Here is a 144,179-nt window from a genome sequence, read left to right as displayed (position 1 = left end):
CAAGCTACTGATGAACTTCACCAAATTTATGATATTTACACCGGCTATACCCGCAGGCGTAGCGAAAAAGTGAGAGCCCAGATGTCTAAGTCTTTGCCAGACGAGAGCAGGGCAGCTGAGAAGATGATTCCACCTCGTCCTCCAGACAGTTTTTGCAGAACGGACTTGAGGCAATCCCAAGTCTCACGGCGTGAACACCTAACGGACAATGTCCAGTAAGGATGCACACCAAATTCGAAAGCTGGTTCTTTGTTAGCCTTAGGAGTTCCCTTGAGCTTCCCCGATCTACCCGTGGCCAGAAGGATCTTGCGACCTTGCACGTTTGCGCACTAGCCCAGCGCTCGCTGAGTTGACTCGAGGCCCATCTTTCCAGGAGCAGACCACAGGTTCTCAGGGGAACCCCAATTCTCTCATTTCGCGACGAAACCGTCTCCAAAGTTCCGTGTCTAGCCAGCTCATCAGCCCAGCAATTTCCCTCTGCTGCCATCAAAGCCAAGGTTAGCAAACGGGTTACTCAAACCTACAAGCGAGCTTGACAGGCTGAGAGAGGCTGCAGATGGACAAAACTGATGTTAACTGTCATGTCCGTCGGGCGGACTGCGATAGTCGCGCAGTTCCTCCTGACACTAAGCAGAGGGGACTGTAGGTAGCTGGTTGGACTGATGATGGGCCACTTTCTATGGGCAAAGCACATGGAAAAGGTGCGCATCACAGGTAGTGCACTCTGCCCAGCATGTGGAAAGGAGGATGAGACGGCGAACCACTTTCTGTGCGTCTGCCCGGCCTTCGCTCGGACCAGGCTTGAAGTCTTTGGCACTGATGTGTTAAGAAGCGGCTACCTTGGCTCCTTCACACCACAAGATCTACTCAGATTTCTGCGGAGGTGGAGTAGATTTTAAGAAAATTAAAAAGGGAACTCAGTACAATGGACTTAATAGTGTCTGAGTGCTGTATTTGCTAGTCTCGCGACAAAAAAAAAACAAAACAAAAAAAAAACCTTTTCAGAATGAGTATAAACTTATGCCCCTTTTCCGTTTACTTCCAAATTGCGTCAATGGATTGAGTAACATCCGAAACCAGTTGCTAAACTTTACAGAACTTTTTATTAGTGAATCATGTTTCCACATTTTCCTTGACGACTTTTGGTTGTCCTGCAGGGCATTCAAAAATGCGCGAAAATGCATTTTGCGTCACAGACAAAAAAAAAACAGAAGAAATCCAAAAATTATATATAAACAGCTTCCAAATATATTTAATCAAAGAGATAAAACTATTTTATTTATTCCAAAAATACGATTTCAAATAAATTCGATGCAAATAATTTCTTAAATTGCATACATAACCCAATGCAAACACGAACACCAGAAGCTTTCCATACACAAACGGAAATTAATACGCTAATACCACATTAGGCCAATACATATGTACATAAATATACACATACATGTATACATACATATATTTATGAATATTTACGTTCATAAAAACAATTACCAACCACCCACCCAAAGGCCTATGAACTACGATTGTGCATATATTGTACTACACACACACACACATACATACATACGTACACATATAGTATTTTATGAATAAATTGTATAAGTATGTATATTTATAAGTGCAATTGATTAAATTTATAAATTTTAAATTGTATCTGTCTGGCACGTATCTACACATACACACATACACGCATATGTATATGTTTTGTGTACGTGCCATATTTCTTTGTAGCGCAGCGGTCAATACATTCCAGCAACAACCCACATAAATAAATATACGCACACTTACACAGCTCGCGCACATACGCGAATAAACATTTAGATTTCGCTAATTATCAGCCAGACAAAGTTTTGTGCAATGAAAATGCCGCAAACCGAAGATGAAGTTAATGAAAAAATTTACGATCATCGCATCATGCCGGATTGGTCGAATGTAGTGAACGAAACTAATGGCACAATGCACTATTCGAAGGATATGATCTTCAATGATGGGCATCGCCTCTCGATCACAGTTTACAGGTGAGAGCATTTTTTTTTGATTTATTATTGTTATTGGAAATAGTTGAAAACCGTGATTCTCGTACAGCATCCTGCTGGTGCTATCAACCATTGGCAACTCCACTGTGCTGTATTTGATCGTGAAGCGACGCTGGCACAATCGTACACGCAGTCCGTCCCGCATCGATATCATGCTAATGCATCTGGTAAATAATTTTTATATAAATTTTGATTACTCATTGCGAAATGAAACAAAAAAGCGCGTTCAATAAACAAATTGCAGGCACAAACAAGTGTGGCGAAATAAAAATATGCGTACACATACATTTGTATGAAATATTGTTTATACACACACATACATATGTATATGTGTGTTTGTAAATATTCTAGTACCTACTAGGTATACTTGTATGTACTTGTGTGTATATCCGGCATTTTTCGCCTACCTTATCTCGCTAACCAGTAATACTTACTTTGTGCTTTCTTATCACTCGCCTGACTTGCTGCCTAATTAACTGACTGGCTGGCTGGCTGACTGACTTGCTGCCTCTCTATCTCTCGTATACACTATCTCATCGTGTCAAAGGCCATTGCTGATTTGATGGTGACTTTCCTATTAATGCCGCTCGAGATAGCGTGGGCGTATACGGTGCAATGGCGTTCTACAGATTTCGTTTGCCGCACAATGAGCTTCTTCCGCGTATTTGGCCTGTATTTGTCGAGTTTTGTGCTGGTCAGCATATCAATAGATCGGTGAGTTTATACGAAATTTCAGCAATTTCTGTAACTAAAATCAATTTTTATGATTTTTATTTTATTGCCTCTTGTAGATATTTTGCCATACTGAAACCCTTGAAATTCTCATCAAGTCGTGGTCGTATTATGTTGGCGATTGCATGGATCGCATCGGTGATCTGCAGCACACCGCAGGTTAGTTTATATAAATCAATAACTGATGCATGTGCGAGGTGTGGCTATGAAATAACGAGACTGATGCCTTTTTATAAGAAGTACGTCAAATGCGCCAAAAGCCAATGACCACCAGCTATTTAGTGCGAAGGCTTCTCTTTCGAGTGCAGTGCTTCTCACTTCTGTAAATAAATAAATATCAGTGAATTTTTCTTTTGTTTTCGTGGAAAAAATGCTAAAAGTCAACAGGTATCTAGTCAAGTAAGCCCCCCAATCTTAGATTACACGAGCCTACACACTTTTAAATATAACTATATTGTTCTCAGACTTGTTTCATAGACTTGTTTTTTTTCGTCTTTCAAGTTTTATATATGCGCCCTTGCTGTCCTTGAATTTTTTTTTTAATGTTAGGAGGGTTCGATATACAGACTGTGTCAGAAAATAAGGACCCGCGATTATTCATGAAGTATAAAAGATGTATATTTAAAAAATGTTTGTGTAGTCTCCATTGTTGTCGAGTATAGCCTGTCATCTTCTCGGTATGCTTTGAACCAGCTTTTCTGCGTAGCCCGGCGACGAAGAGGACCAGATTTTGCGAACTTGTCGTACGAGTTGCTTTAAATCATGGACTGGATTTACGCCTGATGAATTTTCTTAATTCCCCACACATTTTTAATGGGGTTTGGCGTCTGGGGACTGGGAAGTTCAGTCCCATTTTCTTGTTTCTCAATCTGCTTTTCTGAGAACAGTGGCTTTGACGAAACGCTTCGCGTACACTTCACTAATTTTTGTTTGGTTGCGTTTCCGCAAAAGTTTCGCACGACATTAACCTGAGTTAGCACTGGCGTCGTAGCCCTTGAGTCGGACTATTACGCAGCAAAAAGCAGAACGAAATTTATCTTGATGTTACAAGAAAAAAACCGGTTCTTTTCTTCTGACACAGACTGTACATGGCGGTCATTAGACCAATAATGCTATGGTTCGCTAGTAAGGACAGGGTGTGATAAAATGATGTACGTTAAAATATATATATTTGGAACTGGCAGTAATAAGCACAACTTCAACCGCGGCAATGGAAATACTTCTCGACTGACATTCATATTATATTAGTAGTAAGCAAGTCAGTCAAAAGATCTGCACTAAGACTAAGGTGACTGGATAATTCTTATAAAATCTTTTTGGTCACAGTAGCATATTGAATATAAACAGAAGGTCACACTACATTATTCCACAAGGAAAATTTGGGAAGAGGCCTGGTTTTATAATAGAAAAAAAATAATAATAATTGACTGGCAGAAGGGTTTAGAATCCGATCAGCATGCATACAATTTCTTTACAGTTGGATTCAAAATGAGGGAAGGAGTAGGAGCGGCTGTATTCTGCCCGCAGTTTGAACTAAAAGTCTTTAATGCTTTCTAATCTCTGAAGTATATTTCAAGCTGAGATCTAAGTTGTAACCAAAGCAGCTGAACTAGTGTTTAAATTTACTCCCCTCGATACTCGAGAAAACAGCTCCATCGATACTCAAGCTGCTATTAAAGCAATAATGGCTGTAGTGACTAGCTCGGAATGAGTAGATCCGTAGACCGTAGATCCAAAATCGAAAAGCTCTGAGGGAATATACAGGTCAAAATGTACTGGGTACTAGGGCACAAGGGATTAGGGGGAATCAAGGGAAATGAGAGAGTTGACGAGCTTGCTAAGACCCGCTTGCCTAGGATGAGTACGTCGATCAATCTCAGTTTTGTGGGCGGAAGCAGACAAGGAACTAACTCTGGGTCTATATGGGAAGTTTCGACCTCTCACAGGATTGCCAAAACAATGCTACGAACTTGCAACACGAAAAACCAACTTTATTTTATTAATATACTCCCAAGAAAAGGAATGTAAAATATTGGTTGGTGTGATCTTATTGAAAGGAATTTAAAATCATCTTTCTTGATGAAACGCAGTAACGGCTATGTTAACAAACAAAACTGCCGCCTCTGGGGATTTGAAGACTCGCACATGATCGTGCCATGCTCAGGTAGTGATAGTTTAGGGCGAATTTTTGAGTGGTGGCATCATTAGCCTATTTATCTTTGAAAATGCTGTTGGAGACGTCGAATTTTTGTGACTGCATATTGATGGATGATTTCTTATTTTAACAGGGATACGGTCCGAGCCACAAAGCCCAAGTTCGCAAATCGTGTTAGCAACAATTGGTATTTTCGAAGCTGTGATTTGAAGACTTTATACTTTTTTGTGGGATTCCGTGGAGAACCGAATAAATTGTTATTAATGTGTCAAGTTCTTAAGGCGAATATCGACTAAACCATTTGTGAGCAAGAGTCAGAAATCGTCAACAAGGTCTAGGAAAACTGGGTTAAGAGGATGTGTTAACGCGGGCCTATTCGAGCCAGTCGCATCGCGTTCCATAATTTAATTTTATTATTATTTTTTTTCCTTACAATTGGAGCATAGAGCGTCGAATCAATACTGAAGTTGATTGCAATTACCTCTCAACACCGATTTTTCTGAAGATGAACTAGAAAGTGAGATTGGCAACAAGTTAACTTCCTATAAAGAGAAAACTAAAGGCTCTTTCATACGACCTTAAATGCATCGAATTGTTTACTGATCTTCAAATACAGCTTCAAGTTAATACGATTAAAGGATAAATTCGTCAAGCTATTCGCTTTGGCTTTTTTAAATCTATTTGAATGCCCTTTGATTTTTCATTTCTCATATTTCTCCATGGCGGAATAATAAACCTGAAGTAATAAGACAGCTTTCTCTGTTCAGTTTCTGACATTCGGCTGCTTTGTATTTTACGATTTTGTCTTTATTCACTGCCAATTCATGTTTCGCTTCTATGGAGGCAGTCATATATAATATATTTGCTTGGAAATTTAGGATAGGAGACAAACTGTACATAACACTTTGAAGTCTGACATCGGTCCAAACTGGCATTCTTTCTGCATTTTTCCCTTTCCTTCATCTTTCATTTAAATCTATTAATAAAAGTAAACTGTATTTGTATATATTCATATTTTACATTTAACAGGCATTTGTATTCCATTTGGAGCAACATCCCAAAGTGAAAGGTTACTATCAGTGCGTCACATTCCATTCCTTTCCCACCGAACTGCATAAAATGGTCTATCAGGTTTCCAATATGTGCGCCATGTACGCCTTTCCGTTGATTACTTTCATCTACTGCTATGGCCGAATCTACTTGGAGATTTATCGCAAGAGTAAGCGCATGGTTAAGGGTGATGACAAAAATGGTTAAGCACAAAGCATTCCATAAAACATAATTTTGTATATTAACTAATTTTCAAAATACTTTCCAGGTTTCGCCAGATTCCGTCGTTCAAATGACGATGTATTGGGACGCGCTAAGAAGCGTACACTCAAAATGACAATAACAATTGTAATTGTTTTTGTGATATGTTGGACGCCATACTACATCATCTGCATGTGGTTCTGGATTGATAAGAATTCCGCTTATAATGTAAATCCATTGTTGCGTAAAATACTTTACATATTTGCTTGTACGAATTCGTGCATGAATCCATTGGTCTATGGGGTATTCAACATACGCGGCAAAATGAACAATAATAATACGGTGAGATTTTAAAAAATGCAATATTTTAATATAATAATTCGCAAAATATAATTGTTTTGTTTGTTTTGAGCTGAAAGAGAATTTTTATCCTTCCAGTCCGTAAATAATCGACATACATCGCTCTCTAGTGGGGGACGCATGGTCATGAAAGAGCGTAACGGTAGTAAAAGTACAATTGTAATAGTACCAGCAGTGATCAATGGCAGCTCCGGCGATACCAGCAATGCCACACAAAGTACGAACATCTCCAATGACATATTCACTATATCGAAGATCACCGAAGATAAGGAGATTGAAAAGCCACCAAAGATTTGTGTAAGGTTAGTTAAAAAAAATTGTAGAGGGAATTTCAAGTTCGAGTTTTTTCAATTTAAATTAAAAATATATTTTCAAGAGAAGTTCTTTACTTGTATATGTAGCAGTGAGCCTACATTTTAGACTCTACCATCTATGAATGGTGAATTACAGTTTTCAAAGCCCCCTGTGCACACACATACAATTTTCTAAATTTGTTTTTGTGACGTTTTCAATAACATTTACGTAGGCAAAATCGGTGCTCTTTCACCACAATTTCGATACAAATATTTGTTCAGAGTTTCAATGGTTTCTACAGGTGTTTTGTTCACATCAATTCTACTGTCGAAATTAGTTTTGGGTTGGGGAATAGCGTTTTTATCGAAGACTTTTATTAAAAAAAAACAATAATTATATCAATAATTTAATCAATTATATATTCGTCGTTACTGTTTACAACCTCCTCCCACATCTTCACCAATTTGTTATGCCGTCCCGCCCTAAATCGTCTGGACTGGTGTTGAAGAAGTTGTTGAACCAATTTTTAAGGACCTCTTCAAGCTCTTGGAGTGCGGCTTTGAAGACTTGTGTAACATGGCGCCTGGCGTTATCGTGAAGGAGTATAGTTTGACCATGCTGATCAGGTCTTTTCAGTCGATCAGCCTCATTCACGCGGTGTAGCTAGGCAATGTAGAGCTCCTTGTTGACCGTGGCATTCTTTTTGAGCATTTCCCAGTGCACCATGCCCTACCAGACCCACCAAATATATATCACGATCTTCTTTGGATGAAGAGCCGGCTTGACTCTTAGCTTTGGCGTATCTCCTGGACCCACCCACTCTTTTCTTTGCTTCATATTGATGTATAGACACCATTTCTCATCTCCCGTGACGATTCGGAAAAAAAAGCGCTGCTTATGTCCGCGCGTTGCTTGATGGCGGGCGAAATACTGGTCTGCGCCAGTCTCTTAATTTCAGTCTAGGTTTAATTCACGGCACGCATTTCCCAATCCAACAATCGTCTCCGAGTTTTCGATTGCCTTACTCGGCTACGTCTGCCTATGGATTCTACTCAATAGTGGCTCTTGTTAAGTCGTCATATTGTCTACGAAGGACGTGGCCAATTCAACCCCATTTTCTTCGGCAAATTTCAGGGAGTGTTCGGGTTTGCTGAGTTGTTCTCCACAGACCAGCATTCGAGATTGTGTTTGGCCAGAAGATTTTCAGGATTTTGCGCCATCGATATAGTTGCACAGAAAATATTCCTGACGCCTCAAACCGGGCGATCTTTGCCGGAAAAATGCTGCAGAATATCGTGTAAATATTCTCTCTGGAAATTACGCTGGCAATGGATTATTTCATTCACTTTATAGTATGCCATACCATTATAACATTCGGTTTGGGTCCAACTGCTCCTCTTAACTATGAATCTATATTTAATGAGTTATTTAGCACTAGAGTGCCAACTAGACGTGAGTGGGTTGACAATATACCTGGACACTGCTTACGGTTCTTTACTGATGGCTCATAGCTTGTTGATAAAGTTGGCTTTGGCGCCTACTGTAAGAAGGTAAAAGTGAGCGTTTCGACTCGTCTGGTAAGACAAAAATATGACTACCTTTAGAAAAATCTATTCTTATTCTGATAGCCAAGCGGCGATTAGATCTCTGAGTGGGGTTGTCATTAATCCCTTAAATGCTCGCAAATGTCGAGCATCTCTTAACGAGAGGGCAGAATATTTCCACATTCCTGGCACCCATGAGCATAGTAACATACCAGGGAATTGTAAGGCAGACAAATTTTGGAGAGAGGGCACTACCTACTCGCTTCCCTCTTGGTGTGGAAATTGTAGGTACACCCTTCTCAACCTACACGCTGCATGGTACAAGTGGCATTGTCACTTCATCCAAAACGAGATAGGTTGGTAATCTGACATGTAATGCTACAAAAAGAATATTCCCAGAATAGAACGTCAGATGCTCAAAAGCGCTACTTAATCGGTCAAGTAAAAAAGGTCCCTATGTTAGTTGCTTAGATCACAGGCCACTATCTCCTAGGTTGACATGCTTAAAGATTAATTGTACTTGATTTCAACTATTGCAGAAGCTGCAAGAATGAGGAGGAGGAAGAGTTTTCAGACATCTTCTCTGTCACTGTCCCGCATTTAGATACTTCGGCTAATCGTTCTTGAATGACATAACCTTAGTGATCGCCCTGTGTTTTTAACGTGAGTACCTGCTGGCGGTACCCAAAGGTACACGGATCAATTTAATTATTGATTAGAACCCAAATAAATTAGGTACCGATTGGCAGTGTGGTATGGACACACAAACCGCCCTGGTAGGGTTCTAGGCCTACCCATACCTCTGTCGTTCTATGGGTCCCGGCACCCGGGTGTAATGCAACTCCACATCGGCCTAAAGCCTACCCGCGCTTTAGGTCTTAACCACAGCCACCACGAAAACATCCCCGAAGGTCCTTTCCGAAAGAACAGGTCCGAGCGAACTCTAATTCTGACCCTGTGGTACTGAGTTATAGTCTTCGGTAAGACATCGTACCCGAAGACACTGCCAGTTGAGCTTCCATACTGCTCAGGCACTGGTGAATCTAGATTTTAGTCGCCTTTTACGACAGGCATACCTTACCTCGGGCATATTCTAATCCCTGCACCCATGACCTTAGGGATATAAGTGTCAGCCAGATCAATGGGTTTGAACTTAAATTGCCATGAAGTAATTCAGTGTGATCTGCTGCACTGAGTGTCTTTTGGCGCCAAATGAAACTTAACTTTTTTATACATTTTGTTTTTAGATTTTCTGTCTTTTTCTTTCACATTTCCACATAAGCACCATTTTCATAGTAAATTTTATTTGTATGTAGTTTTTGCGGGGAATTGAATGTTCACTATTTTTGTTTAACAAAACCCATATCAAATAATTTCAAAATCTTTTGTAAAAATTTGAAAAATTCATAAAACTTTTCATCCTAATTCCACAATTTTCAATTAGAATTTCTAGAAAATAACTAGATTTCTAGATTCTAACAAATGCTTTCTCTATCAGATAACGCATACGAGTGTATTTGGAAAATTTAATGTAAATCCACTATTGTGTACCATATTTTAAAAATAAATTTTCTAACTTCGGGACTTTTTAAATTTTATTTATTTATCTAACTAATTTTATTTGAATGACCTTCACTGAATTTGTAAATAGTTTAATTTAATTTGGAAAATATTCCTTTCACTATTTAAATCGTAATTTTAATTGAAAATGCTATATTTTACTAATCTAAATAAATCATTTTTTTATTTTTCCTATTTAGTTGCAGTGATCCAATTGGCGAATTGACGAGTACTCCCAAGCCGCAACAATGAGCCTTTTACACGTAATATGACTGAGAAATTGGTAAACTGAGTTTGCTAAACAAAAAAAAGAACCAAACAAAAAACCAAAAAGTGGAAAATTTTACTCGCACATGAGTGTGTAATTAAGTTATTTTGTACCTTCAATATTTATAAGGAATTTTTATTCGAAGCTCCGTCGTCCGTAGATCGTGCAGCATACACACAAGCGCATCGCATAGGCAGAGGGTCTCTTTTATATGACCGCCGATTATACTTTTGCTCAAATTTAATTATAATGTACGCTAGTTGCGGGTTAAGTAAATTATGTATGTATGTAGATACACCTATCCACTACTATTGGATATGCTGAAGATGCCTACTTAGTTATGCTAATTATGTAGTGTTAAGAAGCCTGTATGCATGTATTGTAGTAGCTGTTTGCCGGAGTTGTATAATCTAAGCTTGAACTTAATTTAATTTATTCATAATAAAATTCGAAAAAAATCGACAAATGTAATTAAGTTATTTCCAATCAAACTATAGTAAATCGAATTAAATTTTTGATTTTTTTTGTTTTGATACGAGTAACTACTGCGCCTGAGGCGTTAAAAATTCGAATATGTTTACAAACACAATATGTTCGAATATGTTTACAAATTTGAAGTTTTTGAGTGGTAAAATAGATGCTTTTTTTTGTTTTTACTGAGAGCCAGCAATAAGACCGATAACAATGCCAGCCCTGAAAGCCAGCGTGAAAGTACTTTTACTCGAAGTTATATTTTAAAATGAAGAGGCAGAATATTAAGCGTATTCTGAGGAAAGGGTTTCGCGCAGAATTTATAAATATATTATTAATAGTCTTATTCTTAATCTAAATCCGCGCCAAAAAAACACTTTATACAGAAGCATGACCAGCATAATACCAATTTGTACTGGGTGCAGAAAACAGAGTGATGAAGAGCGGGAAACAAATAAAAGTACGAGGAAAGCCTTTGAAATATGACTTGAAGAATCACTTAAATTCCCAGTACTTACGTTCATTTGGGTTCCTGTATTTCTAAATCGAGGAAAGCACTATAATACATGATCTCCCAGTGGAACGACTTTGCAGTACTTAAAGTTTTTTTTTCCTTGTTCACTCCACTTCTTGCGTTGGTTTCGTTAATCTATTTTGATTTCTGGATTTGGACGATGATAACATACGATGAGACGTCCTTTGGAGTGTTCGAGAGAGAGATTCTACATTGCCCATGAATTTCTAAAACTTTGAAGGATGGCTTTAGATTTATGAATGTCAGTTTCTTAGAGAATCTACTGCATTGTTAGAAAAACTGAATGGATCCTCCAAAATACTGGAAAGGGTAAGTGGGCAGGTGTGTTTAATTTCTTCATTTCGGGGTGTCTGAAGCAAACTCTTTAATATCAGTACACCTTTCTTAAACTAACCTTGTCTAAAGAACGTTATCTAGGTCTTATTGCACGGGTAGATAAAACGACGAACATGAAATAATTCACGAATGTTGCCGGTAAAACAAAGTCTGGCCTTACTGCTATGCCAAACAGAAGAAAACTCCTTAATTATATTAATTCAGAAATCTTGACTTTTATCATCTCAGCTGGGAAATTAAAGACCAATATGGCCAAGGAAGAAAGGACAAAAACCGAGCGCTTTAGTTTCTAATAAAAACCTCTGCTGCCGGATGAAAGCTTATAAATTTCAGCGAGGCACGAAAAATAGTAGTCTCTGGCAGCAGTTACATTTTTGCTATGGAAACTTTTGATAAGAAATCAGTTCCAGTCCCTTATTTAAGTGGAATTTTTTTGTGCCGTGATCAAGCGAACAAAAGCCATGTTGAAAGGCTTCGTTTGCTGGAAAAGCAAGCAACTAATACGGGTTGACAGCGTCCAACCCCCCTTTTATTAGCATGGCTTATTTTGAATTGCGTGGTAGATTGGAATAGATTCTCGTCCGACAAAAGACATACAGCAACTGTGTCCTCAAGCAATTAAAATTTATGGGCAAGTACAACTTTGGGCCGAGGTCTGGATATTCTAGAATTATATCAGATATCGGAAAGGTGAGCCGTTTGAACTCTGCGATCGAATAGATCGATCGACTAATTTAATTGGCATGTGCATAGCCCTAAATTATTCGATGAGGTCCGCTACTGGGACAAAAATTAAGCTCGGACCATGGAATAAACCTAGCACAAGAAGAAAGTTAAAAAAAAAATACCTAGAAATAAAACATTTTCACGACAATCGATTCTACGTTACGGGAACGAAGGACTATCTCTGTGGTAGCATTTGACAAAAATGTATAAATTTATAAGTAAGCTTTTATGAGTCTTTAATTATTTATTTCTATAGCACAGAAGCATGAACGATGGCAACATCCTTTAAGGCAGCCGTTAGAGGGTTCGAGAGAAAGATGCTAGCGAAGATTTTTTTGTTAATTAATTTTTTGGAATTTGTTCAATTTATGAAACTTAGATTTACATATAAGGTTTTGCTTGCTTAAAAAAAAATTAAAATTTAACAAAAAATAAAATCAGAAATCAAATAGATTAACTAAACCAACGCAAGACAAGTTTTGTCGGGACCCTATGCTCCCGAGAGGAGTGAACAAGGAAAAAAATAATATTAATATAAGAAACTCTCCTATCTATCTAACTGAAAGCGAATTAACTTTGCCAGAAATAAAGTTTGCATTCTACAACAAATCTGAAACTTCATAGTGGCACTGGAAGACTCAGCTCATACCTACTTACACACAAACACTAATCTTTCATACAACCAGCGCAAACACTATGCTACAAAAGCATAAACAGCAAAATAGCTCTACGTGGGCGTAGTATTACTGGCAACTCACTTTCTGCTAGTTTTGCGTTGTTGCTGCTGCTGCTGTTGAGGTGATCGTGTTGCTTGCTGCTACTCACAGCAACATCAACGATACAGTGACACGTTTTGCTCGATTTAAATTACCAACTATGCAGCGCAATGAACGAACGTTCAAACGAGCACTCACTTAGCCACTCACCAGGTACCACCTAATATACTTATAGGTACGTATGAGTGTAGGCATGTGAGCGACAAGAGTGTATGTTTGTGTATTGTAGGAAAGAGCGCGATTATTAGCCTGGCTAACTTCTCTTTGCGGTTAGTTGGTTGATTGTTGCTGCTACTGCTGGTGCTGCTGCTGCTGATCGTTCGCCAGCAAAGTAGAACGCGACCAGTCTTCGTTCAAACGCTAACCGTAGTGGTTTGTAAGTTCGCTTGCTAAAATCGAAACGAAAGAGTTCTTAGTACTGAGTGGCATTTTTAACGTGCGATCGGAAGTCGTCTCCCAGTCGCTGAAGTTAATGTTTACGTTGTATGTGTTTATGAGCGCACGTTCAAGGTGAAGGATCAAATCAAAATAAACAAATGTGCTATAGTGAGAATCTAATAAAAATCAATTTGAATTATTGATTGTTTTGATTTGGAAACGAAAGTGTGTGTGTGTCTGGAAGAAGGAAGTACGCGCTTTGAACATCTGTTGAAGGGCCTACAATTTGCAAGTTTTGAGGCGTTTTGATGTTCGCAGTGAAGATTTCGCATTTTGTGTGAAAATAATTTGAAATTCATTGTGCTTATAGACACTGAGAGTGACGGATCTTACGTTGTGAAGGGTGAGCAAATGCAGAAGCGATTTTAAATAAATACATTAAATTAGATAACTTTAAGAAATGGTTGATTTTTTTCTTTTTAATTTAGTGGTTTGCTAAGGGAAAAATGTTCGCTGTAAAAATTAGTGTTAAATAATTGAAAAACATTTAAAAAGTAGTAGATTTTTTTTTCAAATTTAACGATTGGAAAAATTGTTCAAGAAATGGTAACGTTGTTGAAATACATGGCTATCGATGACAAAATAGTGAACAACAGCATTTTGACAAAGTTTTATCAATTTTGACAATTTTCCTTTTGTTTTTTAATGTTAATTATTTTTGTATAAAAGTAAACTTCATTGCCCAACAAAACCCACATAAATCAAATCAAGTTTGAAGTTGCTTAAAGGCTCCGTTGATTTTTTATTTTCTTTTTCTTATAACTTTCTTCATGTAAAAAAAAAATTTTTTGGGGTTAGGATGAAAAGTTTGTGAAATTTTTCTTATTTTTACATAAAATTTAAAAATTGTATTTATATAGTTTTTGTTAGAAAATGAATTGTAATTTTATATAAAAATAACCTTGCAAAAAAAAATTGTCCTAAATGGTTGTTCCATTTTGCCACGGGATGTAAAAGAGCGACTACTCGATTGTTTTTGAACATGTTCCATTAGATCGTACTTTATATCGTTGCAACTACAATTTGGGAAAAATTTGTGAACGACCCAGCAATCTATAATATGGATTCTAAGAATCTCTTCAATTATCGCGCATATTTTCTCATATATTGTGAATATTTCTTCCATATTAAGCTCAAGTTCGGTCGTCAATCATATAGAAGAAAAAGCTGAACATCTTATGCCACAAAAAAAAAAACAAAAACAAATATTAAAAATTAGGTCGGCTTTTAAGGGGTTATACGCAGTTATGAAGCAAATAAAAGACGGGTTGTCAAGGATTTATTCTGAAGAAACTTCAGAATATTTTAATTTGAAAATTTTTGGCGGTTATAAAAGCATCCTTCAAGAACGTAACAAAATTTTTTATTTATGAAAATGTTGGATATAGAGCGCGCTGCAGGCGATTTCTGGAACCTCCTTTAAAAAAAGACGATTTACGGTGTACATCGTAACTCAGGATTGGATTATCTGAAATCAAAAAACCAAACAAATTTTGTTAATATATTAGATTATCTAGGAATTAATCGTTCGGCTAATCAAAATAGTGAATTTTCACAAAATGGCAGCTTTTAAAAGAAATGATTTCGATTTGTACGTTAAAATTTGGCCGTAAATTGATTATAAAATGGAAAATAAGTATCAGATTTACAAAAGGAATGATTAATTACTAGAAAATGTATCTTTAAAGATTTAGTTAAAACGGTTGACCGATCAAACAAGCCGTTTACGAGATATCGTGTACACCGACTTGAAAAATGCCGTTTTGAAAAAAACACGTTTAAAGTTTCAATACCTACCTTAAAACGTGCCGAGGCATCTCTACATATTTAGGTATAACTCCGAAAGTATTGCTTAGATCTACTACAAATTTCGTGCGTATACTTTTGAATATATGTACATTACAAAAATGCAATAAAAAAAAATCGATTTTTTTGAAAGTCATAACTGCGTATAACCCCTTAAGTGACTTCAAACTTACACTTTATTGTACTAAAATTGAATGAGCTTTAAACTGTATATTCAGAAGTTTTCTTAAGATTTGCTTGATTTCTTAAGAATTTGAAAATTTTTTCAAATATTTGAAATTTAAAAAATTTTTGAATTTTGTGCAAAATCTTCAATTTTGAGCTTTGAGTTTTTTATTGTATTATATCCTATATTTTTTTAAAAAGTAACGATAAATATTTAGCTTGAAAAATATTGTGAACATTGTAAAAAGATAAAGTAAATTAATTATATGAGCACAACTGTACATATTTGCTTATGTAGTAAGGTTTTGAAACATAAAGCTTCCTCGGTTGAGCTAAGCTTGCTTAATTAATCAATTTGAGTGTTCATAATAAAAATTCATTCAATTTGGGACATGCCTCGTCAGAGAATGGCAAGCAAGAATTGAGTTGAGCCCCGGAGTTCTCCAATCCTATTATACTGTGGGACAAAAAGAAGGTAATAATGTGGTGTAGCAATTATGAAAGAGGAAAAGCTGCAGAATCATGAACGACCTTCCGTTTTGCCTCTAAATATTACAATTTTTTTAACAGTGTATTGAAGTTGTCCTAATTTGGACTTTTTGGTTCATTAAATTATTTGAAAAAAAAGCTCGTATAAAACAGCATTTAGCTTCAACATTGCCCTTAAGAGTCTACAGCAAAATTTCATGACGCATATTTTTTTGAAACATTTTAGTCTGTAATGTAGCTCCAAAGTATTTTAATTAAGTATTCTTTCAGTTTTTATAATTATGCAGCTACTTAACCAACGAAAGGAAGGCAATGGAAAGTAGGATGAAAAAGAAGATGACGCTTGGTTAAATATCTCGTTAAGAAAAAGCGATAACTGTGAATACAGTCCTTTTCTCTGATGCGCATTGTTTGTTCTATTGTCGAGTCAGTTCTTGGTTTTCGGTGAGTGGCAACAGATGATTGAGTAGAGCGCCAGATAGGTCCCATATTGTAAAGTTAAAAAAAAACAGAATTTTAAAATAAAATCAACCCAATGGACTGGGACTGACAAAAATATTTCCTGGAAATTTTCAGTAGAGGTCTTCTCGGACGAAATTGGACAAAATTTTGTGCACCATTAATTTATACCTGAACGCTTTTACGTTCGAATAATTATTATTCTTATCAATCGTTTTAACGATGCCAATTGGCGATCTCAATTTCATAACTAATATAAAAAAGGACTCAATATCCCTTAAGGCAAATATCATCTGAGCCAGACGTTACACAGAGCCAGAAACCAAAAAAAGGTTTAAGAAAAAAATAACGTCCGATAAAGGCGCGATGCCATAATCCTCATCAAACAGTCAATCTTGGTCGAAAACTTGTGGGTTGTGTTGGCCCCAATTATGGCGCGTTTTGCTTATTGACTTAGCCGCTGAAATAAAAATTTGCCTCGCCCAGGATTCTTTGATTGATTGATTCTTTGATTCTCTGACCAAAATCCCAATTTGCGTATTTACAACTGAGCTGCAGTTTCGGTAATATTTTTTAAGAATTTTACCACTTTGGCGTGAAAAGATTAACAAGTAAAATTGCCACACGGAAGCTAAAGCAGAGAGTGACAGTTTGGTAGGTCCTTGGAACGGTGGCATCATTGGCCCATTTTGTCCATTAAGTATCATTATTGCCTCTCCATGACTACAAGCAATCTGTTGCGCGCCAAGTTTCATAACTGTGATACCAGTCGCATCGGCGATATCAATTGGCCACTTCGAAGCTGCTGACGCCTTTCTCCCTTTTTTTGTGGCGAGCCGTAAAGGACTATAGTAGCGAACAATTCATTAACGATTCAGGTCCTTAAGCCAAAAAAAACGAAACTTTTTTTTCTTTTTTGAATTTTTTAAAATAAACTGCTATATGGGCCATCCTGTGTATAGAGAGTTATTAACTCAAATCATTAGCCGCTTGTCAATAAAGTTATTCTTTAAAACTTCTTCTGCTTCTACAATTTGCTATTTACATATGTATATATGTATGTATATGTGTAAGTATGCATGTAAATTGTAAACAAGTGTATTATGTCGATTGTGATATTTAGTTGCCTAAATGATATTTTATGCTAATTTATGCGCATGCGAACATGTAAAACACATACAAACATACATAGGTCTAAACTTGACGATCTTCAAAGTTTCAAACCGACAAAAATTCGATTAAACCACTCACCAAATACTTATTCGACCATTTATAATGCATGTAAGTATACATATATACATATGTATATATGTATGTGTATATGTAAATACCCTGGAGTAAAAATCATGGCAATGACTATATTTGAACAAACTAGTCATAAAATGAATGCAAATTGGTACTAGTGTGTCTAGTACTATTTTGTTTAGATGACAATAAACGCTCTGGTTAGCGTATTTCCACACTCGTTTCTGCTCTCAATCACGCAATAACTTTTTGTACTTTGCACCGAAAGTAAGCCTAATTTTGGATGCTAGTAGTTTGTAAGTAAACTCGATCGAATTTAAATATAATAAATTTATAAATATTTTATAGAAAAAACCCTTCATGTGAATATCTACTTATAAGAATATCTACTTCTATAGAACCGCCTCAAAATTTAGTAGTGTTAATTTCAAACTTCCCACTTTTCAAAAATGTTGAGTGTTAGTTTTTTTAACTTCTATTTTGCTTTCTCATAATATCATAGACGCCTTCGATTCGCCTCATCTCTGCTCACTATCTCGAAAAATTCGGCAAGACCGAGAATTGCTCATTAACATGAAAAGGCGAAAAGTTGCGTACTTAGGAATATTATGAGAAATATCACGGGCTGGTATTAAAACTTCAAGAAAAATAGGTGGAAAACGATGAATTTGCAGAAAACAGTTTTCTTAGCTAAGAAAAGTAAGGCATTGGACTGGAATCCACAACATACAAACTTTATTATTTTATTTTATTATTGATTGGCTGTTTGCGCACTGCGTCCTGAAGGGCTCTATTGTGCAGCCATGTAGCCCACTCAAACAATTTTAGGCTGTTAATAAATCCTAAAAGTGCTGTATGCTTAATTTCTGCCAGGAGTTTTGGATCTATATCCGCATTCCCCAGGTAATTTTGTCTGCGTAGTGTCTCTGCTGGGCAGTCGCATAGAATATGTTCTGGTGTTACCTATGCCTTTTTGCAGAGTCTACAGGAATCGTTTTCCATCGCACCTATGTTTTTCATGTGATAATTAAGTTTACAGTGTCCTGTTAGTTGTTCAGTGTAAAGTTTTATGTCCTTTCTGCTTAGGTTAAGAGTTGCTTCTGCCTTCATCTGTTCTGGGTCTAAGAGCCTTTTCGACTGCCACATGCCCTATTGGGCTCTCCAGTAGTCGATTAGGCCTCATTGTTCCTGTTCACGTAGAAAGGCCCTTTTGAAGCTGTTATTTACTCCGCAGAAAGTTTCGGGACCTATGAAGGGAGTGTTTGCCGCCTTTTTCGCTAAAGTGTCCGCAAATTCAAGGAACTTTTTTAACAACAACAAGAGATTGAGAAATGTATGATGAAATTGTTAAAAAAACAATTTAATATTGTAATTGTCAAATGTTATTCATTAATTTTCAAGGCCTATAATTTTTAATTTTAATAGTTTCAAGTTCAATATTTTATCTGTAAAATTGTGGGATCGCCAGCAGAAGAAGAAGATTGGAGCTCAAGCAATGATTTTCTTCGCTTTAGTCACTCTAGTAAACATGGACACTGAAGCCTTTTTTGGTGAAATTTTCTGTGTCTGTTCAAACTTTCCACAGATAATATAAAAAATCAGGAAATTTTAATCAACATATTTTAAACAGAGTTTTCAGTCAACTTCAAGTTACGCAGTTTGGCTTCCCACTTAGTTTTAATATAATAAATTGCAAATTTTGAGGCGGAAAAAATAGTCATAAAATGTTTTATAATTTTTTACATGATGTGAGAGAAATTTTTGTTTGCCTATCTGTACAAAGTATAGCAATTGGTATCGGTTTTAGGAGTCCCAGAATTCGATTTTCCTATTAAAAAGAAACCGATGAGATGATTTCTAATGGAATGTACCTAGATATAGTTGGTTTCACTATTTTTTCATTTCGCCACTTCTCTGCTCGCTATCTCTGGCTCTGCTCTTCTGACGAAAAATTTGCATGTAAAAGCAAGAACAAAGTTATCGAGTAAGATTCACCGCTAGCGAGTATAGTTATTCATACCTCCTAAAGTGGAATAACTCACTATTTTCAATGTAGCCAACTCTCTTTCAGGAGAGCTTCATGAGGCAGGGAGACTTTTGTTGCTTTAACTTTCCGAATTCTCTTTTGATGTTTCCGTCGTGTTCACATACCTTAGAATTCTTAGTTTTTAGTCTACAGCCAAGCACAACATTGAGAAGAACGAGAACAAAAAAGGGTGTTGACGAAGTTCGAGCATCGCAAATAACGAGTTGAAGCAACAAATGTGTACCCGTATGAACGCGGCCTTATTAAAACTCATTAAGCGCATTCAAACGAATGCAAATTTTTACAGTTCATTTCCTGCGCTTCTTCTTCTTCTTCTTAGCGTCACAATCCTTGGTGAACCATTGCTTCCTTCACAGCTTCTTGGTTTGTTCTTTTCCAATGCTATCAACATTTATTTATACCAGTTGCTTCATCTATTCGCCACTTGCTAAGGCTTGTGAATCGAAGAAGCCTCATATATCACAATTATTTATAACTTTCCATAATTAAAAAATTTAAAAAAAAACCTGTTCTCTCAAAGATAAATCAAGACTTAGGCTTCGTTCAAATCATAAGTAGATGTAAAGGTAATCGACAAAGTAAAAAAGTGAAAGTTTTAGTTGAAAAGTTGTGGACCAGTACTAACCCAAAAGGACCTGGTCTCGAACTACCCAAGTAAATATCTGCACTGATTTACTGCTGCGTATACATAAAAAATCGTTTACACATACACATCTTCACGTTTTTGTGTGGCGCTTTTAAAAATATTTGTTTAGCAAAAGTTGTATATAAACCAATTAGTAACCGCTTGTGGGCGACGCTGCTTGCGCATTCTCAAATCTGTTTAATTAAAGCGATTATAAATGCTTATTTGGATAATTGGATATTTTATGAGCTGTTTATGCGCTTATTTTGTGTAAGTTGCACTCAATTTGAATGTAAAATTTCGGTTAAATTAGTACACCATACTTTTTATACAATGCACCTATAACTCGAGGGTGTTAATAAAATAATGTAAAATAAAAGAATGTAAAATATTTTAGGATGCAATAGTATCAACCAAAATAATTTGAACAGTCCTAATGAACATAGACTAACGATTTTGGAGATATTGCAGGTTACTCTTCTCTGAAACATTTAAATATTTCCAAACACCTGTTTATTTATTACTAGTCAAAAATCCTGTCCCTCGACCAGATCAATCCATTTTGAGCAAAAAATACTACTAAAAATATTAAATATGTAGACACAATCATTTTTATGAAAGTCCCAATTTGCGGGAGGGAAAATTTCCATAGAGAAGTGATAAATTTCATGTTAAATAAAGCACAAAGCGTGTATTTGATTGCAGACCTGGCACCAAACGATTATGACCTTTTTAAGTATTTATAATATTTGTTTGCACGAAACTAGTAGCAAGAGAGGCTTGCGAAGATGAACTGGTCGGATAGAGGGCCTTCTTCGAAACGTTATCAAACAAAGCTCTTCGCTTATTAATCCCAAATAATCCAAGCTATAATAATTTCTTTGTCGAAATAAAGCGAAAAAATAATCACTCGCTTTTATCTTACCAAAAGTATTAAAAGTGAACGAGGTTTAATCCAACATTGCTTGGATGCTTTTACATTATGTCAAAAAAATACCGGAAATTGTTTAGTAAAACGCAAAATAATTGTTTAAAAATCAAAATTTATTTTGTCGCCTTCAAAATAGGCTCCATTCAAAGCAATGCCAATGATTGGACCAGTCATCAAAGCACCTTTAAATGCGTTTACTACATACATTCTCCTTCAAACGTCGCATAACTTCCAAACAATATTCTTTATTTACAGTAGAAGCATTTGGATTGAATTCCGAGTGCACGACACTACAATAACACTGTGGAACAAATTCAGGTTAGCAAAAATTAGGTCCATTCTGAGAGTGGCGGGTGAAAATAGAGGCGAAATTAGAAGACCCGTATCGCGCCGTTTTTTTATGTTAGCTCGAATTTTTTTTTAATCGGCCTTCGAAGCTCGAAATCGGAGCAAAATTGTTTATATGGTTTTTTGGCTATAACTCGTCGACTAATTGATATTTTTTGAATCTTTAAAAGCCAAGTTATTCCTAGAGACCTGTGCAACAATTACAATTTTTGAAAAAATTGATTTCGAAAATTTTTGTGGTACTTATGAAACAATATACTGAAAATCGGCATTTGACTGCAAACTTCGAAGGCCGATTAAAAAAAAATTCGAACCAACATAAAAAAACGGCGCGATACGGGTCTTCTAATTTCGCCTCTATTTTCACTCGCCACTCTCAGAATGGACCTAATTTTTGCTAAACTGAATTTTTTCCACAGTGTAATCAAAGAAAACTAGTAGCATGACTTTCTCTTTTGACCGACTTTGACGTGGTTTTTTGGATTTCGGCTCATGTGGATAGCGCCATTCAGCCGCCTCTTGACTGGTTTTCATTTCAAACGTCTCATCACCTGTTATGCTGCGCTGGATTAACATTGGGTCCAAATTCACTTGCTCAAGCATGTCTTCAGTCACCTTCTTCCGATGAATTTTTTGAGAGAAAGTCAACTTTCTTGTAACGAGTCGAAGCCATACGTCTCATGGCCAATTGATGGTGTAAAATATTGCGAATTGATTCGTGGTACACGCTAAGGTCACGAGCTGCCTCTCTCAAACTTAAGTGATAGTTGTCTAGCACCTTTTTCTTGACTTTGTCGACGTTTTCATCCGTTGAAGACGTGATTGGGCGACCAGATCGGGGCAAATCTTTCTCGACATCTCGGCTCTCTGCAAAAGCCTTATACCACTCGAAGACCCGTGTTTTTGATAAAGCACACTGGACATAGTCTTTTTGTAACATTTTCAATGATTCGGCACACGAAATCCCGTTCAAAACATAAAATTTAAGGTATTTTTATCGATAGTGAAAATCGCAGAGCTCACCTGCGGCTGATTGATATAATTAAATGCCAAAAACGAGCTAACTAACAGATCACGCTCAAACTCTGCGACACTATAGAGGACAGTTGTTTCAACATTCCAGTAAAAAAAAAATTAGACTATACATATGTGTAGTGGGCTTTTTAATTGAACAATTTCAGATTTTTTGACAGAATGTATAAGTGCGCCAGTTTAGTGCATATTTGGGTTTTCTAAGCTGCCATCAAATAGAATATCGGAGATCAATTAAAAAGATGCTGAATTAAAAAAAGAATGTTATAAACAAATAAATTAAAACTCCAACAAATGTAATGTACCTATGCATGAAAGTTCTTAAAGCTCTGAAGGCATACCTTTATAATTACATTGATTGTTTGACCCCTATAAACTCATTTCATTGATGAAGGTTAGCGCAGCAATAAAATATTTATTTCCTCTATATTGAGACGTTATTATAATACATTAAAATTAAATCATTTCAATTTAGCTTCTGCGCAGTTGTAAATTAAATAGACAACCATCAATGGCTCATCACACAATGGGAATTTATGGATGTATTTGTGTACTCATCAACAAATAAAACATTAATATTTACAATAAACCTTTTGATATATTTTCTTAACATTTTATACTATTAAATCTTCTATGTGCGAGGTCAGGGATTGTAACTCATTTCGATTAGAACCAAAATAATGGAAAATAATAAATAAATACAACAATTTTGTGTTGATGTGAACTTATAGGGCCGAAGTTATAAAGAAGTGAAAGGCAGGCTTTTTTGTTTTTTAATTCAACTTTATTTTGTATTCCGTTTATATTCTAATTCATAGAAAATCTTTGACAAATATTTGACTTCATTTAAAAAGTGACATTGATTTAAGTATTAAAGGTACTTATATTTCCTATGAAATATCCTTTCTAGTAAACAAATTTAACATTTTATAGGTATCCCTTATATGCGCTGGATCAGTGTTTTCCTTTTCAATCTTAAAAGACACGTATTGGTGGCATGGGAGTAAAGGCCAGGCCAAAAACCAAATAATGGTTGTGATTGAATACAATCTCGGTATTTGGTGGCTAGATTTTTGATTTCCTCTTTTATTTAAGGAATTTTAAGTTCCGATAAATTTGGACATTTGTAGTGAACCACGTGGCATTTGCCACACTGCGTAGGGTCTTGGACTGAAAACGTTACACATTTTTAAGTTTGAATTTGATGCTGTACTCCACAGTTCGATTCCTTTAGTCCACACTGGTTTGAGTACAGATTTGTAGGGGATAATCTTGTTGTCCCTTGAGAGGTGATTTGCAGTTTAGCAGTCCATTTTTTTTCCTTGTTCACTCCTCTCGGGAGCAAAGGGCCTCGCCAAGACTCTTCCATCGTACACGGTTCTGTGCTGTTGTTTTTGCACCGTCCAATGAGATGTCGGCATCTGCTAGTTCGCGCAGCATCGACCTTCTCCAAGCGTTTTTTGGTCGATCGCGACCTTTGATCCTTTGCCGGTTCCAGTCCAGTGCCATTCTCGTGATGCTATCTGGTGGTTTTCTCAATGTGTGATCTATTCATCGCCACTTTCTGTATTTGATTCCTCTATTTGGTTCCTCGTTCGTTAATCTACACAGTGCGTCGTTACTGATGGTGTTTGGCCAGAATATTCTGCAAATGAGGCGGAGAAATTTGTTGATGAAGGGCTGTAGCCTCTGTGTGATGGTGTTAGAGACCAGCCATCTTTCGCTTCCGTACAACAATACGGACCTCACGCATGAGTCGAATATTCGTAGTTTAGTTCGCTTGGAGATTTGCGAACTCCCCCATACTGTATGCATTCGCCCGACTGCCGCCCTTGCTTTGTTCAGTCTGCAGTTGACATCTTCATCTGCTCCACCATCAGCCGTGATGATGCAACCGAGGTAGCAGAAGCTTTCGACAAATCCCACCGGGCATCCGTCAACCAATATCTGCCTTGCGTTATTGTGGTTAAACCTCATAGCCTTGGTCTTGACGATGTTGACCTCTAGTCCGACAGTGCGTGCCAGCGTGACTAGTCTGCCCGCCTTCGCTTGCATGTCAGAGAGTTTGTGAGAGAGGAGGAAGATGTCATCGGCGAGGTCCAGGACCTCAAGATGTCTGGTGAAACTTCATTTTTGTTTCGAAATATTAATCATAAAATAAAATAAAATTTGCCACTGATTTAGTCAATAGATTTTTAAATGGCGTTTCAAGTTCTCGGCGAATGTGATTTCAAAATTATAAAAACAGATTTTAATTTGTTACTTTGCCGAAAAAAGCTACGAACAATTTAAAGTTCTGACCGTACGCTTGAAAATTAAAATAAATAAATAATTTACTTAATATGCAAATAATATTGTGATATTTTTTGTGTTGGTTTTTTTATTTATTTATTTATTTGAAATATATAGTTTCACAATATCTTAGAGACTAAATTAAAAACATGTCAAAGAAGAATAATACATACAGAGATCGACAAATGTCTATAAAACCACCTAATTTGAAAGTCCGAAGATTTTATTGAAAGATGTCAGTTTTATTTCAAATCTTTCAAAAAAATTAATTTTTTAATACAAAATCACAAAGTTATGGAGAAAAACGCAAAAAAAAACTTTGGCTTTTGAGTCTGCCTGCAGTAAATAAAAAATAACTTAGGCTAGGATAAATAGCTGCCCAAGAGAGGACCCACCTGGACAAAAAATCATTTTCGTCTGTTGTGATGCCATACAGAAGAAAAATACAGGTGGGAAAACCTAATAGGGGAGAAAAAAGAAGAAGGTGCTTTGGATTGGAGGATATCACCCAAACGGCGGCTAATTACTTTGCGTTAAAAGCTTCAAATTGCTGAACCTGATATATCCAGAGGCTTCGCAAAAAAGTGAGAGCCCAAATGTCTGAATCTTAGGCAGACGAGAGCAGGACAGCTGAGGAAAAAGTGATGAGATGATTCCACATCATTCTCCAGACAGCTTTTGCAGAAAATATTTGAGGCAATCCTATGCCTCACCGCATGGATACCTAACAAACAATGCACAAAAACCAAATTTGAGAGCTGCGAGTTTGTTAGCCTCAGAAATCCCCTTGAGTGCCCCCGATCTACCCGTGTCCAGAAGGCTCTTACTTTAGTGTGAAAACTTTATTAAATGCTAGATTTTGTTGAATTTTAGTATTTAGTTGGTCGACCGTTAGCATTAAAAACCGTTTGAAGTCGGCGTGGCATCGAGCTAACTAAATTTGCCAGCTTTGCAGACGTTATACGGTTCCAAGCTTCTATTTTGCGCTCTTTGAGTATAGCAGCGCTAGAAACCTGATTTTTTCTAATTTTGCATTTCCAAAATTCCAATACTTTTCAATAATATTTAAAGCTGGACTTGGCGGTGGTATATTTTGGAGCTTAATAAAGCCACAAATCCTGAACAATAGTTGCGGTGCGTTATGGATTATTATCTAGTTGAAAGATCCAACCTGCACCAAGCTGCTCCATACCCACCGAAGGTAAAAGAAGTAAAATAAAAAGCCTAAAAAATTTAAATATCGCTTTTCATCTTTTATTGTAAAAAAAAAATCCTGAAAATACCCTCAATTTTCGAGCTCTACACCACCGGGACCCCTTAAGTGCTGCATTTTTTCGCACCAAACTTTTGCCTTTTGAGAGAAATCTGCGCAATGCCTTAGAGCTAATTGGGTCAACTTCTATGCAGCAGAATATCTGAGACGGATTAGGCAGATGAGCATGAAACAAATTTTATAGCTTCGTACGCAAATCAACATACTCTTTTTTGTATTAGTAGCCCTTTTCGAAAAAATTGTTACGAATTTCCCAATCCAGTGAAAAAAGTGGTTAGCAGGTAACCTTGATACCTAAATGTGCATTGTAAGTAATTCCTTCTCATGCCACTGCTTACATCTTGCTCCACAGCTAAGTAATCTGCTTTGATGGAAGGGTTTCAAATAGCATTATTAGCTACTTAGCCAAATTAAAGGATTTTACTCATTGAAATCAATCGGCGTAAAAACCGAATCGGCTTAAAGTGAGATATAAAAAAGCAACAGCTAATTTTTTTTGGAAAATTTCAAGGTCTTCTCAAGCAAGTACCCAGAGATTAAAACTGAAAAAGAAAAACAAAAAATAAAAATAAAAGAAACCATTTTAAATTTTTACCCACACTCAAAATATCAGCGAACCGCAACGAAATAATATTGAAATAATCAAAATCGAGAGGGAAACTGATCTTTTGCGGCGACAGCTTAAATCACTTAAATCATTTGATTGACGCAATAAAAAAAGCTACCTAAAAATAAGAGATGTAAGATATGGGATCACCCACACTGGCGTCGTCTCTGTTTCTTGTCTGCTGCAAGCTGTCGCCATTGTTGGCGCGTACTTCATTACTTTGTTGCTGCAAATCAGTGCTGAGTAGTGGACAAATTGCAAGGGACAGTTTTTAGAATTTAAGTGATCATTTGTAAATATGTGTAAATATGTGCGTGCGTTTGTGAATATAAAAAATAATACTATGATATTTTAATATTTTAATCGCTGCGGCATTTTGATTGATTAAGAAATCTGTGTCATAGTCTGCCATAGACTTATGTTGTCGCAGCTTTGATTGAGAGATGGAAAGTGGCAGGTCGCAGCATGATTTTGTACACCGGCAATAGGCCACTCCTACACTTGGGAAATAATGAAGCAGAAAGTTTATATTGCTTACATGTTTACATGTTAACTCATCAAAAAAAATATTATTTGATAAAAGAATGGAAAATACATACATATACATTTATATACAGGGTGTTCCAAAATTCATGCAGCATAGTTGAAGATGAACCTAAAATTCAGTGCGCAGGCTTGGGACAACAAAAACTGCATTACTCAAAGTTTCAAATTTTGTACAAAATTTTTCAAAATTCCATCAAAACATTGACTATAGTAGTAGAATTTGTAGTATTTTTCTGGGTATGCAGCTTTATAAAAGCCTAGATATTGTTTTAAAATAAAACAAGTTGGAATTTAGATTCTTTCACGTTTCACTCTTTTATAATAATAATTCGAGCATATACCTACTTCGAATAAAAGAAAGTGCGTGAAAAAATCATCAAAAAGTATTTTGTAGTAACTTAAAGCTTGCACTAAGATTTTATGTGCTCAAAAGCTGCATACTCAGAAAAATTCTAAAAAATCTGGTTCTAAAGTTTAAAGTTTAAAGTTTTAATGCAATTTTTACCAAGTTTAAAATAGAGTACGAACAATATTTTAATCGGTTCCATTGAGCCGGATTTTTACGTGGCGGGTTCCCAACCCAGCGCACAATCAGGTATTCTGGGTTGCTTCGCCTTCTCACATTAACTCGTTCTCGAACGGGTGTGCGGAAGCTATCCTGAGAATACTTGGGCTAAACCCAAAAATTATGAGCTGCTTGAACCATATGCAGAAGAATCGTCCTGGCCACTCCCAATTGAAAGGCAATCAGTGACTTTCCCCACTTGCGCGGACTGCTACATATGGATGATTTTTGTATGCACTTTATGACGACATAGACATAGTACAGCGGATAAAGATCCAGCGGCTACGTTGGTTGGGTCATGTCGCCTGAATGGACACTCGGCTCTAAAAGTATTCGATGTGGTACCAGCTGGTGTAGTAAAGGAAGGGGAATACCTCCTTTGCGTTGGAAATATCAGGTGGATAAGGGCTTGGCTTCACTTGGTGTGTCTAACTGGGGCAAATCAAGAAGAAGAAGAAGAAAAACTAGTAGAAATAAGTGTCTATCTTAATTGCGAGATGGGGGATGAAACGCCAGAGCACATCCTCTGCATAGCTCTCGCTAGACGCCGGCTCGCAACACTAGTTGGTGTGACTCTAAATCGATTAATGGTATGGAACAAAAAGGCTGAAGAAGTGCTTATATTCTTCAAAAGATTCCAATTGTAGATTTGCGATCAAGCACCATAGACCACAATAGAGATCGCACACTGAGCGTACCAACTTGAGCATAAATTAGCTTAGGGTAGGAGTCTTTGGTCATATATGTAATGAAACTTTATTAACGATACTGTCTTAAGGGTTTTAAACTATTACGAAATGACATAGGATTCTAAAGGGCCTCCGTAAAACTCCATTGAAGCAATTGGATTATTATAACATACAAGTCAATATCAAGTCAAATCCTGGAAAAATCGATTTTTAAACACAAAACAAATGTTTGTTTTCAAACAGTTTTACATAAATACATTCTTTTTTAATTTTTGTATTCACATTTTAATCAAACTTTTTGTTCACCAAGTAAATTTTTTGTGAATTAATTTAAATTTTTTTTCTCAATTTAGCTAAATTTATTTGAAAACTGTCTTTAATACATTTTTTTTGTTAAGTACATTTATTTAACAACTTCTCAACTTCTTTTAAAAAAGGGTTAAAGGTTAAATTTCAAGGGCCGATGTTGAATGTGAACCCCACCTAAACGTCAACGACACCGTTGAACTTCTTTCTTTGGGGTTATTTGAAAGAAAAGCGACAATTAAAGAGCTAAAGGATGAGATAATTCGGCACATTAACGGCATAGAACCTCAATTACGCCTGAGCGTCACCGAAAATTTGGCCCTTCGGATGGAGGTGTGCCGCCGAGGCCGCGGCGGCAATTTGGCAGATATTTTGTTCCATACATAATTCAGCCATATCAATATTATCACAAGAAAGAGAAATGACAATAATTTCCTAAAAAAATTGTATTTTATTCAAAATCAACACCGGCCCTTGAAACTTAACCACCATTTATAATACTCACATTGCGGCGGAGACAAGAAAATTAGCAGATATTTTCACTTGCTTTGGTCGCACAGGTACTAAAGAAATGGGTTGAAACTGAGTTTAGGGGTTCAGTGAATTTGCGGACGAAATATTCTACGTAACTACCCATTTTTCGTAGGCCAAGGGCACAGAGACTGTATGCTCCATACAGCCAGGAGCGCGATAATTATTTCTACTCAAAATTTTGAATAGGGCGATTAATGTTTGAGCAACCCAGTATTAGATGGATTTAAGGTATAGCATATGTTAGTGTTAGTATAGCGGCCGACGTAGCCGAATGGGCTGGTGCGTGACTACCATTCGGAATTCACAGAGAGAACGTATTTTCGAATGCCATGTCAGGTAATTGAAATGCATCGTGCTCGGATCGTTCCAAAAAACAAAAAAAAGATCTATGCTGTCCTGATTTAAGCGGTATACAAGGATACATTCCATGTCATTCTGATCCTGAACTTACCGATAAAAACCCCTGCGCGAGTATGTAGTTGCTCATCAGTACATCATTTTGAAAACGATATGTTTTTTCTACAAATTTTATTTTTTCTCTACTTTTACACAAAATTTCTAGAGTTAGAAACCCAGTGTCTTGCTAAAAGAACCGATTTGTCAAGAGGGGCGGAAAAAGGTGCTTAATGAGCAAACCTTTTATTATTGAATTTCTTGTGCTCACTAAACTTTTTCTATGCTCATAAATGCTGTCGTTGATCGCCATTTTACGCAATAAAAATACAAGTTTTTAATTCTTAAGTCTAAATAAAATGACAAAGAAAAAAGATTATGAATAGTTCATGGAATACATTTAAGGGGTCCTTACTTCTAAAAGTTGTTTAGCATTCAAGTAAAAAGGCACAAAAATCACATTTATCTTATTTCGATCGGCTTGAGCCCGTAATGACATAGGGATTAACAGTCATAAATTTGCGATTCGCCAATCACTTCCGCTCTACGCAAAAACATAATAAATGAAAGGGAGCTAATCTGGGACAACAGCCAATAATTTTACTTTTTTAGTATTTTGCCAGTTCAAAGCTCAACAGCACACGCACACATGCAATTTCATTTACCATACCCATCTCGTATGTATATATTTTATTAAAAGAAAAAAATATTTTACTTCAGCTATTCTTCTAACTTGTTTACCTGTAAATACGGGTATTTCTGCTTTCTATGCATTTACACTCGTGTGTTAAATCAGAGCTTCACAATTCACGCGGAAATACCTCTAAGCGCCTACGCATAGATTTCAAATCGAATTTGTTAGATAAATAGCGGCGAAAACAATCTAAGGTAAAACAAAAAACTACAACAGCCACTACAAAAATAACAATAAAAATAGAAACAAATAAGGTGGTGAAAACAGAATCAGCTACACATACAACCAAAGACAACCTTTTATAGGCAGGCATAAGCACAACAAGTGAACGCGCTCGAAGAAAGCACAGCAAGAGCAGAAAAAAGTTAAATGTATTTCTTGAATTTGTGTATAGATGAACTGAGGTAAGACTCATTGTCATGGTTTTTGCATAAAATTATTCTCTTTCTAAATATGCAAATAAATAAATAAATATATAAGAAAAAATGTGTATAAAATGTGAGAAAATGGCTATTAACCAAAAATTGAATTTACCAAAACTGACAATCAAAAGCTTATAAACTATCAAATTAAATGATGAAAATGAAATGAGGAACATTTTTAGTCTACCGTGACTTACCACTCACATTTTGGGTTAATAGCAAACAAGAAAAAAAACTAATATTTATCATCAAAACGGACACTACTCTTCTTGGAACTGAATATGGTTTGAATCTGCATTTAAATTCCATTCAGTTTGAAGTAATTTCAATGCTTGCAAGCATTTTCGACACATCAAGCGCTCTTTTCGGCCTTATAAAGCAATGGCTATACAACTTAGTGTCAATGCACGGGCACAGATTGCAAATTCTAGCCTGTACTGAAATGAGTTGGCATGTGAGTGCACCTAGTTTCATCTCAGGCTGGTGGCTGACTTTATTCCTCAGAATACTTTTTGCAAACAAAAGTGGTTTGACTCGCTTTTCAAGAGCGCCCACAGTCAACAGTTGCTTGATTACTTACTCCTCATCATCATTGTTGTCTGGTCGGGTCTTTGCCTGATGCAGCATATACCTTCAAGGCTTCGTGCCTGCGTTCTCCGTGCCCGAAATCCTAAAAAACTTGCATCTTCATTTTCACCGTTAATTCATCTAAGCAGAGGCGATCCTTCTTCCTCTGTATAGCCTTAATATTTTGTCTTTGTAAAGGTGCAAGGAAAAGTTCTAATGTACACCAACTGTACTATATTTTTTCACCATTAACTTGTCCCAGTGGCGCCAAACTTTCTGCAGTTATTGCCTTATTAGAAGACTTATAAAGAGTTAGCCTTCTTCGTTGAGAGAGGATTTTACTACGCAATTGCCTACTTAATCCAAAGTACCACTCCTTGGCAAGAGAGATTTTCCGTTGGATTTCACGGCTGACATTGTTATCGGTGTTAGTGCTGGTTCCTAGATAAGCAAAGTCTCTTATCACTTCAACACCATTACTGTCAACAGAGACGTTGGTGCCGATACGCGAGTACGCCGACTATTTGTTTGATGACAAGAGGTACTTCGAATTGTCCACGTTCACCACCAGACCCATTAGCATTGTTCTTTATTCAGCTTAGAAAAGGCAGAACTAACAACATTTCGTAAAAATTACTTGATCTGACATCGATTTGTTTGGGTTTACATTTGTGTGAAATCATTTGCCTAATTTGTTCTGTTCGAAAAATCACAGCCAGTGACGAAGAGAATGAGAGAATAGTGAATGTATTAGTAAAAAGTGTGAGGGTATTACAATACTATTGCCTTTGCGAAACTGTTCCGTGTAAACGCCAGGTTGCTATCATTTATAAGCAATGTGTACTTTCATTTAATTATTTCATAAGAAATTAGATATATGCGTGTGTACTGGACTAATTAAATAATGAACTCATAGTATAATTCACTGAACTCCTGCCGAACAAAGCCAGTGGGAAGAGATGGATGGATAGAAACCAATATTCACCGAGACCTCATTACCAAAATTGCCTTCTTTTTCTTTAAGGTTCTTTTTTAAAAATATTTTTACGATTAATATAAAAAAAGTTGTTCTATTTTGAATTGGAAACTTTTAGATATGCAAATTCAACCTTTCTAACTCTCTAACACCCCTGTAAAGGGCGAATTCAAAATAGTATAACTTTTTTTATATTAATCGCAAAAATATTTTAAAAAATGGATTTTAAAGCTGAAGAGTAGTACTTTGAAATGCCGTTGTGGAAAATTAAAAAAAAAATTTCCTTGCTTAAAAAAAAATCATATAAATGGTCAAAATCTCTATTTTCTGACTATTTAACCACAAATTGCCAAAAATGCTGACGTGCTGGAACATTTTCAAGGTCATATTCGTTTTCAGCAAAAAAAAACCTTCAAGAAACACCCATAGCCATTTTAGAAACTGTACCTCGCAGGTCTGTGTAATATTTATTAATATATATACAATAATTTTATAATATTCATAATGATTTGAATATTGATGATGAAAATGATTTCATAAAAAAATGGTTAATTTTTCAATTTTCTTGAATTGGTTGTTTGAAAGTTTTAAGCCTAAAACATATGTTTTGTTGTTGAATGAACTATATTTTTACAAAAATAATAACGAGAAATTTTTACCATTCAAATCATTGTGAATTTTTATAAATTTTTGTATAAAAATTTTGTGTTTTTTTATTGAAATTTGTAGAAAATTTTAGGGTATGCTGTTTTATAGCTCAACTAACTTCAGTACAAGAAAACACAAGCGTGAAGCGACGCAAATTTCGCATCGGTTTTTGGTAATTTTTTTCGCTAAGGGTCTTATGAATTTTCTTCTATATAAAGCAATCATGAAAAGCCAGACTTCCGCTGCCAGGTGTAGCTTTCGGTATTATTGTTGGTTCTAAAGTGAAAGAAGTCGCGTACTTCTTCGAACTTCTAACTGTCCATGGGTTTTTGAATTCACAGGAATGTGCAAAAGCATTTCTTTGTTACGAGCTTATATTACGCATCGACTTTCGAATAAAATTTTTACTAGTAGGTACATAAGTTAATTGGAAGTTTCGCATAACAAATGACTTAGAGATTTTGTTGAATGACACTTTACAGCCAATAAAAGTTTTGAAGCTATATTATACATAAGTACATTTGTAGCGCCATTTGGTAGAATTTGCATTCGAATGTTCTGGAAAACGGAAATTTTAAAATTTTTCGATTCTTAGGTGACTCTTTTAGGGTAGTTACTTAGTTACTTATAAATATGAAAAATGTAATTTGTGAACGTATTGCTTCATCATTTTTTTCTGATTTTTTATTATATTACATTATTAGGTGAGTGAAAAGCTGGCTTCTTAAGAAAGCATTTGTGAATACTCAATACTAAACATGAACTGGCTGCAACTCGTAACGATAGCAGCCTTTTTGGCTGTTGGTAGCGTAAATGCGTTATCTCTGGATCCAGGTTTGTTGCTTATACTCAAAAAGAAAACATTTTTTAAATTTTTTTTATTTTTCTGTATTTTTTCAGTGGCTTCCACTGAGCTGGAGCAGTATATAAAAAAGGGTGACTGTGTGATATCAATGCGTCACATACGGTAGGTTCCTGCCAAAGTATATTGAACAGATAGTTGCACTGAAGTAAAAATAGCAATAGGCGGTATTTTGTAGTGTTGGGCAAGGTCGATACTTAAAGTAGTAAGTAATCGATGCTCAAAGGAATCGACAGTATCCCACTTTCAAAAGTATCAATGCTGAATACTCAAAAGTAATCTTTAATTAAAAGTACTCATTACATAAAATTATTCAGTACTCCAAGGTAAAAAGTATTCAGTACTAAAAATCAAGTTCTTATTTGTACTCAGTATAGATTCGAAGTACCCCAGATTAAGCTTCATATAAATTTATCAGTTAATCTGATTAAAATTATTGTGTAGCAGATGGTAGTTACCCGGATTAGTGAAAAGTTAATTTGCTTATTAGATAGTTTTGTCAGTAAAGATGGACCGCAGACAACAAATACGGGTATAGGCTGTCCTGATACTGGAAAATAATTATTTATTTTAAAAAATCTTAAATTGCAAATTTTTCAAACTGCCGTCGCTTGGCTCATTCCAGCAATGCCAAATTTTGGTAGGCTGTAGAAAGGTATCACTAGATTACTTCGTCCTCTTCCGATCTAGCTCGAACTCGAAGTCCGTTTCCAAAAAGTAGTATACGCAAACTTTTTCGCTTGCTTTCAAGGGCAAGTCCTTCCCGATTTTATCCATTCTTTTACTTTCACTTTGTCATTTGGGGCATAAACAAACTTCACTCTCTTCTTTGCCCACGTTTTTTGGTAAAACAAAACTGTATTGCTTACAAGCTCTTTTTGCAGAAGCTTTAATTTCTGTGGTTTCGAGTACATTTTCTTTAGAATTTGCCCTGAAATAAAAACTAGCTTTTGCAAAAGCACATCACGGATTTAATAAATAGCTCGAGAAGGCTGACAAAGAGTGAAAATTAGGCATCTTACATCACTTTTAAGTATAGCTTCTTGCACCTAGACAATTATCTGATTGCAACTCCATCTCTGCGTCAGACCAAGAATTTCTCATCTTACCCTCTTATAAAGGGTTTTCCAATAAGAGGTGTTATTTTGATATTCAAAGAAAAATTATATTTTTTAATAGTGGAAAATAACATCAGGCAAATGATCACCACGACCACGCTTATAGGACAATATCCTTTTCATGAAATTTTCCATAACCGAATTGCAAAGTGGCTGCCCTATGCCCTCGATAGCCTCACGAATTCCACCTTTGAGGTCTTCAATCGACCCTGGGCTTTTGGCGTAGACCTTCTCTTTCACGTGGCCCCAAAGAAAAAAGTCACAAGGTATTAAATCACAAGATCTCGGTGGCCAATTGTGATCACCTCTTCGAGAGATAACACGGTCCGGAAACTTTTCCCGTAAAAGATCAATGGTTTCGTTGCTTGTATGGCACGTAGCGCCGTCTTCTTGAAAATAAACGTTGTCCAGATCAATGCCATCTAATTCCGGAAAACCCTTTATAACAAAGACATCGCAGGTTTTGCTAATCAAAAGGTTTCTTAACAATATCAAAGAGACTTGTCATGCTTAGGTAATCAAAACTTAACAGCTTAGAATTTGTTATGATGTAATGGAAACAGACTTTGATAAAGAAATTAAAAAAACAATCAGCTAGTGCAACTACTTGCTCAGTTGGCATTGATTAGTAAATAAATAAAAATTAATAAAATAAGAAACAATGATTTCTATAAAAAAGCTATATTTGTTTTAAATATCCCCTCCTGCCCGCAGTCCACGTCGCAAACTACACATATCAATCGAAGCTCTTTTCATGATCGATTTCCCCACCCTGAAGCATAAATTATCCTTTTTCCTCGATCGCATGCATCAACGCGTCACCTTGGATGTAACGGCGAATGGTGTCACCGAATCGAAACACTTTGAATTGCCCAACACCAATGAAACCAGCACAATTCGATCATTGGCCTTGCATTTCCATAAGAATCGCATAGTCATGCTGGTGGACTGCAGGGAGAGTTCGGCGCATGAGTTAGACATCAGTCTGGCAGAGCTCTATGCACAGATGGATACAGATCCGGTTATAAAGCTGGTGGGTGGCGATGGAAAAGAAAACAAAACCGATGCTTGCAAACGCATACATGGACATAAATAAATAATTTTTATTTTATATTTCCTATTTGACAGTTTCGGGAGCGCAAGTATCCTTTGTATTTTGATGGGCAGCTGGAGCCGGCGCTGCAACGCACCAATTGCCAAAAGGGCGTGCACAAGCGTAATAAAGTTCATATGATGCGAACGCAAGTGGCGGAACGTGGTAGGTATATCATATTTCATGTACAGTAATGCAATATTTTGTTATCGTCGTATTCAGTTGCATGGCTGTGTTACTTACCTTTGTTTCTTTTTTTTATTTATTTATCTAAATTTTTTTTATGCACCGATTTGCATTTGTTCATCAATCACTTTCAATTAATTTGCATATTTTTATTTTGCAGAGAAGAATAAGAAACGCGATGTACGCAATTGGTTCAACGCCGATTCCAGCGATAAACATCACGAAGAGGAACGCATTCCAATTGAGGTTGAGCAGCGTGGCGACATTCCTGTGTTGCATGGCGATTGTGAAGGTGTGTATCTATGTAGTGTATACAGTATGTATGTATATGTGTGGATGTGTGCACTTTTACAAAAATTCATAGCATAAGCTTACATAAATTGTAGGTGAAATTCCACTACTCTTTGGGTGTCCAATTCCCAATCTAATCCTAACCTACGCTAGGCTTGAAATATGCAAAAATTTATGCTGAAATGCTTCGAGTACCCAGCTGGAAATCTTGTTTAAAACCATAGTAGTTGGAGTGGCCGCCGTAGCCGAATGGGTGCGTGACTAACATTCGGTGTACGTAGGTTCCATTCTCCGTGCATGAAACACTAAAATGGAGAGCAAATGTTTTTTCTAATAACGGTCGCCCTGCGGCATGTAATGGAAACTTCCGAGCCATGAAAAATATCCTCATAAAAAATCATTTGCCGCTTCAAAAGTCTCTAAAAGTCTCTTCTATGGAAGAACTTAGTCTACATCGTATGAAAAAAAAATCAACGCGATTTTTGAGTGACTTCAAACTTACAATTAATTATATATTACTAAATTTCAATTGATTCTAAAAATGCGTACCAGACTAATAATTAGATTCTGATTAAAAAGTAAAAAATTTTAATGACATTTTTGATGAAAACTTTATGAAATTTTAAAAATTTTTGTGAAATAAAGTTTAGAAGTTTGATTTATAATGTTTTTTATACAATGTACTATATAGGGTCCGGCACTCGAAGTGTACCCAATTAAAAATGCCATACATTTAGTTTGGAAAATTACTTCTATTCCATTCAAAGTAAAAAATGTGTGAAAATAATACAAAATTAAGAATCAATTTACTTTTGCTCGATATGACCAACTTTTGCCTTGACTATGTCCTTTTGCCTTGACGGTCCAGAAAAGAATCGCAAGCTGCCCTGTGACTTGCAGGTATTTTTGACCACTCGCGGACAATGCCTTTTTCAGCGCTTCGAGAGTGGTGAATCTTTTGCTCTCCAAAATGGCCCAAAGAGAATAATCCATCGGATTCGCATCTGGTGAATTTGGAGAGCCATTGTGTGGACGTTATGAAGTTCGGAACGTTGCTTGGTTCACTCGAGCTTGGGGAGACACTGCCGAGACCTGTTAAAACGCCCATAGTCTGCCACCGAAATGTGTGTCTGCCCCCGGCTCCAAAGCAACCTTCAGAATACTTTCCCGATAATATTTCGCATTTGCCTTGACGCCGGGCTCGATGAAAACGATTGGAGAGCGCCCATCTGCGGTTACAGCGACCCAAACCATTACCTGTGGCGGGTGCTGCCTCCTGGCGGCCAATCGATAACTCTAAGTCTCGTATGAACTCTCGGTCAAATAAACTCTATTGTTTTGGAAGTTTACGAATAACTCAATTTGAAAAATTTTTTCGTCAGAAAAAACAATGTTCGGAAATTTACCGCTTTCGGCAAAGCTAAGCAACTCCTTCGCTCTCTCAAGTCTGACTTGTTGCTGCTTTGGTGTGAGATTATCCGCCTTTTGGATCTTGTAAGGCTTGACTTTGAGATCATTTTTCAGTATGCGGCGAATGCTATGGTCGGATATTTTCAGTTCTTTCACCATTCGTCGAAGATTTCGCTCAAGTTCCTTCTTCACTTTTTGAACCATTTCACGTGACGTTGCAGTCTTTTGATGACCACCTCCATGACGTTTCGCGATGCTACCAGTATCATTATGACGAGTAATAGTGCGATAAACAAAAACTTTATTTACTTTAAGGTGCTCGATCTCCCGAAAAATCGCTGGTTGTTATTTTCTAGCCAAATATAATGTAACCACACTATTACGTTTGAAATCCGTTAAAGATTTTCTTTTTTCGCGTTTACTTTGCACAAAATGCTTCCACGCGCTTGTAAACAATACTCTGAACTGTCATTTTGCTAACTAACAACGTGCATCAGCTGCGGGAGCGGTCAGAAATTGGTTACAGAATTTTTTTTTTTTGAATTTGCAAAAAAACTGTTGCCGGAAAAATATTGCGAATTTTGTAAAAAGGTATACTGACTTAATTATGTAAGCACACCTCTTGTTGAGCATCAATAATTCTTCGTAAGCACGATAATCGCTTAAGCGATCATTGCCGAGTTTAAAAAAGCGCGCCAGTCATTTCTTTATTGCACTAACCGATACCAGTTGTGTACACAAAGACTTTTACCACCAGAATCTTTCAACGTTAAGTAGGTTTTCTTCTTATCCTGCTACCCCAGCAGGCGCCGCATCGGCTACTTTCAGAGTTGGAGCATTTGTATCCATTCAAACCACATTACTTAATCGCCAGTACCGCTGTAATTTCATTCGCTGCACGATATCTAGGTTAGGCTGATCCTTTAGATCGCACCTAGATCAGAAATTGGTCCATAGTGACACCAAGTGTTTTCATGGAGAGTTCAAGAACTTTATATTTTGTTTTTTATATATAGTTCAGACAATTTAACCTATTGCCGTGCCATTTAGCTCGACGAAACTCGGGCCCAAGTGTTACGCGTTAACGCATGGCGTACAGATAGAAACAAACATTCAATCACGACCCAGGTTCGTGATGTTTATGTTTGGTCCGACTATTTGTACACGAACTCGGCTCGTGATATTTACATTTGACCCGACGATCTATTCACGAGCTTGGCTCGTCATATTCAATGATGGATCAAAATTTTCATCACGAGTCAGACTCGTTAAAGCACGGTAAAGGGCTAAGTAGGTTGCTAATTTTTTGATCTGCCCCGCTTTCTAAGGTTGTAAGTGATGCAGAATCTAAACAATTTATTCGTGTTTTCCTAAGTGTAGAGCAGTTCCAGAGTTTCATGTCATCGTATGGTTCATACAACTCATTGTTGCATTGTCTGCGACATTCGCCATAGTTCACACACAAAAGTTCAAAAAGAGCCGCATAATCTTTCTCTCAATCACTCCAAGGGTTGTCTCATCGGATGCTGTAATAGTTTAAGTTTCTGCGCCATGCAATGGGACGGACATGAGGAAAGACCTTTCATAGTGCTAGTTTTCTTCGACGAGAGAGAACTTTATTACAAAATTGCCTAGTTAGTTCAAAGTAGCGCTAGTTGGCAAGAGAGATTATTTAAGCAATTTCAAGGCTGCCATTGTTATCGATGCTAAAGCTGGTACGTAAGTAATTAATTGGCGCGTGTTTGGTAGAGTTCATCCTTCAATTTCTGTAGTGTGTCTTGATATTGTTCCACAAAGGGATCACCAGTTTCGTGTCGACTATGAGAGTTGTATGAGAAGTTTTTTTTATGGCAGAAATTCCATAAACTCCCGAAGAACGAGCGCTATTAGACTTTTTTATATCTTTTTTCATATTCTATGGTTGTTTTTCGCTACACTTCTTTATCCTCTTTATCTTAGAACATGTAGAACTAAAAGTCGGCTTACGCCAGAAGTTTTCGCCCTTCTAGAAAATGATGTATGAGCGATTGAGTTCTAGGGACCGAAAATCATTTCCAGCACCAACGAATGCTGGCCCGTTTAACATAACATGAAAATAGCAGTACTATCTGACCATAAATTCGATAAAAAAAAAAATGATTACTATAAGGGCTCAGGCCCATTTCCCTCTTCCGCAAAGTGTTAAGTGCTCTGTATTTCATTCCTAAGGATTAGAGTTTGCTCAAATAGCTTTACATTATTGGCTCTCTCAACACGATAAGGCCTTTAGTGTAATCTGCATCTCCTACACCATTTTCATACCCTCTACGCTCATTAAAAAATCCAAACTTTTAGCTAACCTGGTCCTTAATGGGTTAATTTGCCGTTTCATATTAGAAACATTCGACTAGCTTTGCTGCTGGGTGTGTGCGCAACTAGAGCAGCTGCAATTGCGACAAAGATATATCTATGCAACCGAATACTACAACAAAACTATTGTCATCCACTCAGTGTCACTGTCATTGTCATTGCCGCATTCAGCGATTCCCTACAAACGACAAATGCAGCTGAAGTCGAGTGCTAGTGTAACAACCATAATGCTATGCAATTACAACAAACAATCATTTGACTATTGTCAAAGCGCAACTCTAAGCTAAGCTTTGGTGTGGATTACATTAAGCCGAATTTGGAGCGCATTTGCGAAGTTGAGAAGCGAAGCAGAAGAGCGCAAATCGTACACACAAATTTATGTTGGCAATATGAACTCGAGTGTTTGTAGCTCGAAAAAAGTGCTCGAGGGGCCACTTAAGCCGGAACTCGGTATTGAAAAGACACGTGCACATGCACACACACACACACTCAAGTGGAATAAGGCGACTTCCCACGCTTGCTAAAATTATGCACAAAATATATTCATATACATATTTATGTTTACATTTAGGCTGCTTGGCTGGGTGTGTGCACAACTGCGTCATAATTTTGCGCACGGGCACGCTTTACACTTAAGAACTCGTATGCCGTATGCGAGGTGTGGCAGTTAAGTTTTTAGAATTTAGTCGTCACTCGGAACCTGCAACACTGCGTCTTATGAAGTCGTGCGCTTGTGTGGTTTGTGTTTTATGGCTGTTTTTCGGAAGTAATATATTTTAGTCCATTGCACGGTGGCCATACATAGTTTTTCAAAAGTTGAAAGTTTTAAATTTTTGTGAACGCAATTTTTAGTTAAATATTTATATTTACAGAGCCTAAAATAATTTTCAGTTTGATGGTCGCCTTCATACTTTTCCAAGCCTCTAAGCTTGATCATTTATAGAAAGTAAGAAATTATTAAGCAAAAGGAGCTCATTCGAAAATTTAAATTTTTTACATTTATAATTTTTAAAAAGAGAAAATGTATATTTTTTTATGTCAGCCGATATTTGAAAATTTTAGAAAACATTTTTTTCTAAGAGCTCTGTTTGTATCCGGTTAGAAATTTATATCATTCTAAGTATTTGTAAAAACATGTGAAGAAATTGGGGGCCAAAGCTTCCCGAGCTTCCCGTTAGTCATTTGCTTTGCTCTTACCGTTGTACTGATTGAAAAACTAGAGTAATGATCACAATAGACTAGAACCAACGATTACAAGAGTTATAGTAGGCACCAGAGAATACTATAAGCATCAGCATATCTTTCCGCTTACCTGATCATCTCGGAACATCGCAGAATTAGTTAGACTTACTAGATTTATGAAGTCCACAGAATGGTTTAAAGAGGACCAACATGAGTAAGAATTGGATATTTCCAGTGGTATCACAAGGGGCCTCTATTTGGCTTAGGTTCATCGTAAGACAGTCACTTTACCTAACCTATAGAAAACAACGCTCAAGAAAACAAGTCATCATGGAAGCGTCCACTTAAAAAAAGTCTTGTTACTTTTGTTAAAATTATTTGCCTAAAAATTAAAAAATGTTTATAAAATTAAACACATTAGAAAAGTAGCCCTTTCCCTGGCTTGACTACGAACATTTTCTGAGTATATGTAGCTCTAATATCTACCCGAAGACTCATTTATAGGCTGGAATGTCTTCCATTTATTTATTTATTTTTTCTATTTTTGGCCGCCGTAGCTGAATGGGTTGGTGCGTGATTACCATTCGGAATTCACAGAGAGAACGTCGGTTTGAATCTCGGTGAAACACCAAAATTAAGAAAAACATTTTTCTAATAGCGGTCGCCCCTCGGCAGCCAATGGCAAATCTCCGAGTGTATTTCTGCCATGAAAAAGCTCCTCATAAAAATATTTGCCGTTCGGAGTCGGCTTGAAACTGTAGGTCCCTCCATTTATGGAACAACATCAAGTCGCACACCACAAATAGAAGGAGGAGCTCGGCCAAACACCCAATTATATGTATATATGGGCGTGTGGAGATGCTTGCGTCTCAACGGACGCATTCCACGGTGGCGGATCGGGAGAATACCCTGTAGATATATGAGATGGACCTACGGGCCAGAACAAACACACACCTGCTTGGAGGGGCAGATAGACACCCTATCACCAAGCTAAGGTAGGCGGGCTAGCAACCTACCTATCTGAAACTCCGTTTGCTAACGAATTGTCTTCCACTTGCCTTTACAATTTGAGCTTTGAATGGAAGGTGGACGTTACAATTGAGTGACCATGCCTATTTTCAAAAAATTGTCTTAATCTCAACGCAAAAGGGACCTCTGTGAAATTCTAACTTGATCGGATAATTTCTTCTGCTTTTTGGCGCCCTATATACTAAGCCCTCCCACTGTGAGTCGTGAAAATTAGTGAAAAGGGTTCGAAAATCGATCTGCAAAGATTTGTTGTCCCGCAATCAGAGTAGGATAATCATTGGAGGTGACAGCTGGACATTGGAATACGACCCAGATATCCGTAAACAATGTCCGCAGGTGAGTGGGGAAGTGTCTGAAACGATAGCATTTTCCGTACGCTGCCAGAACCAAAGAGACTATAAAGAGAGTACAGTTCCCTGCCCCTTCAATTAACAAAGCTCGTCTAGGAATTTTCATTATTTTATTTCCTTGACAATAAATTGAATACAAAAAAAAAATGAATGTATCATTAAATTTAGTGTAGTTCCTAGTCGGGGGGAGTCTCTGTCACAAGTGAAGACACCCGCTTTCGACCGCATCACACATGACGAATCAAACATCGGTCAGCGATAGTTTTTTTTAACGAAGCTTACATTTCCGACCAGTATGGATCATTATCTCCCATATCTCATTCTCATACCTGGGAAGCATTACCCTATCCACTATCTGGAGACGCGCCCTCTAGGGATAACAGGTTCCCCGAGGGAGCTTAGGAAACTTAACCACACAAAAACTAACTCATAAATAAAGAGTTTCACATTCGCAGAGGATATGCTCTGGCGTTGTATCATCTAGCCCGCGAAAACAGCATACCCTTGTTTTTGCTAATTCTAATATATATCCAGTGAGAGTTTGTAAATCCTATCTATTGAGGTTTCGGACTTACGGGATGTATTTCTAGAAGGAAAGATAAACTGTTTTATCTGCCTTTGTTCAGAACTTTCCACCCAGTGTCGTTGAACGGGTTAACTTCGAAGTATTATCAAGGGTCCAATCATGGAGGCGAGCGAGAGTTGTGCAGAGTTAGAGAGAGACTTTTGCGAAGGTTGATAAGAAAAAATGTTATAATAACTCAACTTGCTTGTGATTTTTATTGAACTGAGAACTAAATAGCCACACTTCGTATGCCACATGTACCGAAATGTGTATGTAGGTACGCAGCAACTTCATGATTTATTGTTTACTTTTGTTATTCACCTTTGTGTATTTTTGTTTGGCTTTTTTCCACATTTGAGGCATAAACGCACTACTTATTGTTATTTATTCATTCACTTTACAATTTTTTATTTTTTTATTCTCACTTTTAACGTTGGTTTTTACTCCTTCCACGTTTTTTATTCGCTTTCCGCGCATTCAACCAACTACGCATCCAAAGACGCCCTCGCAAAATCGCTGAGCGACCTAATGGAATTGGTGAAACTTTTGCGAGAAGATATTGCCAACCAGCGCCAGGAGATTGCCTACCTACGTCGATTACTCGAGAATTGTGCCGGTTGCAAGCAGCCGAGTAACATCAGCAATTTGCGCATTGAACCAACATGCCGCACCGCCAATCCCTGCTATCCAGGTGAGCCTACACACAATGAAGCCACAATAAAGTTGACAAGAAAAGACATACACAGTTACATACATACGCACACCAAACTCTTGAAAAAATGATTAAGATGATGAAAATTTACGGTTTTGTCACCACTTGCAGGTGTTGAGTGCCGTGAAATGCCCACCGGCCTTAGATGTGGTCGCTGCCCGATGGGTCTCGTAGGCGATGGCAAGATCTGTAAGCCGGGCCTCACTTGTGCTGATCGACCTTGTTTCATGTAAGTCTTACGCATTAAGTATATCCACTCATAAAATTAAAATTAGCGGCACTTTTAACAAACCTGAGAGTTAAAGATTATTTCAAGCCGGTTGTCTATTGACTCTTAGACTATAGGTTTTGATCTCATCCATTGATGGATTGGTGTGAGCTAGCGTAATTGAAATTTGTTCTACTCCTTCAATAATGGCTTGGCGCTACTCAGCTGTAGTAAAGCCAATATTTCTCTATGGTGCTCTAGTGTAGTGGACTGCATTGAGTAAAACAACACACAAAACACCTATGGAAAGTATTCAACGTTTTGGTGCTCTCTGCACTATAGGAGCAATTAAAACTACTCCTACAGCAGCACTTGACAGAATACTCAACCTACCACCGATTGACATTGCAGCAGAAGTTCTAGCATTTAAATTTACCTATAAAATAGTCGGACATAGCTCAATAGGTATGAGTTACTATGTGACCAATACGGATTATATGACTCTGAAATACAATTGGGAGAAGAGATTCGGTGTAGGTGCAGGGAATTATTGCGCAGAGCTGGACATCAGTCGGCCAATTAAACGCCCTGACCATTGCAGTATTTTTCAAGCAGAAGCCTTCAACCAGACAGACGGTTACACATCTATTGGGTACCTGGACAAGAGGGCATTGCAGGAAACGAAATTGTAGATGAGATTGCCAAAAACGCTGTTTACATATAATTCGAACAAGAAAACGACATACTGAAACCTTTAAAAACGGTATACAATGACATCGCTGCGGACATGAAAACACGGATAGACAGGAGGTGGAATAATCTAGACACTTGCAAAACCGCGAAAATCATTTGTACACAGAATGCAGACAAATACACCAGATTCGCACTAGCCCTGTCTAGAAGGGAAAGCAGAACTGTCGTAGGTATAGTGACAGGGCACAATTCGTTAGCGGCACACGCATACAAGATGGGAATTACCACCTACCTAAGGAGCAATAGGTCTGTGTGATGGCTTTCAGCCAGCAAGACCAGGAATACTCCTGTAGTGTCATTCCTTGGCTGGATATAAATCCGTCTTTCATTCAGCTTACATATTCGTGTTTAGAGAGGTAAACTATCAATAGTTCTCGTCAATCTCATCTAACTGTAGGCCAAGGAAACAGACTGTTTCGACAAGGTGGAACCAAAAGGATACGGATACGATTGAAACAGTATTAGTCTGAGCCCAACTACTCTTACCGAGTAGACCACCACTATAACCAACTTCACGAAACCTTTCCCCTTTGTCATTAACGGAGTCCAACTACCTCTCACAGCAGACGAAGAGCTACAGCTTCTTTGTGACATTGGCGCCAGCCTCACACAATTACATATATGCTCTAGATATTGTAACAGGTTAAATTCTTGCTTATCAGTAAATGTGAAGGTATACCACATGACACTGACCACCTCTTCACACGCTCCTCTTAGGGCATATTTTATTCGGTATCGATACTTGAATTTCGGTGCTGAGATTCTCTATTTTTCATCTATTTGAAACAGATTTGAGGCACCTTAAATATTATTGAACCCAGTAGGAATAAAGGGCTGCATAATCAAGGATTCCGCCACTTTGCTAAATAAACAAATAAGTACTAGGTTGCTTAAGTGAGTTTTGCGGTTCGATAAGAAGAACACAATTTTGTGGTTTCAAATACACTTTATTATTCAGTGTTGTTCCCTGAATATCAACACATTTGTTCCAACGAGATTCCAATTTATAAATTCCATTCCTGAAGTGAGAATCTGGAAGGGTTGCAAATGCCGTTATGACCTCGTCATTTGACCATTAATCTTTTTAGGTCTGGAAGCAGATGAAAGTCCCTAGTTGCCAAATCTGGTGAATACGGTGGATGCTCCCTCAATTCGAATTTTAATTCATGAATTTTAGCCATGATACGGTGCATTGTCCTGATGAAAAATAATGTTTTTCTTTTGCAATCTGAGTCGTTTTTCACGATTTTTTTCATTCAGCTGGTCGAAAAGGTTGCAATAATATTCAGAATGTATTGTTTTACTAGTTTGCAAGTAATACACAAACAATTTTCCTTTGGCATTCCAAAAAACTGATGCGTTTTTGTGAAGTTTATTTAAAGACCGACTGTGCGTGCATTCTTTGGTAGTTGGCGAAGATTTGCAGTGGCGTCAGTTAATGTGTGTGTCATAAGGCAGATGTCGTAGGCGTAATGGCGTAATCTAGGTCACTAAGTTTCTGGTTTAGGCTCCATTGCAGTCCTTCTGGAACTACTGCATTTGAGAGTTTTAAGACCCCATCAAGAAATGTTATAAACAAAAGCGGCAGCCCTGTCGAACGCCTTTGTTTACAGTTTTGATTGCCTAAATTGCTTAATTGCGCCATTAGTTTGCGCATAGCTCTGAAGGCAGTATTGCTCTGATAACGGAAGTGTTTGCCATCCTGAAAGTAGCCGAATGGATAATCGAGAGGAGGTGAAGCGGGAAACAGATTGGAGTCTTCAGTGACAGTCAGCCTGCACCGAAGGCCCTGGAGAACGCGAAGCAAACCTCAAAGATTGTTCAAGAATGTAAGAAGAAGCTTAATTCTGTCGCAAGACAAAACAGGCTTGTACTTATATGGGTTCCAGGACATTCCGGTGTTCAAGGAAACAAAATTGCCGCTGAATTGGCCAACCGTGGATCAGCGGTTCCCCCACAAGGGCCAGAGCCAATAATCGGAATCAGTTCCGCAGGAATCTTGAATTGGATCAGCGATTAAGTATGCGATTTTCATAAAGAGCAATGGTACGGTCTAGAACGCTGCAGAACTGCAGGGATTTTGTCCGAACAGAAAACTGGCAAACTTTCTACTAAAAATTGGAAGGAAAGACATTTGGTTGATGGTCGGTATTATTACAGGACACAACCCATGCGGTCAGCATATGACCACCATTTGAATCATTGAGAACCCAATGTGCCTGTCGTGCTTGGAGGAGGCGGATAGCTCTAAGCACTGTCTCTGTGAGTGTCCTGCTTTTGCTAGAGCACGGCTACGAGTTTTGGGTTCTGATGTCGTGAGAATGAGTAATATTCGTTCTCTAAAACTGGACGATATTTACAGATTTGCCAACGAATCTGGAAAATTCTCTAAGGACTAACTATCTCTATCTCTGTCTCTATTCTTTCCTATACCTTTCTCTGATACTTTTCTCCTTCCCTCCTTGACCATTTACCCTCTTTCCAGAGCTCGAAATACAATAGGCTTTTTAGTCTGAGTGTTTTAGGAGCCACCAAATCTCCTGGTGCTCCTTGGCTCGACCTTTTCAAATTTCAATTTCATTGCTCTGATAGATGTCATTTCAAAGCCCTGCTTACTCTATTCCGTTGGCGGAAAAATATGGCTTTTGTTGCTTTGTTTTTTTTTTTCTGAAAAAATCTACATACTTTATTTTCATGTGAAATCAATATCTCACCCGTGACGCAAATCTTAATAAATTAGACATTATTTTAAGTTCGTTAAAAAGTGATCTACTAAATATTTCTGCTTTGATTTCTATTAATATCAAATTACAATAGCAAAATAAATAAAATAATTTGAATTATTAGAGTAACCAACCGCCAACACAAATTGAAAAATATTAAAAAAAAAAAAATTCAAAACCAAACTCGTGGGCATTTCATTAAAGTTCTTGCATTTATTTGCAATAACTTAGAAGTGAGTGTGAGGTCTATCCCACCAGACCTAGTAACTCTTCTTCAATGAGTGCGCACAAATAATAGGGAAAGAGCCAGCAACAACCCGCATAAATAAGTAAAGTGACATTAAATGCATGCTTTTGTGTCAAATTTGAAAGAAAACAAAACGCATTGAAATCTAAAACCATAGTTGGCGCATGCACTTCAACAACAAACCTACACATGAAAAAAAACAAAACAAAACCAACAACAAAAGCACAGAAAATCAAAAAATCAGAACGTGTTGCATGTGTAGCGCCCATAAAAAAAGGCAACCTGTTACAAAGCGCTTAGCTGCTAAACAGTACTGACCTGCCATCGCCGGCATTTTAGTCCACCAACTGTGTTTGGTAGTGTTTACGGTCGTTTGCCTGTTTTTTTTTCTTTTACTTTTGCTTTTGTTGTTATTGTTATGGTTGACGGTAAATGCACATAAATTTTGTGTAAATTACAACTACAAAGAAGAAAGATTCTTGTGCGACAAAACAATAACGCGGGTGAGGTAACTGATATGCCAAACGCGGACAGACGGAACTGTTATTACTTAAAAGTCGACAAGAGAAAAAAAGACGAAATCAACTCAAATACCTACTTATCTACATAAGAGTGTCATCTAAATGAAATGAAACGCAATTGAATGGGCAACTTTAGATGGCATCGATTTTAGTGGCTGCACCCCGTTCGTACTTTTATTCCCATGCGTTACACGAGCATCGTCGGCTTGCATTTTTGTACGCTGACATTTTTTCCGCTCCGGCGGAGGGGTGCTCTTTTGGCAATTTGCATAATATACAAATTATTGTTAACTATATATTGATCTGTTGTGGCAACATTGTCGTTAATGTCAACTTTTATTATCAATGAAATGCGACCTGCCTGCAGCGACCTGCCGCGCCGAAAAGGGAGTAGGGAGCGCGTGTGGCGCAGAAGCAGCTCATATCCACTAGTGTAGATATACCTCTGCGGCCAACACACAAAACTCAAATAAATTATGCAGATGACAGCAGATTTCATTTAATACTCATAGAAAATAATATTAAATGCATGTAAATCTTTTCTTTTTGTACAATAAGCAGCAATACTTTCCTTTACTAAGAGTTAAATGCAAGTAGTTCTTCGACTGAAGTGCATTTTAGCGCTCGCGGTGGGACATTTGTGCATTAAGGCGCCTTATCAACACTAAGTAGCTGCCTTTTGAAGGCATAAAAGGGTAGTGGTGCCGCATTCATGAACGACATATGCATTAGGGTGGGTCAATTTATATGGGTCGATTTTTCTGGACATTGTTTCTAGCTGATTCGTATTCTACATAGAATTCTAAGGAAAAAAAGGCCAAATATGTACTTTAAAGTCCCCCAAATTTTAAAAGAAGCTTTCTTTAATTAATACGAAAACTGAGAAATCAGACAATGAGAGCGAAAATTAAGACAGTGAGAGAGAGAATTAAGGCAATGAAGATAGAAGTAGAAAAAATACTCATCCTGTTGAAAGTAAAACCAAGTAACCCAAAATAATTGTAATTGTTTTTAATTGTAACAAAAAAAAAAATTTGAATGATTACAAAAATATAAAAAAATTAATTTTTTTAAATGTTGTACAATTTAATTCCTTTTGACTTTTTTGCAAATTTTAGTTTCATTTACAAATAAAAATTCATACAATCACTTTTCCTAATACAGGCTGCGCTCGGTATTTGAGGAAAACTTGAGAATAAAACTAATTAGATTTCATTTTTTTTTTGGTTTTGATTTTGGTCATAATATTTTCCGTGAGAAAAAACTATAACACCTCAAGGGCTTCAGGACGTTTAACTTTGCTTGTAAGGCGTTTCGATCGCATAACTCGCTGTTCCCGTGCTTGCTCCGACATAAACTTCTTCTGCACGTAACGTTGGACTCATACCAGAGATCTTCATGGATAACTTGATGAATAAGACTTCAGAAACATTAGGCTCCCTCTTAAGAGCCCTGAATGATTTTGAAGGGTCCTCGTCAATGATCTCTTGCACTTGTTGCTTCAATTCTGCAGATCGGACAGTGTCTGAACGTTCCTCGTTCGTTTTTTGTGTTTAGCAACAGATTCTCAATCGCCGCCTGATGCTTTCAATTTACGGGGAAGCTTATGATCGGATGCACTTAACATTTAAGAAAATTAGAGATTTCTAAATCAGTGTGATTTGCACATATAACGGCGATCACTGCATGTCTCTTCCTTTCTTTAGTTAAATTGTCTCCATGTCTTATATGAAAAATAACAGAAAGAAAAATAATGGTTCCGGGAAGTTATAGCCACATATATGCATGCCCTTGAATACCGTATACTTCTCATCATACTACAAATCATACTACACAACCTACAGTTTTAAGCTGCCTTCGACCGACAGATGGCTTTTTATGAGGAGCTTTTTCATGAGACAAATACACACCAGATTAGACATCGCCTGCCGAGGGGCGACTGCTATTAGAAAACACTTTTTCGTGCCCGATATTTCGGGCTTGGGCACTTCCGTATAGCAATCACGCACAAACCTATTCGGCTAAGGCGACCACCTTAATAAAAAACAGATATTAGAAATAAATGTACCAAAAAGTCCGCAAATATTTATTAGTTTGACGTAAGGCAAAATTTACCTTCATCTTAATTTCGTACTAATTATAGTCTTTTTTATTTAGTTTTTTGAATATAGCTTGTTTTAAAATTTGGGGGGCTCGAAATTGGCTTTAGAGCTAAGCTCTAGTAGACTTTTTTCTTAAAATTCCCTATAGAATCCATATCTTTTAGAAACGATGTCGAAAAAAAATTGACCCGCCCTAATATACATACGCACATACCTACCTTATAGGTCTCCCTATATTTTTTTCTATTTGCATGCCATTTATGTGGGCAATTGTTAATAAAAACTCCATAAAACGACGCAATAACGATCACCTGTAGAGCCGGTGGTGCCAGCACTTGGAAGAAGCCTTTCATGTTCTTCTTTGGTTCCAGATAAGAATGAAGTTATGTGAAATAGGGAGTGGCAAGCGACTGGGTTACCGGAAATTATCAACAGCTTTTTATTAAAAATCAATGTTTAACGGTTATGATAAAAATGTATTATTGGTAGATTGGAAGCGGAGGGAAGATGGAGAGACGAACCTAAAAAGTCAATGCTTTAACAAAGTAAAATATGAATTGCGATTTAAAATAGAAAAAAGCTGCGAATTCTGCGAATATTCAATTAGGATTGTTTGAGTAAATGGCAAAAAAAAAAAGAATTGCACTGATGTGCAAAACTTAAGCAACATTGACTGGTGAGTTATAGACGCGAATAGGTATAAAATGGTTAATATATGAGGTATAGCCATCAAAAAACGCGACTGACTTTTAAAACTATTTTACAGTTGTATCTGGATATAGTGAACCTTGCAATAAGATCCTTTCACAACATCCTTGTTGTTTACCATATTAAAGTTGAAATTTTTTCGCAAAAACTTCTTTTAATTGCCAAAAATTCCCATGTGTGTATATAAATGCAAGAGTAAGTTCGAATAAATACCCGCCTTTTCTAAGAGCATTCCTCTTTGATGCTAAAATTGACTGGTGAGAGTTGATTTTGCGTCTCTTTTGCGATTTTTTCAATTATTTAAAAATGTTTCTTTAACGAAAGCAATCATCTTGAAGACATTCTCAATTTCTTTGTAATTAAAAGCTTTAAATACACGTAAAATAGCATACCTGCACCCCCAAATGGTTTGCTCTCGACAAAAGACAAACTAAAACAAACTTACGGCAAAAAACAGTAGCTTTTCTAGCAATCAACAGCCAAAACACAGTTAAGGGGAATACTATACATGATTATTTTGCGTTTTTTTGGTTGATTTCTGTATGGTTTTAAAATTTTGTTCATATTTTAGAAGCTTTCGATTAATCACTATTCAGAATACTCCATGTAAAAATTTCACAATTCACTATATCGAGGTGTTCACTTTATCGCGTGTTTACTATGTCCAGCAGATACGACTACATTTTGATTTCGTGCTTCTCTTCTTCTTGATTGGCGCGGTAAATGCATGCATCATAACACTAATTTTCAATGTCAAAGCATAGTACTAAGTTCGCGTTTCACGTGCTTCTGGGGCGTTGCCCATAAATTTCACGTTTCTACTCATTTGACAATCAATGTTGCTAGCAATATTTCACGGCAGTGAAGTTAATACTAGCCTGAAGAGTGGTAAGCACCTTGTTCATAGTCATGAAATTTCGCTGGCAGTTCATTTTACAATATTTCACGTGAACATTTGACATCAGTTATTGTTAGAAAAAACCAACACGTCCCCAGGAACAGACATAACTCCAGCTGAACTTCTGAAAGTAGACCCGACAACAAGCTTTCAAATAATTATGCCACTCATTGAAAAATATTAGGAAACCGAATCTCTCTCAGAAGAACTGAAAAATGGAGTGATTGTGAAGATCCCCAAGAAGATCACTTCATTTAGTACAGTAAACAAAGCAATAGCAGCAGAAATAAATCCAGAGCTGAGACCTGAACAGTGTGGCTCCGACAACAGAAGTGGTGCATAGACAGCGTTAACAGCCTAAGAATCTTGGCGGGCCAGTCAGATAAATACAGATCGACGCTTTATCTCTGTTTTGCCAACTTCAAAACGGAATTCGATAGACTCGCCCACGATGTAATAGGGAAAGCATTGGCATATAAAGGAGTATCGTCAAAGCTTATTTTGATCATCATGAGCTTACTTTACCAACAAGCCAATTGTAGAGATTACTTTACATAATAATTCAGTAAGCAACAACTGGGGTCCGGCAGGCCTGCGTTTTGTGACCACTACTATTTAATATTGTGGTCTATACGAGAATACTTTACTGACATGACCGCAAAAATTCAACGTCTTGCGGAAGTGGCAGCCTCTTATAGCCTCCAAATAAATATTAGTAAGACCAAAACACTACGAATCAACGCAACGAATAACAACTGTTTCGCAACAAATAACCAGCCGAGCGAAGATGTCAAGTCCTTTTGCTACGTGGGTAGCAAATTTACCACCGATGACGGATCTAGAGTTGACATTAAACACAGACTTCAGAAAGTAAGACATGCCTTTGGGCGACTGCAACCAGTTTGGAGGTCTCCTCTTTGTCAACACGCATCAAAATAAAAACGCCAATGTAAACTCAGTACTTCTGTACGGCTGTGAGTCGGGGAATATGGCTCCAGCGATATAAAAAAATGTCAAGTTTTTATCAACAAGTGATTGCAACGTATATTGCACATTTTATGGCCAGAAGTCGTATACCAAAATATCGGAGATAACGAAACAAGATGCTATAAACTTTAAAGTTAGATCAATTGGCGACGTAACGAAAATTTGCATCGAATGGAATCTGCAGAGCAGCCGTAGGCCAGGATACCCAGCATATACCTAGAGGAGGCAGACCGAGCTCGAAATTGCAGCCCAAAACAAGAGCTAAAGAGAGATAAAATCCCTAGCTTTAGATAAGGGAAATTTGAATATTTTTATAACGTTCCTATGTTCTTTGTAGGAATAAGGGGAAATTATGTATTACACCGGGTCGATTTGTTGGGAGGCAAAAAAATCGCCCATTGCTCTGTGAAAATCATATTCTAGGGATCAAAATAAGAAACTTTGCCGAAGGAACCATACCTCTAAAACGAATTCTGATGTCCTCCAATTTGGGTCGAACTTTTTAGTTTCTTTTCTCAAGTAAAGGCCAAAAATGGTGATATTTTGAAATGATTGTATGGGGAACCCCCCAGCGGAGTTCCAGGGGGTGTGCCACTGGCATGGGTGAATCGGCCGTCCAAAGTTAGTGGGAGTCGGTCATACATTTGGACTCGATTGGAGCACTCTAAGTGGGATTTTTCGTTCGACCCAAATTGGGGGACATCAGAATTCGTTTTAGAGGTATGGTTCCTTCGGCAAAGTTTCTTATTTTGATCCCTAGAATACGATTTTCACAGAGCAATGAGCGATTTTTAAATCAACCCGCCCTATTATGTATGTATACATATATTGTCAAAAAAAAACTAACCCAAATAAAAAGAAACAGCAAAATTTAAAATTAAAAAAAAATATCGCTATTATAAAAAGCTCTTTGTATAGTTGGTGTAGAAATGGTAGCATCGTTAACTGAGGCTATGAAGCCCACCTACTTCCTCTTTTTTGTGTTTTGGATATTTTCAGCGATAATGAAATAAGATATTTGAAGCAAGCTTACTTTTCAGGCAGATTTACATAATTTTTGCTGAATTTCAGTTTGAACAGAAATTTAAAGTTGGACATACTGTCACTTTTCAATAAATTTTAAACAGCAAATGCAAGTTAAATAGCGAGAGAAAAATGTTGCTGCCTTTTCCAGAGTGCAATTAGTTCGTGAAATAATTGTGAAACTTCGCCCGCTTTTCCCACCTTCGATTTTTGTAAAGATTCTATCAGCTACTCCTATTTCACGTGCAATGGGAAAAGGGTACTTTGCTTAAAAAACAAGAGACCTCAAAACTTATTTGTACTATCAATATTATAAGTCTTAAATTGTATTTAAATGAATTTTTTTTTTGTTTTAATTTGTGGACTTGCGTTAGAATTATAACATAATTGAATTAAATGGCCCATATCACTTAGGCATGATCAAATTGTTGACACACTGTAGACATTTATAGGAAAAATGGCTATCAAGCAATTACATTCCAACCGAAGTAGTCATAACCTGATTAGTGCTCGTATTTTGACACATGCAAGTGGCGTTTAGCTTTCCAGCAAATGTGCTTAGCGAACTTGTATTCACAATTAAAAAACAAAATATATATATAAATAAAAATAAAAGTTTTTAAGAATGTTCCTATAAGAGCATAGCCAGCGAAACTACTTAGGCGCTCAAGGCTGTCACTCAATCAAGCCGTTCCGTCCGAGTGCTTTAAGTATCGCCCGGTACAGATCATGCTCTGACAGCTTTTTAATATAAATACGTAGGTATATATGTCGGTTTTCTAAAGCTTGAAAGGCGTATATTTTAAATAACCGCCGCAATTAGCAAAAGTGTTAAGTATTTACATATTTAAATGAAATATAAGTTATGTGGGCGCATTACCGAAGATGGTGAATCATGGGCAACCACGGCTTGGCATGGGCAAAAAGTGACTGTGTTTATATGTGCATACATATGTGCACATATTGTCAGAAGTATATGCTTACTAGAGATGTGCTTTTTGTCGATATTTACAATTTCGAAATTTTCGGGATCCCGTTATTAAAAACCCAGCATTTCGTGACTACAGGTTTGATTGAAAAGTAATGAGTCTTATTTTTTTAAGCAGTTTTATTAAACCTTTTGGCTTATAGTACAACTAATATTCTTCAAAATAGGACCCTTCAGCGTCAATACACCGCTGGTAGCGGTCCTTCCACTGCAGCAAACATTTTTTAAACTCATCCGCCGGAATCGCGTTCAATTCGGCTGTCACAGTTTTTTGGATCGCCTCGATGGAGTCGAAACGCCTCCCCTTCAGCTTTCTTTACAGGCGCGGGAACAAGAAGAAGTCCGGAGGGGACAGGTCTGGGCTGTAGGGAGGGTGGGCAAGCACCGGAACCCCCATCTTGGCCAATGCAGAGGAAGGCGGTGTGCGCCGCCGCTTTGTCGTAATGAAGGGTCCAATTGTTGACGAGGTCAGGCCGAACCCGGGCGACGCGGTTTTTCAGCCGAAGGAGCACTTCTTTGTAAAATGTCGCGTTTACAGTGCTTCCTGGACTACCTACAAACTGTTTAGCTTCACCCAAAATTTGATCGAGTAACGTTGCTCCAACGATCGCTGCATTTTCGCCACTGCAAAATCCTAACACACTTTTAAAACAGCTTTCACGCGCGGAGCGATGTTGACCGCACCGCTGTTGCCAGCGAACTGGGACCGGTTTCTAGTGGAAGTGAAAGGTCCAACGATCATTTTCCCCCACCAGCCGATTCGGTTGATCGCTTAGCAGACGCTTCGCGCGGGAAGGCTCATTACTTTTCAATCAAACCCTGTTGTCCCGAGAGTCGAATATTCATTTTTTCTTGTAACAACTTAACTCGAAAAAATTGCATCTATGTTGTTTGAGAAGCCTCCTACCAAATATTAATTAATAAATAAAGAGGGTTTAAATATACTTTTTTATTTAAAATGAAAATTATTTTATTAGTAATAAACCGAATGATATTATATTTAATTTAGCGTGCACTTATCTGATAAAGCAACTTGAGGCCCGTCGAAAAAAGATCGATGCAAAAAAAAACTGAAAAAGTAAACAAGTATCGGGTATTTTTTAAGAGCTTGAGAACTTAAAAATATTATTGGAACTGATTTTTTTATTATAAACCGGTAGATAATTTTAAGGTATTTATTTTTTGAATATGATATCCGGCATTTGTCCGCCACGGCTACAAGTTACATGGTTCATTCGATCAGTTCACGACTCATTCTTTTCGTTCTGCAGTTGTTGTTTCTCTATCCAAGAAAGAAAAAATGAAAAATTTCATATACTTTTGCTTTAAATCCGGGCGACCGACAAGGTTGCGTTTTAAATCCTGTACTTTTTTCACTATACCTAAACGATCTCAATGATTACCTGAAAGGAGGCACAAAAATTGCTAACACCCATATCAAGGTTCTAATGACGATTTGAGCTTGACTTCCAACAAATGGTAGATTCACTGCACAGTTATTGCTCGCAATGGGCATTAAAAGTTTATCTTGCCAAGTCTAAAGTAGTCATTTTTAGGATAGGTGGTAGAGTTTCATACAACTGTAACTGGAAATATGGGAATGACCCAATAGAAATAGTTAATGAATACAAATACTTAGGAATTACACTTGACTATAATCTCACATTTTCTAAACATTTAGATAAGTTCCTAACAGATGTCAAAACGGTCATAAACGCCACTTGGTTAAAATATTATATTATTAATAATCCGACGTATTTCGTTCTCAAAAAAACTGAAAATCCTTTAGTCAGACTCTAGTTCTATCTTTTTTTATGGAGCGTAAGTTTGGGGGGTTGAAAAGTTTGAGCAAGCTGAGAAGCTTTTGCGCTTTTTTACTAAGAAAATTTTCTTTTTGCCGTCCAACACCCCAAACTACATGATACACCTCGAAACCGGTGTATCAGTTGCCGCAATTTTTATACACCCTCCGCCAACACATGTGTTTTATCGCGTGGTGCTTAATTCTACCAACACCAAGGCTTCCTCCTATCCTTGCTGAAGAAACGATCAGATTAGGTGCTTACTGCGTAAAGGAAGGGAAGGAGCTAGTAGTGTTGACATATCGCTATTAACAGAAATTTATTCTGCTCATATAAGGGAGTTTATGCCAACACTACGAAATAAACAGATGGAAAACAAAAATGCATTTTGTTCACTCAAAGAGCTTCTGTTACAAACTCACGCGAACTGTATCCGCACCTTAAACACTTAAATGTGCCTTATTTTAATGATGATTTTTCTGCTTATGCCATAAGTCTAATTTTTCGAGCAAGAGGTGGCCTCCTCAATCTTAACACGAGAACTTTTAAAAATATTTCCTCCGTGACCTACGCAGTTTGCGACATTGGAGATGCTGAGAACATGAGTCACTTTATTGGCGCTTGTCCCATTTATAAAAACATTCGTACACTGTTTTTCGGGAACAAATTTTTGATTTAGCTGAAGTGATAACCCTCTTTGGGGGACGCAACTAGTTATTATGCGTTATTTCAATGTATATGATAGTGTTACATGCAGGGACTTTATTGTAAATGAATTTTCTTCAACTGCCTTTCACATTTCTGCTATTTGTATGGCACACAATCTTATAAATTATTGGCATAATTGTTTTTTATTTTTGTTCTATCAATCCTGAAATATGATATCATATTCACTGTGTTATGAATATAATAATCAAAATACTACCACTACTACTACTCTTATTTTGTGGCTAAAATAAGTTCATATATTTTTAATATCGTACAATTTAAGCGGAATAAGCGAAGTAGTAGGTTTTAATGCGTATTCAAGTTGTGATAAGAAACCAAGTTATGATAAGGAGGCAAATACGGCATGGAACTTGTCAAACATAAAACCGAAGTCATCCTTATGACACGAGGTCACACGCCACTCGAAGTCAGCGTGCAAATAGGTGACACAACCTTAGTTACCCAAAAAGTTGTGAAATACTTAGATATTCAACTTGACTGCAGGCTTAATTTCTGGGCCCAGATACGGCATGCGGCTACCAAAGCAGCAAAGGTCACGGGTATGCTAAGTAGATTAATGGCAAGCATCGGTGGGTTAACACAGAGCAAGAGAAAGCTCAATTCAATTCACCTATACGGCAGCGAAGTATGGGGAATTGTGCTAAACTGCAAAGCCAAGCGCAAAGCATTGGGGGCTGTGCAACGAACAGCGGCACTCAGAGTTGCCTCCGCCTACGGCACTGTCTCAGACGCAGCAAATTTTGTGATCAGCGGGCAGATACCCGTTGGCCTCATGGTCCGGGAATGAATGGATACGTGGAACTCCAAAAAGAAACATATCATCACTAGCTTCTCAGAACGGAGATGCCAAACCATGATGCGGTGGCAAAGCCGCTGGAACACTGAATCGAGTGGCAGATGGATGGCTAAAGTTATTCCATTAATTGATAAATGGGTCCAAAGGAACTTCGGGGAAGTGGACTACTTCTTAACTGCCGGGCCACATGACCAAGGTAAGTGATTCCAAGTACATATACTACGAAGCGCTGAGCGATGACGCTGAACACACGTTTTTTAGTTGTAACAGATAGCTCGCGGAAAGAAAACGAACGCGAGGAGAGCTGGAAGGCGGTAAAGAAATACATCGAGAACGTACTACGAAAAAAAAGATTGTCCTCGACACAGTGCAACAAAGCAGAACCGCACAGATAAAGACACAAGAAGACTAGCCTATAGCATGAAAGCTGGCTACAAGTATGGTGGACCCACACGTGGATGATAGAATTGGTTCTTTATGGAAGCCGTTTTGGGCCCTCCCGAAGTAATATAGAAAGCAGTTCCGGGAAGGGTGTCTGCCCAGAAGGAGGGATCGTTTTGGTGGCCACACCACACGACGCAGTTGTTGTTGTTGTTGTTGAGGTGGTTGAACATTTCCACTGAAATTCTCCTAATTTGTGACCAGCACCGTTTTACTACCACTATCTCGTGTGATGATGTATTTTTTTTTTTCTTTTTCCAAGTCAGATCCATTTAGTGAGGTCCAAGTATAACAGCAAATCCTTTATCTCTATGACTGAGATCTCCTCGATTTGCTGTAGGAAAGGCTTACCGAAGGATCGGAGCCGTGCCCTGGCTAGTCCCGGACAATCACATAAATAGTGGAAAAGACTTTCCTTCACCCCTTCCGCTTGACAGCTTCTGCAGATAGGATTGAAGGGTAGATTGAGTCTAGCTGCATGATCCCCTACTTTTCAATTACCTGTAAGGGTTGCAGTGATGCGTGAAATGTTTGGCCGAGAACATCCTAGCAGGTCATTCGTCCTTTGGATTTTATATGACAGCCACGGCGGCCGCCGTAGCCGAATGGGTTGGTGCGTGATTACCATTCGGAATTCACCGAGAGGTCGTTAGTTCGAATCTCGGTGAAGGCAAAATTAATAAAAACATTTTTCTAATAGCGGTCGCCCCTCGGCAGGCAATGGCAAACCTCCGAGTGTATTTCTGCCATGAAAAAGCTCCTCATAAAAATATCTGCCGTTCGGAGTCGGCTTGAAACTGTAGGTCCCTCCATTTGTGGAACAACATCAAGACGCACACCACAAATAGGAGGAGGAGCTCGGCCAAACACCTAACAGAAGTGTACGCGCCAATTATTTATTTTTTTTTTTATGTGTTTTTTGTTGTAATACATGTAGGTATTTGCTTCCATCTTCTTTCGGCTAAAGCATGATAGTGTGAAGCAATGGATGCTTTTAATGTGTTCAGTGGGGTGGAGACTGCCACCGCCTCTGCTATGTCTAGTGTCGAACCTTTTCTTGCTAGCTCATCCGCTATCTCATTGCCCCGTATGTTCCTATGACCGGGAACCCGTATCAGAGTAATTTCAAGCCAATGGCTGAGCATTTCCAGCTCCTCTCTAAACTGTAAGACCAGTTTGGAGGAAATGTAGTTGGAGTCTAAGGCCTTAATAGCTGCTTGACTGTATGAGAAGATAGCTACTCTTGCATCAAATTCCTTGTAGAGCTCTAGGGATTTGCATGCTTCTCTGATCGCTAAAAGTTCTGCCTGGAACACGGTGGCATAATCAGGAAGACGAATTGAATGAGATAGGTTGAGTGGCTCCGAATGGAAGCCAGCTCCCACACCACCACGACGCAGTAAACGACGGTCGCTGTAAGTGCGAAGGCATTTTGAACCCTACCTCATCCACCAAAAAACATGCGTATTCATTTATGTGAAAATATAAAATCAAGTAAGCCAGTGAAACTTTTTACAGCAGAGGCATGCTTGGATTGTTTTTCACATTAAAAAGAAAATAGAAACAAAAAAATTCTAACATATCAATATTTGCTAAAAAGTTGAAGTCGATGTTTTTTTTTAGTTTTGTAAAAAACGGATTCTTCTGCCTTCCTTTCATATGCTTTGTAAGAAATTACAATTTCCGAAAGTCCCACCGAAATCTCGGGATACCGGGATCGACATCATTAGCATGCACGCATTTTTGTTTAGTTGGCGCTTGATTGAGTCTTAAAAGCCTCCCAAGCCTTCACCTGCGCATACCTACCAGATCATAATCTATCATCCAGGTAGTCAGTCACTCAGTTGCAAGGACTTACAAACGGCAGACCGCGCTTTCACATGCAACTTGAAGGAAAATACAAATGTAGATACACTAATTACTGGCAGTTTACAAAGCAAATAGAGTCACACATAGATCAAGTCATTATGCTGTACTTGACTAGGCACACCCATAGCGGTGGACCCTTCCGAAAGCGACTGAAAGCTGCAGGAGAATGATTGCTGACGAACGAACAGACAATATGTCAGTGGCGATTTCTCGCTTTTGCGCACTGAAGGGCTCAAGTCGAGTACTTAATTTTTTGGTCGATTTTGTAAAATTGTGTACCTCCGCATTTTGTTTTGTTCTATACAATTTTTTTTATTTTTGTTTTTTTTTTTATTTAATTTCATGGGAGTTGAAAATTTTGCCGCGTAGTAGTACAATGGATGACCAGTCATTCGTTATGAATATATAAATGCATACCTACATATGCGCATACTTAGCTTCAAACACAATGGGAATGCCAGTTGGCAATGTGATCGGGAATGCGAATGAGATGGGAACGCAGTAGGTGCGTAGGCGAACTAGTATCAAAGCAAAAGGAAAAAAAATAAGAGAATACTCAGCCAGATCCAGAATTCGTAAGGTGTGTGTGTGTGTGTTTGTGTTTGTAAATACATATGTAGCATAATTGAGAGCGCGAACATTAACCAAAAAAGGTATTGTGATCAGCACTTAAAATAAGCGACTCCCGCCTTCCGTTGTTGCTTTTGATCGTCTAACAAAAGTTACAAGCGTCGAGCAAGAAAAAAAGGTTGTTGAGCATGCGCGCGGTGTTTATGTAAACAGCTTTGTTGTTCCACCGCTGATTTTTCCACAGCGATAAAATCAGCGTACACTACACCAAATATACCTACATATGTACACATGTGTGGGTAAAGGGTGCTATGATTCGAATGGTTGCTGAAATAGGTAAATACTTGAAATGAAAGCGTAAAACCAAGCCAAGGTATAATTTTTACGATGAATTTTTGGATTAAGAAAAATATAGGGTGCACCTTTTAGCGTTTGGAGTTTTAACTATACATTTTTTTAACTTTAACAGCTAAAAAATAGCTGGACTGTGTCAGAAATTTTGTTCATGATTAGACATTTGTAAAATGGGTCGGCTTTCGCTTGAACAAATGCAGTGAATAACGTTTGGTTGGAAATACATTTTTTTTGTCGAAAAATAATCTTTTCATATGAGACTCATTTTCACCGCGGCGGCTATTTTAACGAACAGAATTGTGGCGTTTGTAGGTTGGAAATGTGCAGGTTGTCATGTAGAGTCCAATACATCCACAACGAGTGACCCATCAATCTTCTCCATTACATCAACAGCTCTGGCTGGCTGTAGATATCTGCCTGTTGGAGGCCTCATAATGGTATCAAAATAGCGGTTTAATGCTACTTGAGGAGTGCCAGACATTCCACCCACCAACCGACAGTTTGATACGGGTTGTGGCCGGTCGGCTGCATTCTATCGTTTTTTATCGAAAATGAGCAGTCAATGATGAGCATATTACGTCATGTTTTATTTTCGAAATTGAAGGAGATGCGAAGGAGATAGCTCAGACGACGTTCGATTTCAATAGGATGGCGCAGCTTCCGTCAACTTTGCATACGATCTTTTGCTAGACGAATTGAGTACTAATGGTGGCGCCTTCCTAAACAGTTACTTTATTTTTCTCGATTTTGATTAGTCTGACGTCAGGTGCTTTACCAATGTAAAACAAACGAACAAAACATTTCATGGGCTTTTACGACGACACGGCGAACTCGGAAGGCGTAACCATGTATTCTATCATTCTTGGATCATTTGCGCAGGGATGATGGATTACCAGGTTTGGCCAATCTGCTATGATGAAAAACAAAATTGTGCCAGCAACTGCGGTTGTCACGTCACCCGGTACTCGACAGCATAATTCACACACTCGTCCAATCACTCATTCAGTTCAGACGGCAATGAAGCAACGTGAATAATTTTTTTCGTTTATCACTAACAGAATCTCTGTTTTCCGTAAACAAATCGCTGTCATGACCCCGGTGAGATCAGCCAATCAGCTGACTCTTTGAAATTCGCTGAGAGCCTATTAACGGTCTGACTTGGGCCACACTTTCTGAATTCCTTTCACCATGCTTTTGCGCACTATCTGCAAAAATCGAAAAATCAGTCAAAATAATGAGGTTATTTTACCGCCTAGAAGCCGCGATTGGATTACAATATTTTTTGTGACGCCCAGTAAAGATAAATGTCAAGGATGATAGATTTACCAGGTTTGCTATTTAACTATAGTGAAAAAGAAAATTTGAGGGGAACTTCGGCTACCACGTCACTTGGGAGACTCAGCGAAATTCCGCACGAACATTTTACACATTCGTCCAATCAATCATTGTTCAGATGGCAACGAAGTGTCACTGATTGATATTTTTCGTATATCACCAACACAATCTCAGTTTTTTCGTAAACACATTTCAAGTGACGGCAGCTTATCAGCTAATTCCGTCAAATTCGCCAAGAACGATATACGGGTCTGTTAAAGAGCCACCTTTAAATTCTTTTCACCATGTTATGTCAGCCATGTAGAGGCGATTTAAAAGCTCAAAGATGAGATTGAAGTTGCATTTGGTGAGATAAGTGCTGAAGCTCCCTAAAAAGTACAGTAAATTGGATTGACTAAATCGGCTACTGTAAATACAGACATGGAAAGCCTACGAATGAAGTGTTGTGTAAGTTTGCAAGTTTTACCCTTTTCATTAAAAATATTCATACGCCTTTTATGTATAGATTAATTAAATTCCAAAGCTGCATGGACCATCCTGTATATAATTTTTAATATATTTATGTAATCAATTTCTTTCAAAAAAAGGGTGGCAATATTCTATCTTAAATCCAACTCAAATATTTGATAAATTGTTCTTCTTCCTTTGCTTTTATGCCATTTCACTTGAGGCCTGCTCTTCTAGTACGTAATCTTCAGATCCGATCCTGACTTAACTCGGTGTTTAAGTTCCCACGTTTCATATCGCTTTCTATTGCCTCGTCCATGTTGTGGTCGGCTGGGCACCGTTGCAATGCTTAACACGTTTTTTGTCATATCTGATTCAGGCTTCCTCTGGATATGCTCATACCAACGGAGACGATTTTCTTGTACTGTTCGCACAATCGGCGCGATTTTAAGATTTCCACGAATGAATCGAGCATTGTCCAGCATTGTGACCGAGGCTGACCATCTCAACATTTTCATTTGCTGTTTGAAATTTCTTTCTTTCTTTCTAGGCCCGCATTCGGATCTATATAACAAAGTGGGACGCACGGCAGTTTTGTATATTTTGCATTTTAGAAGAAGTAGCATTCTTTTGTCACTGAGTTTCATAAATTGCTATTTGTAATAAACCTAAGGTGGCAAAGTTCCTAAAAAAAAATAGTTTGGAATAGAATTTACTTGAAAGTGTTTGCCTTGATGCTCATGTTAGATTTATGCCTATTTTTTAATAAGTTAGCTTTTTATAAACAAACAGGTGGAAACATCCACCACAAATCCTCTACGGCTCATAGGCTTTCTAACGGTGTAAAAAATTTTTAAATCAGGCAATCGTTTTCAAATGGAGCTCTCTACGTTTTTATATAGAAATTTTGAAGCTACTTACTTGTAACTTGGAAATCAATTCACGCACGAGAATTGAAATAATCTGTTCACCAAGTTTGCAAAAAAATTAGTTTCGTGGAAAAGAGTTACAAATTTTACTAGCACTTACGTGCTGGGGCAAAATCAGGGATTGCACATTTTAAAAACTAAACTAAATATAGCTTTTAAGACACTAAACTATTTTTAGCAAACCAAAATTCGTTTGAGTTTTTTCACATTCTACTCTGAGACACCCTGCATATGAATTTACATATGCACTTACATATATCTGTTGAATGCAAGCTGTTAATCGCTAATGATTCCGACCGTGATACCTGATCAATGGGAAGCTGCTCTCTCATTACACTGTAATTTTATCCCTCTCTCTTCTTCTCTTTCTCCTTCTCTCTCTCTCTATGACTCTTACCATTTGAGGAGCGCGTTTGTTTTATCACTGTCACAATCTTATTTGTAATAGTTAAATATCACTGATGACTTTTTGTTGTAGTGTAATGTAAGCAATGTTTACTTGCCAACCAGTTGATTTAGTATCACCCGAGGGTGATTATCTATTCGAAAATTCTTTGGTTGCGTAAACGTTTTAATAACCTTTTCTTGTAATTGTAATTTGTATGTTGGGCAAACAAATCATCATCATCTCTTCTATAAATGTTCTCGTGCCTTTTTCGGCAGACTCGACACCCTCGAGATACCATAGAAGAACAGCGAGTGAGCGAGCCCTTTCGCCGGTTGCTTTGGTTGAGTATCCCACTTAACGTTTAGGACACATTGATAAATAGACTTTCAAGGCCTAAGAATAACAACAAATACTCGTACACTAATGCGGAACGCATTGTTGTGGTTTTGTGAATAAATAATTATTTATGTTCGTTTTTTGTGATCTTCTTTACAGTGGCGTACAGTGTCGTGACACGCTAAATGGTGCCCAGTGCGATTCTTGCCCAATTGGATACGATGGTGATGGCCGTTCGTGCACAATACGTTCAGGTGAGCGAAGGGGTTGGGAGTTTTGTTGTTAAAGACGTGAATGTAAATATGTGTTATGTATGAATGTATATATATATATTTGATTAAGCAAATTTTTAAGGGGAAATAAGCAGTCGGGAGGAGCAGAAGAGCAATTTAAAAAATTGATGTGCTATTGTAACTTTTAACTTTATTGTAAATCTAGGGACTGGGATATCTGCAATCACAAATAAATACATAATAATACTTATATAATATAATATTTGTGCAATTTAGAAATCAACCTAAATTAACCTAAAAATTAACTAAACTGAAATCAGTGTTACTCTGTCACTAATCATTCGTCTCACAGACTACAAATTAAAAAAAAAAGTATATTTTTAAATTTCCTTTTTTTAATTTCAAAGAAATTAGTGTAAATTAAGAGAATTATTATATTATTTTTATTTAGGAATTTATGAAAGTTCTGTTAGTGTGGTGGTGAGACGGGAATATGTCGAATTCGCAAAACTGTAGGCGTGCTTAGTCTATTAGACGAATGTTTAGTGATCCAGAGTAAAAGGAAAAAATATTTTTTTGCTAAAAAAGTGTCTTAATACAATAAAAATTATATACTCAAAGGAATAAGGGGAAAATATTTAGATATTTATATTAGGAGCCTCCTTCAGTTGTGCGCACCGTAACTGAAACTTTATTCGCATTTTTCTCTAAATTACATTTTTGAAAACGGACAGACTCATAACTCGATGAACTTGAAAATTTAAATGTACACATGTAATCATTCAAATAGGCGTGGGGGTGCCACGATACAAGAAATGAAAGTTTTTTAAATTAATAATTAAAACTATACATAACTCGGCTGGGTATTGAACCAAACCAATTTTTTTAAAGAGATTAAGTCATAAGTAAAAAGTGATTTCTCCGATTTTCGAAGCTATCAATCGAAATAAAGATATGGGTCTTCAAAGTACGGAATTGGCGCTTTATTAAAAACTTATTTAAAATTAATGTGTGCAAATAATTAAAAATGTAAAAAAGTATGGTCGTGATCCACTTGTTCTGCCTATTTATTTATTAAGCCAATGAATATAATATATTCCTTTAGGGTTGGTGGACATATTTTAAGGTGAATAGGCAATAAAAAGCACAATTAAACAATTTATAATAAATATTCAAAGATTTTAATAGGTGATCTTTTAAAAATGAAAAACCTTTCTCAAAAAATTTAGAGATTTTATTAAACTCAATTAAGGTTCTAGTAATAGGAGCATTCTGAGCATAAATGGATTTTGAAAGACCAACATAGAAGAACTCCAACCTATGAAGAGCTTTGGCCGGAATATTAAGGAAAATCCTCTTTACGAAATCCTATATTACGAAAAATTAAAAATCTTATATTTAAAGATGGTTAAACACTCTTCCCTTTGAAATGCATATTTGAATACTTTGTATATAAAAATTTCAAAAAATAAAAATAAAAAAATATTAGTAAAAATAAATAAATTTAACACAGAAAATATAAATCTTAAAATGGAGGAGCAAAGAGGAAAAATTCATGTGGTCATGAAAATCAAGGGTATTTCAAAAAAACGTGCCAAGATGTTATTTTCAAAATAAAAAATGTAAAAATGTAGAATCTTTCAGCTTTCACCATTTTTTTTTTTTTTCCAAAATACGGCTCTTAACAATTATATATTATGTAAAAAATGACATAATTTAAATGTCCACCAAGAGAACGTGTACAGGTAACTTAACATAAAATGTTATGTTAACAGTGCGAGCCGGTTACAGTTTTTATAAGTTGCTTTCAGGCGCAGCCATGGTCTTAGCTGTATGAACAAGAGTGCGATCATTAATTAAGTTTTGTTTTGTGGAGTTTTGGTAATGAAACGAGCAATTTATTTTATTTTTAATATATATATTTTTTTTTTAATATTTTATTTTATTTTCTCTAAGAAATGAAGTAAATATTCTCATATTTGGAAATAAGAAATGCAAAACAAGCAAACGAAAACACCATGCAGTTCATATTCTTTGCATAAACATGCAAACAACTCTGCTAACCATCTGCTGTCAGCAAGCCTCAAATTTAATCCAAAGTAGACTGTTTATGTTAACTCTTTTACGATGGAAATGCTTGCTGATGATTCTGGAATTTAATAAAACTATGAATTGTAGTTAAGTTTTTGTTGGAAAAAGGCTATATTTTATAAATTTAGCTGCTAAAATTCTCTATGAATCTATGATCTGTGAATCTATCGATTTAATTCAAACTAACTATTGACATTGCTAAATAAATTTCTGATAGGCAATTGTCTATTGTCAATTTATTGTTATTTTTATGATAGACATTATAGTTATACATAATAGGTCTATTTATAAGTTCGTGCGGTTTTACAACAGATGGCGTAACTTGATTATTATTCCATCGATCCACATTTCCAAACATTCATTGGAGAGCTACTGTCGTAAGGCACAAACGTCAGTATAAGTTTTTTATTTGAAGCGTAAACAACAATATTTTTACCACACTTGAAAATGTCGAATTTCGTGCCAAATAATGTGTTTTTGCGGGGAATTCTTCTTCATTATTTTAATATGAAGAAAAAAGCAGCCGAAAGTCATCGTATCTTGGTGGAAGTTTATGGTGAGCATGCTCTATCTGAGCGAACGTGCCAGAAGTGGTTTGCACGCTTTAAAAGTGGTGATTTTGGCTTGGAAGACGAAGAACGCGAGGGTGCGCCGCCAAAGTTCATGGATACCGAATTGGAGGAATTGCTCGATCAAGATCCGGCTCAAACGCAAGAAGAGGTTGCAAAAACTTTGGGAGTTGATCAATCAACCATTTCCAAACGTTTAAAAGCCATGGGAATGATCCGAAAGGTAGGCCATTGGGTGCCGTATGAATTGAAGCCAAGAGACGTTGAACGCCGTTTTATGGCATGCGAACAACTGCTTCAACGGCACAAAAGAAAGGGTTTTTTGCATCGAATTGTGACTGGCGATGAAAAGTGGGTCCATTACGACAATCCAAAACGTCGGGCAACGTATGGATACCCTGGCCATGCTTCAACATCGACGTCGGCGCAGAATATTCATGGCCTGAAGGTTATGCTGTGTATCTGGTGGGACCAGCTGGGTGTTGTGTATTATGAGCTACTGAAACCGAATGAAACGATTACGGGGGATGTCTACCGACGACAATTGATGCGTTTGAGCCGAGCTCTGCGAGAAAAACGGCCGCAATACGCCGATAGACACGACAAAGTTATTTTGCAACATGACAATGCTCGGCCACATGTTGCACAAGTGGTCAAAACATACTTAGAAACGCTCAAATGGGATGTCCTACCCCACCCGCTGTATAGTCCAGACCTTGCGCCATCCGATTACTATCTCTTCCGATCGATGCAACATGGCCTGGCTGACCAGCACTTCCGTAATTACGATGAAGTCAAAAAATGGATCGATTCGTGGATTGCGGCAAAACCGACCGAATTTTTCACAAAGGGAATCCGTGAATTGCCAGAAAGATGGGAAAAAGTAGTAGTAAGCGATGGACAATATTTTGAATATTAAATTTGTAACCATTTTACGTCAATAAAGTTTCAAATTTCGAAAAAAAACCGCACGAACTTATTCATAGTCCTATATATATGTATGTGTTTACATAGCTCTGTACTCATGCAGACAAGTGAGTGAGAGTCGATGAATGAATGCTTAATTGTTGAGACCGTCGAGATATCCATGTTGTTGCTTGATCAGCAACACTTAGCGCTACAACAGCAATATTCTCAACAGAATCTACAGTTTTTGGTCTGTCAGTCCTTTTTCTATCGGCGACAGAACTTGAAATTTTTTCACCAACCTTAGACTTGTCGACTCATTTGAACGATTATTTCCACCAAAAAGATCATGAATTTTGCGATAAATTTTTTGTAATGAATTTGATAAATTTTTTATGGGTCATTCTGCTTCTTCTTTTTCATTGGCGCAATAACCGCTTATGCGATTTTAGCCAAGTTTAACAAAACACACCAATCGTTTCTTCTCGAAGCCAGTTGGACACACCAAGTGCAGCCAACTCATTTTCTAACAAATCTTTTCACCGCAGAGGAGGCCTTCCTCCTCGTCTCTGCTGTCCTTCTCCAGCTGGTACCCAATAGAATACTTTCAAAAAAAATTTACGTATAACTTGTTTTTGTAGTGCCTATTGCGATTCTTTAAATAAAAAGTGGATATCAAAAATAAATTCTTCGTACCAAAAAAGTCCCAAGTACATGTCTGAATAAAAATAAAAAATTATATTGTAATATTTTGGTTAGTTTGTCTTTGCCCGATATATTTAATACAAGGTGGCGCAAAATTAGTCATCCAATTTGGTGTTTGTATATCTTTTCTACCAATTTAAAAAAAATTTTAAGGAAATCTTTATTTTGACCTTTACGCGCTCCATTGCTTGTATGTCCAGTTCACATGTGGCAATTTTGATTGACGTACGACACCATTTGCAAAAATTATAAATCTTCCGCTAGGGTAATTAATTTTGCGCCATCTTTTATGTAGAATATGAAAATTAAATAAAAATCCTGACTGCTTATAACCTCTTAAATTTAAAATATAATATATCATATCATCTTCATCTGAAATTAGAAATAAAATTTTAAATTTTTTTATTAAAAACAAAAAATATTTTATTTAAAACAAAAAAACTAAAATGTTTTATTAAATACAAAAGAATTTAATTTTATTTAAAGACCTTCTACTTATGTAATTATGTATTCGTTTTCATAAAAAATGTCTCTCTTTAACTTTCAGCCAATCTCATAGTGCCCTCCCACAACGTTCAACACTACCAACGCCAATACACCGCACGCAAATACTCTGTAATTAGCTCCTGAAGGCAATCGAACGAAAACTATATGAAGTCAGCACAAAGCAGCTCACGCATACATACATATGCGTAAACGTGTGTATGTGTGTGTATTAATTTTAGTCAATTATGATTAATAATTGCAATATCACTTGCCTTAACCTAAATATTTATACTTTTGTTCAAGTATTATTAAATCCAAAAAGCGTAAAATGTTAATGCAATATTTTCTTTGTACAATTTTAAAAAACCTCTAACCAGTTAACTAAATTACGACACTGTAAACTAAAAATAAATGCGAATAAAGTTGAGTTAAATAACTTAAAAAAATATTAAAATTAAATATTTGTTGTTATTTTATTCGAAAGGAACTGTTAATATAGATAGAAATCTTAAGCTGATGGCCTAGCCGCTAATGCTTTAAAATCATTGTGATTGTAATTCATTACTTTTCCAATATTTAAATAAAAGAAAAAAAAATTTTTATTACGATACAAAATTTGAATTTTACTAGAACAACCAGAATGGCCCGTATTAGATAATCGGAGCTTATTCGACTTAGTTGAAATGCATCCACAAAGATTGAGACAGGATGGCGCGACGTACGGCATGGTGGGATCAGGGACCCCTTTTTTGTTTTTTTGAAAGAAGGAAGTAGACGTCGTTCTTCGCATAAAGCGATGTTAACTGACTTTCTATAGTCAGAGCTCGACAACATCGATGTCTCCGAGTATCCGAGGTTTTAACAAGACTGCGCTTAATGGGCTTATATACAGTTAGAGGACCGAAAAAAGCGAATTTTCCAGGGTTTTTCTTAGGAAAAATTTAAATTTATTGATCTTAAAATTTGTACGCATATTATGTTATCTTTTAACTGTCTTTTGAGACTTAGTATTAGTAAAAATATTTATTTGGAAAGGAGCTACAGCTGATCTCCGGGAGCTCTTCTCAAAAAAGACGATTTGCGGTGACCACTATATCTCTGAACTGGATCCTCTGAAATTAAAAAGCCAAACAAATTCGTTACAGTAACGTGAAATCTAGTAATTAATCGAAGGAATAAGAAAAATAAATTTTTTGACAAAATGGCGGTTTCTCAAACAAACAAAAAATCGATTTTTGACCAAAATTCCTGCTGTAAATTGTTTATAAAACAAAAAATATTTATCGGTGAGGAAAAATTTCCGATTAGTTACTAAAAAAATATTTAATATAAGAAGCTCGTGTTAAAATTTGAGACCAACTGATTTAGCTGTTTTCGAGTAATTTTGGTCACCGACTTTGAAAACACCATTTTGAGAAAAACGCTCTGCCACTCCGGCATTGCACTTTCAAACACTCTGAAACGCCTTTTCAAATTTGCGTGTTACTTCGAAAATATTCATCGGAATGATATTAAATTTTCTGTGTGTATTCTTAAATATATGTGCATTAGGAAAAAAAGAATAAAAAAAATCGATGTTTTGAAAATTCTAACTTATGCCAAATAAGCCACGGTGGAGCGAAATCTGAAGGTGTAGCCAACATTAGAGCTCTTAGCGATTTTGATCAAATCAGCTGATTTACTGCCGTAGCAGAGGATGTGACAGCGGTTTATTTACAACAGAGGTCGGCAAGACTGAAATTATGTTGGTGATTTAAGAAAAAAATTAACGCAGACATTGCTTATGCTATTTCGTTGCCGTCTGAATAAAGGCTGATTGGAAGAGCGAAAAATACAAGTGATAACAATTGTGCCTCTAAATCTCCTATGACATGGTAGTCCAAGTACCATCACAATTTTACTTCGAATGGCCAAATCTTGTAAGCTTTCAGTTATTATGGAATTAAAGGCAATGAGTTCGCTGATTGTGTTGCGAAAAGCGTTCATAATGAATCGGCTCTGTATTTTGACGCTCTTGAAAAAACTGACTTAAAAAGTCTAATAAAGCAGTATCTATGATACAAAATAAGGCCCCATCGAAATAGAATGAGTACGCGACATTTATCCCTCCGAAGTAAAGCCTATCTATCACACGGAATCTAAACTTGCAGATATTTTGATATTCTAACGATATCATGTGGGTCACACACATATCACTCACGGTTACCCGTTAAGATCTGGAGGTGTATTCTCATACTTTCGTCGTCTAGCACATCAGTAAAACAAATCCACTTTACCAATACTAGGCGAAGGATTTTTGGCACAGCTCTCTCATTGAACTTCTAACAAAAACAACATTGCCAAATGTAATCTCTAATCTAACTTTCTTGTACTGTGTAACTTAGCTCATTTAATTTAATACAATTATACTTTTACATATCTTTCTATACTATAAATGTCTGTACGTTGTCCGCGCATCACTACGAAACGACAGCACCAAATGACGTAAAAATTTTTATACATTCATATTTTCACCCAATTAAGGTTATAGGCATGTTTTTATGATGGAACTCCCTTCCCACAGTCCCCAGGCCGCGCCACACTCTCATTCGTCACTAATAATCGAATATTTGCTTAAATTTAATCTAAAAAATTTTAGTTTTTCCAATTTCCCACTATTTATAGCACACTCTAGACTTCATAATTAGCATAAGCTGTTCAGCTATGACCCAAATGCAAAGTTCAAAACCGGTTTGAGGTAGAAAATAACTAAAAATAATTTTGCTTGATATTTTTCTGATTGGTTGTTTTGATTTTATTCAACGAGGCATAGCAACGGATGCCGGGTATTGTAATATTATGGTTATTAATAAAAAATTATTTTCTATGAAATTATTGTTTGTAATTCTGTTTTATGCATATCCTAAATCCCTCAAAACTACTCCTACGCGAGTGGGGCCGCTGGTTAGAGCTAGTATACTATATATGTATCATATATTCCTTATTTTCCACATAAGATCCAATGAATAATAAATTAGCACTAGTTTATTGTAAAAACCAGCTTGAGGCATTGAGCTGGTGCTGGTAATTTTGTAACTAAAGGGTGATGTTTTAGCTATTTTCTTTGTAAACAGTTGGTTTAAACAGCTGACGCACGTTTCGTGTTTCGTTTCACTGTCAAACATCTTCAGTTTGGTCTATAATTTATCCATGAATTGTCTTACAAACGAACAACGCTTGCAAATCATCGAATTTTATTATAAAAATGCGTGTTCTGTTAAGAAAGTTTATCGCGCGCTTCTTCCATTTTATGGTCAGTTTAATCGACCCACTGAAGCGGCTATTCGAGCTATTGTGACTAAATTTAGAACCAAATTTACATTATTGCACATCAAACCACCAACACGCTTACGTAGAGTGCGAACTGAAGAAAATATCGCAGCTGTATCGGCCAGTCTTAATGATGACCATCAATTATCGATTCGTCGCCGTTCGCAGCAATTGGGCCTCTGTTACTCAACAATGTGGAAAATTTTGTGAAAGGATTTAGGTGTGAAGCCTTTCACAATACAGCTGGTGCAAGAATTGAAGCCGAACGACCTACCGCAACGCAGAATTTTTGGTGAATGGGCTCTTGAAAAGTTGGCCGAAGATCTACTTTTTTATCGAAAAATTGGGTTCAGCGACGAAGCTCATTTTTGGATCAATGGATACGTAAATAAGCAGAATTGTCGATTTTGGAGTGAAGATCAGCCAGAAGAATTGCAAGAGCTACCAATGTATCCAGAAACGGTCACAGTTTGGTGAGGTTTATGGGCTGGAGGTATCATTGGGTCGTACTTCTTCAAAGATGCTGCGAATCGTAACGTAACTGTGAATGGTGAGCGCTACCGTGAAATGATATCCAACTTTTTTTTGCCCAAAATGCAAGAGCTTGACTTGCATGACATGTGGTTTCAGCACGACGGTGCCACATGCCACACAGCACGCGTAACAATGGACTTGTTGAGAGGCGAGTTCGGTGAAGATTTTAATTCACGTTCGGGACCTATCAATTGGCCACCCTGACCGTGCGATATAACGCCTTTAGATTATTTTTTGTGGGTCTATGTTAAAGCTCATGTCTATTCAGGCAAGCCTGCTTCAATTAACGCATTGGAAGACAACATTAAAGCATTTATATGTGAGATACCGGCCGAAACATTGGAAAGAGTATGCCAAAATTGGACTAAGCGGATGGACTATTTGAAGCGCAGTCGCGGTCAAAATTTGCATGAAATAATCTTCAAACATGAATTATATGGACTGTACTATCGATTTAAATAAAAATTTCATGCATTTTTCTGAATTTGACGTTTTTTTTAAACACTTTCTTATAGCTCTTAAAAAATCACCATTTAATTTTTGTATATTTATGTGCTTAAAATAAAACATGATTCGGATTTTATAACCTATCATTCTTGAGGAAGAAATTTGGCGACTGGGTTTTCTCACGGCGAGAATTCATCAATTGACTGCCACGATCATTTGGCTTGACACACTCGTTTATTTGCTTTAGGTCTCCGTCAAATGTTTAGCCTCCTCAAAGCAAGTCAACAACTATAAACTATGGACATTCGAGATGCCGCATATATAGGATGAAGTCATCAAAAATTGGACCACCTCTTGAAGCATTGATCCCATTCTTATTCATAAAGCTACGAGTATGGATGCGCCTGAAAGCAACTTATAAACACTGTTTACATTTGTAATGCAGCTCTCACTGTTAACATAACATTTTATGTTAAGTCAGGATTTTACCTGCAGACGTACATAGGGTAGACAAGTAAATGGTGTCATTTTCCACATATAACTGTTAAGCGCCGTATTTTGAATAAAAATATTGAAACCTGAAAGAATCTACATTTTTAAATAATTTTTCTGAAAACAACATCCAGACGCGTCTTTTGAAAAACCCTTAATAAATGAAACTGCATATTTTGTTTTTATTACTATTTATTAATTTATTTATAATTTGATTTTTCTTGATGAACACTATGCACTATCTATGCAACTAACGCAAATTGTAATATTTTTTTAATATTTTTCATTTATCGAACCGAAAATAGTACCTGATGTACTCGAAAAAATTTAATATTGCATTGTGTAAATATTTATGTCTATATGTATTGCTGTAAGCATTTCAATTAATTTTTTTTATTTTATATATATATTTTATGTATGTATGTACTTTATTGTCATAAATCGATCTTATGCTATTAAGTATTTACAAGTTCTTAATGCGAACTTTCACAATGACTTTCGAAATAATAACAATTGTGAATTAATATGTGTATGTATGTATGTATGTGTATACTACGTTAAACAATTACATTCTATAGAAACCTCTTGGCTATAGAAACCTAATGCTATATTTGGCAAAAGTGTGCTATGTATGTATGCATGTATTTCCTTATGTAATTATATGCCAATGTGTGTGTACGTAAAATGCAAGCGATTGGAGGCAAAGACGGAATTTTTTTTTCAAATAACGTTTGTTTCTCTTTTTTCTTCGAACTGCGCGGTTTAATGTTTGCATACATATCTATGCACCTCTATTCGGCAATTTAACAACTTACTTAATCTTCGAATTATGCAATTATGCTAGTCTTTTCACTAATTTGCCTCACATTTTCTGCTTAAAAATCACTTAAATAGAAATATTTTGAAAACAGCAAATAATGTTGGCTGGTCAATTTGTTTTTTAAATACTTTAACGTTAGTTTTTTTACTGTTGCACTACATACACTTACATATACATACATATAAAGTAAATGCTGGTACTATAAAGACAGCTAGAAATTGACAATCGAAAGTTGCTACGCTTTTGCTGCCACAAGAAAACATTTGGTATTCCTTTTTTAATGGGATTTACAAGATTTCCAGCTTTTGAGTATTACCAACTAGTTCGCTACTTTTTATTTATTTTTTTTTTGTTTTTTTTTTTTTTCTTCAATTACTCATACGTCAATATTTAACAATATCCTAAATCTAGGCATCTGCATAGTTCTGTTGCTGTTTGAAATTTTGGTTGTTTTTAGCTTTTCTAGATTTCTTGTATGTTAAAATAAATTCTGATCATTTTAACGTTGTTTTTATGTATTTCACCAATTTTGTACTAAATTTAATTAAATTAGTTTTTATAAATTTGGTTATAAATAATTTTTTCGTTCAATAACTTGTAAATATTTTTTAGACAAAACAAAAAAACACTTTTAATCGCTTTTTATTTACAAATCCTACTTATGTAAAATATCCAATATTTGCATACCTTGTGACTCTTCCTAGCTCAATTCAAACATGCTTGCATGTTCTTCCTTTTGTGGTTTAAAAAAATCGTATATTTTCATACATATAAATAAATTCGGTGTACTTGTACTTTGGAAGCACAAATGTTTAGAATTTGTGTTGAGACAGGCAGAAGCACCGTTGGCTATATGTACAGCAGCGTCGTATCAATGCTTTGCACATATATCCACACACACACACCGTTACAATCACACGCCAAAACGGCTCGCATTTTGCAGCAACATTCAACGGTGCGTGTCGTGTGCCTGTTTAGGCTTCGGTTTTATGCGGGGAGGGGTAGGCAGGGTTCGTCTTCATTCTTTCGTTTCATGTCCATTTGCACCGAGTTCGAGGAGCTCATGGGGTTCAGCATTCAACTGTAATATATTTTTAATTGTTAAAGTTTTGTTTTTATATTTAAGGGGGGAGCCTGCTTTAGAGGCTTCAAAAAATCGATTTTTTTTTTTTTGCATAAATGTCTTCCCAAACTATCCCAATGTGTCCTCAAAATTTCAGAATCAAATTCTAAATATTTTCGCAGTTACAGAAGAAATTGTGAGCAAGCGTCGAGCAGGTATACGAGCGGATTTTTTATAAATATCCAAAAACCTTGACGCGCGATTTCTCGGGTTTTTATTTTTACGATTTTTTCTAATTGTCGGGAAAGATAGGGAAAAAGTTAAATATCCTATCACAACGAGATAACATTGATTGTATTCGGAATTAAATTCTCTTCTAGTTGAACCTAAAAAACCTGAAGAAAGTTATGATTAACCCACTTTTTAAACAATCTAAAGTGAATTTGTTTTTCCAAAAAAATGAATTTTTTTTTTATTAGCGAAAAATTGTTGGATTTCTCACTTTTTGTATAATTATCTTGATTTAACTAAAATAAAAAAATATTTGGGTTTTTGGTTTCAGATAAAAATTGCGACCTGCATCTTTCCCGCCGCACGACACATGCACACTCGAGGTGCCTCGGCAAAATGCTTGTACCAGGCATAATATGACATATATTTTAATGAAAAAATTTGAGAAGACTGCTGAAATATATAACAACAACACCTGAGAGTTTCATTTCAATCGAATATTTCTTTCCTTCCCAAAAAAATCCACGAAAAAATCGATTTTTTGAAGCCTCTAAAGCAGGATCCCCCCTTAAAGCAGAGTTTTTTTTTTTTAATTTATTGTACAGTTTGTTTTTAAATATACAGCCTCTTTTATTTAATGTACGTTATCACAATTATTTGCTACTAGACGCGCTTTAGCTTACCCGATCGACGCTTTGCAAATCTTTTCTCGACAGATGATTGACCAGTATGGTGCCCAATGCATCACACATAACATTGATGGTGGTACGGAAGCGATCTCTGTAGGGGAAACAAAGAAAAATAATACAAAAATAATGACAAAGATTTAATAATGGATTCTGGTGGAAGGGACAATAAAAATAAGGGTGCTTCTCAACGCCCATTTTCCGACAAACCCGAACTCGAGCAATACCAGCTTCGATTCTCACACCCGTAGCTGCTTGCTGAATAAGCGCCGTCGGGCTTGAGCGATTTATGATGGCATTATACCTGCTCAACGGAAATTTGCGGAGGTACCTTGTCATTGGATTCTCCCTATCTACGCGATCTGCAAAGATAGGAGCTACATACCCAGATCTTGGAGTGCAGTGAGAATTACTTCCATACCCAAGGAAGGTAAAATCTTAATATAAATGCATCCCCTAAGGATTTAAGGTCGATCAGCCGCTGATCGATCTTGCTGAAAGCGCTTCAGAGGCTGATTGAGCTGCACATAAGGCGTTTAACGTAAGCTCAACATGCCCATTGTAAAGGCAACTCGATAGAGTCTGGCTTGTGTACTATTCTTAAAGATACCCAGGGGTCCCTCTTTGTTCACTGTGGGCGTCTTCCTCGACATTGAGAGGGCTTTTAACAATGCCCTCCCGGAGGCAATCACCAGGTCTCTGGATAAACCGACCTTATTTGACTTATCCATAAAATGCTTAGCGATAACCCGGGCGTGGCAGAGTGGAGCGACGTCTGTCTCCGCCGGCAGGTGAGCAGAGCCATTTCTCAAGGCGGTATTCTCTCGCCACTAGTCTGGGTTGTTGAACTTAACGACTTGCTAAAGGAGCTGGAGAGGAGAATATGCAAGCTGATTGCTTACGCGGATGACGTGGCACTTATTATCAGAGGGAATTTTTTAGATACTCTGATAGAACTGTTGCAGGGTTATCTGGGCCTAGTTGTGAAATGGACCGCAAATTGCGGTCTCTCGATAAATCCTCTGAAGACAGAGCTCGTCTTATTTACGAGGAAATATAAAGTACCTAGAGGCTTTCTCCCCTCAATAGCGGGCGCTCTGTTGTTGGTGCTCTCTGACAGGGTGAAGTACCTGGGACTCATCCTTGACAGAGAGCTAATGTGCAAGCCCAACATTGAAGAGAGAATTAGGAAGGCAAAAGTCGCCGTGTATGGGTGTACGGGCGCTATAGGAAAAAGAAGGGGTTTCTCGCCTAAAGATACATTTTGGCTTTGTATATTAGCACAATTAAGAAGATCTACTATATCACGCACATGAAGACCTAAGTAGTACAAGCCCTGTCAAAGTCATCACTATTTGTCAGAAGCAGGGTTTTCATCTACCTCAAATAAAAAATTTAATACAAAAATTACTTACAGCAACCAATCGACAGCGATGATCAGTGAGACATCCTTCGGTTCCAGTCCCACCGTATCCAATACCATCACCATAGTCACAAGACCTGCCTGTGGTATACCAGCTGCTCCTATCGACGCAGCCGTAGCCGTAATACTAACCGCAACAATATTGCCAAAGGAATAGCTCATCTCACGATACTGGGCAATAAAAAGCGCTGCCACCGCCTCATACAAAGCTGTGCCGTCCATGTTGATGGTAGCGCCAACGGGAATGACGAAACGTGTTACACGCGGATCAATGCCAATGCCGTCGAGACATTTGATTGTAAGTGGCATGGTTGCCGAACTGGAGCCGGTACCGAAGGCAGTGGCTAAGACTTGACTCAATTTAGCAATGTAGCGATAAGGTAGCGTACCCGTAGCCAAAAAGAATATCACAGCTATGGTACCTATAGAGGGACAGAGAGAGAGAGAAGAGCATTATATACAGATATTTTCTTAGTAGTAAGAATAGTAAACGAATATAGCTTTTTAACTCACCGAAGCCGTGCAGGAAGAGACCCAGCATTACTGTTATAAAGTACCAACCCAAAGACTGTATCGTTGCAGCAATGGAGTCCATTTCAATAATTTTGGCAGCTATCAAAAAACCTACACCGAGTGGTGAAATCCTGTTGAAAAGCACAAATGTGGTAAAGTTGAATATGGGAAAATATTTACTTACAAAAACAAATATAACTTATTTTTTGTTTTCATTTTTTTTAATTAAAATGTCGTCAAACTCACCAAATGACCCAGGACGTTATCGTCATCATGGCTTCGCTAAGTGCGGTAAAAAAATCTTGTAACAGTTGGCCCTTCTCTCGCATGCGTCCGATTGTAGTGCCCAAAATGACACTGAACATAACCAAGCCAAGCACGTTGGAGCCTTCGCGTTGCGCCGACTTGAAGTCCCACTCTTCCATGGGAACTGTGAACGCAGATAGTGAATTGGTTAGTTGCAGTTGGTTAGTAAAATGTTCACGAGGAAAAGGTTATTCATTGAATATGACTTACCGGGTTGACTTAGACTCGTGTTTTCGAAGATTTCCGTGCGATACTAAAAAAAGAGAAAACGAGTTTGAAGTGTTAACCGTTTAAAATGTATACATATAAGGTAAAAGTGTAGATCCATTCTTTATAGCTTTGCCTCAGATTATTATGAGTGCATATAGTTAATTTGTTTACTATAGCCAACTTATTATTACGACAAACTCAGCCCACCTCGGGAGGACTGATAACATCGTCCCAACAGTGACATTCAAGAGGCATTTTGCCACTCTCTTTCTATCTCGGGAGGAATTGAGTAAGAGACTTTTACTAAATTTCGATACTACTGTCTACACAGATGGTTCAAAACTGGGCTGTGTTGTTGTAGCTGGTATATGTATATTCTCATAGGCTTGGAATTGAAAAATCTGTGCGCCTTTCCTATACTTACAGTGCCTTCCAAGTGCCAGGCAATAGGCGAGGTTGTAGGCTACTAATCGCAGACTTCTGTTTTAAGGGTAATGTCACTATTCTTTCACATAGCCAAGCTGCAATCCAGGCACAACCTCGAAAATGGTGGAACAAAGCTAGTATAGCCTTACCACCACGGAACATTGAAGGAAACGAAAAAGTAGGCGCACTGGCAAGAGAGGGATCTGCATTATCCTCGAATCCCGGATTTTACAATAGAATGAAAGATCAGACAACCAGCAAAGTCAGCAGAATGTTATGGCTCACCTACAACCACGAACAAACGTCTTCTTCTTCTTCTTGATTGGCGCGATAACCGCTTACGCGATTTTGGCCAAGTTTAACAAAGCGCGCCAGTCATTTCTCGTGCTAACCGGCGCCAATTGGACACACCAAGTGAAGTCAAGTCCCTCTCCACCTGATCTTTCCAACGCAGAGGAGGCCTTCCTCTTCCTCTGCTACCACCAGCTGGTACCGCATCGAATACTTTCAAAGCCGGAGCGTTTGTATCCATTCGGACGACATGACCCAGCCAACGAAGCCGCTGGATCTTTATTCGCTGCGCTAAGTCTATGTCGCCGTAAAGCTCATACGCTCATACAGCTCATCGTTCCATCGCCTGCGCTATTCGCCATTGCCAAAGCGCAAAGATCCAAAAATCTTACGCAGAATCTTTCTCTCCAACACTCCAAGCGTCGCCACACTGGATGTTGACATCGTGCAAGCTTTTGCGCTATAAGATATGACGGGCATGATGAGAGCCTTATAAAGTGTTAGTTTGGTTCGTCGAGAGAGACCTTTACTACTCAAGTGCCTACTTAGTCCAAAGTAGCACTTGTTGGCAAGAGATATTCCTCGTTGGATTTCAAGGCTGACATTGTTATCGGTGTTAATGCTGTTTTCTAAGTATACAAAGTCTTTAACAACCTCGAAATTATAACTGTCAACAGTGACGTGGGTGCTGACACGCGAGTGTGCTGACTGTTTGTTTGATGACAGGAGACGAACAAATGTCAACATTGTCAAATATAAAACGAAGGGATGCCTTCAGACTCACGGCAGAGATAACTGTCTTCTGGTCCATAGGAGAGGCAGCCAAAATGGGCATACATACCTTGCAATATATACCCCAATAGTTGTAATTAACCGGAGAAAAAGGAAATTATATTCGACTTCCTTTGTAAATTCCCTGCCCTATGGAAGGCAAGGTTGTTAACCCTTGGTAAACCGCATTGTGAAAACCTCGAAGAGTTAGCCGGCATAGACGTAAACAACCTTATACGGTTCCTCAAATGCACAAACTGGATAAATTTATGTAATTCAAACACGCTAATTTTGAAAGATGAAGGGCGTGTAATATAGAGATGGCGATTGTCACCCTATATGTATTTTGCTATCAACTTGTAATGGGGTGGGTGGTGATGGCCTACTGTCTAAGACATGCAAATGTTAAATACGTGTATTGGGTGCACTGAAAGCAGATTTTGCTGGCATTAGTTGTATACACCAAGTGGTTGACGATTCGTCAGTCCGATTCCGGCCTTAGTACTGAAGGGTAGGTAAAGAAAAATCTCATAGAGTTCCTCATTAGGACAAAATCATCGAAGTTGTTTAATTTTCTACTGCTATCCCAGACATGTATTGCATTAGCCCAGAAAAAATGCCAATGGTCTACTTCATCCAGCATTTTAAGAGCGAAAATTCTGTGTTAATTGAGTTGGAAATTTCTCGCCTTAGCAAGATTATTCAACATTTGTTCATATGCGTCTATATCTCAAATTAAGCAAAAATCTACTTGTAATAAATAATATCAAATTCTCATTCATTTTAATGCAGAAAAATTGGAACAAATCCCAAAAATAAAAAATAATTTATGTGCATTTTTCGATAAATATCACTCGTCAGTATGTGATTAGCATTTTATGAACCTTATCCGATGCTGCTATGTATATCCGTTTCGGAAACAGTAATTGACATGAGATGCTTTTAAATGATACAGATATACCCTGCCGTCAGATCTCTTCAAGCACTCGTCGTTAGCTATCAGCCAGATTAAGTAATTTAATTTGTAATGTAATATGAACAGACGAGAAGCGCACCAGGCAGCCACTAACCAACAGTAACCCAGAGGGTGGTATAAATGGGATCACAGCACAGTGTGTGACGACGAGATCGGATGTGAGAAGGTAGGTTGAGCACTAAATGCGTGTGGACTTTTATGTATTAGTAACTATTGGAATGCTTTTGTTTGAGTGTGTGCCAAAGCATAGCCAAGTTCTGCATAAAAGATCAGAATGAAAAAATTTAGAAAGCCAATATAGGCAATGTTGAGCTAATAAATTCCATATATTATATGTACATTTCTGTATGCACATAATAATTTTTATACGTACATACATAATGTTGGCCGAGCTTTGTGCGAGTATTCGTAAGTACAATTATCTCCCCTCTGTCAATTGGGACAATGCGAGATTTTGCAATTGTCGAAAAAATAAAAATAAAAAAATTTAAAAATATGCTGCCTCATAAGCGGCACACTCTTACTAGTGTCTGTATTATATTTGTGTATTAATAAGTATACTCGTATTGCGATATGCTTGCTTAGAATACACAACCATAGTTCCGTAGGCGCGCACTTCACGATGCTTGAAGTCAGTTATATACAGACTCGCAGAGCAAATCAAATTACGAATAATTCTTGTTTACAATGCAAAGTGGAAAAATTGAGATTGAAAGTGAGAGTGAGTGGGTATTCTAAGTCAAATTTACAAGTAAGTTCACTCCTACAAAAATTTGAATAGTCCCTTGACTTTTTGTTTTTAGTTTAAACTCGTATGGCGAAAGAATGACTATATCGTAAAATGAGAGTCAAACTTAGTTAAATTGCGACTGTTGTGTCATACTTAGACCGAGATTTGGTTTAGAGACGAAACTGCCACTTCTACCTACTTACCTACCTAAGCCTCAAACTTTGCTTATCGCCCTTACAGTACATCGTAATATTCTTAGCTAATTAAAATGGCAGATAATATCTCAGAAGGTGTTGTTTCATTCTAGAATTTCAACAGGGGTCGCATCTCTACACACTATCATCGAATCTAAAGTACGTCAGAATCTGCATGAGTTTGAGACCTTCTTGCAGTATTAAAAGAGCTTTAGCCATCTTTCAAATAGACAGAAAGGATATGCAGTCTGTGTCAGAAGAAAATAACCGTTTTTTTCTTATAACTTCAAAATATATTTCGTTCTGCTTTTTGCTGCATAATAGTCCCACTCAAGGGCTACGACGGCAGTGCTAACTCAGGTTAGTATCGTTCGAAACTTTCCCATAAACGCAACATAACTAAAGAGAGTGAGAAGTACGCGAAACGTTTTGAGGCGGTATTTTTATGCTCGCATTCGAAAGGGCCGAAATTATCTTACGTCGCGGCTGCAAAAGTGATTAAAAGATCAAAAAAGTTTGTTGTGATGTGGAATCAGCGGTATTAGGTGTACAAAAATGTTGATGACTTCCGAGCGCGGCTTGAAGCGAGTGATGACAAAAAGGCAAGATAAAGTGATCGTCCAACTTTTTAAGCGGGACCCTTCTTTGTGACTACGCCAAGCACGATCAGTTCTTGCTAAAAAAGGAATAGATGTGTATATCAACATCATCGAAAGTCGACTGAAGGAGACGAACATATCCTACCGTCCCACATCCTCAAAACCACTGCTCTCAGAAAAACACATTGAGAAACAACAAAATGCCGTCACAGTATTGGACTGGCCTTCCCAGTCCCCAGACGCCAACCCCATTGAAAATGTGTGAGGAACTATGAAAACGCATCTTGCCAGAAGGCGGGTCCGTGATTTAAAGAAACTCATGCGTCAGATTCGCAAAACTACGCGAACTACGCAGAAAAGTTGGATCAAAGCATGCCGAGAAGATACCAGGCTGTACTCGACAACGATGGAGACTACACGGCTTATTGAGTAATTGCGACTCATAGCTTCGTACATACTTTCATGCAAAAAAATTTTAAATATATATCATTTATACTTCATGAATAATCACGGTTCCTATTTTCTGACACAGACTGTATCCCAACTAACCTCTGCTTTTACAGAATACCAGACTGCCACTAGTATTCAATATCTCTTGCCAAAGTTGTAACTACTCACAAGCGGAAATAATGGTGCAGCATCTCCTCGGCGGTTTCTTTATGCGGAAGTGAAGATTTTTGAAGAACTGATGTGTTTTTGAGGCAAACCTAATTTTCACAGTTTAACATAGCGAAGTATCGTTCACTCACTTAATTTGCCTAGTTTTCTACAAGATTCACAGATTGAATTTTATACTACTACTTTATGCGGACTACTTATTTACAACTTTTGTTACTGGTTTCGTATTAAGGTCATATTACGAGCTGTAGTATTGGATAGAGGGATTGAATGCATATGAGTTTGGCTCGAAGATTGCAAATGACGAACCAAGCACGCACCTATATTACTCGTTTCACTTCTCTTTGAATTTCCCTTACTACTTAATGAATCTGAGAGACTTGTTGAATCATAGAGCTTTAGTTTGGCGAAAACCGGTTGAAAACAAGAAAAATGCTCTAAATTGTCATAGTCCTCTCGACAGAAGACACCTCTTGGACTACTCGGGGATAATGATCTGTGCTCAATTCTATCGGTAGCGGTAACTCGTGTCTGTTCAGAATGAAAAGAAATTCTGCTACCGCCCTGTTAAGCTTTTTTAAGAAGCGCTTACTTCTGTTTGTTACCCAGCCTTTGAGGCTGCAACCCCACTTTTCTGTGTTTATTTCACACATTTCGTATTCCCTTGGTAGTTTCTGAAAAATCTGGACTGACAATTGACCTCGAAAACAGTGGAGGTGCCGTAAGCCTACTATTCAGGTACCCCTTTAAGTTAGACTCGTTCTCTTTTCGATAGAATTTAATCGCGTCTTACATTGGATGGATAATTCTAGAAGAGGTGCGAGTGTTTTTAAGTACTTTTCGAACATCGTGGCTATTATTGTATATTCTGATCTATTATCCGTGCCACCTCCTTTATATTATCCATGCCACTGCAATGGGTTTTTCGGAAAGCCTCCGACTGCGTAAGAGAATCTGAAGTTGATCGAAGAATTTGTTTTCAAATATTTCTATTTTTTTTAACAATTAATTGTTGGTGTTTTTCTCGAAAATCTAAAAAATAATACCTGAGGCCGCCATATTGTTAATTTTGACAAAAAAAAGCTACGATCAGGCATACGATTCTCTATTAATAAAACTAATTTCTCTTGTCCTATTTAATTTGGGTGAATCTCCAAGGACTTGTGAGGATTACCGCAAGGGAATTTTGGAGAAACGGACTCCACACAAACAGCGATAACTTTTACAGTTATTCATTTTTTTTTTATTTTTGATACTTTGCTAAAGTCAAGTCGAAATTTGTTGTATTAATGCTATATTTGTATTTTTATAAAATAAAGCAATTGACTAACAATTGAAAATCATAATTTTTTCGGGTCTATGACTACCCCTAACCCCTTATAATAAATTTTCGGGTATATTTACTTTGAAGAAACTACAGACATATTCATAATTGGGTCAAATTTGTTGGCAAGCATTTATAAAGTGATTTTGGCTATAGTTTAGTTATAGCTCAGGCAGTTATTGCTAAGCTTTAAAAATATATTTCTTTTTTATTTAAGTTCAACTATTTTTTATGAAAATATAGTTCAGTAGTAGATAGTTGTAGTAAACAAAAATCATATAAATACAAGATTCAAAAAAAAAACATTCAAAAATTTTTTTTTTAATTTTCAGATATGCAAAATTATGCAAAATTGATTACGCAAAATTGGGTTTTGGTATAATAAAGTGTATATTTGGACTGGTTTAAAAATCCCTTTTGTTTTTTGACAATTTGTTTTTGCTGGCGGTCGTGTGCATATTCTCTATATAACGAATGGTCGACAGCACCGTCATCAAAAAAAGTGTCAAAAATCAATGCAATTTCTGAGACACTTTAAACTTATTTTTTCCAAAATTCAATCAATTTTGCAAAAGCGAAATTTTTCTAAAAATTCTGATTAAAAAGTTTGAAATTTTTATGAAATTTTGTTAATAACTTTTTTTTTTTATTTCGACAAAATTTCAAACTTGGATTTATATGGTTTATATGGGGAAATGAAATATATTAGATCAGTCTAGTTTTAATTTGTGACTTGCACTCTCACCTTTACCCATTTAAGCATTTTGCCCTAGCATTTTGTATAGAACAAAACACTAACCGGAATTCTTTACGGCTTACTTTCTCTTCCTTCTACGAGCATTCGCCTCTGCTGCTGACGTCTAATTCTTCAACGCTTCATGACAATAATAATAAGAATAACAACAAAGGCGCAATTTCGAAATCATTTTACATCACACTAAGGAATGACGCGTAAAGAGGTTTTCAATAAGAAAGTTAACTAACTCTTTAAGTATTTATCAACAAATTCTAAACAGTTGATCAACCCGCAATCCGCTCATAAGTATCACGTATTCTTATTATCAATTACATAATTTTTTATCAGTGTAAAGCACTCGAAAAGTTTCTGTACTTGAAACACGTGTAGGCAGGTATAAGTTCCATTACAATTCATAGTTACGAGTTACCTCATCAAATCATAGCAATGATCAAATTCTAGAAAATGGCCCAGAAAATGGAATGCACAACTACTCGAGTGCTTGTAATGAGTGTTTTTTCAGGTTCAAAGAACTTTCGATAGGCAAACTATCAGCCAAACTAACTGTTCAAGTAATGACACGTTTTGGGGAATTCTTCAAAAGGAACAACCGTAAATAGTTACCTCGAATCTACATTTTATAGAATTAGTTTAAAAAATCTACAATAAAACAGAAATTTTAGGTGCCTACTGTTAATTTCCTCCAAGGCATTTCTGTTTTGCCGAAAAATCTTAACGTGAGCATCCACTTCGTTGTTTGACAACTCAAATTTCTTTTCATCACAAATATTTTTAAAAATCCATGGTGAAAAGAATTGAGAATGTGAGGCCAATAACTCTCAACGAATGTGATAGAATCAGCTGATGGTCTGACGCAGCCGGGATTATGAATCGGTTTGTTTACAAAAAAACTAAGAATACACATTTTAGTAGTGATATACGAAAACAATAAACACAATGTCTATGATATTTTACCGATTGAACAACGACTGATTGGATGAGTGTGTGAATATTTGTGAAATTATCGTGCAGAAATCCGCTACCAGGACCCTGTGACGAGGCAGCCGAAGTTGCTCAATTTTGTTTTCCACAATAGCTAATAGCAAACTTAGTAAATCTATCATCCTTGTACGAAAATAGCTCATCTAAAATCGTTAATGAAAAAAATAGAAATATGTTTGGTTAAATATCGTGGAAATCCCGTTTCAGAAAATTCACGTACTATGTGCAAAGCTTACAGAGTTGTGGTTTAACAGTGAGGCCGAAAACTTAAATTTATCGACTATACCCGATTCTAAACAACTCGAACTCTACTTGTCCACTAAGTGCACAATTGTTTAGATATAAATCTTGGCTTTCCCCACTCTTATAAGATCCAACTGGTTCACGAGCAAACGTCGATTTTCTTTTGAAATGCTAAATAGGCTGAAAACCATCTGGACGTTGATGAAGCTCATTCATGACTTAATTGATATGCGGTAAGCCAAAGTAGCCACGCCCGAAACACCGACGAATCCAAAAGGAAGTTAAATCAGGTGATGACCGAGTCCAGACATGGTTAGAAGACCATGGATTAAAGCTGGCCACAGAGAAAACAGAGCTAATCCTTCTAACGAACAGACGTATCCCATTAGAAGTAGACATACAAGTACTTGATGCCACTTTATCTACAAAAAGAGTGGTCAAGTACCTAGGAGTGACATTAGACACAAGGCTAACCTACTGGGCGCATATAAACCATGCTACCACAAAAGCTGCCAAGGTGCGCGGCATGTTGGACCTTGGAGGTCCAACGCAGAACAAGCGAAAACTTTTAATGGACACGACGAACTCGATTCTCTTATACGGATGCGAAATATGGGCAGATTCGCTAAGGGTGCAATGCCGGCGGAAAATTCTGCAATCTGTGCAACGCACCTGTGCTCTCAGAGTGGCTTCGTCATACAGAACAGTATCTGAAGCAACGGTGTTAGTTATCAGCGGAACCATCCCTATAGATATTCTAGCACAAGACCGCAAACGGAGATGGGAGGCAAAAAACACAGGAATCCCAGTACCACGCTTCTCCGATATTAGAGTTCAAACGCTCACACTTTGGCAGGCAAGATGGAACTCTGAACGGTATGGCAGATGGACAGCGTGACTAATACCCGATCTAGAAAAGTGGGTAGAAAGAAAGCACGGTGAGGTTAACTATTACGTCGCACAGTTTTTGTCCGACCCATGTCCGCAAGTATTGTGGCGAATGGGAAAAGTGATATACTGCATATATGGAGATACTGAGTATGATGATGCGGAGCACACCTTCTTTAAATGCGAGAGGTCGAACGTAGAGAGAACAGGTCTGCAACGAAATATTGGTGTATTTACACCTGAAGAAATTATCGAGAAAATGATGATAGACGAAGAAAAATGGAATGTCGTCGCAAATTTTGTGGAGGATATTATCCGAAAAAAGAAGCGCGAAATGGAAAGCTATGCTGAAGAGCATTGAGCATAGGTTCCTCAAAACAGGCGACCCTGGACGCAGGGTGAGTAAGTAAGTGTCCTTCTTAGGACGCCGTCTTGGCCCTCTAGCTCGACGCAATGCGGAAGCAGTCCCGGGGTGGAGGGAAAAATCCAAGAGAAGAGGAGGGATATTTTTAGTGGATTCACCACACACGTAGTAGCGACGGTTACTATATAGTGCGAAGGCATTTTTAACCCAACCTCGCCGCCAAAAAAAAACAAAAAAAAGTAGCCACGCGACTCTCGTTATCCAGCTTACAAAAGCCGTCTTTTCCAGCGATTTGCAAGTTTTAGGCAACAGAGGTTTACACTTTTCTAAACTGAAAATGGAGACAACGTTACTATCAATGATAGTGATAAAGGCAAATAGTTCAGAGTTTTGTGTTTCCCCACATCGCTGTTAATAATTGGGCTTGGGAAGGCAATACAAGAAACCGTAACTTCCTTGTGTGATTCTTTAGATTAAGCGGTTGTAAACCTGGTTCATCGGCTCCGAAACGAGTTCATGTCCAGAAATAACAAGAAGATGCTAGCATCAGTTTTTTGGGATGCGAAAGCAGTTGTGTGTGTGAATTACTTGCAAATTAGTAAAACAATAAACTCTGAATATAATATTATTGTAAGCCAGCTGAAGGAGAAAAATCGTGAAAAAAGACCCAGTTTGCAAAAGAAAATAATTATTTTTCAACAGGGCAATGTTCCGTATCACAAGAGCATTTGACAGTGGCTAAATTGTTGGAGCATCCACTGAGTTTACCAGATTTAGCCCATAGCGACTTCCATCTATTTCCAGACATAAAAAATACGTGCGTGGATAGCGTTTTCCATCAAATGACGAGGTCATAACAGTTGCGGAAGCATATTTTGCACCCAGATTCTGACTTCAAGGATGGGATTCATAAATTGGAATCTCGTGGAAACTATAATGAACTTATGAACAACCTAGTAAATATAGAACAGCTGGTTTAGCTCATCGACATTACCAGCTTTCACAATTCATTTATATTAAAATTATATATTAGGTGTGCAACTAAGTTCCCGCTGTTTTTTTGATGCAAATACAACTTTATTTTAAAAAAATGGTTACAAGTGAATCATCGAATAATTGCCCATCGCTAGCTACTACTTTTCCCCATCTTTCTGGTAGATCTCGTATACCGTACCGCGGTAAAACTGTTCATCTTTTGAGGCTTTCCACGGATCAAGCCATTTTTTGATGTCTTCATATGAATGGAACTGCTGGTCAGCTAGGCCATGTGCCATCGATCGGAACAGCTGATAATCGGACGGCGCAATATCTGGAAAATATGGCGGGTGGGGTAGAATATCCCATTTCAGTGTTTCCAGGTAGGTTTTAACGGGTGTGGCAACGTGAGGCCGAGCGTTGTCATGCTGTAGAATACTTTTTTATGTCTCTCCGCGTATTGCGGCCGCTTCTCGCGCAGTGCTCGGCTCAATCGCACAATTTGAAGTCGATACCGATCCCCAGTGATGGTTTCGCTTAGTTTTAGCAGTTCATAATAAATAACACCGACTTGGTCCCACCAAATACATAACATAACCTTCGCAGCGTGAATATTCGACCGCGGACGGTCGCCAACATTAAAATCACCGTCTTTGAAGCGACGGAACCAATCTCGGCACGTTGTTTCACTAAAAACAGCATATCCATAAACTTTTTGTAGCCCTCGATACACTTGAGCCGCCGTTTTTTTTCGAATGAAAGAGGAAAATCAACACTTCCCGCAAATGACGATTATTCAGCACAAAATCAGACATTTTCTCAAACCAAAAGAATATGATACCAAAACAAAATCACTAATTTGTCGAAGCAATTTGTTTACCATATGTCTAAGCTTGGTGTATGACGTTTAGGTTGTGTTAGAATCGACTACCACACACTGCTGACGGCATCTCTTGACAAACAGCGAGAACTTAGTTGCGCACCAGTATAATTAGAAAGCGGCAGGTCTATATTTTTTATTGTTGATGTGAGACTGGTTTCCGATGTATTTAGGTGCGCTGGGTGTTCTTACCCCAAAAACTCGTTTGTATAGGATGGCCTCTGGAGGCAATCGCCAGTAGGACATGGTAGTATTTTGAGGCAGATTTCTCTTTCCTTCTGTGTACTTCGTACAGATCTCTCCATCCGTAAACTGGGTTTGCTAGGGCTATATTTCAAAGCAGACTGAATTAGAAGGGGGAAAGAGACTGCATGGACATAGGCACCTCTGATTTCAATTTTTGAGTTTTTTTTCCAGCGTTATCGCTGTTTCGGTAAATTTCTCCTTGTCAGGCAGTTGAGAAAAGGAAAATATTTAAAGGGCAAAATAGTTCCAAAAGGCAACTTTACAAGTTTACTTAGCACACTCTATTGGTTGCCTGATTTCACCCACATTTTGTGTTTTATTTATTTTGTTTGAAAGCAAAAACTATCTTTACAAAAAAACCACCCGTTACTGTGTACTTTTATACTCAACAATCTTTGCTGAGCGATTCCAATTTAATTTACACATTATTTTTATGCGTGTTTGTTTTAAATTTTTTTTTTCAATTTGTTTTTTTTTTTTGATGTCCACTAGCTATCAACTTCAACTAAATTAAGCATTTGCTCGTAAATTGGATAATTTGTAAATAAATTGATAGCAGCGCAGATTTGCCATTCTCATGTACGCCAGTTATTCGCCATGTCAGCATGGATCTATGTTCAAATATATGTATGTATGTATGTGTATGAAATTATGAGACAGATATGCACATAGATGTACACATATCCGTCTACACATATCTGAATATCTATTTACAAAAAAAAACATTTTGTTTTGAAGTCAAGCATAGGGTGTATAAAGGTGCCTCTTTAATGAGTGGTTATTGACTTGTTTATCATGTATAGGTATACATATATACATTCTTTTGGCACTCTTAATTCTTGAATTTTTACTCAGTATTTGTTATTGCAGTATTCACTGCTGCCAAACATACCTGAAACATTGTTGATTGAATGATGTTATCCGTAAACATATTTCTGGAAAATTAGAAATTGTTTTTATTAACTCAAAATTTGTGCCATAAACTCCTTTGCTCTCTTACTCGCTTGCACAGCTTACCTCACTAAATCCATAAGCGTATCGGGCGTTAACACTTTAGATGCTTTATCTACGGATTCGGTGCGTACTTCAACGATCTTTGCACCCTGGCCGGGTCGTATTGTTGTGACAAGGCAAATGCCCAAAACCACCGCCGAAATGGTTGTGACGAAATAATAAGCATTGGCTCTGTAATAGAATTGCGAAGTAATAAGTTTTAAATAGCAAACAAAAAATATTAATATACTAATATAGTTTAGCAACCGCTAACCACTCCAACTCACCGTATGGCAATCTTCCCCGACATACTGAGATCGAGCCCGCCGATGGCGCTCGTTATGGATGAAACCAATAGTGGCACAATCAGACATTTCAGCATGCTGCGAAAAATATGTACAAGCTTTTAAATGTGATTTATATTATATTTATATTTTTATTACTATTTCAAGAATTATACTCAGTTGGGAATATAAAGTAATTTAAGGGAACAGAGACCTGAAAAATTTCGAAAAAAAAATTGTTTTTCATAAAATGTTAATATAATCCTTTTTACGTCAAAAAAAATTTAGAATGTAAATTTTAGTATTTTTTATATTATAAATTGTCAACCGTGACGACTCTATTCTTTGCGTTCGAGCGCTGCGAGAGGTTACGTTGTATTCAAACTTTAGACGCGTTTTTCTTAAAACTACATTTGTCGAATTGGCGTACACGATAACTCGAAAAGTTATTGACCGATCTCCCAGAAATTTTGCACAGATCTTTTTATGATATTACTTTTTATGTGAATTTAGAAGTTTTCGAAGCAGAAATAGTAGGAAAATTCGCCCCAAAATTCATTTTTTTAAGCATTTTATTCCGCGATTTTTTTACCATTTTTTTAATTCATATAGAAATTATGACATTAATAAACAAAAAAAAAGTTTGGTTTTTTGTATTCAGGTCACTGACGCCGATGCTACAATGCCCACCGGTGGCTTCCTGGAAGAAGTGAGTGTACATCCGCATTTTAAATGATAAAAATAAAAAAAATGTATATTATTTTAATGTATAAATAAACTGTATGCCAATTTTGACAAAAATATATTGGCTTCTTCATTTTAAATAATTTTAATGAAAATCAGGGAAAATATGGCCGTTTACAGGTATCTGTCCCCTGGCGCTTAAGACAGCAACAAGCAATATTAGTTTGGAAAAAAATAAATCCATTATTTTTGCGTAAAATTTGCTGTTTCATGGGTGATCTTTAGCTTCTGGACGATGTTACGACTGCTAACATCCAGCTCAAATTCGATTACTTCTGTGATTTGATCGATATTTTCTTTAACATCAAAAATGCCTAAACGCATTTGACGAAGCCAAAATTGCACGTAATTAGCTGTTACAGTATCGGCTGTCGGCACCATAAACACCATTTACAATTTCTGCGGCCTGGCTTCCACTTTTGCATTTATCAAAGAAAAACTGTAAAATGTACCGAATTCTCTCTTTGTTGACTTCCATCGTGAACAGCCTCTAACCAAAAGTGAATGGAACTACGAAAAACAGAAAGCATTTTCTTTAGTATGAAATATCACCATCACGCAAGCATAAACTTTAAAATGTCTGATGGATACATTACGATATATCCACCACTACAGTCATCTACCGAGAAAATACTGGATTTCTTTGTTCCCAAGCTAATAAAGGGTGACCAGATTGGAGGAACTTTTTCCAATAGAGTGTTTTTGACAGGTCACGCGTGACTACTGTCAAACTAGATACAATTTTTTTAATTCATTGACATTTTAACATGGAAAGGCTTACGCCTCAACAACTTTTGCAAATCGTACAAATGTATTATGAAAATCAGGCCATCTTATGATGATGAGCGATGGGGCGTAAGGCCATTTTTTCGCTTAATGACCATGTAAATAGGCAAAATTGTCGTATTTGGGTTGAAAATCAATCCGAAGCCATTCAAGAACAACAATTACATCCATTGAAAACAACCGTTTGGTGGGGCCTATGGGCTGGAGGAATCATCGGCCATATATTTCTCCAAATACGAGACTGGCCCCAATGTAACAGTGAATGGCGAACGCTATCGCGCTATGATAAATGACTTTTTGATGCCACAAATGAAACCCCGTTATCTTCACAACATTTGGTTCCAACAAGACGACACTACTTGCCGTATAATCCGTGAAATAATGGATTTACTGCGTCATCGTTTCGGTGAGCAATTTATCTCTCGTCTCGGACCAGTATGTTGGTCACCAAGATCGTGTGATTTCAAATCTTTGAACTTTTATTTGTGGAGGTATGGAAAATCTAAATGCTTTATGGATAAACAAGGTTCGATTGAGACATTGGAAGCCAACACTACTCATCTTTTTTTTCCTTGTTCACTCCACACGGGAGAATAGGGTCTCGACAAGACTTGCCTTGCGTTGGTTTCGTTAATCTATTTTGCTTTCTGGCAAGGCAGGGGATTAGCCTGCCGTTACCAGTCCTAAATAGTGGGAATGCCCACCTGTCGTTGCTTAGAAACAACGCCTTCTAACTGTTTAAAGCGCCATCTGTGCTTCACATTTTTCTGCCAGAAGGATCACACAGATGGCTGAGGACTTCACTAAATTTGGTGTGTCTACGCTATTACTGGGATTGGCCGCTTCCTCTTGCTAATGCCACTGATACAATGTTAAACTGTGTCTTTTTCTTTGTTCTTAGAAACTAGGAAAGTAAGTAAGTTTGGAAAAGTGCGAGGACCGTGCTTTACGTGGGATTCGAACCCACAACCTCTGGGATGGCAGGCTAGTGCACTTTCGCTAGACTGCCGAGGCCGCTTCCAGTTTACCGAACGGATTTTGCAGACACCACGATTGCTTTTTCTATTTTACGCTTTAGCAGAACTACGTGTAATAAGTTAAAACGCGATTTTTTTATTGAAAAGTTTAATATTTTTTAGTATGAACTTAGATATAACGTTTTCACTTACGACCTTTGTTTGTTCTTTTTTCAGTGAATTGGAAAATTCATCTGACCCAAAAGATGGAATTAAATCGTGACAATTTTCGAGCGATGCTTTATTATGCTTTTGCTTTTCGAGGTGGATTATCAAAGCTGGAGATCAACTGACTTCGACTTTCGGCGTTGAAGCATTACACTTAGCCACTGCCAAATGCTTGTGCAACGAGGGCCAACGTGAATATCAATCCTTGATGGTGAGCATGAATTTCAAGAAGGCCTTCCAAAAACTATTGTTTTTCCAGCAACAAGCAATACCGAGCTTGAATAGATAATGCAAGGTCGTCATGTGGCATATCGCGAGATAGAGGCATCCTCGGGCATTGCTGCGACTAGCATACATTCAATATTGACAGTAGGACGTCGAGAAGATGGCATAGTTTGGCAATTGCCTAAAAAGGGACTCGTGTGGATTGGTGTAAAGACATGTTGAAGAAATTCGGAAGCAGTGATCCAAAGCACATCTATCGCATCGCACGAATAACAGGTGACTAATCTTGCATATATAAATATGCATAAGAGCCGAAAACAAAACAGCAATCAACAGTAGGGGCGTTCCAAGACGAGATTAGCCCAACAAAATTTATTCGGGGACGAAACACCTCAAACCAAAATTGCGCGTGATTTTTCGGAAATTCTAGTATCTGATCATATCGCAACTTTACCAATAAGGTAAAGGCATAAAACAGTCAATGCTGAGTGGTACAGAACTATTTGTTTGCCGGAAGCTTTCGAAGAATTAAGGAAACCCAACAGCCGGTGACGAATTATCCTTCTACAAGACAAAGCGAGCTCTTACGTATCGGCTAACACAAGAAAGTTTTTCAGCACTAAAAATATTGAATTACATTCCTGACTTGGCATCTAATGATTGAAGAAGCTGTTTAACTCTCTAAACAGCTTGTTTGGAGGTATCCACCTGTGAATGGCAAAAGTGCTTTGAAAATCGATTCAAGCGAATGCAGAAGTGTATTAACTACCAAGGAGAATAGCAAGAATGCTAGATTACCAGGTATGGCCATAAGCTATTGTGAAAACGAAATTGAGCAACTTCGGCAGCCACGTCAACGAGGACTCAGCAGCTCATTTCACACGCCTTGTTCAAACGGCAACAACAAGTAAGATGAGCGACGGCAATACTGATGTTTTTTGTATTTCACCAACACAATCTCAGTTTTTTCGTAAAGAAACCACTGTCAAAACCTCGGTTACGTCAGTCAATCTGCTGAGTCCTTCAAAATCGCTTAGAGCCGATTAACGGTCAGATCTTGGCCACACCTCTACACATTTTTTACCCATAGGAGAATATTTAGAAAAACTATGAAGCCATTTTTAGTATTATTTTACTGTATTTTCATTTTTGAGCGGAAAATATAAAAGGTAACCTTCGTATACATTCTAAGTCGGAAATTGTGAAAAAAAAAAAATTGTGGCGTTAGGCAGGTGCATTTTATACTATCTGCACTTTAATATTTTTATAAACAAGGATTATTTCTCGCTTTTGTGCTGTTCATGCTGACTGCTATTATTACTCTCTCTTCCTAAGTAAAATTCTTGGTATACCCTTAGGCTTAAAATGGTTTTGAATATTCACTTACCGCAAGAAGAGTTCTCCGGGGAAGGATATGTACATAATCTCACGCTTCGTCCACTCGCCTGTGCTGTTTTTAATGATGAAACCAATCAAACCGCCCAGAAACACACCAGTCACAGTGAGCATCGTCAGCGAGTTCTCCCGCAGGAATGCTTTAAATTTTGAGTCCTCTTTTGGCCGCGTCATTTTGTGTGTGTGTGTAGTTTTTTTGTAACTTAAGCAACTATGAAATTTTACAAAAAATATGTATAAAAGGCAGAACCGAGTTTTTCTCCGATTAGAAGCTGTGTTCAAGCTGCGCACAAGGATCAAAAGCACACACACATGTACGCGCACTCATGCACACAAACACAAAATGTTATGAACACTTTTGATGTGCAGCAGCGATCTACGAGTAAAAGAATGCAAAAATTGGATTTTAAGTAAATTGTAAATTTCTTTGTTTTTATTTTTTTTTTTAATTTTTATTTATTTAAAGTTCTGTATTAGTACTTATGTGTTTATGTATTAAATCATCAGTTAAATGTTGGGCGTATCTTAAACGAAACTATGCATTATACAACTATCCTTATAACTTTGCCAACAACACAACATCACACACTCACACATGCAACACAAAGGAACATTGGTGTGCCGTTAAACAAAATTTTTCATTTACTTCACCGAATGACTGATTGAACGCGACTATAATCGCACGCAGTAAATTTTCCACTTATTCAAAGTGGTCGTTTGTCAGCGGCTGGCTGTGGGCTACGGTCATAGCTGTGACTGCGGATATTAACGATCCGCCGACGTTGCTTTCATCGTCAATTAAACATATATACATACCTACACTTACGTACATTTTAAGGCATGCAGATATCTTTTATTCGTACGTTCTTGTGATCGCGAGCACCCAACACTCAGATTTTGCACCCTTGATACATACATACTCACATACGAGAGTAAACATACTCCTGCACGTACGGTACAAATCGTGAGTTTTGCTCGGCTTAAAAGTCTCGTACAGCTTGAGCGCAAGCTCGCTTGCAATCGCTATACGAATGTATGTTAATCGGTTAAATGGGGAAACGAGCAGGTGTCGTTGATCGCGCTCTCGATTGCCGCCTGACGTGTCGCAATACGTCTCCCATACTCGTCGTACATATCCACACATGCAAATACATGGCAGTGGAAACAAGCAATTATTTGTGCATTTAAGTGAGCAAATACACACTGAATTCACAACAATACTTGGTTTAATGTGCCAAAAGCATCCCCTAGCTTTTTTGTAAACCGGATGAGAATGACTGCTTAAAAAACTCAAACGAAAATACACAAAATATATCAGGTAGACTCGTGGTTATGTACAAAAGTGTGTATAAATGATATCCAAGCACAAATATGGAGATATTTATGTATAAATCTGATAAATTTATGCGGCTGCCGCAATAGAATGTGTTTGTGCGTGACTAGCATTTTTTTAATCTCTGGTTCGATATACACCGTGGATATGATAAAATAAATAAAATATATAATATGATAATTTTTTTTCCTTTTTTCAAATAGCCACTGCTCGGTAAACCCACAAGTACATCTTGGCATGAAAAACTTGTGGCAAAAACTGCAGATACAAATGGAGTGGGTACGTCAACAATGAAACGGTTACCAAAGTTCGGTAATTCGATGGTATTTTTTATTTTTTTGGAAAATTTTAAACTGGCATTAATTTTGTTATAGTCTCACGATGTTTCACTTAAAATTTCAATAAAATCGGTTAGAATGGAGATTAAAAAACGTAAAATGAAGACTTAAAACGTAGCGACGCAGCAATAAATACTACAATATATATAATATTTTACGGCTTTCGACGTCTACTCAACCCTGTAGAAATTTTCAATGAGTTTTAAAACCAGAGTCCGCACTGGTAATTTTTCTGTGGAGAACGAGCCTCGAAAAGGGCGGCCAAAATCGTCGACCGACGAGATAAACGTGGCCCTAGCGAAGAGAAAAATTGGCGGAGGCCCACAACTGACACAGGAAATGATATGCAGTGAATCTAGTTTGAATGATACGGCAGAATCGCGAATTTTGCATAATGATTTGCAACATACAAAGAAATCTTTTCGATGGGTTCCACGTAACATATTTTGAATGAGAGTCACAAAGAAGCCATAGTAAATTTTGCTCAAAATTTTTAAAGAAAATTCGAAAACGGAGCGTTAACCGAGTCAACTTTAATAAGATCGTAGTAGGTGACGAAACTTGGTTTTTTAAGTATGACCCGGAAACCAAAAAGCTATTCATGGTATACCGCGCGAAAGCAACAAATCCACCTGTGAAAGCTAGACAGCAAAAGACAGCATCAAAAGTGATGATCTCGGTTTACTTCACCAGAGAAAAAATTGTTATTGCTATTCTATTAGATTCGGGTACACTGCAAACTGCTTACCAAAAGTGTTTAAAACTTTAATTTGAAAATAGGAAATACGAGGAACTGCGCAACTATAGTACTTCTTACACCACGGTAATGCGCCAGCCCACCCTGCTAAAATGATAAGTAACTTCATTGCGCTTTCTGGCATTGAAGAAATTCGTCAATCGACGTATTCTTCGAATCTGGCGCTATGTGATTTCTGGTTATTTCCAAAAATAAAAATAAAATTTTGAGGAAAAGTCCTTGTTAATAGGACTATGAATAAGTTCGTGCGGTTTTACAACAGATGGCGTAACTTGATTATTATTCCATCGATCCACATTTCCAAACATTCATTGGAGAGCTACTGTCGTAAGGCACAAACGTCAGTATAAGTTTTTTATTTGAAGCGTAAACAACAATATTTTTACCACACTTGAAAATGTCGAATTTCGTGCCAAATAATGTGTTTTTGCGGGGAATTCTTCTTCATTATTTTAATATGAAGAAAAAAGCAGCCGAAAGTCATCGTATCTTGGTGGAAGTTTATGGTGAGCATGCTCTATCTGAGCGAACGTGCCAGAAGTGGTTTGCACGCTTTAAAAGTGGTGATTTTGGCTTGGAAGACGAAGAACGCGAGGGTGCGCCGCCAAAGTTCATGGATACCGAATTGGAGGAATTGCTCGATCAAGATCCGGCTCAAACGCAAGAAGAGGTTGCAAAAACTTTGGGAGTTGATCAATCAACCATTTCCAAACGTTTAAAAGCCATGGGAATGATCCGAAAGGTAGGCCATTGGGTGCCGTATGAATTGAAGCCAAGAGACGTTGAACGCCGTTTTATGGCATGCGAACAACTGCTTCAACGGCACAAAAGAAAGGGTTTTTTGCATCGAATTGTGACTGGCGATGAAAAGTGGGTCCATTACGACAATCCAAAACGTCGGGCAACGTATGGATACCCTGGCCATGCTTCAACATCGACGTCGGCGCAGAATATTCATGGCCTGAAGGTTATGCTGTGTATCTGGTGGGACCAGCTGGGTGTTGTGTATTATGAGCTACTGAAACCGAATGAAACGATTACGGGGGATGTCTACCGACGACAATTGATGCGTTTGAGCCGAGCACTGCGAGAAAAACGGCCGCAATACGCCGATAGACACGACAAAGTTATTTTGCAACATGACAATGTTCGGCCACATGTTGCACAAGTGGTCAAAACATACTTAGAAACGCTCAAATGGGATGTCCTACCCCACCCGCCGTATAGTCCAGACCTTGCGCCATCCGATTACTATCTCTTCCGATCGATGCAACATGGCCTGGCTGACCAGCACTTCCGTAATTACGATGAAGTCAAAAAATGGATCGATTCGTGGATTGCGGCAAAACCGACCGAATTTTTCACAAAGGGAATCCGTGAATTGCCAGAAAGATGGGAAAAAGTAGTAGTAAGCGATGGACAATATTTTGAATATTAAATTTGTAACCATTTTACGTCAATAAAGTTTCAAATTTCGAAAAAACCGCACGAACTTATTCATAGTCCTATTAGAATGAAGAGATAATAAAAGCGGTTAATGCTGAACTTAAGAAGCTGATATATTGAAATTAACAATGAAGAGAACTTCAAAATTTTGCATATGAATTTGAATACAAAGCCGTCTCAGTGGCAGACTCCTATGTAAAACTTGAAATATGAAAAAAAACTGTGCAGGAGTAAAATTTAACCATACTTATACGAAGGTTGATATTTATATTTCTCGCCTTGAGCCATATTAATGTCTTTTAAAGTGGCTTTAAAGATTTATCCTTGCAAAAAAATTTAATTTAATCGTCAATATTTTCGTACGATAATTTTTCCACAGTTTTCGAGATTTCGGATTAACAAGACTAGAATGCATCGATGAACTGCAGTCGTTATACGGAGAGTAAGCACTATCCTTCAAAATACATAAATAATTAGCGCGTATACTTTTGTTAGGTATTTGGCCAAGCTCCACCTCTTATTTGTGGCGTGCGTCTTGATTCTCTTGATGGATAAAGCAAATTTCGAACAAAAAACCGGTTTTCTTTGCTAGGTCCGTGACTTTTCAGGCCATGTGTTACACTAACCACCTAAAATTGTTTGTTTAGAAAAGGAAAATTAATGAGATGAAAACGAATTTTTTAACTTTTAAATCAATGTAGCGTGGCTACTTTCCACTACAAATAACTATTTTTTGATGCAGATATACTTATAATTTTAAGACGTGGTCTGTCCGAAAATAGACGGGAAGTTAAAAATCACATACCCTTTTGCACACCCCATGCATTTGAAAGGCGCTCTGCTGCATGCCATCACACGAGCAAAAAATTTATAAACGGTATACAAAAATGAGCCTATGTATGTATAGATGCATAAAAGCCAAAATTAGCTTATCATAAGCCAATGCATGTAGATGTCTGTGCTGCACATGTTTATGCCAGTAAGTATAAGGGGCCTGTCATCGCAAGAATTTTCAGCAGAATAGCAAAAGAGAGAAGCAGGTTATGAACTTTGTTTGCCTTCATTCACTGAACTGGTGATAAGATCTTTCGTTAAGCACATACTTCGACGGCGAAAAATCGATAAAAGGAGGTAACTAAAAAAAAAGTATATTTGTGAAATATATAAGAAAATATGACAACTAAGTATATACACAAACTTTTTTTTTATGTATATATTGTAATAAATAATATAACTTTGCCTGCTCTTTGTTTGTGGAAAACAAGGTTAACTACATCAGAAATATAAAAAGAAATCAGTCAAATTGGCAAGGCCCTTTGAGCACTTCAACTAAAAATTTTAAGATTTTAAAAGTTTAAGAAAATAATTTAATGAATTTCAGAGCCGTTATAAAAATAATTCATAGTATAATTATAAAAAGGGTATCTGAAAAATTATTAATCTTTTTAATTTTCTTAAATTAGTGAAGTCCGCTGCTAGAAATTTGTAGTGATGTTCAAGCGACTTCAATTTTAGCCACTTAGCTATAAGCTTAGAGCAGTGCTTCCAAGTAGGGTTAAGAAAGGATATTTTTTATTAAATTTTTAAATAGTCAAGAAACCCGTCTTACCACGGGATCAAACTATTTTGCATACCTGCGGGCGAGATGCTTCGTAAAGCAATGGAATTACATTACAGTTTGCCAAAACAAAAATAATGCAGTGCTGCCAAATCATACGCAACATATGTAGGTAGATAGGTGAAAAGCTTGAGGTACCACACTGGCATTCGCCAAGTAGCACTAAAGCGCTGTTTTGATTTCATTATGAGACCTCCAACAGGTAGATATCTACAAACAGCCAGAGCTGTTGATGCAATGAGAAAGATTGATGGGATTTAGGTTGGCGCAGGAAGGAGCACCCAGTGACCTTAATCGTCTAGCTGCCAAGCCCGGGCATTTACAAAGAAAGTGCTCAACAGTCTCCTTCTCTGAAAGGTCCCCACAGCTTCTGCAATAGGGGTTAAATGCTAAACCTAGCTTTTCCGCGTTCCGATTGTCCAGTGACCGGTAAACACAACGACGAATTTGGAAATTAAATGGCGAGGAGTCCAAAGGACTTTCAGAGTCCTTCTTATAATACACTGGGACCAAAGGGTTTTCGAAATAGCATATGAAGAAATGGAGCTCCGTCTTTTCTGCGCTTTCCTGAGAAATAATTTGTGCAGTTCCCCTTTAACAACTGTCAGGCGGATGCCGATGACCAAATAGGAGGTCTCTGAGGCCAATTCAGTCCTCTTCCTGACAAGCTCATTAGCAATTTCATTTCCCTCTATGTTCCTATGCCCTGGAACCCAGATCAGAGAAATGTTAACTGCACATCTCCTCCTTACAGGAGTTTACTAGTTTCGTTCTGCACCATGGCGTCGTCAGAGCCTTGATCACGGCTTGATTATCGGAGAAAATGTTAATATCTCCCTCGCTCCCGCGTTCCCTAAGCATTTTGCATGTCTACGGTTTAAAGGAAATTTTTTCGCCTATTCAATGCCCGCGAATCAAAAGCAGCTACTGTATCAAAGGAAAGTGGAAACTCTCATAATTTGGAGCACTGCGAAGTGATTAAATTGTCTGTTCGAAAAGGAAATACGACGAAACAAACTTTTGAAGAAATGTCACCGGTTCTTGAGGACCGTAAAAGCAATGGAAAAAAAATTGGTTTTGCTATAAAAATAACATAGGGTTGTCTGTGTGTAAGTCAAAAAGTTAGTGCAGGAATAGAGTATAGTACAGCAAGTAGAGTACATCCTGTTTAGATAGTGTCCAGCACTCAACAGGCTACTCGGAGCCGCCCATCGACAAAGCGCGAAGGGGACAGTGATGTTCTTGCGCAAATTAAGCTTGAGTTCAATAGTTATAAATGTTTCTGGTAATTCTTTGGATATATTGGACGTGTGCCAACTTAGCCTGCCTACTTAGCCTAATCTATCATAACTTAGATTCGTAAAAATTACATAAGGGATTATGATTACCTTCAGATTTTTTTGTAAGTAACTAGGCTAGTTGGGTTTCTGGTCATAATGAATTTGACAGCAGCAAAACGATGAGTATTTCGCGAAACCCGGATCATAATGAAGCCTTTTTTGTTTAGAGAATTTTTACGGAATATTAAATGGATTTGTTATTACTAGAGAGAGGAATATCCTTTGCCGCTTGTTGGCAAAATTCAAATCGAAAAGTTTTAACCCAAAGTTTTATAATTGCTGACTCGGGCTGGGAAAGAGGTCTTACGGACCACTTGGAATTCTCTCTATCAGTCGAAATACAGAGATTTTATTATAATTTGTAATGATACGACTTCAAAGCAAGCAGATGGTCCCATGAGCTAAGTAGAGAGTGTGCAAGGGTAGGCAAATTACTAGACCATAATAGAATGGGAACTCAACTGATAGTAACTTTGAGCTGATTCTGGTACCATTCGGAGAAGAAGTTCCTTAAGTTTGCTTCAACGTGTTCCTCGGAACGACACTTCTGGAAGTTTCGAGCTGGTTATGGTTTAATACACAAAGGTGGATAGAGTTTGGTCTTCTGTTAGCTTGATGTGGAGTAGCATTGCAACTTGGTGGAGCTCAAGCCATACTGCTAATTGGTACCAAAAAATTATGTGCTCGAATTGTTGATCAACTCATTGATTTGGACAAGGTTGCTCTTCTTTTTGTTGCTACATAGAGCAGGCATTGTAAGTTTTATTAATTTATTTAATACACAAACGCCAATCGGCAATATACAACTTGGTAAAAATTAATGAAAAGAGAAAAAATGAATTTTGAGGGGAAAGGTTTAAACAAATTAATTGGGTATTTGTAACAATTAATTGATTTAAAAAAAAAAACATATTCGAAATGTTGTTTGACCTAGGGGTATGGTAATAGACGTGATTTAATATCCGGTACGAAGGTATTGAGTGATCCGCTGTAAAAGTCCACCTCGTTGTGCAGAAAGTTGACGATCCTAGCTATTCGGTTATGTGGACCGTTAAAAACATAGTTTTTAGTTGTCCTTGTGGTTTTTAGCAGGCGATTGCGTCTCAGTGGAAGTCCAACAGGTGCGAATTCAAAGCAACTATTGATATCTGGGGCATCGATCAGGCCATTCACAACTTCGAAAAAGAATATTAGGTCCGCTACCTGCCGACGTGCTTGCAAATTATTGATGTGGAACTGGTCATAGATCTCAAGTGTTGATCAGTATGCTCCTTGGCGACTGTATCGGTAATCCAGGCTTCTGCAAAGTTTTACTTGTACTCGTTCAACGCGTTTGATTACAGAGTCAGTAAAAGGAGACCAGATTACTGTGCCATATTCCAGAATTGGATGGACTAAGGAGGAGAAAAGGCTCAGTAAGGTGTTGGGATTTGTGAATTCCTTGCTGGTTCTTGTAATAAAACCAAGAGTTTTAAACGCTTGGAGAGTAACCTTGCTAATATGTTTGTTAAATGTTAATCTATTGTCTATGATGATACCTAGATCCTTTATGCTGTCGATTTCACTTATTGTCTCATTGTGTAAATTGTAGTTGATTGGAGTACAGACGTGCGATCTTGAGAAAGATACTGCTGCACACTTTTTGATATTCAGGCCTAGTTTGTTTCTGCTGCACCTGGCCGACAATAAGTCAATATCACTCTGGAGAATTTTGATGTCTTGTACACTAGTAACCGATCTGAAGATTTTTAAATCGTCCGCATATAGCAGGTACTCAGACAGTAAATTATCGCCAATTTCGTTAACGAATATGTTGAACAGAGTTGGACCCAGGTGCGATCCTTGGGGCACACCCGACGTTACATCATGCTTGGTAGATAGATGACCATCCACCCTCACTTGAAACTGCCTTTCAGATAGATATGAGTGGATCCAGCCCAGAGCATTGCCTTGAATACCGTATCTGTTGAGTTTATTTATCAGGATATAATGATCGACCCTATCGAATGCTTTGCTAAAGTCCGTGTAGATGGTGTGCACTTCGTGTCCTTCGTTTAGCGCTTCTTGGAGGTAGTTGACATAGATAAACAAATTCGAAGTAGTAGACCTCCCGCCAACAAAACCGTGCTGCTTAATGGTGATAACGTTCGAGAAAAATGCTGTGAGTTGGGGGAGAACTATTTTTTCAAAGAGTTTAACGAGAGAGGACTGCATGCAGATTGGTCTATAGTTGGAAACCTCAGACCTAGGATCGTCCTTGTAAATGGGACAGACGTAGGAGGATTTCCAAACTAGGTACCGGTTTGTAGAGAGAAATCAAATATATGTTTTGTGGATTAAACGTCAGCACGTGCGATTATTCTATAAAAAATGTATTCATATTTTCCAACTTTCTGCTAAAATATTTAATATTTAAACATCACTCGATCGAATTGATATTAAACCTTTTGAAATTGCACCCGGAGTTGACGGTTGGATATTTTGTTGTTCCCTCTTTTGCTTAAATGTTAGCTTGAAATAAATCGATTATTGCAAGCAGACCGTAAAATTTTAGTTTGTGAAGCACCTCAGCAGCGACTATCGAAACAAGTCAATAACAATATTAGGGTGCACCGAGAACACTGCGCCATCGGTCCCAGCTACACAATTCAGCAAATACAAGCAAATGCTTCAAATAAACTGAGAGTTTCTCTCATCAGAACGCACGGATGTATAAGTACAACACAAAGTAAAATTAAGAACCTGTAATGTTTTGCCTCTCAGTTGACCCAGATTTGTTGTATTTCTTTCAGGTCAGTTTGACCTTGTAAATAATTTCATTTTTAGAGTTCTGAAAATAGGCTGCGTGAAAGATAAGTCACTGTAGATAATTGTCGATGAATAGAATGCCCTGTAGGGAAAATTTTACATGAGGGGTTTGATATGTAGGTATTTTTTTTTTGTGTTATAATTAACTTAGAATTATAGTAAATCGACAAATTTAATATTTTAGAATCATACAAAATATTGAATTGGATTTTGTATCATAATAATAATAAAAAAACAACTTTACCACATTTATTATGAAGTATGTAGTGGGGTTATAAAAGTTTACGGGACACCGTTTTAAAGTTTGATGCTGGATAAATTTTTATTGGAAAGAATGAATAGGCAACACTCACTGAAGCAATGAAAGCTCTACAAAGTATTTTGCCAACAAGTGTTGAATTAAGTCTCCGGTAATGTCAAATGTTCCAAGCAACCATTGTTGGACCATTCCTACTAAGGACAGCTATAGCGTATCCATACTATAATTTTATACAAGACCTGTAGTACGTAGTACCCGACTCGTAATAATATTATTAGAAGAGAATGGAGTAGGTGTTTTGACAAAATAACTCAAGAGCGGCAAAATACAAGATTTGGCCATTCGAAGAAAAATTATGAGAGTAACCTCACCCATGGTAAAAATAATTGAGAAGGTGTGACCAGACCGTTATCCGTCTCTCAGCGAATTTGATAGAATCAGCTAATTGACAGTTTGTTTATGAAAAAACTAAGCTTGAGTTAGTGATGTACGAAAAACTCAACACAATGTCATTTCATTGCCGTCTGAACAACGACTGATTGGATGAGTGTGTGAATAAATGTGAAATGATGGTCCAGAATTCGGCTACCCCTGTGATATGGTAGCTGAAGTTTTCCATTCAATTTAATTTTTCACCATAGTTATTAACCAAAATTTGTAAATCTATTATCCTTGAACTTCGGCTGCCACGTCACCAGTCAGTCGTTGTTCAGCAGACAAGGAAGTTACATAAGTATGGGTCGCGTTGATGCTTTCCTATACATACCACCAACAAAATCTTAGTTTTTGCCTATCTCTGCCGTAAACAAATCGCTCTCATAACCCCGGTTAGGAAAGCATATTAGCTGATTCCTTCAAACTTCGCAACTTTTCTTTATGTTCATAATATTCCATTCTTGTTCATGTTGTGGTTGTAGCAGTGTGGGGTACCTTTCCATTCTGGAAATGTGTTGTGTATATCGGGATCGATTCTGGATAGGCAGGATTTCAACCTATTAAAATATCCTGAACGCAGTTGTGTCAAGCTGACGCGGGTCTAAAGAGTTAGCTGGAGCTCTGTGTGTGCGATGGGTGGTGGTTGGACTCGGATGACGGCATTTAGGACGGTAGTTTAAAAAGATGGTAAGAGGCTCGTGATAAATGCCTTTTAAATCCTGTCTACATATAGTCTCTGCGGGCCAGCAAGTACGTATGGTCCATAAAAGAGATGCCTCAGTCACCAGCAAGTACCAGCAGAGGTGGTTTCTGCGGTACCAGTCCAGCAGGAATTGGTTGCTGATGAGTATCCTACTATGTTCCTTAACTGAGAGCATGGCAGCCTCGTTGTGAAGATTTTGCAAAGGAGACATCAGGAGGCAGCCCGTAGCTGTCCTGATAGCAGTACTTTGGCTTGTTTGAAGCTTCTTCCGTGCTGCGTGCCATGCGACCAAATGGGTGCTGCATAATTCAGAACCGGCGAGGCAATTGCAACGGTTTTTGTCCCTGCTCCAAGAGCTACTGGCTAGAGATTCGAAGACCTTGTTGCGGTTTTAAACTTTAGAAGCAATTTCGGTTGTGTGCACCGAGAAGGAAAGGAAACTGTTGAAAGTGACACCGAAAAAATTATGGCTGCTAACAGTCATTATGGATGTGTTGTCGACTTAAACCTTGAACTGGAATTTGATCTCGCTTATCGAGGTGATAAATAAGGTCGTCATGGATTTGGTAGCGGAGAGTTGGAGATTCCTCGCATTGAATAAGCGAGAAAGACTGGAGAGATAGTTGTACCGTCTACCGGACCATTATGGTTCGGACAATGCTTACTTGTCAAGTTTAACTACCAGCTGTACAGAAAGCTGTGAAAGTTCCCACGGCAGTCGATTTTACGTTACCGGCACGACTCGGATTTATACCCGGCTAAGGACTGTCACTACAGCAGCGTTCCCCCTACATGTATGGGGAATGTTTATGCTACTACACAACCAGAAATCTGTGAATTATCTTACTGCAAAGCCTTTCATAAACTCAAGAACTAAGCAAACACTCACTGGTAATCAATGCTAAGTGCTTTGTCATAAGTATTTCTAAAACTCCAGCCCAATACCGCATACTCTGTAGTGCAGTAGTCGGCTGTCCCCTGCACACGTGGATATCAGCTGTATTTGTTCTCTCACGTGCAAGGGATCACCGATATGGCAAGATTGGATTGCCTTGGCAGCTGATGACAAAATTAGTTGGTCATCAATGTAGTTTAAGATTTACTACAATTTTTCCTGCTGGGTGTGTGTTGGCTGAGTATGTGATTTTCTCATATAATCCGCTATATTAGAGGTTTGTAATTTTTTTTAATCGCTACTAATTGAAAAGTTAGAAATGTAATCTTCACGCTATTTAAAAAGCTTGCGCCAACACTTAGCTCTGTAAATATAACGATTTAATTTGTATGTACCTATGTACAGTTAATAGAGAAGTGTGAATCGTGAAAATTTTTAGCATCAAGCGATATGCTAACAGGTTAATTGACACTAATAGAAGTTGAATAATTTCTAACGCGTTGGCGTTAAAACACAATGCATTTCGTATTTGTTATTGGTATTGTTGTGTTTTCAATGAATGCATTGAAGCATTGACAGAATGTACTTATGTACATGTGAATGTATTGTATGTTGAAATATGTGAGCAAGCTTTATAGAATATTGGTAGACATCTGCATATACATACGCCAGTAGGTGTATCCATAGTCCACATACATAAGTAGACAGATGGGTGGATAGCTCTTTGCATATGTCAATATATAACATAACATTAGAGGAAGAAAAAAGCTCTCAACGTTTTTTTGCTGGAACCAGCACTTTGCTGTTACACTCGATACTGTATTGGGTCTGTATTGGGTCCGACTTTAAAATTTGGTCATAGTAGGACTGAAGAATTGATCGAAATTGCTTTTTTTTACCTTTACAATTATTTTTTAAACACAAAATTCTCAAATGATTATCTTTATTATTATTTTTTTTTTTTAGCGTAAATTTGCCTTATGGGGTTAGGGGTAGTCAGAGGCCCGAAGAAATTATGATTTTCAATAATTTTTTTTTGCTAGTCAATTGCTTTATTTTACAAAAATAAAAACATAGCATTAATACATCATGTTTCGACTTGAATTTAGCAAAATTTCAAAAAACAAAATTATAATAATTGTAAACTTTATCGCTGTTTGTGTGGAGTCCGTTTCTCCAGAAGTCCCTTGCGGTGACCATCACAACTCCCTGGAGATTCATCTAAAGCCAATCGGGCAAGAAAAATTGGTTTTATTAATAGATAATCTTGTACCTGATCCAAGCTCTTTTTCAAAATTAACAATATTATGGCCTGAGGTAATATTTTTAAGATTTCCGAGGAGAAAAAAGACAATTAATTGTTAAAAAAAAATTTAAATTAAAAAAAAAATGTCTATCAGGCGCGAGTTTTTCAAAAGCAGTATAAAATTTATTGAAATCTACCAAGCGGTTTTTAAGTTACAAAGATCACCAGATCAAAAAACATAGTTTTGAGAAAAACGCATTTAAAGTTTTGCTATCGATTCCGGAGCGCCCGAGCGCCCTTTGTTAATTCTTGAATAAGTCGAAAAGTATTTGTCGGACTCACTTCAAATTTTCACACAATATTTTTAAGGTATTACACTTTAAGAAAATACAAAAAAAAAATCCATTTTTTTTTTTTATTCTGACTACCCCTAACCCCTGTTCTGTTCATTAAGGTTTGGCAAGTCATCATGAATCGTCCAACGTCAGAACAACGCTTCCAAATTGAGGAAATTTACTTCGAAACAAAAAGTTTGTGAAGTGCAACGTGTTGAAAAAGATGCCGAAATGACAATTTGTCGTTTTTCTAAACTCTTTGGCATTTGTCCTTCGAAAAATTGTAATAAGAATCTTGGCTTATATATATATATTATATATATATTTATATCTATATATGTATATAAATAATTGGCGCTTACAGTTTTTGTGGGTATTTGGCCGAGCTCCTCCTCCTACAGTTTTAAGCCGACTCCGAACGGCAGATGCATTTTTTATGAGGAGAGAAAATACACTATTGCCTGCCGAGGGGCGACCGCTATTAGAAAAAACTTGTTCTTCATTTGGTGTTTCACAGAGATGGTAGTCACGCACCGACGCATTCAGCTACGGCGGCCGTCTACGTGCTTATGTGCCTATAAAATACAGTACACTTGATTTTTTACTGATTGGGCTCATTTATATTTATCATTCAGATTTATTAGAAAAAGTAGTCAAAAATTTGACTGATCGAATTGGCCATGTAACTCAAGACTTTTATTTAAACAGAAAACAATAATTATATCAAAAAATTAATCAATTCGCCGTTGCTGTTTACAACCTCTTCTCTTCCTACCTCTCGACCAATTTATTGATGCCGTTTCGCCAAAAATCGCCTAGTCTAGTGTCAAAAAAGTTGTTGAGCCAATTTTTGAACCTCTTTTTTATCGAAGGTAACGCTCTTTATATGGCTCGATAGGGAGTGGAAACTATGATAATCGGTCGTTGCAAGGTCCGGAGAATACGGCGGTTGCTGAAAAAGCCTCCGTTCGAGCTGTCGGGGTGCGGCTTTGACGACTTGTGCAACATGGGGCCTGGCGTTGTCGTGAAAGGGTATGGTTTGCCCATTCAAACAGGTATTTTCAGTCGAATAGAGTTATTTACGCGGAGTAGCACCCTGTTGACCGTGGCATTCTTTACGAGCAATTCCCAGTACACCATGCCCTCCCAATATCAACAAACACATATCTTCTTTGGATGAAGATCCGGTTTGACTCTTGGCTTTGTCGTATCTCCTGGAGCCACCCACTCCTTTCTTTGCTTCATATTGATGTATAGTAGGGTGTCCGTTATTTACCAATTTGATTATTTTTCTTGCGACGCCCCCTAAACTTTTAGTTTTCCGTCTAAGAAAAATTATCAGATCAAAATCAGCTCTTAATATTCAGAATAAACCTTGCCCCAAACACGATATATTTCCCATATAAATAACATGGGATTTTGCTACTTTTTGGAATAAACTTTTTTTCTCTAGTATGCTAATTTACAGCTATAAAAAACACATATTCTCATGGCAATTTTAACTCTCTACAAAAAAGATCTCTTATAATTTTTCGATAAATTGACTCCTTTAAAAGTTAATCGAAGTTAAAGTTGAACTGTGTGTAAATTTCAGACATTTTCACTTTTGCAGCAAAATTATTATTGTTGTAGTAAACTTCTCACGTTTATATTTAAAAATAATCAATGGACCAGAGCCAAGTAAAAATTATTCAAACATTTTTCCATTTACAGTATCTAATCAACTAATATTTCTGAAAAAATTCATCAATTTTTGCCCATTGCTATGAAATGTCTGTAAATGGAAAAATGCTTAATAATTTTTACTTGGCTCTGGTCCATTGATTATTTTTAAATATAATTGTGACGTTCTTCAGAAGGTCTTCCGGGACGTGTCATCGACGTCGAAATTGCCATTTTTGAACTTTGCAACCCATTTCCGTGCTTCGACTCGCCTGTGACACCTTCTCCAAACACGTCGCAAATGTCCCAGGCTGCTTCGGTAGCTTTTTGACCTCGATGAAAAGCAAAAAACAGTAGGTGTCGAAAATGTTGATTTTTGCCTCCTGGGTATTCATTTCTAAGCCTCAAAATTAATCAAAAACTAATATAAATAACTCAGAAATACGATTAAAATAGGTTTGTAGCGCAGAGAGAGTTCTATCTTGGCAGACAGCAAACAAATCGTTGCAAAATAAAAAAAATATATATTATATAAAAACGCTAAGAACTTATTCCCCAACCCAATACATCGTGAGATATAGTTCAGCCGAAATGGTCAAAACTTTTTATTTCACCTAAAACATATGGACAGCCGTAGCCAACTGGGTTGGTGCGTGACTATTGCAAGTGACCATTGCAAGTGCACAGGTTCAAAACCCCGGACACGAAACACCAATTTATAGAAGAGGTTTTTTCTAATAGCAATCGCCCTTCAGGCACTGGTAAGCCTCCGAGTGTATTTCTGCCATGAAAAAGCTCCTCACAAAAAAAGCATCTGCCGTTCGGAAGCGGCGTAAAACTGTAGGTTCCTCCATCCGTGGGCAAACATCAAGACGCACACCACAAATAGGAGGAGGAGCTAGGCCAAACACCTAACAGAAGTATACGCGCAAATTATTTATTTATTTTTACTCATTTTGAAACCAGTTCAGACAGTCAGCATTAGCTTTCATTCAACAAACCCATATTATATTATAATATTATATTTTGTTCGTAGACTGAAGGCGAACTGAAAGCGGGCTTTGGTCCCTTTTATTACGCTCTATTCTGCGCTACTATAGACACTTAAGAATTTTAAAGATTTTTTTTTAATGCTCATACATGTAATATACACCGGTTCATCTATTTATGTATTTTCAAATGTTTATGGGTTCCGCAACATTTCTAGATATTTCTTTATTTTTATTTAAATTGAGTGCCTGTAATGCAGCCAGCAGCCAACAGCCAGCAGCCCACAATTAACATTATGCATTTGTTACACTGGAAATATATTGCTTAATTGAAATGTATTTATTTGGCGTTGAACTTGAGACCTACGATGTTGCAACACCCACACACACACCAATGCTTTTAACCCTACCATATACAGGCTAGTCAGCGCACTCAATAATGGCGACAAGCTGTTTGATTAACTCGTTGAATGTGAATATTAATATCCTATCATTAGACAGAAACCGCCCATGTCATGCATAAAAAAGTGGTAGGTATTTACATTCAAGTATTCTCATATTTAAGTCGCAATTAAAAAAAAGAATTTTAATTGCTCTGAAGTTTCATAATATCCAATGCAAATTGGCGAGTAATCCAATAGCTGATAGCTGGAAAGAATGGAATTGGCGATTTGTTTTGATTGCTATAAAAATGGTTGATTGCTATCGCAAAACTGGTTCAAACCGAATTACTTACAGCTTACAAGAGATGGTAGTTATCATAACTCACACTAAGCACTTGTTATGGCGCACAGGTTCAGCGAAATGTGGCCGGCAATTGAAGAGCAACGCAGCGTATGTGTCACCCAGTGTATTCGAATTTCACCACACACATGCAAAGGCGATGGACTATGTGAGTTTTCATGTATGTGCTTGGTAGCATTTTGAATTGCTTTTGACACCAAATGAATAAATTAAAAATGTAAACAATACAACTCATTGACTCTCGCAACACTTACATGTCTGGTATGTCAATTAATTGATTACACGAATATAGTCGGCTGAAATGCCAAGTAATAAAATCAGCTCGACCAAAAAGAATAAAGAAAAGGAGCTACTGTTGGCGGAAATGGCAAGTATTTACGATAATTAACTATTTGATGCTAAAGAAAAAATAGTATTTTTTTTAATAAAACACAAAATGTTTTAGTTCGAACTTTGTACTCTTTCTTTTCCACCTGATACACATTTTTAGCATTTCTCAAACCTCTTAACCTAACTAAATTTATGAATGCCAGTGGACAATCGGCTGCCTTTGGTTAGCTTCGGTAGGAAGTATGATGTTTTCATCTCAGATAGAAATCAATGGTTAAGTCCAGAGAACGTATTAACGGAATATCAGCATACTCTCTACACCGACGGTTCCAAAACCAGTGATGGTATCGGATCTGGATGGTACTTAGACGAAGACACTAAATACTCCTAAGCCACAGAACAGATGGCCACGGTATTCTTTACGGAAGTCTATGCCATCTTAAATTTATAGTGACAATCAAGCTGCACTTGCTAACCCACGCTGTTCTTCGAAATTAGTCAGTGAATGTAAGACAAAACTGAACAGTGTTGCAAAACACACCAAATTTAGTTTTATTTGGGTGCCTGGACATTGGCTGGGTATTACAGGTAATGAGTTAGCACTGAAACTGACTAATGAAGGATCTGCAAGTATGTCACTAGACCCTGAACCCTTTCTAGGTCTCAATTCTGCATCGATTCAACTATTGTGAGAGAACCAAAGAGGAAAATAGCGACCTTTCTCCTAAAACTCAGCAGAAAGGACGTGAGGGTACTGGTGCGTGTAATCATAGGGCACAACGCCTGTGGTCAGCATATGGCTGCCATGGGGGTCGTCGACAGCCCGATATGTCTATCCTGTCTTGAAGATGACGAAACTACAGAGCATTTTCCCTATAGCTGTCCGGCGTTTTCTAGAACTAGACTAGGATATTGGGTTGCGATACACTGAGTATGGACAAAGTTCATACTCTTCCGGACCTCTTAAGATTCATCAATGAACCCAAAAGATTTGTGGAAAAGTGACCTCAAATTAGTTTTTCCGTCTTACCACTCACATTTTATATTTCCTATCTCTATTATTTCTACTGAAATCTATCCGGGGTTATTACAATGATCACCTGACTGAGTGCTTGAACTTGTCCAACCCCCCACAAATCTAATCTAATCTAATCTAATCTGGCTCACTGCAAAAGAAATCAGGTATTTCTAAATTTACTAAGAATAAATAATATTTTGAATAATGAATACATAAATTATTACGAAAAATCATAAAAAAAATATTTTACTATAATTTTTTTAGAGCAAAGTGTATCCGGGGATTTTTGGGATCGCGAAATTAATTTATGATGTCTATATTGCTAAAATTGCAAGCAGAATAGTTCAGACACCGAAGCCAAGACGAGAAAAATTTCGATGCATCCTAATTTTCATAATCATATAGTAACTTAGGGAATTCTTCGAATTCAATTTGCCATTATAATTCATTACTTTTACCTATAATAGAGACATTTGATGATAGCCAAATGAAATCATTTGCAAATTTAGCTTAATGATGCACTTTTACAATATTTCTATTTAACAAACAAACATTAAGTCAAGTGTCTACATGCCTGCAGATAACTCTATTGTGATTTAAATATTAAATACTAAAGGAAAAGCGGCCAGAATATTGAGAAGGCCGCAATCAAATACATAGATTCCATATGCATACATACATATGAGTACATACACGTGTATATGCATATAAGTAGCTGTAATTTTTTCTGTAAGCGTAAGAAAATATTTTAAAACTCTTGCAACCTTGAATCATTAAATATCTTTTCAAAAGGGTGCCATGAAATGAATGTATGTAGTATATCTCAAATCACAGTTATCGCTTACTTGAGTAGTTGCAACCTCGAAAACTTCTTACTGAATGGCACATCTAATGATAATTCTCAAACAGAATTATATGCACATAATTTACATCTATACATCAATCAAAAGATGCATTAGCACGTTCGGCCAAATTCACGCATACATACACATAAAGGCATAAGTATAGGCACATGCGAGTATTATATTTGCCTACTTTCATAGAATAAATATATACCTATGTATATATGGAAGTGCAAGCACATGAATGTAGGTGCGAAGCCAAATTGCATAAGTGCCTGAGAATGAGGTGAATAGGTGTGCGGATACTTAATGCTACCGTTGCATTGCATGTGGAACTGACCTCAGTGTGTGTGGTATTTGGAACGGATTAGGGTGCAAACGGAAGTGGCACTCTACTAACATACATGGGAACAGTTTCTCATCAGTGTTCGAATGCAATACTAATCTCGGATATTTACACATTTGTATGTACGCAGGTAGTACAAATATGACTGACTAATTGACATCCTGTGCAACGAAATTATATGCCTATGCGCGTGTAATTGTAAATCTTATACGAGTACGGATATTTTAACCCTCCGTTGGGCACCCGAGTCTGGCTAGAGTGGCTTTTCGACTTTGGATGGGAATTTAACATATTTATGCTATACCTAACGACTTAAGCTTTCAGGTAGCTTGCTAAAATTTAATTTTCTATCGATTTATGGATATAACCTTTTAAAAAGGGTCCGCGATTAGAGCGAAAAAAAGACCAGACCCGGGTGTCCAACCAAAGGTTTTAAAAAATGTGGAGCGTTAATCCATCAAATATATATTTGGCAACAACAAAACGCAAAAAAATGTATATGATTTTATGACATTTCGATTTATGACCCAATTTTGTGCAAGTGGGCGAAAAAACAGAATTTAAGAGCAAATGATTCATTAAAAAAAAGGAGAACAGAGTTCAACGTAAGTACTTTTTGACAAAAAAAAAATATTATCATTGAGTCGATATACTCATCTTTCTCCACGGATAATAATTTTTCTGCTTTTCAACTGTTTTCTATGCTTTACAACTAGTGTTTAAATATGGTTCCGTAAACAAAAACAAAATATACAACTTCTTCATTATTTTTCTTTTCATATGTCTTATTGATAATTGGATAAAGGTATTTCTACTATGAAAAAACAATTTTTTAATGCTTTATTAAGTCATGCAGTAAAGGGTTAAGCCGCTCATTCCATTGCTATGGAATTTTAGTGAAATGTTGTGAGTGCGCCTAGGAAAGTTTACCTGGTTTTTTGGGCCTGCTAAGTGGGCTCTGGTCAAGATATTCTGAAAAATCGTATTTGTGATCCGATTTAGTTTATATTGAAATATATCTTTCCCACCTAAAAATGCAAGGTTTCAAAAAAAAAATTACCCGCTAACTGGCGCTGTAGTTGAAATATTGTGAAAAATCACATTTATGGTCCGATTTGGTTCATGTTCGGGATACGTCTAAGCTGCTTAAAATGAAATATTTTCCAAATTTGATCAGCTTGGTGGTACTGTGGTTGATATATACACAAAAATCATATTTGTAGTCCAGTTTTGGTTCAAAATCGGCATATATCTTAACTACTAAGTTAATTAGGGTTAAGACTAATTGAAAAGACAAACAAACATATTAAGAAAAGGAGAAAAGACTAACTAAAGGTGGCCGCCGTAGCAGAATGTATTGGTGCATGACTATCATTCGTGCTTGCGTAGGCTCGGACCACCGTGCATGAACCCCAAATGATAGAAAAAGTTTTTCTAATAGGGGTCGCCTCTCAGCAACCGCAAACCGCCGAGTGTATTTCCTCCTCATAAAAAAAAACCCCATCTAGAGTTCGGTGGCGGTACACAACTGTAAGTCCCTTCGTGAAAAAATATCGCGACGCATTCCACAAATAGGAGGGGGAACTAATTAACGCTAATTATAAAGGATGTTCCAATAACAGGTGTTATTTTGAATAGCCCGATATTTCGGTAGATGTCACTTTTGAAGTTGTCATTTTTTAATGTTTGATAAGTAGAAACTACGCCATTAATAAAAATGGAACGGTACACGCTTCAACAACGCATTGAAATTATTAAAATTCACTCGAACATTTTTGGGTCATCGTGAAGCACCTTGTCGGACAGCAATACAGAAATTGGTAAAAAAAATTCAAACTGTTGGGACAAGTTAGTAATGTGAAGAAAAGAACCTGTGCACGTCGCTCAAGAACAGCCGAAAATATTGCTGTTGTAGCCGAAAGTGTTGAAGAAAACCCAGGTTTGTTCATTCCTCGTCGTTCTTTGGAATTAGTCATCCCACAAACGTCATTACACCGTATTTTGCATAAAGATTTGGGTCTTAAAAACACAAGCCTGCCGATAATCAACAACGTCGTGTCTTTGCTGATTGGGTCGTTGAAATGCATGAACATGATCTGGAATTTCATCGAAAAACCATCTTGAGTGATGAGGCCCATTTCTCCCTCGGTGGCTTCATCAACAAGCAAAATTGTCGGATTTGGAGCTCAGAAAATTCAAGAGTTTTAGTTGAAAAGCCTCTCTATCCTCAACGTGTGACTGTTTGGTGCGGTTTATGGTCCGGAGGAGTCATTGGACCTTACTTTTTCGCTGAATGAAGCTGGAGTAACAGTTACGGTGAATGGATTGCGCTCTCGAGAGATGATTATCGATTTTTTATAGCCGGAACTGAATGGTATTGATCTGGACAACGTTTATTTTCAACAAGACAGCGCTAAGTTCCACACAAGCAACGAAACCATTGATCTTTTACGGGAATAACGCCTCTTATTGGAAAACCTTTTAGATGAATTTCCAATCACCGCAAGGGACTTCTGGAGAAACGGGATCCACACAAACAGCGATAACTTTTACAATTATTAATTTTTTTTTTGAAGTTTTGCGAAAGTCAAGTCGAAACATGATGTATTAATGCTATGTTTTTATTTTTGTAAAAAAAAGCAGCTGACTAGCACAAAAAAATTATTGCAAATCGTAATTTTTTCAGGCCTCTGACTACCCCTAACCCCACAAGTCTAACTGAAAGGCGGTGCGTCAAGTTAGAGCTGAAAATAAATCCATCAAAATCGACCATCGTGACATTCACAAGGTCGTTTTAAACGAATTTACTTACATGCTATGCAAAAACTTCTAAAGACGCAAAAAATGTTGTTGCAAGGGTTCATCGTGGCCACCATCCAACCTTCGTAATAGCTTGGTGGGCAGCGCCTTATAAAGGCGTTACATCTCTTGATTTCTGTGCAAAAGTGGTTAACACCGGGGCAAAAATGAACCAGGAGAATTTTTTAGGAGCCATGGTGAAGCAGTTGAGTGTACTCTCTTCAATGGATAGCGTTAGATCTTCCAGCAAGATTCCGTTCCAGCCCATAAGGCAAAAAACACCCAGAAGTGGCTAAAAGCAATATTCCTACGTTCATAGCCGCAAAAGATTGACTGTCTTCATGTCCAGATGTGAATCCATTGGACTACAGTTTGTGGTCAGAATTGGAGATCTTAAAGAAATTTGGAGAGTCTCAAACAACTTTGGTTCATTTGGTCCATGGAAACCGTGCGTGCTGCAATAACTGAAGGGCGTAATCGTTTGAAGGCTTGTGTAAAAGCAAATGGTGACCATTTCAAATGAAAATTAAAAACAAAATGTTTATTATTTACATCATTGAATAAAACTAACTTCATTAAAAAAATGTTATACAATAATTTCATATCTATAATAGGCTTAAATTGTAACAGAATTTATGGCAGGACTAAGTAGAATAAATAAGGAAGAGACGATCTTGCACCTTCTGCGCCATTGACCTACTCTATCCAGACATAGTTTTACCTTTTTAGGTAGGCAATTTTTTAACGAGTTGGCAGATCTCAGTATTGTGAAAATTAGCGATCTTCTCAAATTTTTTGAAAATTTCATACTGCTTTTAGGAGTGAGTTTTCAACTTTACGTCCAAAAACGACAGGTTTTATGAAATTAGTGCTAGAGTTAGATTTAGTAAGGCTTTAATTTTTCTTCAAACTAATTTCACCTTGCAAGCAGCAAAAAGCTTGACTGATTTGAAAAACAACAAAAAACTATCAACTAGCAAAAAAACAAAAACAAACTAATGTGTGATATCTCTAGGAAAAATACATTTTAACTGATGCGACTGTTGTAGCTTTCCCTCTATTCTATTACTCGCTTTCGTTTCTGTTTACATTTTGAAATATCAGTTTGCAGTTTGACACTAAGTTCGTATATGACTTTCAGCTGTCAGGTAAAGTTAAAGTGATAAGCACCTACTAGAATGCGCGAGTTTGTGATTTGACTGACAAAACAACTTAAGTCGACATAACAAGTGCCCTCCAAACTCAAAATTGCTGGCTGATAATGTTATATTCAAACGATTAGTCATTCATAAGATAAGCCTAAAAGTCTATGTAAATAAAAGTGGAGTAAAAATATTCTAATATTTTCTATGTGAAAAACAAGAATTCTGCTAATGTAAGATAAGTTTTGTTCCAAAAGGCAACAAACATAAGTAACGGGTGTCTTTTTTAGAAGCGAAGAACTTTAAATTGGTAACACTGTATTCTGTTTTAGCCGATTTGACAGTTCTCGGTTGTTTTGAGGCTATTGAGGCTTGGCAATTTTTCATGAAATTTGAGAATTATTTAAATTTCTTTTGAAAAACGCCATTCGTTTGTCATGATAATCCAGTAAGTCGTTATTAAAACAACTTTATATCCAGAAAAAGTTACTATTTGGTGCACTTTATGGAGCGGTGGAATCATTGATCACTTTATATGTGCAATTTGACTCCTTTAGACTATTTTTTCTGGCTATAGATAATGTGGCATGCCTACGTCTATACGCCAGAAGCAACTGAGTACTTGCAAGTCGACATTTCCCGCGTTATTGCCGCAATACAGGCTGATTTTCTGCGAAGAGTGTATGAAAAGTGGACCTTCGCACCAACCGCAGCGATCACAATCACAAAATTATATTCAAATATTTATACTAATATACAAAAAATGTATATAAATTATCTAAAAAATATTTTTTTTTAATTTCTACGTTTTATTTCCGCTTAAGCTTCTTCGACGCAAAAAAAAACACCCGCTGCATACATAATAGCAACCTTTGTTTGTAAACAAAATATTACTTATAATTTGGTTGTTATAAATTTTTATTTAATTGCAGCTACAGTTCCCTTAATTAAGTGAATTATTTGCATCATACGTACTTGTCTGTTACGTATACGCCACGTCGCCTGGTGACGTAAAATTGGTTCATCTAATGCATGCCTAAGAGTGTGTGCATGTGCATGTAGATGTGTTTGCACGCTACTGCGACATTTCAACGAGAACTATATTTGTTTTTTTTTCTTTCATCGTATTAAAAATAAGACTTTCAGTGCTTAGACATGCGCACACATATTTACATGCCCATACGTGATATACTACATACATGTCAACATACTCGTATTCTAAATAAATATTAGTTTGGGGAAAAAGAAACATATTATTTTTGGGTAAAATCTTTCGGAAATGGTTTAAAAGTGCATTTTCGCCTTTATTAAAGAAAAACTGAAAAACGTTTAATACCGAATTTTCCCTTTGTTGACTTCCATTGCTGACACTCTCCAACCCACAACTGAATGGAACAGACACGAAAGGCAAACGATTTTTTTAGTGTGAAATGTCACCTTTACAACGAGCATAAACTTTAAATTGTTTGATCGATACTTTACGAGATATCAGATCACAACAGTCATTTACCGAGAAAATAATGAATTTATTTTTCCTCCAAACTAATATTATATGTATGTATGTATGTACGTTAGCGTAGCGTTGAGTGTAACTATTTTTTTAGTCGCTCTGAGCAGACCTGCAGAAAGTTGGATTTCTATCCCAGAAATAAGTGTGTAAAATATTATTCATTGCAAGATAGAAGGTGCCCACGATGCCATTAATTTTCGAAAAAAACCACTAAATTCAACCTTTTCATTTTCTCTGCCTAAATTTATGTACGTATATTTATTTTTATTAGTTGTGTTCGATAAAAAAATTAGCCATCATCAGCCATCAATCCAAATCAAGAGCGTAAGCGAAAATTCTCTCCCAAAGAGCAAAAAAAGCAAAAACGGAAAGGAATCCAAAATTATCGATCATTTGCGAAAACTGGTAGAAGAAGACACATGAACTGAGTTCGTTTACAAATGTTGGTGTTGTCCATAAAAATTATTATTAATGTATATTAGTTTATATACCCACGTTTTTTATTGTGAAATGTTCTGACTATAAACAGCAAATTTCAAATTTAGCGGAAGCTTCCTTATATCTTGGTTTAGACTTCAGATATAAGATCAGCAGGGAAATTTTGTTTCGCATTGTTCTACAGCGCCGAGTTTAAACACACAATTTTTGAACATTGATTGATCTTCGCTCTCAGAGTGAAATATATAGTAAATGTTCGTTTTTCGTAACTCAAAACTTCAAAACGAAAAGAAATCAATTAAGGGGTTACATACGTCCAGCGATTGCCAAAAATGCGCTAAAAGAAAAATGTTTTTAGAAGGGATAGCAATAGAAATAAATATAAAAAAATTTTATACTTTGTTTATTAGAACTTAAACTTTATAAAAAAAATTTATTTGAATTTTCTTTACAAAAATTAGTATATAAAAAATCATGGGATCAAAAGTACAATGAAAAAAAGCTGCTCCACGATCTGCATCATTTCTACTTGAAATGTTGATGGATCTGTAAAAAGCTTCTTGTAAAATAAAGTTGAGCCGGTTTTTTGAATTTCGAAAAATTTTGCAATTCGGAGTCGGCTTGAAACTGTAGGTCCCTCCATCTGTGGAACAACATCAAGGCGCACACCACAAATAGGAGGAGGAGCTCGGCCAAACACCTAACAGAAGTGTACGCGCCAATTATTTTTTTTTTTTGTTTTTTATACGTTTTACTTCAGAAATGTCACACTTTAATTATATTTACAAATTTAATAAAAAATTTTATAAAAATATTAATATTGGCTCGACAGACTATTGAGAAAACGCTTTTGAATATTAAAACAAAACCGCATTAAAAAAGTGCAGGAAAAAGTAGTTTCAAGAAAACCGAATTTAAACTTTCAAGTGCATTTCGCTCGAGGTCGCGACCTGTGCGCATCAAACTCTTGTCGGGCAGTTACATTTTCTACAATAACTTTGTATCTATGGGGAATTTTTACAATCGACTTCCACAGAAATACGCCTAAAGCTATAAAAAATAATAATCTGTAAACACAAAACAATTTTTTGAATATTCTGGACGTATGTAACTCCTTAAAATTAATAGTACTTTAGTATTTTAACTCGAGTGTCCCATTAGAATCGATTGCGTATGTTACTGATGGGTCAGTTCGAGACTTCAGATCAGCTTTTCCGACTGTTTATTTAGTGTCGGCTGCAAATAAGATATTTTGAAATTTTATTTGGAAACTTCAAGTAATTATAGTTGCCAGATAGAGTACCACTTTTAGGCATGATTGTGAACAGGTGGCACAAAATTAATCATCCAATTTTGTTTTTGAATAACTTGCGAGATAGAGTACCACTCCTAGGCATAATTGTGAGCTTATTTTGTTTTTGAATAACTTTTTTACTAAATAAGAAAAATGATTTTTAGTGATGGAAATCTTTATTTTGACCTCTTCTTGTTTTGGACATTGCTTGTCTGTTTGTATACTGCAGCAGTTTATAGTAGTTTGCAAGTGTCAACTATGATTGACGTACGACGCTATTTGCAAACAGTATAAGTGATAATTTTTGTGCCACCTGACTTTAAGCCAGCCTTTAAAATTTTAATGCTTTCGACATAAGGCTATAAATAAAATCGTAAAAATTTTTTCGGAAAAACAAAATTACATTTCAAAATTTAAATACTCTGAAACTCCCTCGTACTTTGAACACTAATTATATATATAGTATAGGCCGAACTTCTCCTCCTATTTTTGGTGCGCGTCTTGATGTTGTTCCACAAATGGAAGCCGACTCCGAACGGCAGATATTTTTATGAGGAGCTTTTTCATGGCAGAAATACACTCGGAGGTTTGCCATTGCCTGCCGAAGGGCGACCGCTATTAGAAAAATGTTTTTCTTCATTTTGGTCTTTCACCGAGATTCGAACCTACGTTATCTCTGTGAATTCCGAATGGTAGTCACGCACTAACCCATTCGGCTACGGTGGCCGCCAATGAACACTAATTACGCTACGGAAAAATTGCATGAAAGAAATAAAAAATTCGGTTATCTTACAGCCAGTGTATTTACTCTTAAGTTACGGCAGCAGACTTGCTCAGAAATAATACGCATTGTAATAGATATACTAAAATAAAACAACTGAAAGCACAGGGAGACTGCTTAAGTAAAATTATGTAGGTACTTATTATAATTTGTTACAGGGCCTAAAAAGTTGTAAATAATTTTCCAAGTTCAAATAAGCTTATCTCAGCGCGTTCGTCATCGTCAAATAGCTACTATATTTAGCAAAGTTAATCGTTTAAATAACTATGTAAATACTGTATTTTTTATTTATGACCGTACGTATGTATGAATGCCTAGCATTAAATGAGGGTTGGATCACTGAAAAACCGGATTGTGTTGACGATCCAGAGTAGCCAGTCTGGAGTAGGCGTTTAACACAGCGGGGCTGCTGAGATTACATACATACACATGTATGTCACATGAGAAAGCAGATCTAAAACAGATAACAATTATTTTTTTAGTAGGCAGAACATAGACATCGATAGAGTGAAAAAGAGCTCTCAAACTGATATTTTTGAGGAACAATTTTAGAAGACAAAGATATTTTAGCGTAAGCTGTTGATATGTATATGTGCTTTTTAAAAAAACTAATTTAGGTTGACTTATCATATTCTCCCTGTGAAATACGACGATCACCACACACCCGGTTACTGTATGAAGCAAAGGCATTTTGAACCCAACCTCACCAAAAAAAAACAAAAAAAATCCTTTCAGATACTTAAATGTTGGATTCCAATACATTATTCAAATTGTTACTCATTCACAACCTTAACCGAAGAATAAAACTTATTTAGTTGTAAGAAAAAAAATTATTGCAAAATATCGAATGGAACTGAATTTATATAATGTGGTCAAAATTAATCAGCAGTTTTGTTTTTGAATAGATTTTTTAAAAAATAAAATAAAAGAAAATTATTATGAGTGATGGAAATCTTTATTTTGGCCTTTAAGGTGGGCAGCACCTCCAGCACTTACAAATTTTCCATTTTTTTGCTTTAAAAATTCATTTGCAATATAAAGAATATTTTTTCAATGTTTTAAGCTTAATAGAAAGTCTAAAAAGTCCTTGTAAAGTCAGTGAAGTGATGAGCGTCGAACGTGAGATGAGTAAGAACATAAACTTTAATAGCGTTTTTCTCGAAATACCTTTTTTTCGCGCTGTCGAGTATAACTCAAAAAGTAATCAAGATATCTACTTAAAATTTTATAGGAATATTTTTTACCATATTGACCTTGCAATTACCTCAAATTGTATATTATATCACCGAAAATATTGGTTTGTTCAATTTGTTTATAGAAAAGTGTAATTTTTTCTTCACTTCAAATTTTCATTTTTTTTTTGCGTTAAAAATAGGTAAATGCAAAGCGAAATAACTTATTTTTAAGAAAAATTGTTGTCTAAGGCTGTACATTCCACGGCGGAAATTAAAAAAGCTACGTTTGAGCAGCTGTAGCGCCGCTATTTTCTTTTTTTATTTCAAAAAAATGTTTGTGTATTCATTTAAGGGGATCCTTTTATCAAAGGGTTCTTAATAAGGTGTTTTTTCTCAATTTTTTTCGAGGGAAAAAAAGCGACACACAGGAATAATCTTTTGCATTTATTTGAAGGCATGGTTGAAGAGTAATAAACAATTTTTTAACATAAATAGAAAAACAAAATGGCGGACATGTGAGGGATCTCGCACAGCTTCTCGTTGCGCGCTAGTAAAATGGCGTGTAAGATTGCAGTCGTAGTTTTCACCTGAAACACAAAAGAAAAATATTGTCTTATTCAGAAGGCTTTCCCGCATATAATATAATACATAGAGTACTCTTGTATAAAAATATGAAAGAATGAGCACACAATTAATTATTGAAAAAAAGTGATTTTAAAAATGATTTTTTTTTTGTATTTTGTTAGTTAATTAGTTGCGCATTTTAATTATCTTTATATAGATTATAGGTTTGAAACATGATTTTGAGAAAACGAGGGACGGTACATAGGCATGTAACTCCGAAATCACTTTGAATTCCGCTATAAAATTTTGAGGGCATATTCTCCTATAACATATCTATCGATTGCAGTAAAAAAAAGAATCGAGTTTTTGAAGCCGCCTGATAAGACGCCCCCCTTAAGCATGTATATTAATATGTAATTTGTTTTAAGATAACAGATACTCTCAGTTTTTTGCAATAAAATGATTGAAAAACTCGTTGTTTGGAGAATGCCCCCTTAAGTATTACATTACTTATATGTTTGTATGCTACAGCTGTGCAGTTCACAAGTGCCAAATATGATCGATCTATTTGCAATTTTGCAAAAATTATAAATCTTCTGGTAGGGTGACTAGTTTTGGGCCATTCGTATACTATTCGTATAAAAAAAGTATTCAAGAACAAAATTGAATGATTGATTTTGCGCCACATGCTCGCAATAATGCCTTAAAGTAGTACTCTAACTGGTAACTGTAGTTATTTGAAGCTTGAAAATTTGAAAATATCTATCTATTTAAGCAAAATTGGATGATTAATTTTGCGCCAATTTTGTGTATCAAGTTTGATTGGCGTTAATAAAGTAGCTTTAGAGATTTATGTAAAAGTGATTGCATGGATATTTATCAAACTTTCGAAAAAATCATTGTTCATTTTTATTTCAAGACTTTCAGGTGAAAATATAATTGTCATTTAAATCCATTGGCTAAAGACAATATTAACCGAACATTTAGAGAGAGAAAGGAATCTTAAATAAATCTTCTCATACTTTTGCTATAGATGCGAATGTCTCTATTTCATTTTTCTGTTACACAAAATCGTTATGTGAAAAAATTCATCACATGCAACGAAGCGAATGCTAGGGGTATTTTGGAACACCTACTTTGCCGCTGTCCTGATCTATGTAGGACTCGACAAATGTGCTTAGGATAGGCATATATTTCATCCTTGAAGAATGTTGCTGACAAAAGACTTGTTGAAACTCGCATCAAGAATAACATAAAAGAATAATTCGACTCCAAATACATAGCACTGGTAACACAATGGACCATAAGGGCTTATGCCAGATCTTTTTATAGAACAGCCAGCGCTACCTAAACGAAATTCCTTGTCTATGCACATTTTTATTGCAAAAAATAAATAAATAAGAAATTTATAAAAAAAAAAATTCAAACTTATTTCCTTTAAGAAAATTTTGATGTAAATAGATTTATTTTTTTTTTTAATTCAATTAAACGTAAATATTTTTTTTCATAAAAAGCAAATTTTTGTTTAATAACTCCACTGGAAATACCATCTCAAAGAAATTTGGGCACTACTTATTTCGATTGAAATTTAACAGCTAAGATTAATGGATATAAGATTATGATAAGATTATGGATGGAGACAAGGCAATATAGAACATTTTTACTGCTGTATGATCACTTTGGCTTAAGGGGTTACATGGGTTTCGTCGGGTAAAAAAAGGCCTATTTTCAATATTTTTTTTTCTATGTAAAAAATTATTTATTTAAATCAAACTTTTTTCTGTCTTATAAATACATACTATATATTTAAAGAATAATTTCTGAAATTTTCAAAAAAAAAAATTAAAACTCCTCCATTGTGACGTCATTTCCGGTGACCCCTCGAAAAAAAAAGGTTCGACCGCGTTGTCAGCATAACTCCTGACAGGATTAACGAAAATGAAGAAACGAAAATAACTGTCTTAGTTAAGACCATAAACTCGTGCTTCAACGAAGGAAAGAAAAAAGTAAAATTTGGAATTTTGGCAGACATTTTTCCAATAAAATGAAAACTTCGGTCAAATTTGCTTGACATTTTGTTTTTTTTTTTAATATAAATAGTTTTAATTGAAAAAAAATCCTTCGTCCAAGTAAAATTTCAACAAGATCGGTTGAGTAGTTTTCGAGAAAATTTTACAACCGACTTTGAAAACACGGTTCCGAGAAAAACGCGTTTTAAATTTTGAGTAACAATAAAAGTGGCTTGGAGCACACACCTTCCAAAGGCTGTATCTCCGAAACTATTATTCGAATCAATTTGAAAATTTAGAATAATATTCTTGAGATGTTGTACAAATTAATAAGCCAAAAAACAAATCGATTTTTTGAACCCATGAAACTCATGTAACCCCTTAAAAAACTATTTTTAAAGCACTTGAACTGTTATGACACTTTTAAATTCTGAGGACAGGTCCACAATTGGTGAAATCGCTATAGTAAAATAAATAAATAAATAATTGGCGCGTACACTTCTGTTATGTGTTTGGTCGAGCTCTTCCTCCTATTCGTAGCGTGCATCTTGATGATATACCACAAATGAAGGGGCCTACAGTTTTACGCCGACTGCTAACGGCAAATGATTTTTATAAGGATAATTTTTCATGTCAAAGTACCGAGAGGCGACCGCTATTAGAAAAGGCTTTTTCTATCATTTTGGTATTTCTAGTCACGCATCAACCCATTTAGCTACGGCGGCCGCCTTTATGTAATTAACAGCATATGGGCTGCAAAATTTTTAAAACGTCGATTAGAAAAATAATAGCACTGACCGATCGAATAAAATCTTAGAAAATTTTGCAATAATATTGGGCATTTTATCATTTCATACAAATTAGCTATTCTAAAAAAGCTTCTGACTTAACATAGATAGAAGGTGTATTTGCCTTAATGCTCCGTTATTTGAAAAATAAAATTTTTTTTTTGAGATACCAGCTGCCCATTTCCGTCTCCGTTGGCAGCTAACCGGCAGCTTATCTTCCGGTAAATCACTCTTTTAGACATCTACCGGTTATGTTCCGATAAGGCACCATTAAACTGCTTGCTTTTTTTAATTCAAAGTTTGAAAGAAAAAATATGAATTTTTAGACCATCTCAATTTTTTACAACGAATTGTTGAGACGAAAAATTTTTTTTTCCAAAACTTATAAAACCGGAAAATCGCCAAATTTCTACCAAGCGGGCTTCAACTATTGATTTTTGAAAGAAATTAAATACTATTTTTACTCCTATGGATTAAATACAATATTAGTCGTTATAATTATCACATCATTATGTATTAATGTTTATAGGACTACTCCTCAACGAAAAAAGTAAAGAAAAAGTTCTACTGGAAAAATATTACCATTTACAATTTTCTTTGGTTTTCATGTTTGTATTTTAAACTACATAATTTTTTTTTTTTTTTTGAGTTTGCTGCCTAGTGTTATTAGCAGCCTAGTAGGCAAACAGAAAAACACAGATGCCAGAGATAATCACACAAAACGGCAATATTACTTACATACATATAATAATTGCAAATAACATTCCGCCACTGAGCAGCTGTTGCGTATTTACAATGAGTTTTTTATGTACTCTTTTCTAAACTATTTACAATGATCGAATTATGCCGACGTCAGCTAATAAGGCCTTTGTGGAATGGGAAGTGTTATTTCAAGCTGTTAGACTCTGAGACTAATTCTAAAGCTACCGAACGCGTTTTTAAACGAAACTAGTTTAAGCGTTTTATCGACCAAGTTTTGAGCTATTGACTTAATATTTTAAACACTTATTTATGATCGTATTTTGCGTAAAAAAGCGGATGGTTTTTTTTCTTTGATATATAAAGGGTGGTTAAATTTCAAGGGCCGATATTGAATGTGAACCACACCTATACGTCAAGTTTTCTTCTGCATTTCATTTGACATTTTTCAATTTCAGACTAACTCAATTTAAACCATGGACAGCTACACAATCAAGCAACGCGTTAAAGTTATTCAGGCTTATTATGAAAACGGGCGTTCAAATCAAAATGCACTTTTCGAAGAAAATCATATTCAGTGATGAGGCACATTTTTACCTCAGTGGATTCGTCAATAAGCAGAATTGCCGCATTTGGGCGAATGATAATCCAAGAGTGATTGCCGAAAAACCTATGCACGACAAAGAGTGACTGTTTGGTGAGGTTTATGGGCCGGCGGCATTATTGGGCCGTATTTTTTCCAAAATGAAGTCGGTCAGGCAGTTACTGTGAATAGTGTTCGCTATCGTGAGATGATAACGAACTTTTTATGGCTCGAATTGGAAGATATGGGTGTAGACGATATGTGGTTTCAACAGGACGGTGCCACTTGTCACACAGCTAACGAAACAATGGCTCTTTTGCGCGAAAAATTTGATGACCGAATAATTTCACGTCGCGGCGATGTCAATTGGCCACCAAGAGCATGTGATTTGACACCGTTGGACTTCTTTCTTTGGGGTTATTTGAAAGAAAAAGTGTACGTCGATAAGCCACCAACAAATCAAGAGCTAAAGGATGAGATATTTCGGCACATTAACGGCATAGAACCTCAATTATGCCTCAGCGTCATCGAAAATTTGGACCATCGGATGGAGGTGTGCCGTCGAGGCCGCGGCGGCTATTTGGCCAATATTTTGTTTCATGCGTAATTGAGCTATATCAATATTATAATAATAAAGAGAAGTGGCAATAGTTTCCAAAAAAAATTGTATTTTATTCAAAATCAACACCGGCCCTTGAAACTTAGCCACCCTTTATAATAACAAATTTTTAGAAACTATTTTCGGCCTTATTTTTTTTTTTTTTTTTTTTTATCTTTATTCAATCTTTAATAATAATCTTTTTTCAATTTTTGGTTTTACAAATATTGCCAAAATCCAACGTACTTCTATAGCTATTTTCGAAATTTTTTTTTATTTCATTGTCCCGCTTAAGCAAATCCCCAAAATATATTGGATATGGGCATAAGTTTCCGCCCTCGTAAAAGAGGTGTCGCTGCTGATACTTTTTTTATGTCCGCTCTCGTGATATACTGGTGGTTTTAAGGTGTATATGTGAGATCTCGATTACAATAGTGGGCATTCGTTTGAAGCATAAAGATCCTTTTTTGTCTGACGTCAAAAATGTCTACCTTTGTTCCGAAAAAACAGCATTTGCGGGAAGTTAGGTATGCTTCATTACTACCTTTTAAAGAAAAGTGCAGCTGAAACGTATCGTATATTGAACAATAGTTACGGTAATCACGCTCCATCAAATACAACTTGTAAAGAGTGGTTTCGACACTTCCAAAGTGGCAATTTCGCGATCTGGTGGGATGAAAAGGCTGTCATCTGTTATGAACTCCTTAAACCATCTGAAATCATCACTGGCGATCGTTACCGACTCCGGTTAATGCGTTTAAATCGAGGGACCGGAATGGGACGGTAGACATGGCAAACTGATTTTGCTGCATGACAACGCCAGGCCAGAAAAATTTAGAGGTACTGAATTGGTAAATCTTGCCCCACCCAGTCAGCCCTTATTGAAGAGCGGTTCAATTCTTACTGAGAGCATCGCAAACTGCCTCAATGAATGGATCAAGTCAAAAGAACTCGAATTCTTCGTCAGAGGAATCCGTATGCTGCCTGAAAGATGGAGTAAAGTTGTAGCTTCCCATTTCACATACCTCACATAATATCGTATAATAATATCATGCATTGTTTAATTGTTTAAATAATTCGTAACCTTGGCTAAGAAAGGACGCAAACTTATTACCATACCCAATACTTATTTTTCTGCCACTATAATCGCCTAACACCTTAAACAATTACGCTTTTAACAACTGACGACAACAGTAGCGCGATCAGCAAACACAAGAATTAAATTCGATAAATTCAGCACTGGTTTGGAACATCGCTACTTGACACTTCTAAGGAAGTTGCTTTAATAGAGAAAAGGGAAGAAAAAGGAAGAAACGCGAACTAGACTACTAGGCGTTAAATTTACAACAGGCGAACTTGTTGTTGTTGTTATTGTAACAGCATAAACATTCTCCATAAATATTTGGAGAGTGCTGCTGGAGTGATAGTCTTTGGCCGAATACAAATCCGGTTCATTCCGGTAACGTAGAATCGACTGTCTTGAAACTAGTTCGGCACTAGTGGATTTCGCTGTAGGTTATTTACATTTTTATTTATAGAATAAATGTAAAGGAAGTCAGCACGATCATATAATTCTTGGCTATAATATTTAAACGAATTAAGGCAAAATCATAATAATAGATATTTTTGCACAAATGGTAAAATAAATGTACGTACGTATGTTTGTCTGTACAAGGTGGCGCAAAATTAATCTTCCAATTTTTGGATAACTTTTCTACTAAATAAAAAAAATTATTTTGAGTAATGAAAGTCATTATTTTAAGCGTTACGCGCGCTATTGCTTCTCTGTTTGTATACGAGGGTCGTTCAAAAAGTTTGTGCAAAAATAAAAATTATTTAATTTTTAGGGGAAAAACTTTTTTCTAATTTTCCATAAGTTTAAAATTAGCTAAGGGACTTCGTCCTAAACTTTTCTAGTTTCTAGTTTGTTGATCCCTTTCGAATAATAGAATGAGTCCATTCATTTCTGCAGTCACCTGCTCGTTTGAATCAACAATTTTTCTTGCCAGTCATTTCTTCAAATTCATCTCTATTTGATCTCCACATAAAACCCTCTGTCGCCCAACTGGTCATCTTTAGATAACGCGCTTGAAGGAAATTAGGCTCGACAGATGCCAATAGCTGCTTCGGTGGCACGCTCAGTGGCCGTAAAAATATTCTTTTCACAGATGATAAAATTTTCACTGTTGAAGAAGTTTTTGATAAGCAAAACGACAAAATCTATGCTAAAACTTCTAAAGATGCAAAAAATGTTCTAAGGGAACCAATTCTGGAGAATAGGGGGATGTGAATCGATTTGCAACCCTATTTCCATTAAATTTGCGACCAGAACTGCTGAGGCGTGAGCTGGTGCGTTTTCGTGATGGAAAAGGAAAATCACTCGTCCTTCTTGATTCAAACGAATGCCAAACACAAAGAAATATACCGATTTGACTGAAATTTGATCTGTGTTCGTCCAAGAGTTGAACTGGGTTAGGTTAGGTTTGGCAGCCGCATCTCACATAGAGCCACCGATGCCACTTAGACCTCCAAATGGGTTCGTTGAGAGCCATGGGGGCTGGGCTACATTTCCCTTTCCATATTGAACCATCCTGAGCTTTTGACAAAGCGTAAAAGGTTGCTTATACTTAAAGTGTATAGATTATCTATATTCTTTAAGAAGAAGGATCTTAAATATCGGTTCCTGCTTCTGGCTAGAGCTGAGCATGTGCAAAAAAAGGTGTTGAATTGTTTCCAACTCCTCCTCATTTCTGCAGCTACGACAGAAATCACGAGTTGAATCAAATAAACAAAATATCGAGAGTGCATGACGTCGCATTAGCTGAGTTGTGCGGTGTTACCAACGATTTGCTCTTCGCAATAAATTTAGTGCTTTTTTATACCCAAACTGCGAACATTTTTAAGTTTGTTTCTTTTTTTTAATTTCAAGCTACCGAAACTGCAAGTTAAAAAAGGTCAAGATGAGAAGATTTTATTGTTTTTGACAATTTGTTGGTTTTTATAAAATTTAATATTTTAAAAGTGAAAATTTTGTATGTTGCTCCTCTTAAGGTTATGTTAGAATATTAACATTGAAAACATTTTTACACATTTTTAAAAGCGTTTCTTTCGGTCCTCAATCCTGAGGTTCCGCTATAGGGCATTAAGAGGTGTATTCATAGTAAAAATAAGCAACAAAATACCAGAAAATACTGAAGAAACCATAACGACATTTTTGCAAAAAGAGTACCGCATCTTGTTATAGATATATATATAATTATCGCGTACACTCTTTTTGGGTGTTTGGCCAAGCTCCTCCTCCTATTAGTGGTGTGCGTCTTGATGTTGTTCCACAAATGGAGGGACCTACAGTTTTAAGCCGAATCCGAACGACAGATATTTTTATGAGGAGCTTTTTCGTGGCAGAAATACACTTGGAGGTTTGAAGGAATATAGCAAAAAAGTCGCTCTCTTAGTAATAGAGTTTCTCTTAGCAAAAAACTCATAAATTAAATTTAACCATACCACATTTATTTAAAAAACGCACATTTCAAAGGCAATTTTTCACGCATACAAAATTCTTTAAGTAATTCAATAAAAAATGGGTGTTTTATGTTCTTTAAATGCGCATTTTAGTGCGTTTTTATATCCAAAGCTAGGCAACACTGCAGGAGAGAGAGAGAGATTTGACTGATGAAAGCAGAAGAACACCAACAACAACTGCAATCGCGGGCAATGCGACCAGATGTTAAAAATAAAACTGAGTGAATTATTGCACTAATTTAAAAAAATTTATATTTTACAAAATTATTTTTAGTTAGAACAGGCTAAAAAAATGTCATGAAGAAAAAACTAAAACTCCGAGACTAAATAACAAAAAAACAATGCTAAATCAAGTTACGAAAATGGTAATCTGGTCATACTGGTACTAATACGACGTCACTCATTGTCAAATTCGCTGAGAGCAAAATAACGGTACCACGATAGGCGCTATCTCATTATTCTTTCCATCATGCGCCAGTAGTGCCATCTCTCTGCCTTTGCATGGATTTTTCAATTGACTCTCATACTACATACAGCTGTTCAATTCATATTCGTAAAACATGATTGACGTACGACATTTACAAAAATTATAAAACTTTAGATAGGGTGATTAATTTGGCGCCACCCTGTATCCACGTGATGCAATCTTCAAACTAATGTGCACATAGAAAGGAAAATCTGCATATGCATACATATACATACATATATACACCCGTTTGTACATTTTAAATTCGGGTCTGCAAATTTTTGGCAAAAGAACATATCTAAACTTAGCAGGTTTTACTCTTGAAGTACCAAATCTTGATATTTAAAAAAAAATTGTATATTTTTATTCAGATTTTATTAAAATGCATTTTTACGCTAACCTTTCAATACTTATTGGTGGAAAAATGCATTTAAACCCAGTATTTTAGTGCTTAATAACTAGAAAGTTCAAAGTCAATGTAGTGATATTTTCAGTTCTTTCGATGTACTCATATTTACATATATAGGCATGTCTCTGAGGATTGTATCTGTGTTACCACATTCACTTTTGGGAAATTCACTTTTTCCCCCTTTTCGAAAATGCAAAAATTGCATTTGCGACCATAGCAAAATTTTTTTATAAATATATACGTATGTATGTCTAGTTTATATATTATTAAATTATAGTTATTATTGATGCAAGACGTAAAAATAAACAGCAGCACAAGCAGAAGAAGCAGAGCAATAATTAAATTCGTATGCTTAGTGCACCAAGTCAATCGACTGTCAAGCTGCGAGGCCAGCACTATTTTCTAGGTATGTAAATATATTTTCTCTTTGTAAATATGTGACAGCGAGGTACCTTCATGAAATTGCGATTAATATTATACTTATATATGTAGGTCGATCGGCATTGTTGAGGTGATGAATTACATAAATGGAAATGGCATTTATTTGCGATGATCTAAATGAAAATTTTCCATTCAATAGTAACTGGATGTGAGCCCGAAAAAATTAACGATTGTCATAATTTTTTTTTAAATATGTTTTAGAACTCAAATGTGGCATATATCATACTGAAGGGTAACTCTCGAAGAATACATTTTGGTGTTTTTATTTTAAAAAATGTTATTATTTATTGTTGATATCGCCCCTGCTCCGAAACGCCGTTTTTTAGAAGAGGCTTGCGGTGACCACGGGAGCGCATGAGCAGCTCAACTGAAATCAAAAAAATTAATTGATTATTGTAGAAAAATGTTTTTTAATGAATGAGTTTATTTACCCAAAAAAAAATTTTTCTCGATATGAAAACCGCTTTGCACCAAAACACGATTTTTGAGTGGTTGAAAAATTAAAAAAAAAAAATGAATTCCAGCGAACTATGCAAATATTTATAAAAAGTGAACCGTTCAGATTCACGAGGTTGTAACTTCGAATAATTAACAAAAAGTGTATGCAAATCAGTCAAATAGTTTTTGATAAATTGTGATCACCGCGACGGTAATTTTCAAAACACACGACTTCGAGATAATCGCATCCAAAGATTTACGTGCACTTCTCGTGCCAAGAGTTCAATAATAACACATGGGATGAAAAGTCCCGGACCTAACGAAGAAAACCCGTTTTAGTTTTGTTCAAAATTAGCTTTATTAATCAACGTAATTTCTATCAAAATCAGCGCAATCATTCCAGCGCCGCTCTAACATTTCAATACCACTTTTGAAGAGGGATTTATCTTTTGCCTCGAAATCATCAAAGGCCTCAGTTTCAGCGATAACTTCTTTATTTGAGCGAAATTTCTTATCGGCGAGCATTTTTTTAGGTCTGAGAACAGCCAATAGTCGCTGGGAGCCAAATCTGGCGAATTCGGTGGATGTGGAAGCAATTCGAAGTTCCATTCATATAGTTTTGCTATTGTTTTGATTGACTTGTGATTGATTTGTTTTTGGTTAAGAGTGAGCAAACGTGGCAGCCACTTTGAAAAGAGCTTTTTCATAGTCAAATGCTCATTCAATATAATGCCAACACCTTCTTCAGATATCTTTACGATATCAGCTAACTCACGCAACTTCACTTTCAGATCTCTCAAAATAATTTTGTGCATTTTTTTTATGTTTTCTAGTGTTACCGGCTCATTTGGACATCCACTGCGTTGTGCATCATCGGTGTCTCTACGATCACATTTTAAGTCAGCAAACCATCGTTTTATTGTTGTTTCTGATGGAGCGGAGTCCCCATAACACTTTTCAAGCCATTGCTTTGCTTGAACGGTACTTTTTCCTATCAAGAAGCAGTGTAAATTAAAATACGATATTCTTTTTGTTCCATTGTTTTGAAAATAACAGCAGTGGCATCACTCTTAGCACAATAACTCACGAACTAGTGAATAGAATATCATGAAATTTGAACAACTGTCTCTTTAGGGTTAGCACTAACTGAAAAAGAGGTGAATGCAATAAAACGAGTGCCATCTATGTGCTATGCCAGGGACATTTCAGCCCATGTGTAAGTTTCTAGGAATCAAACCTTGTCAAAGGATGTAAGTAATGAGAATCTCTGCCCGCGCACGTCCCTTTGTTGGTTCTCAGCTCATTTAACACTAAACCCGACGATGACCCATTTTAAACTTTTTGTCAGAAGTTCTTAGAAATAACATTATTAGATCGCCGTTTGCCTTCACGACTTTTATTAAAAAATACATCGAATGTATTTTTCTAGATTTACTCCTCTATTGCTAATTGTTTTACCGAGAAATATATGTGATCTTAGTAATATATATAACATTTTAAAGTCGGATCGTTTGACCCACTTTGGTAGGAATAGCATTACATAAAGTATTGGTAGGTTTAGTGTTAGGTACTTTCAGTATTTATTAACATCTTGTTTAATGACCAACAAAAAACTTAATTATTATCATAAAATAATCACATTGTTGAATATTTTTTCGTTTCAAGAAAGAACAAGTAGTCCCGAAATTTTGGGATTATTATAAGGTTATATTCTTAATGAATATTTTCCGTTTCAAAAACAAACGAAAATTAGTCCTGAAATATCGGAATTATTAGAAAATTGTCACCTTGTTTAAAGAATATTTTCCGTTCTAAGAAAAAAGAATAGTCCCGAAATTTTGGGATTATTACCAAATTATCACCTTGTTATATGAATATTTTCCGATTCACAAAAAAAACAAGAGTCCCCAATACCTAATGAATATTTTCCGTTTGGAAAAAAGTAGGAAATTAATACCAAATTTCCGGAAATACTATAAATTGATCTCCCGAAATTTCGGGATTATTATAAAATTATCACATTTTTTAACGAATATTTTTCATTTTAAAATAAAGAAGAAATAGTCACGAAATGAGTACCGAATTCCCGGGACTATTATGAATTGAACTCAAATTTCCTAGATTGACAATAATCACTAATATTTCCTCTGCTAGCATTTAATGGATTTTTTTTTACATACTAAAGTTTCTATAGTTTCAGTCTGTCGGTAAACTAGTACACCTTATTCTCTTTTTACACGAATTTTTTTTACACGAATTTGATTTAACACGAGTTAAAAAGAGAAAAAAAAATTTTTTGTACACGAATTGTTTTGTTTTAACACGTTTTTCAATATTTTATGAATTTTTCTTGAATCTCATAGAGCAAATCGGATTCATTGTTTGGGATTTTTGTTTTAGCATATCGGTTTAGGTTATTTGTTTAGGATCTTATAATATCAGCATGTAATCGCATCTATACAGGATGAGCGGCTTTGGGCTGTTATCGTGTACAGCTGTTGCTATAAAAATATGTGTATATGAGTGGGATTCCCCGAATTATGCATAGAGTAAAGACGTAATGTACTTTTTACGCAATTTAGTTTGGTTTTGAGAGTTGAAAAGAAAAGACGCTTAGTTGTTGTGAGTATTTAAAACATTATAAGTAAAAAAAGTTAGTGCTCGTATAGATTTATTAACTCAATAACAGGTAAGCTTTAAATAATTTTCAAATCTTTGCATTATTAATATGAAAAATATTTGGTAGCCTTAACACAATGTCACATAATTCACCTGTAATAAAAGCCAAGAGGAAGGCGATCAGTTTAGATACTAAAATTAAAATTTTAGATCAACTTACAACAGGACAAGGAGCAACGGCTGTAGGAAAGCATTTTGGTATTCATGAAGCTACCATAAGAACGATCAAGAAAAATGAAACTGCGATTAGAAAATCGGTATGTTCTGGAACGAAAATAAGTGCTAAATCATCGTCATACATAAGAGATGTTGTCAAAGAGAAGATGGAAAAAGCTTTGGTAATGTGGATTGAAGATAAATCACAAAAAAGAATACCAGTAGATGGAATTGCTATCAAGTAAACTGCATTAAGAATTTATAAACGTATTAAAGAAGTTGAGCCAGGCACTTCATCTCAGTCAAAACTACCCGAATTTTCTGCAAGTACAGGTTGGATGACAGGTTTTCTTAAACGACATGCTCTCCATAATGTAAAAATTAAGGGAGAAACTGCGTCTGCAGATGAATTGGCTGCCAAAAAATTTCCTGAAAAACTTAGAAAAATTATTGAAGATGGAGGATACACCCCAGATCAAGTTTGGAATGTAGATGAAAGTGGCCTCTTTTGGAAAAAAATGCCGAGCAGAACTTATGTTGCAAAATCGCAGAAAACTGCCGGTGGTTTAAAAGTAGCAAAGGACCGTGTAACATTGTTGTTTTGTTCCAATGCTTCAGGAGAACGTATGTTAAAACCACTGCTAGTAAATCGTGCTTTAAGACCACGCTCGATGAAAAGTGTAGATTTCAATAAACTGCCAATTCACTGGACAGCAAACAAAAAGGCATGGATGACCAGTGCAATCTTTACAGAATGGTTCCAGAAATACTTCATTTCAGAAGTTAGACGCTACATGAATGCAAAATGTCTAGAATTTAAAGTTCTTTTAATTCTAGACAATGCAACTTGCCATCCGCTCTTGGAGCACCCAAATGTGCAATTTTGCTATCTTCCGCCTATCACTACATCCTTAATACAACCGCTAGACCAAGGGATCATTGCTACTTTTAAAAAGTACTACATAAAACGTTCATTCCAATACGTGGTAGACAAACTAGACCATAATGAGGATTTAACAGTTATTGATATGTGGAAAAAATTTTCTATTATGGACTGCATTAATCAAGTTGGGTTAGCGTTAGCTGACTTAAAGCCATCAACCTTGAACTCATGTTGGAAAAATATTTGGCCAGAATGTGTCAAAAGCAAAGATCCTGATCCTGTCACCCATAATAACGCTGTTTTTACTGACATCACAACGCTAGCACATACAATTGGTGGAGATGGATTCGATGATCTATCATTTGCCGATATAGAGGAATTATTAGCTGATAAAAGCTTGAGCGAAAATGAAATTATAGACCTCACCCTTGAGACTCATCAAGACAGAGAACATAGCGATAATGACGAAGAAGATCCTCCCATTTTAAATGCAACTCTAATTAAAGAAGGTCTTGATCTTGCCAGAAAATTAGGTAATCATTTTCAACAACATGATCCTGATGAGGAACGAGCTGCAAAATTTCAACGTGAACTGAAATCATTAATGCCATCTTACAGGGAACTTTATAAAGGTTTATCACGAAATCAAACACAATCTTTAATGACTGATTTCCTTCTAAAAACTACCGAATTATCAACACAGGAGCCTAGAGATGATAATCCAGAAACAATTTCACAAGATGATGAACAAAATAATTCTAGTGATGGCAGTGATATTCTAGTCTTACGCAAACGTATGCGTTTATTGTCAGAAAGTGACAATGCATAAAAGTTTTTTATGTTTATATTATTTTTACTTGTTTTATATTAATGAATTTCAGATATTACAATATTTTCTTTTTTTCAAAGTATAATTTATTTCTTATAATATATTTAAAGAATTAAAATGTGTAAACACGAAATAAATTCTTTAGTGAACTCTAAAAAGAATTTTTTAGTATTGTTTTCACCTAATTCTCTTTTTACACGAATTCTTTGGGAACGTATCTATCGTGTAAAAAGAGAATTAGGTGTATGTATTAGATTTACAGCCCACTGTAATTTATTGTTGCATTATTGTTGTTATTTCTTTTGAAACATTTGCTTTTCTTCTACAAGTGTATTTTCATATATACAAATTAAAATAAATACGTACATTTTCATTCAACGATGTAGGCACGTAAATATGCATGTAAGTATGTGTGTATATATGCATAACTATATACCTAAGGCACTCCCTCCCACGTGCTTTGATTGTCTCTTACAATCAGCGCTTTCCGCATGCAAATACAAGAGCATTTAAATATTTATGTATATAAGCAATGCGTATGACAATTTTAAATACCAAATTAGATTTTTCCATTTTATTGACTTTGAAAAAATATTTACATGTGCATACTCGTATAATGGAAAAGTGGAAAGAGCGATTTTGCTTGAAATCATCTGTTGTACGTGCTTGCTATGCATTTTAATATTTTAATTTATTGTTTACACATGTAAGTACTAAGGCAAACAGATATTACTGTATGTGTACGAGTAAAAATACCCCTTCCCGCTTTTGCAAATAAGTAAAATAAAAAACTAATTGCACTTTACTCGCGCTCATGTTTTTATCAAATGCTCAGCCCTTCTCTATTAGTTTATGACTTCTAAGTTACAGTTGTAACAAGAGATTTCCCCTCCAAAGGAATTTTTTTTAATCTTTTTTATATTTTCTGGTTTTGATCCAGCGTAATGTCCTTGACTTACATTATCATTCAGTATCATACGTGAAATCTACGCTAGCGCACACTTCGCTCTCTTATCAGATCACATCACATGATATCAACCAGTCGCATCACATCACTTTGCATCACATCACTTCACACGCTCAAATCGCATTATAAAGCCTTAAGACTTTTTCTAAAAACATGGTGAGAATATTGCATACTTATACATACATATGTACATAGGAATGGCGTATTCACAAAATTAAAAATTAATATTCCAAACAACATACCGATAATTCTACACGAGTGTTTGTTGTTGTTTTACAAAAGGTTAAATTGATTAAACTTAACAATTAATTTACATATGTAAATAGTTGTAATTGTTGCCCAGCTGAAGTACGTGCACCGAATTGCATATTAAAAAAAAGTGATAACACGTTTTTAGCGCGCGATTTTGAAAATTTTCCAAAACTCTCAAATTTAATTACTTTTATTAGCTCAAACGCGTAAATACTCGCAATTAATTTTGCTGAAACGTTATTAGTTTCACTTCACATGTAAGTGTAACATGTAGGTGAGTGTGTAGGTGTTTATGTAAATTGTCGCAGCCAATTTTCTATAAATTGTTTATGTTTATAGCAATGTTGCCAAAAGTGTTTCGAGCGAAACGAACAACTTGTTTCTTTCGCGTTTGCAAAGGTACTGAATTTGACAAAATTCAAATTCTACCAATAAAGCCCGCGAAAAAACCGAGCAGCAGCAGCGGAAAAATCTCTCCTGTGCCCATGCCGATAAGTAAGAGTATATACTAAGTATGTATGTCTGTAGGAATGTATGTATGTACTTACATATGCACATATATGTATGAATGTATGTACGTATAGTTTACACAACGGCACTGAGCAACCCACTCAGCCGACTCTGCCGATCCAACCAACTCATTAAGCAAAATCAGCGTGTGTGTGCTCGTGCTGAGCCGGTGGCCCTAGCGCTCTAAACTTAGTATGGCTGTGTAGCTGTATTTACTTGCCTCACTGTCTGCCGCCGTAAACATTGTAATCTATACGACTGTGCAGCTCTCCCTCTTCCCCCCTGCACTCCCACCCACTCTATTAACCAACCACTTGCTGATACTGTCAGCTGTCGTGCAATTGAGTCTCAATCATCGGAAGCATCAAAATTGTACTATTATAGTATGAGTATACTTGTAAATAGATAGGAGCGCAATAGCAAGCTCAAATAAGCAATAACAACAGGCGCAGCCAGTAAGCCGGCATAGGCAGTATGGGTTGTGCCCACCGCTCCGCTGCCTTGTTTTGTCTCTTTGCCCACATTATAAAGCCAGTTGTACTTTGGTCCATTAACGCTATCCTGCTCACTGGGAGAAATTCGTGAATGAAGGGATACACCCTTGTAGAAATTTATAATAAACTAGCGGACCCTCTGCCTGCTTCGCTAGGCATATCAAAATTAGAAATGAAACATGAACAATCGATTTAAATTCACTCTATGAGTATTTATTCTTTTTTTACAATATAAAATTAATGTTAATTTTAAACTTAAACTAACGCAAAGTCTTTTCGTAAACTACATTTTTTGTTTTGCCCTGAGTTGTGGTATAAATAAACAGAACTGATGTCTTTCCTACACGTGAACACGATACATACTCGTATAATTGTCCGTGGGAGAAGCATAGATATTCTAAGTCAATTCCGCATAATTCCAGCGATTGTCCTTGTGTTTTGTTTATGTGTTTGTTTTAATCTATCTTGCTCATTACGTTGTATACGTTCTTCAGGTGAATGGCCTGAACGTGATCTGGCCATACGTTCCCTTTGATTTTGGTTTTGAATTTCTCGCTCTTCTTGTGATTGATTTTGCCTTTCATTTGATCTATTTTGCGTTCTACGCGACCGACGATCAATAGCATTTCTTCGCGGGCGTGGCATTTCTAAAATAAAGCGATAAAAATATAAATAATATAATTTTCTTTTTTCCATTGTTGAAATTAAATTTCTAATTCTTTTGGCCGCATACGTTGATTTCAAATAAGTTAAGAGAAAATAATTGAAAAGTAATGAATTTAATCAAAAAAACATGAAAAACTCACAATGTGCATTAAAATTGCTAACAACAACAACGAAAACACCGTTTTTTTTATTTTCACTGATTATTAAAATTTTACGCACAATATATTTTATTTTTATAAATTTTTTCCCAAAAAAAAAAATAACAATGAAAAACGCACTTTAAAATTGTTGACCACTCAC

At 36.7% G+C, this 144,179-nt stretch overlaps 4 protein-coding genes across 13 annotated transcripts in view; 3 read left to right on the top strand and 1 right to left on the bottom strand.

Annotated features, from left to right (window-relative positions):
- Positions 1 to 10,674, top strand: part of LOC128863762 (adipokinetic hormone/corazonin-related peptide receptor variant I) — a 29,024-nt gene extending 18,350 nt beyond the window's left edge. For 7 of the 9 annotated variants that reach the window (XM_054103089.1, XM_054103082.1, XM_054103087.1 and 4 more), the window contains 8 exons: positions 1,740 to 2,021; positions 2,089 to 2,206; positions 2,587 to 2,753; positions 2,831 to 2,930; positions 5,956 to 6,178; positions 6,245 to 6,519; positions 6,616 to 6,839; positions 10,136 to 10,674. In XM_054103089.1, the coding sequence (XP_053959064.1) occupies positions 1,861 to 2,021; positions 2,089 to 2,206; positions 2,587 to 2,753; positions 2,831 to 2,930; positions 5,956 to 6,178; positions 6,245 to 6,519; positions 6,616 to 6,839; positions 10,136 to 10,187 (1,320 nt within the window). In that variant the 5' untranslated portion in view covers positions 1,740 to 1,860 and the 3' untranslated portion in view covers positions 10,188 to 10,674. Of the gene's footprint in view, positions 1 to 1,734; positions 2,022 to 2,088; positions 2,207 to 2,586; positions 2,754 to 2,830; positions 2,931 to 5,955; positions 6,179 to 6,244; positions 6,520 to 6,615; positions 6,840 to 10,135 lie in introns of all 9 variants that reach the window. The other 2 variants (XM_054103091.1, XM_054103088.1) reach the window with 2 other exon arrangements.
- Positions 10,675 to 13,363: 2,689 nt separating this feature from the next.
- LOC128864136 (uncharacterized) lies at positions 13,364 to 70,894 on the top strand. Its single transcript, XM_054103653.1, has 10 exons — positions 13,364 to 13,828; positions 33,849 to 33,978; positions 34,045 to 34,111; positions 35,839 to 36,157; positions 36,253 to 36,382; positions 36,564 to 36,695; positions 44,079 to 44,270; positions 44,403 to 44,520; positions 65,605 to 65,699; positions 70,497 to 70,894. The coding sequence occupies exons 2-10, from the start codon at positions 33,903 to 33,905 to the stop codon at positions 70,577 to 70,579; spliced, it is 1,212 nt and encodes a 403-aa protein (XP_053959628.1). The 5' UTR covers positions 13,364 to 13,828; positions 33,849 to 33,902; the 3' UTR covers positions 70,580 to 70,894.
- A 4,728-nt stretch (positions 70,895 to 75,622) lies between these two features.
- LOC128865451 (excitatory amino acid transporter 1) lies at positions 75,623 to 142,600 on the bottom strand. Of its 2 annotated transcripts, none has more exons than XM_054105844.1 (11): positions 142,200 to 142,600; positions 97,336 to 97,719; positions 93,013 to 93,108; positions 92,750 to 92,917; positions 92,625 to 92,667; positions 80,470 to 80,512; positions 80,200 to 80,383; positions 79,954 to 80,084; positions 79,433 to 79,862; positions 78,015 to 78,111; positions 75,623 to 77,118 (listed from the first exon to the last, which is right to left on the bottom strand). In XM_054105844.1, exons 2-11 carry the CDS (start codon positions 97,515 to 97,517, stop codon positions 77,056 to 77,058), a joined length of 1,437 nt encoding a protein of 478 aa, XP_053961819.1. In that variant the 5' UTR covers positions 97,518 to 97,719; positions 142,200 to 142,600; the 3' UTR covers positions 75,623 to 77,055. The 2 variants fall into 2 exon arrangements, with proteins under 2 accessions (XP_053961819.1, XP_053961820.1); XM_054105845.1 differs by lacking the exon at positions 142,200 to 142,600 and adding an exon at positions 97,937 to 98,073.
- LOC128863658 (tigger transposable element-derived protein 1-like) lies at positions 139,797 to 140,990 on the top strand. The gene has a single exon (XM_054102917.1). The coding sequence runs from the start codon at positions 139,797 to 139,799 to the stop codon at positions 140,988 to 140,990; it is 1,194 nt and encodes a 397-aa protein (XP_053958892.1).
- Positions 142,601 to 144,179: the final 1,579 nt, after the last annotated feature.

The sequence above is a fragment of the Anastrepha ludens genome, chromosome 5 (assembly GCF_028408465.1).
Source record: "Anastrepha ludens isolate Willacy chromosome 5, idAnaLude1.1, whole genome shotgun sequence".
Lineage (NCBI taxonomy): Eukaryota > Metazoa > Arthropoda > Insecta > Diptera > Tephritidae > Anastrepha > Anastrepha ludens.
This window is presented reverse-complemented; position numbering and strand designations above follow the sequence as displayed.

Coding starts and splice junctions, on each gene's coding strand:
- LOC128865451 (XM_054105844.1), bottom strand. CDS start 97,517: ATGACGCGGCCAAAAGAGGACTCAAAATTTAAAGCATTCCTGCGGGAG. Junction 80,085..80,199: donor ATAACGTCCTGGGTCATTTG/GTGAGTTTGACG, acceptor GCTTTTCAACAG/GATTTCACCACTCGGTGTAG. Junction 77,119..78,014: donor ATTTGCAAAGCGTCGATCGG/GTAAGCTAAAGC, acceptor AATATATTACAG/TTGAATGCTGAACCCCATGA.
- LOC128864136 (XM_054103653.1), top strand. CDS start 33,903: ATGAACTGGCTGCAACTCGTAACGATAGCAGCCTTTTTGGCTGTTGGT. Junction 36,696..44,078: donor GTTGCATGGCGATTGTGAAG/GTGTGTATCTAT, acceptor ACGCATCCAAAG/ACGCCCTCGCAAAATCGCTG. Junction 65,700..70,496: donor TTCGTGCACAATACGTTCAG/GTGAGCGAAGGG, acceptor TTTAACTTTCAG/CCAATCTCATAGTGCCCTCC.
- LOC128863658 (XM_054102917.1), top strand. CDS start 139,797: ATGCCGAGCAGAACTTATGTTGCAAAATCGCAGAAAACTGCCGGTGGT.